This window comes from Vespa mandarinia, chromosome 1 (assembly GCF_050613455.1).
Source record: "Vespa mandarinia isolate Hongniang chromosome 1, ASM5061345v1, whole genome shotgun sequence".
NCBI classification, from domain to species: domain Eukaryota; kingdom Metazoa; phylum Arthropoda; class Insecta; order Hymenoptera; family Vespidae; genus Vespa; species Vespa mandarinia.
In genome coordinates, this window is record NC_140810.1 from 223010 (window position 1) to 367188 (window position 144179).

General features: G+C 41.6%; 4 protein-coding genes and 1 long non-coding RNA gene across 13 annotated transcripts; 2 read left to right on the forward strand and 3 right to left on the reverse strand.

The window, feature by feature from the left end:
• Positions 1 to 7403: 7403 nt before the first annotated feature.
• LOC118446073 (uncharacterized) lies at positions 7404 to 56033 on the reverse strand. The gene is made up of 16 exons (XM_035876281.2): positions 55824 to 56033; positions 35320 to 35349; positions 33295 to 33397; positions 31427 to 31646; positions 21752 to 21875; positions 18475 to 18564; positions 13399 to 13518; positions 11858 to 12027; positions 11494 to 11690; positions 11281 to 11313; positions 10679 to 10797; positions 10431 to 10614; positions 10152 to 10349; positions 7970 to 10063; positions 7793 to 7899; positions 7404 to 7705 (listed from the first exon to the last, which is right to left on the reverse strand). Exons 1-16 carry the CDS (start codon positions 55996 to 55998, stop codon positions 7404 to 7406), a joined length of 4266 nt encoding a protein of 1421 aa, XP_035732174.2. The 5' UTR covers positions 55999 to 56033.
• A 1045-nt stretch (positions 56034 to 57078) lies between these two features.
• LOC118446071 (unconventional myosin-IXb) lies at positions 57079 to 72537 on the forward strand. Of its 9 annotated transcripts, none has more exons than XM_085655398.1 (16): positions 57079 to 57705; positions 58953 to 59941; positions 60042 to 60344; positions 60446 to 61063; positions 61134 to 61432; positions 61500 to 61759; positions 61842 to 62149; positions 62268 to 62605; positions 62697 to 62757; positions 63068 to 63115; positions 64087 to 64413; positions 65531 to 66457; positions 66526 to 66615; positions 66722 to 68961; positions 69100 to 70110; positions 70302 to 72537. In XM_085655398.1, exons 3-16 carry the CDS (start codon positions 60052 to 60054, stop codon positions 70397 to 70399), a joined length of 6918 nt encoding a protein of 2305 aa, XP_085511524.1. In that variant the 5' UTR covers positions 57079 to 57705; positions 58953 to 59941; positions 60042 to 60051; the 3' UTR covers positions 70400 to 72537. The 9 variants fall into 9 exon arrangements, with proteins under 9 accessions (XP_085511524.1, XP_035732167.2, XP_035732163.2 ...); XM_035876274.2 differs by lacking the exon at positions 63068 to 63115 and having other exon boundaries at positions 58953 to 59241; positions 59683 to 59941; XM_035876270.2 differs by lacking the exon at positions 63068 to 63115 and having other exon boundaries at positions 57079 to 57299; positions 57491 to 57705.
• A 40582-nt stretch (positions 72538 to 113119) lies between these two features.
• On the forward strand, positions 113120 to 129754 carry LOC118445995 (zwei Ig domain protein zig-8). Its single transcript, XM_035876120.2, has 5 exons — positions 113120 to 114029; positions 119973 to 120124; positions 121949 to 122159; positions 122559 to 122855; positions 122932 to 129754. The coding sequence occupies exons 1-5, from the start codon at positions 113960 to 113962 to the stop codon at positions 123114 to 123116; spliced, it is 915 nt and encodes a 304-aa protein (XP_035732013.1). The 5' UTR covers positions 113120 to 113959; the 3' UTR covers positions 123117 to 129754.
• A 55-nt stretch (positions 129755 to 129809) lies between these two features.
• Positions 129810 to 131545, reverse strand: Kdsr (3-ketodihydrosphingosine reductase). Its single transcript, XM_035876119.2, has 4 exons — positions 131088 to 131545; positions 130582 to 131011; positions 130257 to 130498; positions 129810 to 130191 (listed from the first exon to the last, which is right to left on the reverse strand). The coding sequence occupies exons 1-4, from the start codon at positions 131223 to 131225 to the stop codon at positions 129979 to 129981; spliced, it is 1023 nt and encodes a 340-aa protein (XP_035732012.1). The 5' UTR covers positions 131226 to 131545; the 3' UTR covers positions 129810 to 129978.
• Positions 131546 to 138740: 7195 nt separating this feature from the next.
• Positions 138741 to 140927, reverse strand: LOC146873256 (uncharacterized). Its single transcript, XR_014983117.1, has 2 exons — positions 140835 to 140927; positions 138741 to 139224 (listed from the first exon to the last, which is right to left on the reverse strand). It is a non-coding gene; the product is annotated as an uncharacterized LOC146873256 (long non-coding RNA).
• Between the last annotated feature and the right edge of the window lie 3252 nt (positions 140928 to 144179).

Consider the following 144179-nt stretch of genomic DNA (forward strand, 5'->3'; position numbering starts at 1 on the left):
CTATCCTTTTCTCGAAATTCCAAAGAATTATTACGAGAAAATTTTCTTTTAATTCGAGAGAAAGAAAATAAATGAGAGCGCGCGTTTTCATGGGAACGGTAGTTTTTATTTTTCACCTCGAGAGCCAACCTACCTCGACGATAGATATAAACTGAGCGAGAATCAAAGAAGGGAATCGCCCTGTGTCTGATTAAAATTGATAAAGTTTAATCAAATTCTCGCGTGAAGTTGCACAAGTCGTATTTTCGAAGAAAATACGAGAAGCCCATTAATGAATGGCTTTAATGAATGGCGAGAATATTAACGAGGACTCGAGGGATTGCAATGAAAAAGAAAAAGAGCAAAAAAAGAGCTTTTGGTTAACCGCAAAGTACATTCGATTCTCCATCGATACGTCGTCGAGACCATTTTTGAATACAATCGTAAAGGTCATAAAGTTGAAAAGCTATTAAAATATTTGGTATCGTCGCCCGACGCTCGTTTCTACGCGTTTATCGCCAATGGACAAAACTTTTCAGGATAGAACATTTTCTCTTCGGCTATGCAGGAAATCCTTCTCCGGAGATAAATCAACGTTGTTCCTTTTCTTTTCGAAACATGGAAATGGTTAAAGTGCGAAAGCTTGACGGGACATAGGTACGAAGGTCTCGAAAAAGTACCTACTATAAAAAAGACCAGAAATGGGTGCGGCTAGAAAAAAGAGATGGGTTTGTTGGTCGAATCTTTCTTGTTATATTTCACGCTGCCCGTATCTTCCTTTACTCGCCACCCGTATTTGCGTTTACTTGCAACCAGCTTCGCCGTGATAAATCACAGCTCGAAGGAGAGCAAAATGTTTGTAGGAAAGTACGGTGCGAGCCAAAAATAAAGTACGATTCCTTTCGTCCCATGAAAACCGATATGTTCTTCGGGGAAAACCTATGTATCCTATTCCATGGATATTTTACAGAGTACCTATCTCTTATAGTAGATATAACACTTTATACGATAACATAAACTCAACCGGCTCGTTGGAATAAAATAATATCTTCTCTGGATCTAACGCATCAAAGTTTTTTTCCTCTTTTTTTTTTTTCTTTTTTTTTTTTGAAATTTATGAATTATGTCACTATGAAGTATCGGAATACATATAATAGACTCGTTGAGCAAGAAGTAAAAAAGAACAAATATTTTCTATAGTTTTCATCTTCTAAAATGGGTATGAAAAATGATGAGAAGCAGGGTGAAACGATCCTACAAAAAAATATGCAAATTTTTAACAGCATCCTGTAGCAGGTACAGCTATAATAACGTAGCGAATTTTTCGCCAAAGAACTTGCATTCGGAAGAATATAATTCTAGTGGCATTTTCTTGGCACACTGACTTTTTCTCTCTTTTTTCTTTTCCAGCTTTCATTTTACGATCGAGGAGGAATTTAAATACGAACAATCACGGCGCTTCGAGCGGAACTCTAAACGGAAAGTGGAAATGAAAGAAAAGAACGAGTTGGTCCTACCAAAAAAATATATATAGAGCTTCGAGGAGAAAGCTACGAGAAAATCGTCATACCGTTATAAATCTTTCGACGAGAGTAAGAACTTTATACGACGATCAACTTAATAATATCTCTTCAAGATTTACGAGAAATCGTGCGTAAACCAAATTTTGTATTATTAATATAGTATGAGAAGAAGAAGAATGTGCTTACGTGCCACTTTTCGCTGAAGGTTAAATCGACGGTGAATTCTAGAGAGAAAGAGAGAGAGAGAGAGAGAGAGAAAGAGAATCGACCTTTCGCAAGCCGAGAAGCATCCGACGAATCATTTATGAATCACGTACTTACAAGACTCGATAGGAGGCTTCGTACGATTCGAACAACTCTATCTTTCTCTCCAACTTTCTTACACTTTTTCTTTTACAACACACGCGAACGATATACTCGATCACTTTTCATCTTCCAAAGAAGAAGAAGAAGAAAAAGAAGAAGAAGAAGAAGAAGAAGAAGAAGAAGAAGAAGAAGAAGAAGAAGAAGAAGAAGAAGAAGAAGGAACCACTTCGAGAGATACGTTCGAAAATCTTTCAGGAATCAAAAAATATCAAGAGTGGGCAAAATAAAAAAGTTTAACTTTACTTTCTTTCCTTTTTCCAACTTTCAGCAACATATATACATACGTAGAGAGGAGCGCGATAAGCTCGTTCGAATTTCTCGTATGGACAAAGTTAGCATTTTCTCCGTAAAAAGCTTCCTCCTAAGGAAAGCATTCGAGAGAGCTTCCAAGGAACATTGTTTCGGAAAACGGAGTTATAAGAGAGACAACGATAATACCGTTGAAAGACAATGGAAGACGTTGATGGACTAGGACACTGCTAACCTCTTATACGATAGTCAGCAAGCTAGCTGAATGTACCATGAATATTTCAAGTTCGGTAAGTGTCTACTGCCACAACTATACAGTGTATTTCTAGTTTAACGAGATGTTGCAAACAGCAAACGTCTATAATACCTTATAGTCCGGCTTGTCTTTCGGCATTTCGTCGGCTCTAGTTAGACGACAGTCGATGATACTATTCTTGTCTCGTTAAGCACACTGCTGTAAGATATATCCGACTAGTTTCCCGACGAATTTCAACTTTGCAATAACTCGTGAGAAAATTAGAAAATCGATACAATACAGTAGTATCATGTCCACGTACTTAAACGTGCAAATATCGGTTCGATCGGGAAGAAAATAATTGAAAAATTGGAGCGTAAGAACGAGGGAAAGTCGATTATAAAACGAATGTTGCCAACCAAGAGGAATGCTCGTCCAAGTAATGTAGTTGACATTTGAAATGATTAAATTTCCATGAATTTTCACGCTTATCTTTAACACGAATGTCTAGTCCGAATAGATACGTAATGTGTCCTTCCTGTAACACCGAGATTAGATTATTTCGAAATATCGCTCGAGGCTGGTTATCGTAATTGGAAAATATGTTAAGGCTTGTCTTATTTTTTTTTTTTTCCCCTGTTTATCTTGGATTATTATATTTTTCTCAAAACGCTTGATTTTTACGACAACCAGTGGACGTTACCAGTACGTAGATCCGCAATTTATTCGGAATGGTTAGAGAAAGAGAGCGAAATATAGGCAGCGAGGATAAAATCGACGTGTGGGCTTTTTAATCTTACAAGATTAATCGGTTAAACCGAGAGATTTTCCTGCCTCGATAAAAGAGCCGAACGTATAAACTTTGGTAGAAATGTCAAGCGACTTCCTAGAAAAGGCCCATTACGTAAATGCGTATTCTTATATATCATTAGCTCGGCGCAATATTTCATTAGATCTTAAATCGATCTTTACGAGAGGCGTTATATTATCCTAGCTGCAGTAACGCAGAAGGAAGAAAGCCATTGTGGAACGATTTAACGGACAAATTGGTAAGTCCAAATATAATCGACGGGCAGCGAATGGTACGCGTTAGAAATCTAATCCTTCGAAACTTACGATCACCCTCTTGATGGCGTTAGGACTAAAGACCATCATTCGACGTTGCTTCTTGATGAGCCTGCTAAGCCGTTGAGTCCTTTGGGCGCATGTAAGCGTTTTTCCGTTCAATTGAAAATCGTCTACAAGTTCATCCTCGAGGTCGTTTGCATCCTTCTCGATCCGAGGACTATGCCTGAGCGTAACCGTGCTAAGCGGTACCGCTTTGGCGACGAGACTCTCGCTTCTAACGCTCCAATTGGAACCACCGTACTTCTTCAGATTCATCAGATCACCTATGCTACCTCTGACCTGACTGGTACACAGCTGAAGATTCGTTCTCGAGAGAGCCGGGGAGTGAGGAAGAGACTCGGAACACTTTTCGATCGATCTAACGACGTCCGGTAAGATCGACTTGTTCTGAAGTTTGTCCAAATCTGAGAGGGACGATCCACGACGAATCCTGGCTCTGGGCAAAGTCGCTTTTTCTTTTGCAATTTTTTCTTTCTCACGATTCACGCTCTTGGAGGATAAGGAAGACTTCATGGCGAATAGACCCGCCTTCAATGGAAAGAGCAATGCCCACTCGGTCGACTTTTCGCGAGTCTCCATTTTCACCGACCTTTTTTACCTTTCTTCTTCTCAATAAGAAGAGTTCCGTGTCTTCGTATAACTTCGAGAAATATTATAATTCTGCTCGAGACTCGAAAACAGGAAAGAGAACTCTCGTTTAAGCGTTAAATTGGAACGATAACGCGCCATCCGGTTTGCGGACCTTCCGCTCGGTCGTTATCGTGCTCCCAATGAAGAAACCGGAAGAACTTACTTCGGTTGTATAATAAAAAACAAACGACTAGAAATTCAACCAAAGAGATTCTTTTTGATAACAGCAGCTCAAAGTCTTTGCCTCTTTCGATTCGACGAAGCTCTCTTTTCAAGAAAACGTTCTCTTTACCTTCCTTCCATTTACACGTCCCTTTCCTAAGAACGTTTCTTCGAGCGACATCTTTAAGGCCGATACTTTAGTTTCTTTAGAAAGAGAGAAGCGTTTCTAAAACTCAACGTTTCCGGCTTTCCTGGTTAACGTTCTCAGCCACGCCAACTTGTTGCCTCGTAGACGTTGCGCACGGATTTCTCAGTATAAAGGAATAAACCTCGATGCGAGCCCATAAGGAGATCCTTCTTGGTCGGCAACTTCGATGAGACTCGATGAGGCTGATAGATCGGCGTGCGGGCTTAGGAGATCGCCTCGTAATGGTAAAGAAGGGTGTTATACGGAGCCTGTGACGGACCTCTCGGTGGTATTTTCACTTAAGTTAACACGACCCCCTGCGAGGATATACTCTTTGCAGACCGTCGACGACACTTCCGTCTAATAAAAGCCTAATAACGATCGATAGAAACGCCTAGCCTCCTTTCGTGCTTGACCAAGTCGAAGGATCAAGTACGAGGAAAAGCGAAGCGGTAAGTATAATTAAAACGAATCGACGGTTGTTTTGCTTTGCGAACTCGACAGACGAAGAAACGATTCGATACTGAGAGGAAAATCGGATTTGCTTTGCTCTAAACGGCAAACGAGCTAGCCGTGATAACCGAATGGCGGTAAGCGAAGACCTTGCAGCGAAGGTGGTATCGCTTGTTGTCGCTACGTACTCGTCGTCGTCGTCGTCGTCGTCGTCGTCGTCGTCGTCGTCGTCGTCGTCGTCGTCGTCGTCATCGCTGCTCGCAATCGCAATCGTCATACGGGTTTCCGATTACGCATGATACGGACAGGAAGTTTGCCCTACATAGATTATACTCCCACGAGGTTTTTTTATCGCGAAACCAAAGAAAAATGTAGAATTTGGATGCAAAAGAGACCAAGAGGATGCGTTTCAATGAAAGAATTTTTGAAGAAAAAATTGCAGTTAAATAAAAAAATCAAAAAGTACGTTGGCATAATCAACTTGGGAAAATACGTTAGTTCAGTCGACCATTTTTCTCTACAGCTTATATTTTTCGTATTGTCTCAAGCACGAAGGAAAAAAAAGAAAAAAATGATGGGTCATCGTGAACGAACGTAGATCATTTTCCCGATGGAATTTGAAAAGAGAGAAGAGGTCGACGAACGAGCCTTCCGAGAATTCGAATAAAATGCAAAACGAGACACGGTCGAGCATACGAACGGCCGTTTTTGCGCGAATAATAAAAATACGATGGAAAGAATGAGAAGCGCCTGGATTACTCAGGAACGCACAAAGATCTATGCTGATGCAAAAGCGAGAAAAGTCAAGAATTAATTAATGAATAGCACCAGAGAAGCTTATCGTATATTTGTCAATGAATCATTCAATGAAATCCCATATCATAGTTATGAAAGGGAAATATCGTAGGTAAGCGTGTGATGGGATTTATAAATTTCGTCGTTTAACGACATATAACGATAACACCGTACGCTCTTTCTCAACAATTTGTATTAATAACGTTAAGTCGGTAATGAGAATTTTTTTTTTGATCGTAATAGGTCTCGCTACGACGATCGTAACGAATGGGTTATCGCTTATCTCAAGGGGGAGGATGGCGGGAGGGGGGAGCTTGATTAAACGATCGACCACTGAAAACCGATATAAAAACTATAATTATGATAGCGAAGAAGGAGAAGGATGGGGGAGGAGAAGGAGAATTAGAGGATATATTTATTTCGAAATCGCATATTTCAGGGCGATCCGGCGGAATTCAGTTGCGAAAAATTTCCGGTTATTGTAATTATTCCAGAATATTGCCTTCCCGGTACTATTTCGACCATTTTGCAACGAACGAACGTACAAACCGAATTCGTGGTTGTCCTCTTTGGTGCGCGACGCGGCTTAAGCTTAATCTATTTCGTCCCTTCCGGCCCCTATCCCCGAATTCGCTCATTTACATTTTCTCTCGCACACAATAACGTTTCTCAAACGTACAATCGTCTATCGTGGCAACCAAGAGTGCAGCAGGTGCGTACTCGGGAAACCACGATTGGGCGACACGATTTGGTTGATACGATTGAAAGAGGCGAATTGGGCGACACGTTTGCGTTAATGGAAGTTTCGTGTAAGCCAACGTTAATTCACAGCTGCGACTTCGACGAGCGCTAGATTTTCAAGGTGACGACGCGACTCGAACCTTCCTCTTCTCCGTATATCTCCCTTTTTTGCGATAAACGCGAACACGACTTCGACCTTTTCACGCTTCGTTCGCTTTTTATTCATTCGCCGTGCGAGTAACGAAAATCAGTCCTATACGATAAAAGCTTCAAGGTCGCTTTTAAACGGGCAATGGGATAAAAGAGAATTGGTATTGGCGTTTGCGAAAGAAATCGTTAGAGATTAATTAAGACGGATTATGACGTATTATAAGTTCGAACGGTGCAAAAGCTCGTTCGTTCGTGCGACCGATAGATCGATAGTTGCACCGCGAACCAAGCAATTCGTCGTGACTCGCTCCGGTAAGAGGTCGTAATAGTCGTGATGCGAGCTTCCATCCTTGAACGAAAAGGTACACGAACGATAAATCGTAGATAGTGAGAGGGAGAAGAGGATGTGCCATTCTACCAGCGAGCTACCGTGACAAATCGATGGGTGTTGCCCAAAGGTAACACAATCGGCAAGGCCACTTTTGTGTTCTCGAAGGACTATCAGAGATGCGGGCACGGTGGCGGTATCGAGCGACGCATCTCTTTTGTAAGGTCGAACAGGGAGGTCGATGTACCCGTGACGTTTCAGCGAGAGCGAAAGTATTTTCCCAAGATACGTCTTTCGAATACAATTAATATCAGGCAGGAGTAAACGTTCGAGATGCGTTCGTTTTTGGCTTCTTACCAGGAAGACCGGAAGAAGAACTTTTGTTCGATTCTTTTTAAAATAACTCGATAATTGTTCGCGTATTATCGGCATAACGTTAGCTTTGACGAGTAATTCGAGCGTTAACGGTGGTGCCTTTTAAACAGGAATCTTCACGGGCAAATTATTTATAGGGAAAAGTTTGTCGAAGGTCAGAGGTGTGCGATCGCGTAGGGCGGAATAAATACTCACGTTCAATTGCATGATGATCTTGTTATAGGCCCAGTGCCAACGTTGCCGTGGTGTCATCTTTATCTCCGGCCGTTCCTTAAGTTGCGTTGGAACCGGCACGGCACCGACCATCTCCAAAAGTTCCTCGTCGGGCGGTGGTTCCGGTGGACTTCGCGGTGGCGTATCCATTTGAACGCTCTCCTCCAATGACGCTTGCTTCGTTATACTCCCTAGAATAATATCGGCTTTCTATAGGCATCTTTCTCGTACCTGGATTGACCGGTTACGAATAGGAATAATAAAAGTGAACTACTAACCGCGTGGACTGTCGATATGCGACAACGGTGGTGAAGACGTCTTGTACGCATCGGCCAACGAGTCCTCTCGTGAGCTACGAATCATTGCTTCCTCTCCGCGTTCGTACCTATGAGACAATTCGCAAGGATGAAAATCGAAGTAAAGGATGAAATCACAATTGAAACCACGATATTTACCTGTCGAGAGTTTCGTCCCTCATTTTGTACTCTCCGTTGACCTGATTGCTCAGCGTAATCTCGCTCTCGTCAATCGTCTCCTGATCCTTGAAGTAACCTCTCTGATAACTCTCGGCTCTTGTTATTGGCTGAGGAGCGCTGAAATTTTGCGCGTAACCGGTCCCTCTATTCTGATACGAATCGGTTCTCGTTAGAGGCGGCTTGAAAGGCGGCTCCTGCGTGACGGAAGATACGGATTCCTTTCTGGTAGGCTGAGCGTAAGATCCTCTTCTACTGTACGACTCATCGGGGAAATGATCGGAGGCGTAAGAATCGCCTCTCGTCAGTTTGGGCTTTTGACTCGAATGTTGACTCGAATGTTGACTGAGCTGACTCTGATGGGACAATTGGGAATCCTTTCTCTGTGGCTCCGTCGGAATGATTTCGGGATACTCCTCGTCCTCGATCGCTTCTTCCAGATACGATTCCGTTCGAGCTAATCGTTTGCCATTTGTCGCAGCGGACGTAGAATGAACCGTCGCCGTAACCGTGATGATGCTGCTACTACTAACGTGATTATCCATACTCGCTACGTGATTTACCATACTGGTAAGTGGCTGCGTCGTACTCTGAGGCGAGTCGACCAATGTGGCCGCGGCAGGACTAGAGTCACCCGCGGTCGAGTACTCGCTATAAGCTTTCCTAGGTTGACTACTCTCGACGGAGCTCACGGCCGTTTCGAAGGAATCCTTTAATTCGTCGTCCCTCGATTCCAGCGAGTCCGTGTTTTGTTGCAAAAGTGGACTGGGCTCGCGCTTACCGAGCTTCTTTCTCCTAGACGCACCTATCTGCGATACTTGCTCGTTTTCCTGATTGTACAAGTATTCCGACTCGCTAGACTGATAACCGTTCGTTTTTGTTTGGCCCTTCGGCGTGGTAACGGAAAGTTCCGGCACTTCGCTTTGTCTCCTTTCCGTAATAGCGACTGGTCCATCCTTGTAACGTTCCTCGTAAGAATCCTGATAAGATTCCTGATAGGATTCTTGATAAGAATCCGGATATACGGATTCGTCGTATTGCTCCTCCTGATAATTTTCATATCGATTTTGATAATCATTTTGATACGTCGTCGGTACGGTCTCCTCTTTCGTATAAGGGACCTCGTAATTCGTATAATCGCCTTGCTGTTGCTTAATATAAGCATCCTGATAATTATCTTGAGTCGTAACAGGCACTTCATTGTACGTATTATCTTGATAAGTATTTTGATAATCGTTAGACGTACTGATATTGTACTCGGAATCGTATTGCTGATATTGATTGTATGCATTCGACACGTTATTCTGATCGTAGACGGTCGAAGGTACGTAACCATCGTACTGTTTTTGATAACTATCCTCCTGATTATAGGTTTCTTGATATTCTACGTTGTTCCGATCATAATTCTCAACTTGATAATTGTTCTCAATTATCATGTCCTGGCCCTTGTCGTACCGATCGTTCGAAATATTCGTATACTGATCGTTAGGTAGAACGGTGTATTGGTCGTTCGCTTGGCTCGCATTAGGATACGTCGTGTCCTCGTACGTTTTCTGATAAATATCTACATTCTTGTCTTGCACGTACGATTGCCGATACTCGTCCTTGTACGAGTTTTGCACATAGGATTGATCGTAGGCGTCTTGCGTCTGCGAATCTTGCCGATACGCGTACGTATCGTCGAGCTGGCCCACGTAAGTGCTAGCATATTGATTGTCCTGGCTAACGTCGGTATAACGATTCTTGCCAGAAATGTGCGGCGGCGCCTGATCGAGAGAATCCTGGTGCGTGGCGTACAGGTTCGCGGGGTAAGAGTTGTCTTGCGGCAAATTATCCTGACTGCGATAAGCGTAATTATAGTCCTCGTTGTAGTCAGACTTGTAATAGCTCTCCTCGGAGGGCGTTCTAGTCTTTGGCAGTTGCCTGCTCGGCGTAGCAGGTAGAGAGGCGAGTTTACGGTTAACGACGACGTTGCTCGGTTTGGTCGGTGTCGGAGGTAACTTCTTGCCGGTTCCTTCCTGGCGAGAGATTGGACGTTGCTGCGGCTGAATTGCTTTTCTACGACGACCGTGACCGCTATCGGAAAGGGAACGAAAAAATGTATCAGTATTAAGACGCGGCGGACGAGGATATACTTTATCCTGGCCATATTAGTAGTCCATACCTGTAGTCCAATTCCTCCGACTCGTAACTACGTTGCCTGATGACCGTCGGCCTGTAATCGGGTCGATGAATACCGATACTCGATGCGGGCCTTTGCGGAAGCGTTTTCCTATTTCGTTTGTTCTCGTAATAAGTGCTCGTACCCGAATACCATTTCCCTCCGCTGTCCCATTGTCTGTCCTCGTCGTCCTGACCATACCTAAAACGACCGAGGAACGATAAGAAGAGAGAAAAAGACGAGAGAGAACTTATTTATCATTGGATAATGACAATGGCTCACCTTTCGTCTTGATAATCTAATCCGGTTATAGCGTCGTAATACTCGTTATACCTTATGTCCGTTTGACATTCCGGATAAGTGGCGTTCATCTTGCTCGTTCTACCGTCGCTGCTATAGCCATCGGTGAAGTACGAATGCTCGTCGTAGAGGGTCATCTGTCTTTCCAAGGACGGCCGTCTGTGAGCTGCATAGAATTTGATTTTAACGCAAGAGTCATTGTGATTCCTTTCGATTGTTGGATCGTTTACCTCTTCTTCGCGACGTAGTCGTCGTTGAACTTGGGTAGTACTCGGTGTCGCTGTAAATTCTCGTATCGTCGAGCCGCGTACCGTGATAATCGTAGCCCTCGCTGTACCAACCATCTTGACTGAAATAACGTATCAACTTTTTAAATTCCGACGTTTTCCAAATACAAAGGATAGACTCGCTCGAATACGAGCGATAGGTAAGTAGATCGTGATGGACGGATGTCGAAAAGGATGTGGTGTGATCTATGCGCGCGCGCGCGCAATACGTGCATGCAAATTCTTTCGCCGTAGCTCGATCTTACTTTACGTTGAAGGAAACGTTAAGTGGGGCCGAGCCATCGGTCGCGTGGTAAAAGCAAAATAAACGATCGCAGGTGCGAACTAATCGAGTCTACGAGGCACGAACTTAGTATGAACCGTGATAATGAATCGTGATGAAACGAGGTGTATAATATTCGACGCGAGCTTGTTCGATTACGACTTGTGTATGACGACGACGACGACGACGACGACGAAGACGAAGACGAAGACGATGATGTGTGATAGACTCTGTGGGATCTCTAATATTCTCACGACTTTTTCAGACTTTATACGTTTCGTACCTGTCCTCGTAATCCCATGTGTGCTTCCGTCGTCTGAATCAGGAAAAGAAATAATAGACGACATTTTTTTAGGCACGCACATATATTCTTAATTTCAAATCTGTAGTGTGGCATAAAAAAAGTGTAGAGTTCGATCGATATTCCGATCCATAACGTATTCTGCGAATTCTCGTTTGTTATTTTCCACGTTAAATTTTGCATCTGCTTAAATACCTGTATTCTTTGTAATGTCTCGGTCTACTATTATAGAAGAGTGGCTCGGAACATTCTGAAGAATGCTGTAGGGAATATCGCTGAGGTGGACCTTCCTCGGGATATGGCTCGTCGTATCTCGGACTATGACTTTGACTGGCATAACCACCGCCGTAACAAACGCTGCCGACTATTCGTCCACCGACCGTCGTTGGAATCTGCCAAAAAATATTATATTCTATTATTTATACGTACACAACTATATAATACGTGTCGCATAGACACGTTAGCGCAACGTTTAAAGAACCATGAAAAATGATTTAAAGGATCGAGGCTGGTTTTACCGACTTCTAACTCGTATCGGATCGATCGGATCAATGGCTACCTGATGATCGTCCCTCTCGTAACTGTTTTCCCTGGAGGTTTCGAGAGACCTCTGAGGAGTAGCCAATTGATTCGCCGCGCTACGGAACTGCGAGGCCGAGCTGTTCGCCCCTTGTCCACCAACTGGATAATTCAGGTCCGACGTGTAGTCGGAATCCTCCGAATAACCGGCTGAAAGTGAAACAAACGTGATTCAACGGATTCGAGCGGATCGAATTGCGATGTTTTCATGTGTACCTTCGAACGCTCAATGAGACACGATAAAGGTGTCACTCTATCGCTAGGACCGTTATCTCTTTTTGTGCGTCGCGTATCGCCATTTTAAAAGATCTTGCGTATTTCGTTGGAGTTATTAAAGAGATCCGCGCGTAAAATCCCGCGAATCCCTTTCCTCGGACACTTGGGTCGAATCGGCGAGACAAGAACGGCGAGAATAAATGGCACGTTGTACGCGAAGAGCGACGCTAATTGTTCGTTCGAAGAAACGCGTTGGATTGCCCGTCGGGTTGATGCCCATTAGCGTCGCAAAAATATGAGGCTATTGGATTTTCGTTAAATCAATAATTAGAACAAACTCCATCGTAATTTCGTGCTTCCCTTGCTTCCTAAGCGAATCACGAGTGTAATTAGAACTTTGTCGGTGATGCAGTTGGCCGCAATAATTTTACAACTTTCCGCAAGTGAAATTGGTCGATATTGAACGAGTTCGAGGAGCGAAGCCGTGCACCGGGGGATGGAAGTAGGTATGTTTGCCGAAGATTCGCAAAAGAACAGAACAGACGTTTTTTTTCGTCTCTTAGTAACGCTCGTCTTCGATCGGAAATAAGCGAGAACGATAGGACGGGAATACGTACGTATTTACTTTACGTTCAAATGAGCGCCAACGAAAGCGTTAGCTGACGGACGGATAAATGGAAGAAACGTTAATCGGAACGGTGTAATGATCAAGATGAACGCTTTGCTCCTCTACCATGCGTTTTCTTCTTTTTTAACGAAAAGGATGAGAAGGACGCATTGACTGGTAAGTTACCGACGACTCTAAACACGAGTTCCATGGTCGATAACTTGCTTTCATACGACGGCTGTCGTGTCGAGACTCGACAAACGAGAGTCAAAACTGACTGAGCTGATAATGCACATTATTGCAAACTAACAAATCGTTTGACAACGGCAAATTGATTTTTCGCGTTGGAAGTGCATCGACGTCAAACTTTTACGAGCCGTTCCCAGGCGGCGCGGGTTTTTCGGTTCTAAAAGTAAACTCGTAACACGACCCAACGACGACGATCGAGTAAGGGTTAAACGTGACCCGGGCGAAAAAAATCAAAGGATCCTTCAGACGCGAAAACATTAAGTACGCGAGCCAATCGGTCGAAAAGAAAAAGGAAGAATAGGAAGAAGAAGAAGAAGAAGAAGAAGAAGAAGAAGAAGAGAGAAGCGATTGATCGGGGCCAAGTCTCTGATCGTAGAGAGCGATCGAATGGAATAGCAGTCGCTTAAAATGTAATATCTTTGGATGGGAAATGGCGGGGAAATACTTACAGTGGCCTATATTGTACAATATCTGTCGGCGTGCCTGTTCGGCCCGTGCTTCCTGGTCCATCATGTTGTTCAGCATCTCCAGTTTCCTCTGTAGATCGGCCGCTTCCGTGTTCTCCGGGTCTTTCGAAAAGATAGAGATCGATTGGGGATACGTTTAATCGCGCGAGCCTCGACATCTAATTTCTTTAATCCGCACCGTCTTAAACGTCGTGTACATACGTCCTCTATATAAGTACACATATGTATGTACGTACAACGAAAGGAAAGAAGAAAAAAGTAAAGTAATCGATATTCACTACGCCTCTACCATAATCCATATCTACTCTTCTAGATAATGAGCTAGCGATAGAAGGACCGTTCATCGATCCCTCTCTCGTTGTTCATCCTCCTTTTTTTTTTCTTCGAATGATTTTTTTTTTCTTTCGTTATTAATTCATAACAACTCGCGAATACATCGTTCGCACGATTGAAACTGGTCGTACAGATTGATCGAGATTACGATAATTAATTATTTTACGATAATCGAAATTACGAATTCGAGTGTGTGATTATTTTAAAATTCTAGATCAAAGAAAAGGGCTCTTTTAAATATCGTCTCTCAAGTTCGGACCTATTTAACGCGGCTAGTCGATTGGTGGAAATAACACACGTGATATATACGTGTATGCAATGACGGAAGGAAAAATATCTATAGGATACGAATAGAGCTCTAACGGCGTAGCTACACGCTTCGGTCACGCGAAAGTTGCATTTGCCATTTCGACGTCGGTACTTTGATATAATTTGCGAGAGAAGCCACGGAATGATGGACTTTTCAACCTGGGACATATCGCATACGTAATCGCGTATTGCATTCGGTCATTTTCTCTTCTCGTTTACGAAACGATAAGAATATGTACTTTTAAAAAGAAGAGATAAACAAAACATCGATATGTCCGCGTCGGAGAAACTAAAAAGTAATATCTCATTCCACGGACCGATCTAAAAAGCTAGATCGGAAAGAAGGAAAAGAACTCGGAGCATTTTCGTCGTTCGACCCTGACCCACATATTTTGCATACCGGCCTGAAGCGGCGACTCCTTGCCGCGAATAACACGTACCATCGTCTCCCTCTGCGATTTCCCGTTTCTATTTTCTCTTTTCTTCGTCTCTCTTACTCTCACATACACACTCATATGCAATAAGGCAGAGGGGGGGAGAGAGAGAGAGAGAGAGAGAGAGAGAGAGAGAGAGAGAGAGAGAGAGAGAGAGAAGGAGAGAGAGAGAGAAAGAGAAAGAGAGAGAAAGTGCTTGTTCGCTGTCGGTGGTCGCTTCTAACTTTGGTTCGGATGCAATTAAAATAAGGAACTCCCTGCGGTCGTGCCTAAAAAGGGTCAAGCCCTCGGAGGAGAGAGCAAGTCGACGTCTCCGTCTTTTTCTTCATCGTCTTCTCGACATCGTCGTCGTCGTCGACGTCGTCGTCGTCGTCGTCGTCGTCTCGGAAGCAGAAAGACCGAGTAGTTCTTTTCTTTGAGCTTTCCCCCACTTTCCAGCGAGACGACGAGAGTTTCAACCCTCCCACGACTCCGATGACCTCTCCAAAGCTTTCTCTCTCTCTCTCTCTCTCTCTTTCTCGCGTTTCTCCTCCGTTCGAGAATAGTGACGTCTCTTTAAGGAGATAGGGAAACCTGCCTGCTGCACTCGAAGCATCACGCACGCGCACGTCCGCTCGCTCTCACCCCTTCAACTCTTCTATTGTACACGACTCGGAGGAAAGAATATCGGTTGATGTTTTTTCGCGCGAGCCGCTTTTTTTATTTTTTTTCAGATTATTTTCTAAGCACTAACCTCGTTGGTCTTTCGACGTTGCTATTCGACGATCGTTCGACCGATATAAATGTGATATATAAACGTTGCTCGCGTCGATAATATAACATCTGCTCGTCGATATATTGAAAAACGGCGTTGCGAGTAACTGCGAGCTTGAGTGGAAGCTCGCTAGTAGTGACTCTTTTTACGAACGTAGACCGAGCGATCGAGCGTGTGTGCGATAAAGAGAGTTTCTTTCTTTCAAAAGACGAAAGAATTCCCCCGTTCAAGTTTTCCTTCTTTTTCTTTGTCTCTTTGTCGTTATCCACCTAGCCCAAGGCGAATTTTATCCGAGGTTCAATTTTTGCGATCCGCGAATGACACAACGAGACGTGTCTTTCTGAGAGAGTGTCGTCATTTATTTCTTCGGTTTTTCGGACAGACTCTTTTTATTTCCTTGCTGCTGGCCGAATCGAAAAGGATGCTAAAAATAAGAAAATTCTAGCATCTCTTCTTTTTCCCTTTCGCAAAAAAAGCGATCAATTTTATCGGAAACGACCAACGACGAAAAGGAAACGTTTGTCTCGAAAAATGCCGACGCGAAGACTTTTAATTTTCTCGCGAATCGATCCTGTTACAAGAATGTTTCTCCCTTCGATTCCATAGCCGGCTTTTTGATGCAGCCTCGTCAGACGAGGAACCAAAAGATTCGGTCATGGAACGAAATAACTTTCTGACAACGAAGAACGCAAGACCATCTTCTTTTATATATCCGTTTATTTGGCTAAAAGAAATGATTGAATCAAAGCAATATGCTATATAATATATATGTATATCGCGTTAGACGATTAATTGGTTTCGTCTATTTGAATCGTTGCTCCTCCCTCCCTCCCTCCCTCCCTCCCTCCCTCCCTTCCTCCCTCCCTCCCTCTCTCTCTCTCTCTCTCTCTTTACTTTTCGAAGAACGAAGATCTTGGTATTTTGAAAAAGTTTGAAGAGCCTTTATCGTTCTCCTTTATCGAAACCTGACACCAATTTCGAACAAACGTTTTTCCTTCGATGAGTTTAATCGACCGTCGAAAAGATTCGATCAACGTGTACGACCATTCGCTAGATTTCGTTTTAATCGGTTCGTTATTAACTTTACTGATTTTTCAACGTCTTCCTGGTGCGTAAGATAAATACACAAGTGTACGAAAATAATAAAGAAAATAGAAATAGAAATACACACTCCACGATGCATTTCGCATGCTTGAAAAGTGAAACGAATGAAGCTAACTAACGTAATTACTATCCCCATTCATTCGCCGACGAAGGAAAAAAATCATCGACGTTCGTCAACGTCGGTGCGATCGATTCGAACAAACGAATTCGCAAAAGACATTTTTGTTACGTCGACGATTTAACGGATCATACATCATCGGCGCCTACTACTATTGGTCGTCGATGATGGATCCGATTGAAAAGCAAAGTCGTATACGAAAGAAAAGAAGACGAAAAGGAGAAGAGGCAGATAGAAGGGTGGTGGTGGTGGTGTTGGTGGGTTGGGTGGGGGTGAAGGGAAACGACTATGGACAATTGTTCATTTAAATTACAGTGTCGCAGCCATAGCTCGGTTGTATGTATATCCGCAGGTACCCTCTCGCATCATTGCAACGCGATATCATTGTCATTAGCCTTCAAAGAACAAAGAAAAAGAAAAAGTCGCTCGCTTAACGCGGCAAAGCCCATCCCCCCTCTTGTGCTATCGCCGCGCCACTGCGTGCACGTGCGATGGTGTGCTGCGAAAGTGAATGAATATGTGCGCTTTAATAAGGAAATATATGCTTGAAGAGAGATAGAAAAATAGAAGAGAGAGAGGAGATAGCGGGCGAGGACGGAACGGAATTCAAGAATATATCGTATCGAACAATTATCGGCCAATCGAACGAATAGGAAAATAACGATAAAGGTTGTCGTCAACGGAGGAAACGGACATCAACGATGTGTTTGGATATTCAATAAGAAAAGTGGAAGATAGCGATTTACAGAAATTTGTCGCGTAAATTACAAGTAAAAGCAATGATATCTTTGCGCGTGATAAAAGAGATGTCGGATAACGTATTTTTCCGTTCGACAAGAAAAACTCTCGATACGCAACGCTTTGTCACCACATCCAACGTTTCTTTCATTTTACCTCGATACTCTTAGCAAACCTGATTGTTGGCGCATCCGATGCTTCCTCTCTATCTCTTTTATGGACAAAATACGACAAAAGTCTCTGAATAAAGCTTACTGCTCAAGTACCTCGAAAGGTCAAACGTCTCACCTTTTAACATTGATTTACGAACGATCGACGCGTTCTTTTTTTCTTTTCTTCTCTAAAGATATCAAACTAAAGATAACGAAAAGCGGAATTCCTAGAAGAGGTGCCGTGCTCTCGTAACAATGCAATGCCTTTTTCTTTTTTTCATCTTTCTGTGTGTGTGTGTGTGTGTGTGTGTGTGGGTGTGTGTGTTTTCACGAATTACGCCGGCGATCGATCGATTCGACGAAAGGAAAAAACATATGAGAAAATTATTTTAACGGTGATAAATTCATCGTAAAGAACCGAAAAGAGTTTTCTTAGCGTGACTTTACACTTTACGTCGTCATACTGTCGTAAAACGCGCACGAGTTGATCCAAAAGAGATTGAACAATTAGCTTAACGGAGAATAGAAGGAAAGGAAAAAAAAGAGACGCAAGACGATACGAAAAGATTGGAACAAAGCATTCGAATCAATTAAGTTCAAAGCCATTTTCTTAATTACCGTGAAACGACAAATCTCGGGCCTACTATCTTTCGTTGAACCGATCGATCGTCGTCGCCCACGATCTTTCCGATTGCATCGTCTTAGAATATGGCGCAAAGATAAAGAGAGGATAAAAGAAAGAGAAACGAAAACCGACATGTAAAGGCTATAGTGCAGTGGCTGACGAGCAAAAAGAGGGTTATTATCGCTAATTACGTTCAAACAACGCGGATACTCTCGTGGATCGTGAAAGCGCGTCTCGTTTCGATCATTTTGTTAAATTTCCTTCGCGTTCATATCTTTTGGATTAGAGCGAGATAAGGTAATTAAGCTCGACTATGTGCGCTCGACGCAAGTCCACGAAAAACGAAGCATCCGCTGAACGATAAAAGAAATAATACGTGAGGTGCGAATTAGCGCACGGCGTTCCCGCGATCAATGGGAATCCCCTAAATCCACCAAAAATCGGGAGGAGATCCTATTGATCAAGGTCAATGCGGATTTTGACGAGGGTACCTGAGCCACACATGGGCCGAGCTGCTCGCAACTGCATTGCCGTTTCGCTCGTTAGCAGGGCTTTCCATCCGGTTCGCCGATCGCTCTTTCCTGATTGGTCAGACACTGATCAGACGGTACGATCGGACGTTTCTCATCCGTTTAACGATCGTGTTTTTTTCCTTTTCTTTTCTTTTCTTTTCTTTTCTTTTTTCTACGTCTACGTGTGCGTCGGTAAACGTATGGGCATATGTATGTGTGTTGTTCGCGTCGACGCGGCTGCCAAAAGTGTTTTACGGTGATTGATTTGAAGATAATCACTGATTTCGTAGAGAACAAACTCTTTTAACTCGGATTAAAGGTCGAATAAACGGGGCGCCTCTTCGGCAATGCATTTTCTCTCTCGCAAATCTAGAAATCTATTAGCGATCTAGTCGGATTAACGAGACGAACGACAGTATCTCCAAAGTTTTCTTCTCTATTCCTCTCTTTGCTATCCCCTTTCACACATCTGTCTCTTCCCTACCGTATGTACATATATTGGAGCGAAAGGTGGCCTCGGGACGACGGGACTCGTCGACTACCAGTCAGTAGTTCCGTGATAAAAGACCTTATCCGAGACGAATAGAGATGAACAAGAGAGAAAGAGTTCCTTACGAATTTTCTGATTTAGCAAACGGTGATTTATGTATAAAATGCCGTCGGAGTAAGATCTTTTTTCTTGTCGCGGTGCTCAGGGATAGCCATGAAAATAAACCGTTCCCCGTGTCGACGTAATGCTATGCAGTCCGATAAATCTGACTTATATTTATGAATCCATCGAGGTGTCTTCAAAAATACCGGCTCACCATTCTACGAGCGTCATAAATCTTTTCCACGTGTACCTACGAGGATATTGATTCTTTCGGAGCACATTGCCTTTGGATAGTAGATTTCAACCAAAAATGTTATTTTTATATATCGGCAAAGTGATTGAAAGAGCGTAAAAAAATACATTATGCGTTCGACTGAGTGTCAAGGTCTTAAAATATAATTTAAGAGGTATCTATGTTCTATTTACACGTCGCCCTAAAAAAAGCTCAATGAAAGGTAAACTGGGATAAGATGGAGAGCGCTCGATGAAAATCCATTAAAAGCAGGCATGTCGGCGCGGATGTAGAGAAAACCGGAAATATACGTGGAATAAAAGTACACGCGGTCGTGAGAGAGAAGTAGGAAAGACAAAGGTGGAAAAGGAAAAAGAGAAGGAGAAAAAGAACGTGTAGACGAGGGTGACGTTGGAAAGAAAGGGAAAGGAAGGGAATGCGAGGAGGGTTAGAGGGATGGGTAGAGCGATGCAGCCTGCACCTAGGTTTATTATAAACGGCCTCCTTTTTTCCCTCATTTCGCAACACGGTCAAGTGGAGCATCGCGTGATACAAAATAATTTGCACCGTTGCTTTAAAAGGAACTCGCGTAAGACTTTGCGCACGATTTAAATATATAAGGGAATCGAGAAAAATCGTCCACGATAAAGGGCAATTTTCGCGTCAACGCGTTCGGCTAATCGGTCCGTACTTTAAATGGCTACGTCTCATCCTGCCCCGTCCCGTTCTACACGACCCGTCCTACGTCGACGTTCTAGCCCTCCTCCTTATCGATCCTCCGATATTTATTCCCGTTATTGTCCCTAGTTCTTATCCGGCCTCCCGCCGGATTTTTTCTTCAACGTCGATCCATGGCGTTTTATCCCAAGAAAGAAAATTTTGTCCATTTTTATCACGAAATTATCGGAAACATGCTCCGATTGTAACCGAGAAGCGAGAGGGTCGATAACATATCGATCGTCGTGTCGACGACCGGCCAGTAGGTAAAAGTTAACCGCGCTTCTTGGAAAGTATTACTTTTTCGAACCGAACGTTTTTTCTAAAAGATTATATTTAGGAAAAAGAACACTCGTTCTCGCTTCTAATGAGATAAATTTGGCAAGATTAGGAAATACCATTTACGCATATGTCTGAAAATATCGAGAAAGCCATTAACGAAGGGTCCTCATTTGATTATTACTAATTGATTAGCGATTGATAGGTAAACGTTTTTCAAAATCCTTCGGTTTAAATTGGTCTGCCTTTGGGGCGGTTACACAAAACGTTATTAACGATCGATATCGGAAGAGAAAACGATGAGTTTGCAGTTATACGCGATCGCTCATGAATAATGCATGTAAAACGCAGCTATACGATATGACGCTAGAATGCATCTCCTAGTTTCGTATAAACGTACGAAAAGCATGTCGGTCGTATCATCGGATGTCTGCTTGAGAAAGAATTGCATCGTCGTTGAAAGGAAGAGGAAACCAAATTGAGAAACGAAGCGCTCTCTCTTCTCTTTTGTGCGTGCTCGCACAAACGCAAAAACGCGCTATCCTCATTTCGTCTGAACCCGAGAGGGAAACTTCGAGCGAGGTAGCTTCGTTGGTATTTCCTTTTTACTCCTCTCTTTTCTCCCACTCACCTGCAACGTTCGGTCGGTTTCGACCAATTTCCAAAGTACCAGATGTCGAAATAATTCTCGAAGCACGTAGCTACGCGGCATGCGAATTGTACGAATCGGCTTGGAATCTACGAACCACCGGCAGGCGTCGAGCCAAAAGCTCGACAAGTTTCTAGACGTACTCAATTAAAAGTTCGTCCTCGAGAAGTCGTGTTTTCTCCTCCTCCGCCTCTCGTACGATCGACTACTACACGAACCGGTAACGCACGTTTCTCTCCACTTCCCTAGAAATCCCTTTTTGCTTTTTTTACGAATAATACTTATCATCTTTCGTCGACGGCTACTGCTTCGATTAAAAAAATCTTAGAAGGCTTACCGGGAACCAATTCCGTTCAATCCCTTCGTAATCCACGACCATTTACCTTTCAAACTTGGATGGATCGATTCTCTCTTAGATTTTTTTTCAACATTTACGCCCTTTCGATTCCACTGTCTAGATCCGAGTCTGACGATCGTGAAATTAAACGGATATATGCGTGTCAGCCGAGATTTCTTTTCCTAGCGATAAGTCTCGCGTTGAACACTTTTGGCAACCGCATTTGGAAAGGTCGTTTGACCATCGACCAACGAATGAACTACATCGTTCGACTTTTTATATTTCACGATGATCATGTTGCTGTTGCGTTTAAAAGTGTACGCGCGCGCGGGTGTATCTCGTGATAAAGAACTATAAAATTAAACTAGTATAAAAGCACGGTCGTATTGTCCTTAGGTATAATTATCTTTTTCTTTCTTTTATAGAGCAATAATAAATACTCGGACTCACCGTAAGGTAACTCCAATCGACAGTCTATTAGTAGAGAGTGACCGGTCGGCTTTTTCGTGCCAATAATTTCGGCACCCCTCATTTCGAGCTCGGAATCCAAGCAGACCCACTGTCCAGAGCCCTCCTGCAAAGTGAACGTATAAAACGATATAAATCCAAGGTTCTACGGGCGACAACAACTTAGGGAAGAGAAAAATTGTCGCTCTAAAAGAAAAAAAAGAAAAAAAAGAAAAAAAAAGAAAAAAAAAAAGAAAGAAAAAAAAAAAACGACTAAAAAGCATCGCTACGTTCGTTCAGAAAAAGCGAGCGAGAAGATCTTGCGATAAGATTGTACCTACTGGATTAAAGTAATTCCAAGGGCGACTTGAGGAAAAAATAAAAACGATCCAGCTTGTGAGACATTTTTTTAACGGTATATTTTAATCGTGAAATATCGTAAAAAGCTTTAATATTAAAGAGACTCCGGTAAATACGTAATGCAGAGTGGCGAATAGCCATACTGTTTGCCTTACGTCGACTATAATTCATCGAGTCGATCAAATATACTCGAGAACGTCTTGTTGATTCACGATACTGTTTATCTTTCATACGTACATACGTACATACGATATCTGTAGATAGCTAATTTTGTTCGTACTCATTTTTCGACCATCTTTTAAACGACGTTTGCGCAGTATACGATGAAAGAGTAAATAATTTAATGCACGTAGTAGATGGGATAGTTTCGAATGCACTATAATTCATTCGCCGACGATTGCATTAGCATCGAGAATCAACGCGTTACGTCCCGACTGCTCGCGAACTCCAATTATTAAATAGAAGCGTGAATGTATAATAATTTATATAACTTCGTCGAAAGCGTTCTTTCCATTTGGCGTATAACGATCCGAATGCGTACCGTTAGTTAGGCGTCGGGCGATAATGGCTGTAGCCATGAAATATTCTTCCTCTCCATTTCAATCGCGAAAAGAATCGGAGAGGTATAAAAACTTGTTAGAAATGGGCCACAATTAAGGCGATACCTTTTTCTATTTGCGCTAGTAACAAACTTGTACCTTGAACCTTAAAGCTCTCGGTCTCGGTTATTTTTCTCCCTCTCGAGCAGTCGTGTACGTAAGGAATTTCAAAAGGGGAATTGCGTCAGGATATGCAAAATTATAATTCCATGAGTGGTTACGAAAAATGATTAAAGATCGATGTCCTTGAAAGAGCTCGAAGCGAGAAAATCGAGATCAGGTCGATCGAGGTTTTCGCTCCTTTTAAGGACCTGTTGTACCCTATGTATTTCACCGTCAACGTCTGGAGAAAATATTTTCTTCCCTTTCTCGACTTTCGACGGACGTAACACGCGATCGTAAGTCGACGAGGGCACTCGACGTCCTAACGAATTCCTTTCAATTATTTCTGCCCCACTAATCCGATTCCATCACGAAACTAGACTACGGCGTTCTCGTTAGAGAAACGGCGAATCGTAAAAACTGAAAACAGCCTCGTCGACGCTAAAAGCTCGAATAAGGGTTAAGGTGCGGAGTAACGATAATTAGGATGAATCAAAGTATTTTCTTTCGTAAGCAAATTTCCTTAGGATATTTAGTTGCAGTTTCGCTTCGTAACGTACTTGATAATTTTCAACGATCGATACAACGAGAAGGAGAGAATAACGAGTAGTCTCGAAATATACGGAGATTGAAATTTTAAATATCTACAACCTCGTTATCCGAGATCATCCGATTTCGCGCTGCTTCGAGAAAAACAGATAAAAGGAAAGGAGAATTATCTTTGGACCAACGGGCCTTCCCATTCTTGGGCGTTGCTCCAAAGATAAATTCTCCGTTTCGCATTTTGCGCACGACAAAGACAAAAGAGAAACATCGAGCAACGTTCTTCCATCGAGGATGCTAACGGTCTAACTGCAAATTAAAGGACATTATTCGGACAATCGCAGATCGCAAATCGAGCGTACGCTGTGCTCTTAACCCTAATTGCTTCTTATCAGGATAACCTTACTGTTCCCTCTCCTGTTCTAATATAATCGATGAATTAGCCACAATGGTTTTGGTTAGCCGCGACTCAGAAATACCGCGTCTCTCGTCGATCGATTGCTTTTGCAAAGTATTTCGATCAATTTCAACTTCTTTCTATTTTACGCGCAACGATAATTAAAGACGACTCGCTGTACTCGATCGAGGATGCTCGTCGATCCGCCCGAGTTGGAATTAATTCCAGCCTATTACAGCGCTACTAGGGGTAGGTGAATTGAGTTAGTGATATAGGTGTGACGTGTGGTCGCCCCCGTCTGATTTCAATCCGTCTCCATGCAACCGAGCCCAATTATCGTTTCGATCATACAAGAGAGAAATAAGTGTCTGAACGAATCGATGGAAGGAGGAGAACAGGGCAGCAAGGCAGAGAGAGAGAGAGAGAGAGAGAGAGAGAGAGAGAGAGAGAAGAGCGTTAACCATACTCTCGTTCGATATTCATCGTAATAAAATAAACTAAACGAAAGTAATTTGCATTCCTATCTCGCGCCATCGAAATATACAATTCTTCTATGAATCTTATGGCAAAACTAATTTTCTTGCGATCGCGTCCATAATAATTCTTTTCGCCAATCAACAAATTAATTTCACATTTCTTATTTACTTTCTGGAGAAATATGTGTGTGATCGATTCGAGTGCATTTCGTTTTAACATAAAAATTCTGCCGATCGATACGAGACACATTTTAACGGAACAAACGTGAAACGTCGATACTACCCGACCGAGTCACGAGGCGACACGATTATTAACGTCTCTATAAATCCCACCCCTTTCTTTTTTCCGCACGCGCGTTTTGACCCCTTTTCAAGATTTTTTCCAACAACCTCCTCTTCGTCGTCGGCGTGTGCTGGCTCGGCGTTCTCGTGCCATCTCATGAAATTGAGCGAGGACAAAAAGAGAATTACGGTGTACGCTAAAACGTGTAGAGCGAGCAAACGAGAGAGAGAGAGAGAGAGAGAGAAAGAGAGAGAAAGCCTGGGTATTTGCGAATGAGACAAGACGCCCCCGCAATTAAGGGTCCGACAACACAATGATTCTCCGCCATAATCTCCGCAAATAATTACAAACGTCGCGTAGGGATTTGTCACGCGATAAGGACGAACGCTCTATGACTATTTCCTATTATGAAGAGAGAGAGAGAGAGAGAGAGAGAGAGAGAGAGAGAGAGAGAGAATATAACGATAGAAAGAAGAAGCCATCGTTCTCGTAAAAGCGGCTACAATTTCCTAACTCTCGATCGAACGAGATCTCGTGGTCGTTCATCAATTTCTTGGGACAACTAAGCGACTCGATTCGATCCTCTCTTTTAAAGATCATGCGCCAGTCCCTCTTTAAGGGAGATAGCGATTATCTCTCGAAAGACTCTCTCGAACCTTTCGAGTTATCGAAGGAACGACACATAGAACGACATACTTGCGAAATCATCGAAGCGATATTCGGTTTCTCGTTCCTTCCTTCATATTTCCACAGCGTTAGGAAGGCAAACGAACGATTTACTTCGGAGGAGACGCTAGAAGGGGAAGATAAAGAGTAGAACGGAAATGATAGGATCGATCGAAGAGTGCCATCCTGTTGAGCCGTTTCTTCATAGTCTTCGTGAGCCAAGACTGAAATCGTCGATCAGCGGAACGGAGTCTTGGAAATGATTCTCGATCGTAGCTGCCATCGAAGGCGAGGAACGAAATAAATCGATATCCGTTGCATCCTCCATCTCCGTTACTCTTACTTACATTACGCAACGGTCTTTTTTTATTTTTCTTTTCCTTTCTTCGAAGTTCAAAAATGCCGAGTTCTTTCTCGCTAAATCTCGATTCTTGTCTGATTAACGACGAGAGAGTGGATGGTGGCCCTCTTTGGCCGTGCAGAAGAAAGGCCGGCAGCCATTGAAAGACCACTCTTGAGCGAGCTTTAAGTCGGTAATGAAAATGCAAATTTAGGTAGGTAAGTCTCCTCGACGGTGTTAAAATGGCGAAAAGAAGATCGATCTCTCCTGTGCGCGTTGTTCAGAGCCTCTCTCTCTCTCTCTCTCTCTCTCTCTCTCTCTCTCTCTCTTTCTCTCGGTGCGTCTTTTATTCTTATAAGGTAATAAAGTCTTTCGCGGGAAGGAGAGAAGGAAGAGCGGACAAGAAATAATAATCGAAAACTTTTCTCCAAATATTATATGTACTTTCGATAGTTAATTACCGGAGAAGGAATATTAGGTCGGTAGAAAGATTTTTGCGCGTGGCTTTGTTAAAAGAAATGAAAATTACTTTTATATACCTATGTATATAAAAATGTGTGTTGAAGAAAATTGATAAAAGATTGTCTGCTAACCATAGCCATTTTTTTTGACAAACGTCGTCTACTCTTTCGATAAAATGAAAAGCAACAAAAGATCGAAAAGTATTGAAGCGTGGAGAGGCAGGATTTTCATCTCCCGGGAGGAAGACGTTCTTCCGAAATCAAGGATATTCATCGTTGTGACGGCAAATTCAATTCAGAATCGCATGAGTGCGGCAAGCGTCATACCGTGGAACGTAGTGAAAATGTTGACGGTAGGGATAAAGGAGATATCGCTAAAAGCTATGCCAAGGCGGCACCGTTAGGGACGGTTGCTTCTTTCCACGTGTGCGTAGTGGCACACGTAAACTTCGAAAGAGAGGGCCATATACCGAGGCATGTTACCGATGCCGTTCGTTTGCAGTGCTATCCCGGCGTTATACCCCTCTCGAGTTTCTTGACATATCACAGTCAGCGCATTTCTAATGTGAATCGAACCGCTCGTACGAAGATCTCTCGCTCTTCGGTCGGCTCTATGAATATTTTAAGCCAGACCTGACCCAGATTGTCCTCGCAACAGAAAAAGCTACTCTTTTTTACACATCGCTTAATCAATCTCTCTACCGCACCCTCTTCTCGTCACGTTTACTATACTTTATCCGTTATATTTTCAACTTTCGTTCGTTCTTCCACAGCAAACTTCCCACTCTGGTCACTCTGCTTCTCTTAGCCCACCTATTTCCTTCCCCTTTTTATCTCTATCTCTTGTTCTCATTCCCCTTATGTCCCGACGTCGGCTCGCCAGACTCGTCGCGTCGATCGATCGTCTAGAAACTTGAAAGAATGGCTCGTCTCGTGATTCATCGTTTTTTTCTTTTCCTCCTTCCCTCCCTCTCCCTCTCCCTCTCCCTCTCCCTTCTACCAATCATTCGTGGTCACGACCACGAGGTTTAAAGTGCAAACGTGAATAAAAGGAAAGGCAAAAGAAAGGAAGCATCTTACGATCGTCGAAAAGTAATTTGTCGTAAGAACTCTGGAAAGAGGTGTTGCGTCGTAAGAAATTTTACGATGTAAAGTAGTGTAGGGTAAGCTGGCTCGATTTTTAGCTCTTTTTTCGAACGATACATAGAAAAAGTGCGATATCGTTCGATATCCTCTATCAAGGTCGTTGCCACAAGATCGGAGCTGGCCGTTCGCGTGTGCGCACGCAAAATAATGCCGTCGTAAAAGCACGTCGACTACGTCGCCTTGGCTTCCCCGTTCGTTTCATTGAGCGCTTCGAGTTGGCTGCGCGCCAGGTGACGTCACGAGCAGAAAAGACTCGAAGATTGTTGCTAGCGATGGCGATGGTGGGACCAAGGTGGATATCATGGATGAAGGCAGTCATGGCTATGCTTCTTTTATCCTTCTCGAATCAAAAATTCAGGATGACGAGTTTGAAAACGTTGGTCTTTCTTTTGTCTCGTCATCAAATGTCGATCCTTGATAGTCGCTCGAACTCGAGACGTAAAGGAACGTCCCACCAGGATAATCTTCCTTTAATAAAGCAAACATCTACGATATCTATGACTATGGTATATTCGAGCGGATGTATAGAAAGATTAGGATAAATCCAGGTTATAGGCTACTCTTGGACGCGGTAAGCGAGGACGGAACGGTTAAAGGGTGAGGCGAGTATTTGAGTGTGTGTAAAAGGAAGGGTCGTCTCTCGGACGTGACTGAATTACACCCCTATCCGAGGTAAGGCCACCCTCTAATTTAATTTGTACGACCCTCCGTCGAAAGATAAGATGTACTTGGTGCAATTCGTGCGGAAAAAAGCACACTGCCCCTTCTCTCTCACTCTCGTTTTTTCTAGCTTTTGCACCGGTGAGAAGATCCTTCGTCGATCCTTCCACTCCGATCGAACCAAACAGTGCCTACGTAATATGCTTATGACGATCTTACGCGACATTCTTTCGCGAATATCTCCGGCAAAGGCGCTACGCTATTCTCATCATTTTCAAAATCCTTTGCGAATCAATTGGATTAGCACAGCTAGTCTCTTTCGTCGGTCGATCTTGCCGGTGCAGTCAAACGCATCTTCTTTCATCCGAAAGAATGAATATATAAGGATACTTGAGTCGAAATTCTTTTCAGGGATCCTTCGCAGTTTGCGATGGTTCAAGGACCTTCAGAGTAGTGTCTGACAGGGATAGAGAGAGAGAGAGAGAGAGAGAGAGAGAGAGAAAAGGAGGAATATAGACTTCGGCCCTGTCATCCCATCTCTTTGAAAAAGTCCCTTATAAGTCTCGGATAAATATCCAAACGTTTCTATTTTCGATATTAAAAATTGTTATCTCGAGAACGATATTTCTTAAAGTTATTTTAAGACTATAATTGTAACAGAATCTATAAGAGAAATTCGGTTAATATAAGCGGAAAAGCTTTTCTATCTTTAGACTTGGTTCGTTTTTTAATAAAGAAAAGTAGATGGAAACGTATGATATCATGGATAAAGTATAAGAAAGAAACGGTGAGGCCGTGGTAGCAAGTTTCATGTTACTTACGAATTTATGTATTCCTCCACCTTTTGTATCGGTCGTCTCTCTTCGTTCGAGCTTCGGAATCGTCAAACTTCTACGGAACGATATCGACTGTTCGAGGGACTTTTATTTGCGCTACCCACTCTACGGCAATGATATTTTATAAGCGAGCCGAGCGGGGAAAAGTTAAGGGAGAAAAGTGGACGGACTTTTCTCTTTCCCTTTATTTTCTTTTTTCGTTGCGAACCGAGCTATCGATGATATCGATCCGCAACTTCTTTCTTTCAACGATCTACGATTATTTTTATCCTCCATCTTTTCACGCGAGAAAAATATTGAAAATTAAAACGTCAAATGATGTAATTGCTATCGTAATAGCAAATCCTTACTACGAATTGTGAATTTACAGAAGAAAATAATAATAAGAAAATGTAGCGGCTGCGATCTAATCTACTGCAAACTTGTTTGCATAAATTACAAATCGCTTCTTGATCGTTTCGAAGAATCACTCGATTGCTGATCAAAAGATTTGAAAGTTAATAATCGAGAAAGGGCGAAAGGGAGAAGGAAGATATAAAAGTTTGATATTAACAAGAGCCGAAGCTAACTCGAGGATAGATTATGGACAGCCTTTAAGCTTGGGATTACCGGGATTCTTATGTTCCCGTCACGCGTCTGCAAATGCTCGCCTCGATGGTAAACGGATCAAAGCCGGGATGTGTTTCACGTTCGACTTATAGAACGCATTGTAAGATGAAAAGAAAGAAAGAGAGAGAGAGAGAGAGAGAGAGAGAGAGAGAGAGAACGCGCGTGCGCGCGGGTAAAGAGGTTGAACCGATGTCATTATGAAATTGTACTCCGTGAAATATGATCGTCGCATTATCGAGAAGCATAAAATTCACAATGGACGAAAGACGGGTAAGCTTCTTCGAGATCGTGAAAGGAGAAGGTCGAAGACGTCGTTAGGTCACCGATAACGACGTGCGTCCAAAACGATTTGGAAAACTCTTGAAACGTTTAAACGATATGCTGCATCTGAAAAAGAAAGAAAGAGGAAAAAAGAAATAAAGAAAATGAGCGAGAATCGCAACGATTGAAACGATGAAAATGGGAAATAATTTTTAAAAATTTGAAAAGAGAAGAATCTGCGATAATCGCATTATTGGGGAGTCTTATCAAAACTCATAGCTCGTAACGTATCGCATTAAATCGTATATGTAGCAGAGAATGTAATATGTAAATAAATACTTGTCGGATCATGAATCTCTTGAGCTTCGGAGTGTCGAAAGTTTTGTCGATAATTGAGAATGTTTGGACAAAAGATTGACTTTGAAAAGATATAATCTAAAGGACTATCGCGCGAGAGGTTCGAGGTAAAGAACCGATAAAAAGACGACGGTCTTTCGTTCGTCTTTCACGATCTCGCAAGTACTTGCGACGAACGTATTTTACATTGTGCTTCCATCTTTCCTTCTAATACTTTTTGGTATCGTTTCGAGGAAATTTCAATTCCTGGTGACGAAAGCAACACTTAGCCAAATTACTTTTGCAATCTCTCTACCTCTCCCTCTCTCGTTTCATTATTCGTTATCCCCCGACCGATTACATATATCGAAATCGTTTCACTCGAACGGTGACTCGAACGAGGAAATAGAGTGAAATATGCGCTTGATAGATCGTCGACGCTCGCCGAAAATACAATAAATCGGAAAAATAGTTTCACGGCTCGAATCGGTTGAGGCGCCTCTATCGAAGAGTCTCAAAAAACAGTAGTACTTTCGATCAACGACCAGGGTGGTAATTGGGTTCAGTTCGTTCGACGTGAGAACACTCAACGAATTTCGTTACGTCTACGAACTTCGATCAGATGATTGAGAAAAAAAGGTAAAGATCTACTACATCGGGGATGGATGGAGAAAGAAGGAAGAATGTGTTTCCAAAAGAGCCCTCTTTGAAACATCTCGTAAATAATTAGCGTTTCCTCTGTTTTCTCTCTCTCTCTCTCTCTCTCTCTCTCTCTCTCTCTCTCTCTCTCTCTTTCTTTCTCTCGAAGTCCCTCGAAGCTTCGATATTACACGTTAAGTGGTAGAGAAAAAAAGCGCGTAATAGAAAAACTTTATTTCGTGAAATTGGCGTAAAAAAAATCTTTGCATACGATACGAGAAAGAGGATAACAAAGAAATTGAAGTATTGGCTGTAGTACGACCTAGATGAAAGAAATATCGGTTAAAATTTGCTGCGATACAATTTCCTTATTAATGGATATATCCGAGAGATATTAAAAGATCGATGAAACTGAAAGAAGAATTTATCGAAAAGTTTTTCAACTCTTAAGCTTACAATAGAATCGTGTCTTAAGCGTGGAATGAAACTGCATGCTGGAAAAGACTATTCGCCTTTATTTCGGATAGTGCACGTGCATGAATTAAAATTCTACAAAACTTTTTATAGCTACGTTACTAGCATCGATTGAACATACTAAAAAAAAAGAAAATATCTGCTCCGATATTTCGTGTTTTTAGATAAAGTGATTTTGATCAATTTCAAAGTTTCCCTCGAATAATCGTGACGAATGAAAATTTGGAATCTACGATCGTAAATTTTCGCAAACATTTCGTAGAAAGTCTTTTGAAAAAATTGTTGCGAAAATTTGCTGCGACTGGCCGAATTTGATTTTCAGTCCTTTCAGCAAATATCAAAAGTTTTTCGATCGAAAAGAAATGTCCAGAGCTATATGCCTCGGAACGAACGAATAAGTAGCGTTTCTGTAAAAGCAGCTATGCGCATGCACGTTCGATTGAAAAATGATGCTCTACTAAAAAATGTGTATGTATCGTGTTGAGTGTACCGTCCGAGTGTCGCCAAATGGTTGTGTATTGCTGTTGTTATCTGACGATACGCGTTGCTCTTGCTTTAACGCCGATGTCTCGAAAGTCTTATTTGACGTTACCTCGTTCATGTAGGACACTTCCGAAAGTGGGATGAAGTAGTAACCGAGAAAACGATCCCAGAGAAATCCCTTGCACCAAACTTCTACTAGCAGGCCAGCGTTCATATCGTTTGTTTCGCTGAAAAAAAAAAAACGGATTTTGCAGAGATTAACTTTTAATGGCAAATCACACGTTTCTAACAAAGTAACGCGATCGAATTTCGTAAGAAAACAACTAACTGTCTAATTATTCGAAGGTCCAACGAGCAATCGCGTAATTATTGATGGCCGTCATTGTTAGAAACGTCACTTTAGCCCTTTGTCGACGACCGAGACAAATACGCGTTAAATATATACACGATCAACGAATACAAAAGCTTGCACCAAATGAGAAAAGTAGGTTAAAGATTTGTTAGCTCGTACATAAGGATTTGTATTTGAGACGAGAGTTTCCTAGCGTCACGATTCGCGCGGCCTTACTTACGTTCAAAACGTTCCAGCGAAAACTTGAAATTGTTCGATATGGACAGGATTGATTACTTAAGCGAACTATTTATTAGATATGGTTAAAAAATCGTTATGAATATCCTGAAGGAAGAATCAAATTTGCTGCTGAAACGCAATATGCGTGGTAATAGCGATAAAAGACCGGCGATCGATCGCTCATTGGTTAGGAGTTTTAAACGGGGCAGCCCGTAAGCCACCTTACTGGCGGAAACATTGAACCGGCTGCTTTGAACTATAGCTAGGTAGAAATATCGATGACGTCATTCGCCACTTGTTCGAGGCGGCCCTTCGATCCAGAACAGATACGGAGTAGATGTAGAATGTAGTTGTAGAATAGATCCGAAACAGATCCAGAACAGATCCGAAACAGGAGAGATCCAGGAAAATGCTTTTTTTCTTTTTCCAGCTCTCGGGCTAGCGAGCGATTACGCGTTCGTTCGATAATTACGTGCAACCGGAGAAATCAATCCTCCCCTTCGTCGGCGTTTCAACGATTTAAACGTTAAGTAGATCTATGCTCGAGACGCGCTAACGATGCATAGAAACGGGCGGATCGGACCCGTTGAGACCACATTCGCCTCTTTCTACGAGGAACAAAAAAGAAAAGAAAAGAATAGGAGAGGAGAGGAGAGGAGAGGAGAGGAGAAAAAGAAATTGAAATTTTAAACGCACCTCACGATCTCGCTAATCGACCTATTCTAAGCCCGCTATCTCGTCGCCGCGAAGCTAAGCATCTATTTATGTATCGATGACCGACTGGATCGGCTTATTCCTTAAGGAGGCTCGATAGTCGATCGCGAAATTTCGGATTTCACGGCGTTTCTCAAGCCCGCAGACGGAAACTCAATAACGCGTACAAACCGATAATATTTATAACCGCGCAACATTCTTCTTTTTCGATACGTACCTACCAGTTTCGTTCAGCTCAAAGACATTCGAAAAGGAAAATATAGCGGAAGAAATAATAGAAAACGTTGTTCGTGCTCGAATAAAAAAAGAAAAAAATAGCTACTTTTCGAAGAAGGTGGAAAAGGCACGACGATGATCGTGAGCAACCGTTTTAAATTTAAATTGATTTTCTTACGAGGCTCCGCGCTTCGCCTCCGACCTCGTTGAAAGTTTAAAAATAATCGAACCCTCTTAAACTCACCGTCTAACCTCGATTCGCAGCTTTTCTCCACCCTCTTTCGTTCGCATTCATCTACTTCGTCTTACGTACGAAACGATATCTATTAGAATATAATGATGGAAGAACGGTACGTAGGGAAAATTGTACTCACAATAAGAAATCTTGCTCCCAGCTTGGATTGGCCCCCTTTACGGTGACTGTCGTCGACTTTACATTCTGCAGTTTCAGCGTTACGTACGAATTGAAGTCCTCCGCTGTAATTGTTAACGATAATCGTTCGTTCAATGACGCACCGTCGACTAACGAACGACGTACGAGCGAGTAAACACAGTTGCTACACTTTCACGAGAGAGACTTTGTTTTGCTAAAGGTTACGTGCTCGATAAACGTTCGTCCCGAATTACCTTCGCCCTCGAGGCACCCATCGCTAAACCTCTCTCCTTTTGTTCCGTGCATTCGTAACTACGATAAATACGTTCAAGTACGTTCAAGAATCGAGCTACCTTTTTACTTCCTTATATCTTTTTATTCGGTAGCGAACGCTCGGAAAAGTTTGACTCTTATAACTTTATAACTTTACTTACAACTTCGCCTACTCTCTCTCTCTCTTTCTCTCTCTCTCCCTCTGTCTGAATACAAGAATGTCCATTCTTGTTTTCGTCTGGGAAAGATATACATTCTTCTTTACTGATTTAAGTTCACCTTTAGATCTCCATGTCTTTCACCTTACGTCGTAAAGGGTCTATGGATGATCGGTAAGAAATTAATATACGCGCCCACGCGTATCGTGAATCGAAAAGAGTACAAATAAAGTGACCTTTTGACCGTAGAAAAGCCAAAAGTTGACAAAGATTTGATTTCGTTTAGCAGCATTTCTCTTTTTTTTTCCCTTTCCTTTTTTTGCCCCCCCCCCCCCCCCCCCCATTGAAGTTTCTGCCGTCGCAAGCAAGGCGCGTTTCATTGAAAAGCCCGCGCACTTTTTCTCTCTTGACGCTTTCACTTTAGCTCTTTGCATCCTCGAACGCAATTTTTTTCATCTCTCGAATGCGCGTTATGGCAATATCTCATTTGATCCGATTTGAAAAGAACAAAATCAAGTTTACCTTCTTCGCGAATTTATCAGAGAATATCCACTTTCCTCCTTTCTTCGTTTTTTCCCTTTCTCTATCGCATACGTACGCCGTATGTACGCCGATGAAATTAATCTACAAGGGTGATCGAGAAAAATCATTTCTATCCCGTTGAAATTCGTTTTAATTAATTCTTATCTCTAGTCGACTAACGATATATATGGTACTAAGCGATACATAATATAATATTCGACGTACGAGATTGGTCTATGAAGAACGATACGCCAGGCAGGCGTAGAGAATGAAAGTGTGTATTTTTGCGTACTTCGTTTCTTCGAACAGGAAGGAAGAAAGTGCGATAAGTAAAACAAATCCTACACGCAGGAGTGGTTTTATGCGCGATGAAATAATGCTCTCTTTCTCTCTCTCTCTCTCTCTCTCTCTCTCAGCTCTCCAGACGCGTACGAGTAGACGCGTTGTTAAAGCTCGAGTTAACGGATGGTAAACACAATATGAGAAAGAAGAATAAAAGGGTATAAAAAGGACTCAAGGTTTGTACGCGTCGATATGGAAAATTGAAAAGCTTCGAAGGAGCCTCGAAGGCGCCTCGAGGGAAATGAAAATCGAACGGCATCGTCGTAAAAGGATATTTTAACAGGCGCAAATAACGCATTTCAAGGCGGATTTTCGAAAATTATAGGAACGGCTCGACTCGGTGCATGCCACCCCGACCGAACAATGATAATTTCTTTTTGTACGAACGTTACGTAGCGATATTCCGGTCGAAAAGTCACATAACCTTTAACTTGGAAACGTTCCAATCCGAACGCAACAAATTTTGCGCGGATCTCAGAATTGGAGCGTAACTAAGAGACTTCTCTTTACGTAGGTATCGATTTCGATTCCAATTCTGTGGGACAATCGTCCACCGTTACGCTCGATCGGATTCACGTTTGCGTTTCGCTCGTGAAAGTTTAAATGGCAGGAGGAAACGATCCGCCGACAAGTCGGCGGAATCGCTTCTCTGACGTTCCACTCTTCTTCTTTTTTCTTCTTCGCGTCTTTGCTCCCCTCTCCTCCTCTTCTATATACCAGTTGATACGAACCTTCCTCGCAGACGAACCGCGCCTTCTTCACTGCAAACATAAAATGGGACGTTAAATGGTGCCGTACGAAGGGAAATATTAAAAGGCAATGTCTTAATCAGGATTAGATGCCCTCGTAGAGATCGGACTATCGGTGACGGCCATTAAAATCATATAACGCGATTCTATTTCTTACTTCGAAGTTGGAAAAAATGAAACGTCTCTTCCTTCATAAAAGATCTCTTATCTTATATTAATTGTATTATTATCGCGTTCTTTGAGAAGGCAAAAAGGTGTGTCGGTCAAAGAGCTGTTCCGTTCTGATAATAGATTGGACCGACGATGTCGATAAGCCGTTAGCACCGTCTGTTTGCACGAGACGAGATTGATTTGATGGAATTAACGGATTTTATCGAGAAACGGTACCGTTCCGTTCGCTCGATCGCGAATGTAAAACGTGCTAAAAGTCAATGAGATTCGTTCATACGTGAGCCACGTTCACTATTAATCAATTATTATATAGGTATAGGTAGAACCTACAGATTATTAGAATCGAAATGACAGCGTCTCGTTTTTTCGTGCACGTGCATTTACATTTTTCTATATCGATATTTATACTAGACTATCTATACGTCAAAATTATTAAGATAATGCGTAACCTGCATAAACGCAGTCAAAAGATTAAGATCGATAATATTCAAATGAAGTTGTACGGCAGACGACAATGAAAATTATACGACCATTACGTGCTTCGAAGACGATTAATTAGATAATGTCCGATAACGTAACGCAGTCGAACAAAGTGCCACGTTACTGTGTCACCGTACACTTTAATATAATTACAATTATTACGTTGGCCAGTTCCCGTCTTCGGCGTCTCCTAATCGATCTAACGGATGAAAAGAAAAAGAAAAAAAGTAGTTCGAGTCAAAAAGTAGCGACGTCTCGGAGCAAGGATTTGCAAGTTTAGTTTATCGATCGGCATAACATGCGGTACGATATTACGCTTACACCCGACGCAAAACAACCTTCCGTATCTTAGGGCCGAACGCGTTTTACCTTCGTTCACGGAACCAATGGACTTTGTCGAGAACGTTAAGCCGTAGTTCCTCGTATATCCACGCTTTACACGATTTATGTTTGTCGAGCAAGTATCTCCTTTGTTCGTATGTTTATCCGCCGGCACCAAAGGACTTTCTAAATTGATCTTTCGTAACCGCAGACTATGACGATCGATAATAAGTCAGCCAATACAGACTTTAGAAAAAGACGCGAATAAACGGAAGAAACGAGGCGCTAGTTATTTTGTTTTTCCTTCTTTTTCTTTATTTTCTTACTTTTTAATATCCTCTTATTAATGAAAAGGTCACGTTAGCGTGTCACACGTTACGGGAGCAAGCGTACACGTTAAGCCGTTACGCCGTAATCCGATACGATGAAGTTTAATCGTGCGAGCGCGCGTGCCTATCTCTTTAAACGACGACCGACTGCGATCTGAAGCAATGACCTGTGCTAATAAATGCCAGTCGATATATGAGAAAGTCCCCCAACGTGAAAAGGAATAGCTCGGTTCTAAGGTTAAGTGCAAGAGACACGAGAATGGCTTCGCCGCGAGCTTGACTTTATTGCGTGCGTGCGTGCGTGCGTGCGTGCGTGCGTGCGTACGCGTCTATTATCTTACAAGTACGAGCCGAGGAAGATCCGCGTAACGTGATCGCAAAACCGACAAAAGAGTTTGCCTTCGGACCTTACGTTAAAATACATAATTCATCGAATGTAAAATACATTGGCTCTGTGCGTATCGAATAAAAATCGAGTTTGAGCGAATGAAAAATTTGAGATTGCAGCAATTTTTCTCAGCTAGATTCGTTCTCGTTGGAACGGAAAATAAAGGTGATCGTTTCAGTTTTTCTTTCAACGGACGTAAAGACGAAAGCTATCTTCTTGTAAATGGTTGCGACTCGGTCACAGGCGCTGTGTAAATATTTAAAAGGACGACGTACAAACTTGAAGTGGGCGGCCTAAAAACGATGACGTCACTGACCCAGACTCGAGTTAAAGTAACAATCATCCCGAAAGAAGCGTAACTCGGTCCTGCTGGCAACGCAAATATGTATTTTGCACTTCTATTCGAACGGACCAAAGGACCGAAGGAGAAAGAGCGACCGAGAGAGAGGGAAAGAGAGAGCCAACAGGTGAACGCGACTTCATTATCCGTGCTCTTTACAAATTAATTACGCTCAGTCGCTTAAAAATAATTGGAATTTGCGCGGGAGCAGCTATGTGTTTACGAGGAGCCGTTCAATATCTATGGCCTTGGCAATGGGCCAGTCGCGTTGTAAACTCAATATGCAAGGAGAGAATCACGAGCTAAGAAAAAATTTCGTCACTGTTTTAACGTCTCGATCGTTTTGCAGCCGACGGTCAAGAAATCGAAAGAGAGACGCGTCGTTCCACGATCGATCCAGCGATGCTAGGTGAACGTGTCGTTTTTTTGTCCAATAGAAATCAACGAACTCGATAAATGACTTTGGAAAGTGTTTCTTGAAAATATCAAGTACACAAAGATAACGACGAGAGAGATGTCGTCGAATATCGAGACAAAAGGGACCGCCATGCGAATAGGAATTGAAAACCAAAAGGTAGTGGTGACGTCGACGGTACTTGCGTCTCCGAATAGAGAAGAAAAAACGTGGATGGACTCGAAAAGAAATAATACGATGGAAGAACGAGAATACTTTGCGAGAGTATACATTTTGAAATTCGCGAGAACGCGTTGCATAAATAAATGGGCGTCATCTAGACTAGAGAGGAGGTGGTGGTGGTGAAAAACAAAAAAAAAAAAAAAGGAACATAACAACGATGTCAGCCTTAACGCTTCAGTTACGTTCCCTTACTTTCGAACAAGTCGAGACAATGGACGTCTACGTGTGAATACGAGCTGAGAAGTTCTTGTCCTTGCATGTGCCATACCACCGTACACGCTTCTGCATTGTACCATGTTTCTCCACGTTTTTACGCGAATGTATGCTTATGTGCATGTAACCGAGAACAATCTCTCTCTCTCTCTCTCTCTCTCTCTCTCTCTCTCTCTCTCTCTCTCTCTCTCTCTCTCTCTCTTTCGTGCTTCTGTGAGAGAAGGGAAGGGATTCACTTTCCACTCTCGAGTTTTCCTCCGGTAGCGTTTTAGCCAAGGGTGAGAAAACGAGAGAAAGAGAGAAGGAGAGAAAATTGACGTTATGGAAGAGTCGAGAATATGAGAGAGCGAAGGAGAATCGAGAAACCGGCACTACTGCCATATACGTTCGACGTTATTTATAGCGAAGCTATATTAAAGGTAATATTTACGCGACAAGCTGTAAGCACGATATCTTATCCAGGCATCGTAGCTCCTCGCAGGATTCTCCTCGCAGGATCTGCGAAGAAACCGCCTTTTATGATCTAAGCGCGCGCACGTACATGAAAATAAGAAAGAAAGAAAGAAAGTATACCGTCGGTTTATCTTTGAAGAAAAAATCCAAATAGGATTACAAGTAATATTATTAATTATGACGGAATCATTTCGACGTCTTTTTTACATTTTGCTGCAATTTCCCTCGGTGTTATTCGCAAAGTATCCTGTCCATTAGAAGCAAGCTAGATCATCGCAAGCTGGTTTCTTGCAACGTTACAAGCAATTTGGGCTAATTAGTCCGGTGTAAATTCGGTCTCCGTTATGGATAATCGATGGGAGAAACTCCGGAACGCTTCTACACCTTCGACGACGAAACTGTTCATCGTTAGCAGTGATAAATTAAAACGTATGATTATTATGATTGTGATACAGGGTTTAGGGATTAAACCTTACGAAATTCTATCGTGCTTTCGCGGAGACTTATTATGTCAGCGAAGACTCTTCGTGTCACGAAGAAAGAATAACGCGTTCGCGTGTATGTACGTAACCATGTGGACCGGAGAAAGATAAGATAAGACCATCGAACGTGCTATTTTTTACGACTACGTCACGACGAACATATGGTATTATCAATAAGGGTCGCTAAGAAAAAGAAATGGAGGAAGTCGCGATGGATCAACAATGTCAAACGAGCTAATAACATAGAATATTAATGAACGAAGAGATCGAATATTCGCTTTCCACGGAAATGAAGGAACGCGGCCTAGTCTGTTCGTCGGTGCGAGAGTTGGCTCGAAATCACGTATTTCCCCAAAGGTGAATCCTTTAGATCTAAGGGATAAGATGTCTCAGCCTAAGGCCGAACGAAGTTCCCATGGGAACCTTGCTCGGTGAATAAACAAAGGGTCAACGATCTCGAACGTAATCGAGGAGTATTGCGATTTAAAAAGAAAAAATGAAAAAGTAGATGTTCCTTTCGTAAACGATTGCAAATTACCGTTCGGTAATTGCGAGATGTAATTGCGAGATCTCGCGTTAACCCACCGAGTCCGGATTTCGAACTGGGCTAAAGTTGAAAGTACTTTGCCGTTTCTTTTTCGCTGATACGCTCTTGATACGCTACGCCAAAATTCTCGTTTACGAGAATTTAATGAGACATAAAAATTGGTAAAATACTTTTACAGGATAGGGCCTTGGTAAAAAGCATCGTGTTTCACGGTATATAACTAGGAAATGAATAGGAGGCAGTCCTCTACGGCGTAAACGAGGAGGAGCGTTTTCGAATAAATAAATCACGACATGGTGTCGTGTACGTGAGTAGATAGAAGAATGAAACGATAAATTTAAAGGTAAAAAGGTACGTTAACTGCGACACGAAAAATTGACACGATACGCGAGGACGGCTGTCGCGAATCGTCAACGCCATTTCATCCGGTCAATTAGTTGAGCCGATTGTGATCGGGGAACGATCTAATTATTGCGTAACGTTCTAATTATATATCCATGTAGGACGGTCGATAAAAATATATCTCGGCGAATAGGATTGGAGGTTTAATTGCAGACCTTATATATCGAGATATTCCCGATTAAAGACGTGTTCGACATAGAGGGAAAGCCGTTTCCTGCGGAACGAAGGAGAGTCGCTTCCTCCCGAGCAGGTCTCCGTCGTACCTTATATCAGTCTTTTATCCAGTTTTAGTTCTTCTATTGATAGAAACCACTTAAAGTGTCTCCATTGTAGGGTATAACCGTCGTAAATCCGTACTCTCCGTCGGAGTCCTCGAGGTTCGAGCAATTTCGTAATTCCCTGCGGATAATCTTATTTCGTAGGAACTTTCGAACGACTATAAATAGAATCGAATCTGAATCCAAATGTCTTCGTAAATCTCTTTTTCTTTACTCATACGTTTACTCCTACGGGAATATTCGATTTAATTAATCGAAGTTCGCGGCATTCTCCTATATAAATCCTTCCAGATAATATCGTTTTCGCGCGTAATTAAGTCAACGGGCAGCGCGCGAGCCGAAGATCTCGATTCCCTTATATCGTGAAATTTCTCCATTTTCCTTGATAAAGCCGATAACCGATAACGGAATTAACGCGATACAACCAAACAGCGATCGCGAGATGAGAGAAGAAAAAGAAAAGTGCGATGTTAGAATAGGATCGAAGAAACAATAGAAAACCGTGGCGAAACTTCGGGCCGAGCGAATAGCTTCGTAATCGAAAGTTGGAGCTTTCTAGACGAGCTACTAGACTACATCTCCAAGCTGCGAAAAGCTCTTTCAGTCTCTGCGATCGGCGCTTTAATTTAATGAAAATACGAACTAAATGGGGTCAAACTCGTTTGATGGTAGAAAAATACGCTTCTAAGAAAATAGGTGGATAGTCCGTGGAAGCTTGTCGGAATTCTCGATGTCGAGAGTTCTCGACATGGAATAATGATAAATATCTCTCACCGGTATGGTCCCAGTGACACGGTCTATCGAGAATTCCCTTTGCTCTTTCGAAGAATAGAGCGCGAAAATAAAGAGAAAAGGTGGATAAAAGATGGACGTTGAAGAAGACGGAACGGAAGGACGGAAAGTCGATGAACGGAAAGTTGTCCCCCTCCACATTGTCGACCTCGCAACCGTCGAGCTCGAGTTCAAAGAACTCCGTTCGTCGTAACGACAACGCCCGTGTCCTTAACTAGGCGAGGTTCTTCCTGCGGCTTCGGACTCCGCTAGAATATCCATATTGGATTTCGCAATGTCCACGCCCCGCTACCTGAAAAGCTCCGAAGAGAAAATGCACGGCTTGGCCCGGCTCAACTCGAGAAGGAAAACGGAACTGTATAGCATCGTTTGCGAGTAAACGACCGGTAACTACGTCCTCGGTAAATTATCGGGAAAAGAAATTTCATTCGGAACGCGATACGGAGAGGTACCTATCCGTTTATTCTTGTAATTTATCGAAGGACGACAATTTGACAAATTCAATTATGCGTACTCGGATACTTTGTAAAACGTAACCAAAAGATTACGAGATGGGAAAGAAATCTTTGTCGCTGTAAAAGTAAATCCTTTCTAGGCTTATTCGATGAGAGGAGAAAGCGGAGGGTCAAATATCGGTACTGACCACCTGTCGTACTTAGGTACCATAGGTACTTTGCTCGAATCGATCCATACATGGCTCGTTTCAAACTATCCTGATATATCGCACGGAGAACACGGCTGGAGGAACACAGAGTGCCAACAAGCCGGCAGTCGAAGCCGGCTGATCAAAGCGTTTCTAAAGTTCATTCCGGACGAGTCTACAACGGGTTTACGACGCTACCTCATCATCGATCTCTCTCTCTCTCTCTCTCTCTATATATATATATATATATATATATATATACACACACCTATCTACCTATCTATTCTCCGCCTCTACCTCATTCGCCCTTTCACGATTGATCGAAAATCGATCGAAAGGTCAGAGACATAGATTTGAAAATGGTGTGCGTACGCTATTATTTTTACCTGAACGCCGATCGTTCAAAGTTACACCTAAAAGTGTACAACGCAGTGAACAACGACCCGAACGAAGGAAACTTGAGAAAAGTATGATGCTTGACGGAAATGGCCTTGGAAAATATTGTCTCAAGCGAAAGAGTAAGGCATGTCGTTATTAGGTAGAAGGCACGTTCGCGAAACAGCCGTTAACCCTTTAACTTTTTTGGAATGTTTCTTTTACGCTTAAAAAGGCAATTCTATAGAGTTAGAAAAATGATCGAAACGTGGAGTACGTGCGGCTCGTTGGAGGAAGAGCCAACGGTTTACGTATAAGTATCGAGTTCGGACTGGCTGTTTCGTACTTCTCGTACTCTTTATATTGGATTATAGCAAAAGAAGGACGAGTTCGTTAAAAAATTGATGCAAGAGTAACTCGCGAACAGTATTTTTTGAAAAGGTCAGAAGTTGCAAGTTTAACGAACGTGATCTTCATTACGCGGAGATAACTCGTTCGTACTCGACAACCACGATCAATTCTGGGTTGCGTCTACTAAGGCGTATGCGTATCTATCTATAGATAAGCATTATTTGCGACGAGCAAAGTTTCCGATGGTACCGCGCGTTCGTCCTTGGAACGAATGAACGAGCGAACGAGCGAACCTTTCGACGAGAGCACCCACCGAATAGAAAATAAAAGAATCATATAATTATATCGACGAATTACATGGGCGGAAAATACGATTGAATATGAACGAATAAAGTCCAAGTATCGGGTACAAATCTCTTTTCGCGAAACAAATAAAGCGTTATCACATATGAGCTTTCTATCGAGACGGTTTTATTAGATCGAATAGAGAAAGAATATAGGACGATAATTCACGAGCTTAGGAGATATCAGTCAGGGAAAGTCTAAAGAAGAAAAATCGTCAAAGGTTGGCCATGTTAAGATGCTCGCCTATAGCTTTCGATCATGTTCTATCTTACGCACGCATCGAAAATCGAGAGAAAATGATAAGTCGATGAACAAGAATGGGATATTTAAGCCGACGGTATATAGCCTATAACTAGATGTTTCATTTTTACGGTACGGACGAGTATAGAATGCAAATTGATCAGCGATTTTGCTTATGTCAATGATCGCGCGAGAGACATGAATATTGAGATGGAACCCGAGACGATTTTACGAAAATGCGACTTGCATCGAAAGTAGACTAAGAGAACGTTCGTTAACGAGAACGAAACGGATCGTCGTCGTTATTGTAGACGATGCATCTCCATTAACAAGGAGACGTTTCAAACTTGTAGTGAAAAATGCGTCATGTAAATGCGCTGGACCTTTCCGAGTGGTAGCGACAAAAAAAGTAGGTCCTTCGTTGCCTACGCCTATAGAAACGATGACGGCGGTCCGCGTTTCGTTGAAAATAGTATCTGTACCGAATGAAAGGAAATACTAAAAAAGAGTACGGAGAAATGAGAGTGCTCTTAACATTTGAAAAGTGAAAAAAGGTAACAAGACGTTTTAAATCCGAGATCGTACCGTGTTATAACGGACACAATATGAGAATCGTTGGACGATCTTTCAGGGAAAGAATGTCAATAGAATACATCGATAAGATACAGAAAAGTATGTGTATATATAGAGGAAATTGTTAACGACGAGGCATGACTCGTTCTAAGCGCATTCTCGATATATACAGGTTCGGTCGGTCTGCCGCGCACCGAATCCGCTCATGTCACCCAAAGTATATAGATTACGTAGGCGAATTTACGTAGTCGTACCAGCTTACATATATCGGTCTATATAATCGGTATTGGTGTAAACGAGGGAGCATTAGAAATAGGATAAGAGCGCTCCAGAGATGAAGCGGAGGAGAAGAGAATGGAGGAGGATTGGGCACGAAGCGAGCGCGGAACGGAGTCTAGCGGAGCTACGGAAAGGGGGCGGCAGTGTTGGGTGCCGGGGGCTTGCGCTGGTCGAGAAAGGGAATGACCCCGGGTACGCGGGGTCAACCGTTGTTGGACTCTGCGTTGCCCGCTACACCCATCCACCTATCTTCCTCTCGTAGCTATAAGCGGGCACTCTATTGCGCTTTGATATCCGAATGCGGTATTCGAAGACTATTAAAGATAGAGATAAAGATAGATTAAACTTTACTGATAGCGCGTTCGCTTAGTCTCTATTTATTTATCGCTAGAACGTAACAATCGCCAAGGTATCATCTACCCTCGAGAATTATCCGGCGAATATTAGATATAGCTAGGTCGATATAAAAGATCGATGCCAAGTTCTCTCTGATATACGATTCTTTACGAATTTTATGCAAACGATCTTTTAGATCTTATCGAGATATAAATATTTCCTGTTCTAGGAACATAACCGCGGGAATTCGATAATTCATCGTTAACTCTCAACGATGGTAGAATAAATATTTGGAAGAGGCAAAGCGTTCGATCCAACTGAGATAATCGTAGCTACGAGAAATTGCTCTTGTAAACGTTTACGAGTTAACGCATGGAATAGAAAAGAGAGATCAAAGAGAGATCGAAGTATTTTAAATACGCGTACGACACTGTGCTACTTCGCGACGTTCATTCAATTCGCGGTATAGCAGAAAATGCGCTCGCATAGAAATATCTTGGATTCTCGAGCACGACTAGGATTATCCTAGAGAAAATACGTGTACGTTCGTATGCGTGAGTTAAAATTCGTGGTACGTCCCGAAGGATATCGCTATGTGGTTCACCGACGCCACCAAAGTTCGTGCGACCCAGAAATATCTATCAAATGTTTCGAGATTCTCTCAGCCGTTAAACTTTAAATCACACGATACCTGATGCTCGAGTAATTAATTCATTGTATTTCGATTTGAATTCGTTCATCGATTGTCGCATCTCGAATGAAAAAAAAAAAAAAAAAAAGAAAAAGAAAAAAAGAAAGGTTCGATTTAATTAATTGTATTATATGATAAAATCGTTAGATCGTAACGAGAACGAGTGCGATGTAAAAATCGAAGCACGCAATCAATTTTAATTATATTTCATAGGGCGTTCATCGAAGACGGACTATATGGCGAATATAAGGACAAAGGTCGTGCCTCATAGGGAGAGAGTATATTATGCGGGAGAGAAAAAGGTAGTTTGAGGGACGGCACGAAGATGTGGCCTGAAAGAAGGCTCGCTAATCGAACGGTTCGATGCCGATGAAATTATCGCACCGAGTTTTAATATCGTACCGCTTCCTTCCATGGATGGTTTTCCAATGGAAAGAACTCCTTCACCGTAAAAGCTGACGTAATCGTCCGAGACGTACCGACTTCAACTTATCCGAATCTATATATGATCGTTTTATTAATATTCCTTACGATTAATGCGATTCTAATTGATTGTAAATTAATACTTCATTAAATGCAGTGACCAGGTAACAAATTCGTTTCCATAAAATCATCGAAAACGTCAAACGTTCGTCGAAAGACTCTTTCTTTGGGATGAACGAAAAAAATTCATGTTCGCACTCGTAACCACTCGAATGCAGCTTAATGGAGCATCGCCGGCGATCAAGGGTAGGAGAAAATTCAATAATGCTTTGTTACCATCGCTAATCGAGCACCCCTCTGTCTCCGACAGACACGACGTGCCTCGGACATTTCGCTTCGTCAACGTGCTCGGAATGATTTCCTATTTAGAATGGTGCATCGCTTTGAAATATCCCCTATCAAATTCCCCCGTATCGCGAGAACCGAAGAAACCGGTAAGCTGATGAAAACTAAGCTAATTTGTGGGGTACCTAGAGGGAGAGAATGGGGGAAGCAAGTTTCAAAGTGACACGAATAAATAAGAAAATGACGTGCTTTATAACGAAGACCGATAACGATGTCGGAGCGAACGGCGCTCTCTCCTTTCGGTCCGATTCGATCACCGCTTTTACTACTCACGCTCTCGACGAGGGTAGATAGATATTTAAAAAAAAAAAAAAAAAAAAAAAAGGAAAAAAAAAGGAAAAAAAACAGGACGGAAATCTCGAACGAGAAAGTCAAATAAAATCTTAATCTCGTTTAAAAAGTAAATAATCGAGAATGGTACGATCATTTGATCGCGATTATCGTTAAATAAAGAGTCGTATTATTGGCTACGTCATAGCGATCGTTCGAAACGCAAATAAAAGAAAAAAGGAAAAAAAAAGGAAAAAAAAGAAAAAAAAAGGAAAAAAAAAGAAAAAGCGATGGTTAGACTCGGCATACATACAGCAGTCGGTTCGCACCAACCGTTAGCACGCGATCATCCTCCTACCCCTGGCACGTTTCTCCTACTCCTAGTTTTCGACGTCGGCCATTCGTATTAACGTAATTAGAGACTTCATTAACGCTAATTAATCCGTATGTATCGTGACTCGTTTAACTCTGCTCCGCGACTCCGACGCTTTACTTTAGGTAACGGCATTCTTTCAAACGTCTGAAATACTAAACAGACGATGTAGGACGAAGTATACGCCGTGACGATTTTTAAGACCACCTCACGAACCTATCCTATGCAGAGTGAAAAGTACAAATAAATGTGAAAAAACGAAGAGAAAAAAGGAGCGTTTGTTCTTTAGGAGAAACTCTAATCTCGAATTCGTCGATCGATTTTGAAAAGTCTCTTTTACGAAATTCATACATTTTTATGGGATCGTGCCAAGATTAGTTTTATAACCATCGTAAAATATTCTCGATATATCGTAAGCTCCACGAGACTTTTTATTGGACGTTAGCGAGTAGAGCGCGAATCAGCTTTCGTTCAGATCCCATCGAGCGGAAGGGACGAAAATTTTGGATGAGCCCTTTCACCTTTTCTCAAAACGGTCAAAAGGCTATATACGACGACGGAATCGTAAATCTGTTGAGAGCACAACGGCCAGCATCCGAGACAATTTAACCTCGCTTTATCGCCCACTTTCTTTTCTACGTCACTGCGCTAGAAAGGATTTCCTACAAAGTTAACAGCAATGGAATGCGCTCGATGAAAAGGAAACGTTTCGTCTTTTCGATAAAAATATTTGGGAAGAGGCACGTTAAAACTTTTCTTTTAAATTTCCTATATAAGGCTAATAGAAAGATATTAGATGGATTATAAATAAGACGTCGAATGGATAGGAATGAACGAGAAGACTCACCTCTGACGTTGAGAAGAGACATGATCGAAGGTCCTCGAACTGTACGGCTTGGCTTTTACTATCGAGAGAGTCGCATTGAAAAATTCGTCCAGCGACGTACTCGATGCGACGTACGAAGATAACGTAGGAAAAAAGGCAGATTAGCGTGCAGCGATGACGCCAGCGGAGCACGAAACGTCGATTTTCCCCGCCCCCGCCCCCTCCTCTCTCTTTCTCTTTCCCCCTTTCTTTTCTTTTTTGGACGAAGAAAACGAAGAAGCAGTATACTTTTCCTCCTTCTTTCTTTCGTTAACGGACTGCTTTCGCACTTTGTACGCCTTTTAATCTCACGTCAAACGCGCGCACATCCTTATATTTTATAACGAGTTCGTGTGATATATGTATGTATATATGTATATACAATATATTGGTATACGTGCACTTATATACATAGGCATACATATACAGGCATAGATAAAGAAGGGAAATACGATAAACATATATACGCTATGGCTCGAAATTCGGTGACATGTGGCGATGAAGAGGGATTAAGAGGAAGTCCGGCGAAAGGGGTGAGGAGGTTCGAGGAGAGTATAACGCGAATAGAAAGAGAAAGAAAGATACTCCCAAAGGCGCTCCTCTCGTTTCTCTCTACTATACACACACTCTCTCTCTCTCTCTCTCTCACTCTTACACAATAAGAAGACGATGCGTCCGTGTTTTAAGAAATTGCAATAGAATTTCTATCGTTTTCAGTCTCTCTTTCTCTCTCTGTCTCTGTCTATCCCTGTCTGTCTCTCTTTCTCCCTCTTTATTTCTCTCTCTTTCTGTGTCTTCGCAGCACTCGCGACGCTTTTCAAGAGTTTGGTGCACCGATCTGTACCATTGAGAAAAGCCGGCACTTGCAGGAGCAGCAGCAGCAGCAGCAGCAGCACTCACAAAGATATCGCGTTCGTGGCTTGTGCCGTGAAAAGAGAGAGAGAGAGAGAGAGAGAGAGAGAGAGAGAAAGAGAGAGAGAGAAGAAAGGAAGGGTGGCGAAAATCGAGGAAGAAAAATCGCTAATTTTCTTCGGTATTCGATGAGGTCGCGCGCACACAAGTAGTAACGAGAACGGAGGAGAAAAGACACGGCAGTCGTTGGAATGATCGCGCTTCGACTGATAGGCGCGTAGCGTGCTGGTAAAAGTAATAACGAGGGCCGGCTCTTGGTCACGCGCAAGCCGGCGCACCGACTCGAAAATAATTGCTTTTATCCTCGTGCTTCTTCCTGGTTCCCGACGAATCCTCTTTGGCCGTTAGCGAGTGCGTAGCCGATTCCTGCGTGCGTTTCGCTCGATCACGGCTATAGCAGCGACAATAATTGTTGTAGTAATAAGAACGATAATTGCGAATAGTCGTGCTCGATGGAAGGTCGATGGCCAGAATGCCGGGTCCGGCGCTCGGATAGTCGGCGGCGTCGCTCGCCGGCAGCCGCTCGTCTTCGTAATTTCTCTCGTCGTCTTGCACGTATTTCCGAGGGCAGAAACGCAACATCGCCTTAGCAGCGGCAGTATCGATGGTGCTCGCTCGCCGTCGGTGCACGTTTTCCTCTCGTCGATTATCGCGTCCTCTTGGTCGTCGTCCAACGTCCTCCTCCGAGCTGAAGGAGGAGGCGGAGGAGCAGCAGCAGCAGCAGCAAGAGGAGGAGGAGGAGGAGGAGGAGGAGGAGGAGGAAGAAGAGACTCGGCCGAGCGCCGCTCGCTTCGGGAGGAGCGCCCACCGTAAGAAGCTTCTCGTTACTATCATAGTAGCAAAAGACGGCCTTAGTACACGCCGGCTCTCGTGGCACCGTGGTGATCTCGTGCGCTCGTCAAGCTAGCTCGAACCACCGCCGGCTATCCCACCGTCCTCTCTCGCGTCGTCGTTCCGAGGCGCCTCGTACGCTTACGCGCATTTCCGCCCCGCGCACTTTCCTGAAAAAATGCTTAGGGAAAACGGACACGGAGAGAGAGCGAGGGTGCCAAAGGATAGATGAGACCAGATATGTCACGGGGACGTACGGGATTTCCGCGAAACACCTACGTGCGAGAAAGCGCGCATCCGCTCGTCCGTCCGATCGTAGGCGCTCGGTATGTCCGTGGATAGGTGTGTGTGCGCGTGCGAGAGAAAGAAAAGGATAGCGACGGAGGGGGATGGGGGTGAGGGGCTGGGTTAGGGGAAGTGAATTGGACGGAGAGGTAGGGAGGTAGGGACGAGGAGAGGTAGGGGAAGAACGAAAGCAGAAACGCGCTCTGTAGAAAGAGGAGAAACGTTGGTGGTGGGCGAGCGTAGGAGTCACACCGTTTCTCTCTCTCTCTCTCTCTCACACTCACACACACACACACACACACACACACTCACACACGCTCTCTCTCTCTCTCTCTCTCTCTCTCTCTCTCTCTGTTCTTGCTTTTCGTTGGTCGTAGCGCGTTAAAGCAGCGAGTCTTGGTCCTCGTAATTATCACGGCTTCTCTGGGTTGCCGTGGTGTTGCGAGGAATCGGCGGAGCCTTCGGAAACTCTTCGTCGGCGTCGTCGTCGCCGCCGCCGTCGTCGTCGTCGAAGATGGTGACGCTGCTGGCAGCTACTCCCCGGCGTCGAGAGACACGAAAGGCACCGTGCGACGCGGGAACGATGGGTACCCGCGAACAACAACATCGAGATTACGCCGACGATGCGCCGACGATGCGCCGACGACGCGCCGCTGATGCGCCGATGATACGCCGATGGAACGTTGTTACGGACGTACGCGGACTGGCCGACGGCGAGCACTGTACGGACGGAGACGCCTCCGACACGCCGCCGCCATCTTGCTACGTCAGGGCTCGGGGAGAACGCCGGCGTCGACGCTGGCGCCGACGCCGACGTAGGCGCCGGCCAGCCGAGCGTCACCGAACAAGACCGACCGTCGAACGAGTCGACCCTTTGCCAAGCTTACCCCCCGCCGCGGTGTTCCTTCCTTCCTCGCGGATTCCGTCGATGCGACTGCCGCCCTATGCGCTCGCTCTTTCTCTCCCCGCCCGGCCCCCTCACCCTCCCTATCCGTCTCGCTCGCTCGCAACCCCTTCCTTCTCGCACACCGCTATGCCGGACGATCGAAAAGGAACTATCGATTTCTTTCGGGAAAACGTGACCGAGATTTCTCTCTTCTTGCGACTCCTTGGCGACCCCCTTGGCAAAAGATCTTTCTTCGAGATTTCGATTCGAAAAGATCACGATTAAGAGAATCTAATGAATCTTCGTAAAATGATTAATAGCTCAACTACCGGAGTTACCCTGTATTATTTTGGAAACGTTCGGCCCGTGTCAGGCCGTGTCTCGTTCGATCGAAACACCGCTTGCGAGAATCATAAAGTGTCGAAATAACGAGCCACGAGGTCAAGAGGTCGCTAACCTCTCCTCGTAATGCTACCTCCGCTATTTCCTGTAAATTTAATCTCGTTGGAATTCTATTTCCGTGTTCCGGATCCTTTAAAATGATTTGTTTCGAACTCGAACGCACAGCATTAATTCGCGTATATTCGATCCTCTATATAAAGGTTGTAACTTAACGTTGAGTACTCGCCATGAATATATACTGGTCTCTTCGATCTCTTTTTTCTTTCGTTTCATGAAGTTCTCCGTAACGCCCTGTCTTCCATCAAACGATTAATTCCCATGCAGAGGAAATCATTTAAGTTTTAACCTTTGGGATCGTGCACTGGTACCTCCAGAGAACGAATTTTACCATTCACTGCCATCCACCGTTTACGAATCCTTCCTGCTTTAGCATTGCCGACGAAGAAATACGAGGAATGGGTGGAGTCGCGTTACTACTTTCCAACTTTAGCACTCAAAAAATACGCTCCAACGCAACCGCTAATTTTCATTCCCATTCCTAACGAAGTTTCTCGCTTCTCTGAAATTTACAGGAGGTTTTAGAAGAAGTAAGAGATGGGGGAGTGAGCCGTGTAACAATACGATTTTCATTATCGGATGCGATCTAAAATATACTTGATAACGACGTAAGAGACAAGCGTGAAAATACAAGAGAGAAAATTGACCGGTTAAGACGGTCGTCCTAGCGTTTGCGTGAGGAAAAGTCGTAATGCAGGGTTGAACGAGCCCGAGTACACGCAACGTCTGGAATTCAAAGTTCTTCCGTTCCACTACGTGGAACGCTAAGAAGCTAGAATAGAGCAATAGTAGCGATCTAGCGTCGTTTCCTTATCTAACGACGATCGCATATTCGGATAATCGCGAGGAGTCGCCCAAAATTTTCGACTCGGTCGCCGTAATTATTTCCATCGCTCGTTATCCTATCGTATCGTATGAGCCAACTTTTAAGCTGGCCCACGTAATTATAAATGTCTGCGAAGAAGCGCTCGATACGTTGAATCAAAGCGGTGAAACTTTATTGATAAGCGTTCTCTATCGTACTTTCGACTAGCGTTTTGCTCGACTAGCAAGCGATTCCTATCGATGAGAAACCGGCTGCGTATATTGGGTGCTTACACTACTTGGCCGCGTCCTCTATAGAGGCGCTCTACTAGCTTCGATGCACCGATCATATTCGACTCGTACCATCGCCTCCTACTACTCCGAGATTCTAATGCGAGCGCTACAACCCGTACATATATATATATATATATATATGTGTGTGTGTGTGTGTGTGTGTGTGTGTGTGTGTGTGTGTGTGTGTGTGTGTGTGTGTGTGTGTGTGTGTGTATGTATATGTGTATATATCTCGTTGCCAATGAAACGCGAATGGGTTTTGCTCGAAGTATCTTTGACTATGGTACGAGTAAATGGGACGTTGTCGTGTCATTATCGTCCGAGAAAATACTCAATATAAACGATTCGGCTTTCGACGTGTAGCAATTTCATTGGCGATAGGCTTCGTAAATAGACTTTCGTGTTTTCGAGTCATCAATAAAAGATGCTTGCACTGTGCAATAGGGATATTCCGTCGATATGTACCGGAGACATCTAAAAAAGTTATGAGCTTTTTCTGTCCTTTCCATTGTTGAAATAAGCACAAATACCAACCTCGTTGATCGAACGATGACAAGTAATGCGAGTACAACGCTTCTAATACGCCAGCCTAAAAACCAGATAGAAAACTGTCGTAGATCGTTGTTAAAGAATAGCTTGATGCACATATGCTTTTAATAAGACATAGGCTGAGAGGTGGGCGGAATCTTTTAGCCAGCTCGATTCGAATGCATCTCGTTTGACTCTTTCTACCTAGCACTCTCTTACGCGATATTTTAGCGACGACGCGGCATTTCGCCCACGATGTTGTCTCCTTGGTACAAAATGACGTAATACCAAGGATCGTTGACGTCGATGGCCGACGAATAAGCTCACCTTGTATTCGCTCGCCTGATCCTCGTTCTTACTGATTGAATTGAACGATTTATCGCACCGGTAAATTCATATTTGACGATCGACGATCAAAATATGTGTCGATGTCTACATTATGTCGTGCGTCTAAAGTTACGCGTATGCTCCTATATAGAGTGCATATATTCGAGTGCTTCGAAAGAAAATATATTAATATTCGATGCGCGCATTCGCCGTCTTCCACGAGAATGCAACTCGCGATAGAAATCTGTGCTCGTTGCTGCTTTCCTCTTCATTCGGAACTTGGCGAAACTCCATCGCCAGCAAGTTTCTTCCACTGATTTCCCTGGGATCCATTGTGGGTCTCCGGCCGTGCTCCCTTTTCCCTTCAATGGACAAAACGATGTTGGTGCGATACTCGCTAATTCGCCTTACAATTCGGAGACGAAGGCTGACGATGAGATATTCGAAAGTAATATCTGTCAGTCAGAAAAATAATATTTATCGTATTCTAGAAATGGAAATGGTTGGCTCGGAATGCATTGGACATACTACGAATGTCGTCGTGTACGTTCGACATCAGAGTTTAGAGATTCCCGGCGGTGTTACGCGGATCGAATTAATCTCTTTGAATATCTACTCCCACGAGCGAATCATCGTCTTACTCACGCCCACTTGTCCTAATAACGACTCGAAACACCGCTTTTACTTTCAATTATCATCGTTGTACATCTAACGAATAGGAGATCTACCACCGTAAAGGAAATGCTTCTCGATTCGCAAATTGCCAAGTCGGCAAAGCACCGTCCAGTATTGACGGGAAAAACTCGAGAGAAACGAGGAGAATGAGTGAAATGTATAAAAGTAAACGTATGTACGTGTGATATTTCTGATGTGTATGCGCACAACTTGGCGCGTTTAAACGAAGCATTTATCAGGTCACGTTCATACGTGGCATATACGTCTAATAAAGTAGTAGATCGTGTGCCTTCATCAATATCATAGACTTTTCGAAGGAACGATCTCGTTTGTCTCATATATCCGCGAATCCTAATGGATTATCTTTAGAAGGAATTTGTTTCGATGACTCGGATGAACCGGCAACCTCCCTGGATTCTTATTTTTATCTGGCGAAAGCATCGTCGTTTTTTCGTTATTATAAATTTCCTCACGCGGATTTCCCGATAAATAGCCATCTATCGTGAGAAACTTTCGTCGGTAAAATATTAGTAGCAAGCCACTCGAGTGGCCATCGAAGGAATTTTAAGTTCGGTTTATCGAGAATCACGACTCTCGTCGGCATAACCAACTTTTTATGAATTATTCTATTTAAACAGACTGCCGCAAGAGACGCAAAATATACTAGTATACTTGCTGGCGTATTGATCAGCGAAATTCCAAGTTCCACTGACGTAGACGCAGGAGGAGTACTCGCTTCGCTGAATTCCCTGTCACACATTGTCCATTAAGCTAGACCGATGGCATTCCGATAGTATTATATACCATGTATACGCACAAGTATATAATATATATACGTACATTCTTGCATGCAAAATCTATGACAAATTGTAAGAAATATATATTCTTAGATATTACAGTTCCTTATTCACGATGTTGGAATATTTACTCGTCATTCTTGTTATTCGCGCGACGTATTTTCTTGATAAAGGAAAAAAAGAAAGCAGGAAGGAAGGAAAATGCACGAGGTTCGTGGAAAATGAAGATTGGGGCAGCATTGCTCTTACGATCGCGTCCATCGCAAAACACGAGTTTACGAATTTTCTCCAGCTTTCTCTCCCCGAGAAAAAACATTATCCGTGTTTCGAGTTTACGAATAGGCAAATCTTCTACGCTTTGCCAATTGGCTCTATATATAGATATAATAGGTGTGTATACGTCGATATAACGGCACGTTGTACACGCGTACACGTACTTGCTATACGTGTGTCAGCAAGTTTAGAAAGAGATATCGCGTGTTCTAATTATGCGGTCTTTCTACGATATCGCTGGCACATAGAAATTCACTTGTAGCTCACGTGCGATCGTATAAGCGCTACATCGTGTACGCATCGGTAACACGAAGGACCAAAGTTGGAAAACTAGTTCGTGACATTAGCGATACGCGATAATACATTACAACGGATACACGTGTGCGGAGACGAAAAAAAAAAAAAGAAAAAAAGAAAAGAAATAAATAAACACTATAGAAAATAGCAAAGGTCCACGGATATAAAAATAATGGTTAAACAGCAAGAAGGTCGTATGCTTCGTTAACGTGAACTTGTTTACTACGTAGTAGCAAGTAGAACGTAATTTTGTTTCCTTTTTCTCCTCTATATAAACAATTACGCAAAAGAGTAAACAAACGTTCCGATAGATACGTATGCGCGGCTTCTGAACAATCATCGTGTTTTCTATCTTTTGTCTAATAACAGGAAAAGTTAGAAACGCGTATGTACGATGAACACGGGACGAAGGTCCCTCTTTTACGAGTCGAAAATTTTCACGTTATCCCATCGATCGTTAGTAGGTGTACGTCGCGTACGATTTGCTTTCAATCCGTCAAAAACTGTGACGAACGTTCTGAATACGTGATCTCTCTCTCTCTATTCTCTATCCTCTATTCCAGACGGTAGAGAGATCGGCGAGGTCGACGTCGCGCCAACTGCGCGATGCATCGTTACGTCACGAGGGAGGATCAACGATCGTAAGTCTAACGATCCGAACGTAATCTCTCGTAAATAGTAATACGCGAGATACTTCGAGCTTGTAGAAATATCGAACGTTCTAATCCCTTATATACCTTATCTCTCTCTCTCTCTCTCTCTCTCTCTCTCTCTCTCTCTCTCTCTCTCACTCTCGGTTTAATCGATAAAACGCGACTAGAAATTCCTCTTTAAAAAATGCATCGAACAAGTCGATGCACCGCCAAAGCGAAATCGCGTCAAGCATAGAATCGCTCTATGACGTATATCTCAACTGACGTATATTTTCGTCTATCAAGATCAATTTTCTTTCGATCGATCGATTCAAATCGAAATATTTTATGTCAAACTGCAAATCCATTCGTACATATACTTCTTTTTTTTTCCATATTATTAAATTGAACTTTTCCAAATGAGTAACGATACGTGTATGGTTTAAAAGATATTCCTAGATTTTGTAGGATTAAATCTGCTTACCTGATGACCTGATTCTTGATTGGAAATGTAGCGTCTTTGTATTTACGTTTGAAAGCCAAACCAATCCCCTGTTATAATCAATCAAAACTTTCAAATGAGATTTCTGCTTGATACTTTGACATTTGTCGCGTATAACTTTAACTAAATCATTCGATATTGAGACTAAAGGGTACATTTAAAAATATCTTCTTGCAACTTCGCAAAGTTCGTTTTCTTACGAAGCGACAGTAGTACAATAAGGTACTAATCAATGTCTATCTCTCGAATGATAATCATTCTTGAATGGTAAACGTTATCGATAAAATAGATCTCCCGGCATCGAGCAAATTCTTTTACCGACGCGTCAAATGGATGCAACGACTGTGGTACATCAAAATACAGCGTAGAACATCAGTGAACATCAATAAAAGTACCTAAAGGAGATGTTCTATATCTGGACTCGAATTTTTCTTTTTCAAAATGTTCCTATTACCTTTTAAATTCTTATTTACAACGATCAACGCGAACGTAAATATCCACGACAGAGATATACTTAAACGAGAAGAAACTTTAGTAGAAATTTTACGACTTTGCTTTTATATCAAATTTATCCTATTAAGAAAATATAATTAATAGATAGATATTAACTCTTAACTTAGATTTTACTTGAAACATTTATCGAAAACAATTGAAGTATCCTTCATGAGAACTTCTCGAACGCTCGATGTCATCGATCGATTCGCTCACGATTCGAGAGTCATCTGGCGAAGAAATGCTCGAACTAACTTTGAGAGATAAAAGATTATGTTCGTTACTTCATAGATATATCTATAAATATATGTTGTATACGAAAAACTTTGTGGTGATCGATGATAAGTTTTAATTAATATCTCAAATATTTTACTTTTAAAAGTGCAAAATTTGTATTATATATTTAAATCGCATCGAGGGCGCTACTGAATACACATACCTTCTCAATGGCTCGTAGTTTATATTCGAAATTAGAAAAGTACCATTTTCTCTTTGTTCATCGGTTGTCTTCTTCGTCATAAGAAGAAAAAAAAAACAAAAGAAATATAAAATATTATTTCGATTAATCAAGGATTTTCGTAATAAGGAAATTCCTAATATGATAACAAGATCTGTAGAAACTATTCACTATTCTCCCTTCTCTTTATCGTTTCCCAATGGTTCACGATGTACCACGTGACCGATAGAACAAGCCAATCGTATTACCAGAAAAGTCACGTGATTAGGAAAATCGAAATGGTGGACGTATCGGGACGAAGGATCCCGAGAGAAGACGAAGGGCGATAAACTGGGTAAGGGCTTGTCGTATCGCGTGTTGGTATTATCGAGAAGTAAGAAAATTCCGGAGGATCGGAATGAATTCGATCGTCGTCGATCATTAAGATCCCTGATGAAGTTCGACCGTTAGGAAATCAGAAGTTTAACAAGAAAAGGTCCTATTTGTTTGAACGTCAGTTCGCCCGTATTGTAAGTGCCTCTGAAGCAAGAGATCCAGTGTGTGCGCGCGCGCGTGTGTGTGTGTGTGTGTGTTGTGAGAAAGAGGTTGGATGTAGAGAGAGAGAGAGAGAGAGAGAGAGAAAGCATAGCCGTGTGCACACAGCGATCGTGGGTGTTTGTCTCGTTTCTCTCTCCTCGTTAAAGGTGTTGGTTCTTCGAAGGGTGTTCGCCAAAAAAGAAGAATATTTTCGCGGCGTACGAACGAAGAAGGAGAAGGAGTCTCTTTTGGACGTATCGAGATACGGTGACGGTTTAGTGGCAGTGCTGAAGAGGAAGGGAGGCTGCGATTAGTATGTACTTACCAGTGTATAACAGGCTCTCCTTTCATGCATCAAAAGGATGTGTCATTGCAAACGCCTTGGAATCGACAAAGGAGGTAAAATGAAAAAGAAATTCATGTGTGTTTCTTGAGCGTTTCTAGTGCATGCCCTTTAAGACGCGCGTTTTCTTTCTCTTTCTCTCCGTCTCTCTCTCTCTCTCTCTCTCTCTCTCTCTCTCTCTCTCTCTCTCTCTCTCTCTCCCTCTCTCTCTCTCTATCTCTTTCTCTCCTCTCAGTCTTTCTCTCTCCCCCCCGCCCTCTCTGATCGCTCACGAGCATTAATTGTGGTAGTAGATGGTGTTGCTATTTCTATTACTATTGCCGACGGTGGTGGTGGTGGTGATGGTGTCCGGTGATCGGTCTACCTTCGAGCGAGAAATTCCTTTTGCCGCTTTAAGCCCGGTTTACTCTGTTGACGTTCGCGATCGCGTATCGGCGCTCGATTGGTAGCACGATCCGTGACCCGCCGCCAATCGTCGGGACGGGAAGTTTTTCCTTGCGAATGTCAAGCCGTAGACACGGATGCAGGAACGATCTTGGCAGCAATAAACGTTGCCTCAAGAGTTCGCGCGTTGTCCTTTCTCGCGAGATATATCTTTAATTCTTTTATTCTTCATTAAAGCGAATGCATGGTAAAACGCAGAAATGGCGAAAAAAAGAGAAAGGTGTCGTATATAGGATTCGATCTAGCTTAATGCTCGCTTGAATATTGTTTCGAAGTGTTGTTCTCCTTATTGCGATGTGCACCACTTTTTCCAACGATCTACCACTGTACGCGTGGATGTGCGTATTAGGATCGAAAAAGGTCGTCGATAGGTGCGGGTTATCTTTTTCCTCGCAAGATCGGCTCTGTCGTTATCGTCGTCCTCGTAATTGTACACAAGTCGTTTAACGCTACGAAAGCATATGTAATTTATATCGTCTCGTTGCTTTAAGGTTATACCAGCGATTTTTCTTTTGCATCGAAGCGTCAAGCCGCCGCCACCGCCCCCTCCCTTCCTCCCTCCCCCCCTATCTCTAGCTGTCATTTCATTTTGCGATGATAATTCGTTTCCTTCGAAACAGATTCCTACGTATGATAGAAATTGCATGAATAATTATGCCACTTCATGTAAATCTTAAATTAATAACATATCCAAACGTATTCCTATTACTACCAATAAATCCTTCATTTACTAAGTCGTTATTTGAAAACACCTTGAGATACCTTGCGTATGATTGTGCATGCAATTGTTTAATATGTCATTAGCAACGAAGAAATTGACATTTTGCTAATTGGCTTCTTTTCTTTTTTTTTTTTTCAGATAAAGTATTTTTCTGATTAAGAAAAACTTTCTGCAAGAAATATTATATCCATGAGAGAAAGATCCCTGTCGCGATGAACACGTTAAAACAGTTGAAAAGCATACGGATATGCCGATACATTGAGACCTATATACTTTTGTCATAGCGAGAAGACTATTCTACTGCCTGCCAACAATAGAATACCCACGCAATTTGCAAGCGTACAAGAAATTTCATGATAATAATTTGATGGCTGTCAGGAAAATTCTATAGGCATTCAATGTTAAAAGCTTAACATTAAGGTTAAAAGTAATAGTATCAATGAAAAATACTCTTATTCTTTGAGAACAAGATTAATAATATGGATCTGCTATTTGACTGAATTTATAAACTAAAAGAGAAAATTATAATTTTAGTAAATCTATTTTATTATATTGAAATAATATAGAGGAAAATTATAATACTCTATTCTCTCCTTATCGATCAAATTATTGAATAATAGAATGAAAATAAAACTCGATGATAAGCAGAAGATTATTAAAGCGCTGATATTCCTAAGCAGTTTTATATTGCTATTTAGAGAAAGAAAGAAGGCTTATGATATTTTATTTAGTCGAACGATTGTTTCTGCATAATTTCGACGACGACGACAACGACGACGACGACGACGACGACGACGACGACGACGACGACGATTATTATTATTATTAAATTAAGTATTTTACTTAAATATAGTCTGGTTAATTCCAGCTAGTGCATAAGTCGTGCAGTGAAATAAAGTTACATGACCGTTCAAGATATGATATAGTTGATGCGTGTACATAGACCATTGATGATAAACTGTGAGAGCATAGTAGGTAACATTTTTTAAACAGAATGTGTAAAAGTTATTTTAAACCATTGTATGAGTGGGTGTATATAACAACGAAGAAGAATGAAGGGATAATGAAACGCTTGAAGTATCCTATGGATGGCAGAGGACGTATTTGCTAACCCTAATTGAAGGAAGGTAATTTAAAAGTCATTTACTTCGATACGTCCTCTATTATTAGGACGTGGATATCAATGTCATTTGGAATATATTTTTATCGATGAGACTGATTTTTCAGGGTTATAAATATGGATAACTGCGGCTCTGGAGTGGTACAAGTATTCGTGGGCGAATGGAGCCCCGAATATGAAGCGTTATCCATTAAAGCTACGAAACAGACTTCTTCGGCAGAAATAGTCGAATGTATTATCGAAAGATTGGGTTTGGTGGATGCCACTGTCTCCAATGGTTACGAGTTAGCAGAAGTGGTAGGAAATTCTGTTGGGCAGGAGTGTAAAGAAAGAAGACTTGGTCCTTCCGAATGCCCCGTAGCGCTTATGTTACTCTGGCCAAAAAGTGCTGCTCAGCAAGAGTATTACAGGTAACATAATATCTTTCTAATATCATCATTAATCAAATAAGAAAATTTATATACAAAAGTATAATTATATACGTTCTCGTTTTTGGTGATATCTCCGTTAGGTTTTACTTGAGGAAAAAGCAAACGGATTATTTATGGTGCGACAGTAGATTTCCTATGGATCCGCAACTATTAAAGGATTATTTCAATAGATTCCTGTATCAACCGCGAGACAAAGAATATCCAGATTTATGTCAGCTTCCTGACCTTAACGAGCAGACCCTTTTAGACAATCTTCGTGCTAGATTTTTAGCTGGAAATATATACACCTATGTTGGCAGCATATTGATTGCTTTAAATCCATTTAAATTTTATCCCATTTATAATCCAAAGTACGTGAAACTTTATCAAAACAGACGATTGGGCCCGGACATACCTCCGCACATATTTGCGATAGCCGACGCGGCGTATCATTGCATGTTAAAAGAAAAAAGGAATCAGTGTATTGTGATCAGTGGTGAAAGTGGTTCGGGTAAAACGGAATCAACGAACTTTTTATTACATCATCTAACTGCCTTAAGTCAAAAGGGTTCACATGGTAGTGGCGTTGAACAGACGATACTTAGCGCCGGTCCTGTACTTGAGGCGTTTGGCAATGCAAAGACTGCACATAATAATAATAGTAGCCGTTTTGGAAAATTCATACAAGTGAATTATAAAGAAAATGGAATGGTACATGGGTAAGTTTCTCTCTTTCCAATATTAAACTTTAAATTGTCTAACAACTGATAATTATTATTTGAACAACAGGGCAGTAGTCCAGAAGTATCTCTTGGAAAAGTCAAGGATAGTTTCTCAAGGAAGAAACGAAAGGAATTACCACGTTTTTTATTATTTATTAGCTGGCGCAAATGAACAGGAAAGGCAACTTTTACATTTAGAAAGTTGCGAACGTTATAATTATTTAAACAAAAGTGGCTGTTACGGTCTTGAAAATATCGATGAAAGACATGAATTTTCGCGATTGAAGCAGTCTATGGAGATGGTGGGATTCACGCCTGAAAAGCAAAAACGACTTTTTGCAGTTTTATCGGCCGTTCTTCTACTCGGTGATTACTGAAAATATTATTAATTGATTTTAATAAAAATGACTAACGATATCGTCCCATATTCCAGGTAACGTGGAATTTCAACCAAGAAAATCCTATCATCATCACGACGAGGCAGTAGGGGTTAAGAATCCTGAAGTGGTCGCATTAATATCCGAATTGCTTAGGGTGAAACAGGAAACTCTTTTGGCGGCATTAACTGCTAAACGCGCGCGAGCTTCTGGCGAAACATTGGTCATTAATTATAGACTTCCAGAAGCAATAGCGGCAAGAGATGCAATGGCCAAGTGTTTATACGGGGCTTTGTTTGATTGGATCGTACTTCAGGTATAAGATTCAAGCAAATTTATCTTAAATATTTTAGCGTACCGTTCATAACTTAATCGTCATAACTTAAACTCGATCTTAGGTCAATCATGCTTTACTCTCTAAGAAGGATACTTTGAGGGATCATCAAGGAAATAGTATAGGGGTATTGGATATCTTTGGTTTTGAAGACTTCAAGACGTGCAATAGCTTCGAACAGTTGTGCATTAATTATGCAAACGAACAATTGCAACATTACTTCAATCAACATGTTTTTCAATATGAACAAAGAGAATACAGGAAGCAGGGAATCAGATGGACAGATATAGGATACAGCGACAATTCTGGCTGTTTAAATCTCATTGAGGGAAAACCAAATGGACTCCTTTGCCTTTTAGATGATCAATGCAAGTTAGCACTTCTTTTTTCTTTCTCTCCCTCCCTTCCCCTCCCTCGACCCCGATCCCCTTCCCACGGCAATAATTAATTATAAGCAAAAATAACACTTTGTCAATGCATATCTTTCTAGCTTTCCAGGTGCAACGAATGAGACACTGTTGCAAAAATTTAATACGGTGCACAAAGAAAATCCTTTCTATGAAGCGCCGCAGAGACGGGAAGCGGCCTTTGTCGTACGCCATTACGCAGGTTCTGTCAAATACCAAGCTGCTAATATGAGAGAGAAGAACTTGGACTTGATGAGACCAGATGGAGTAGTCGGTGTACTCAAAAACTCATCCCTGGCTTTTGTACGAGAACTTGTCGGTGCCGATCCAGTCGCTGTATTTAGATGGGCTATTCTCAGAGCTTTTTTTCGAGCTCACTTCGCTTTTCAGGAAGCAGGACGTGCGCATAGACATGGTAGAGGTAATTATATTTTATATTGAAATTGCGAATACTTTTATATCCAATGTTTTTCGAATTTACCTTCTAATACGTACGTCGTATCTTATTTTAGCCGATGGTAGTAAAACGTCTGCACAAAACAGGTATAGGACGCCAAACGAGAATTTAATAAGGTATGCATTCATTTCTACGCATTAATTATAATGCTATATCCGTTCTCACGAAGGGTGATTCTTTAAAAAAAAAAATATGTCAAATGCTTTTACATCTTCAATAGAGCAGCGCATTTATTGATTTTATATTAATAATCATAAAGAGCAAGTACCAATGTTTTTACGCTTGACTATGAATATGTTTGATCTGCATATTGTGTCACCCTACGGAGTATAAATTTGCATCTAGCTAAAAAGGTTTTTGTGTGTTCATATCTAATTGGAACGTTGAGTATATTTATATTGGCCACATTGTCTTTTGTCCCTGTAGCCATCTTGTGACGTTATCGGCCGTCAATCTAACTATTAACCGAATTGCGTAAGTGGTATTTGATCCACTGTATGTGTCATTTTACGAAATGTTACGTTTTCTTAGGCTAAGTTATCTTATGGATTTACAACATTGTACGAAATATTGACAATAGTGCCGAAATATATCCGAGTAAATTATTTTCTCTTGTTGAAAAATCAAAAATCAAAATTATCTTTCTATGCGCGACAAATAATACTAGGACGTTTAATGAAAAAGACAATTCAATTGATTTCGAAAACGTCCTTTCCATTTTACGTATCAATGAGGGGCTATCCTATCCCCTATCAAGTATCATAGAATTTCAATTGTAAATCCATACAGCTATTACACACCACTTTGATTCTGTATGTTTACAGACTTTATTTAGAGTTCTATGTTCGCACTTCTGTATTAGATGTGATTAGAGTGCAACCTGATGACCTTCGCCACATGAAAATATCTTATCACTCTCGAGTGCATTATTCTTTCTGACCATTTTCTCTTTTGAGCATGATCGCGAGCGAGAACGCGATAATGTTTTACTTCATATAATTCATTATTATTATTATTATTATTATTATTATTATTATTATTGTTGTTGTTGCTGTTGTTGCTGTTGTTATTATTATTATTATTATTATTATTATTATTGTTATTATTATTATTATTATTATTATTATTATTATTATTATTATTATTATTATTATTATTATTATTATTATTATTATTATTATTATTATTATTATTATTATTATTATTATTATTATTATTATTGCCATTCGCGATCGGTCATTTCGATTTCTAATTGTCGTCTCTTACTAAACTTTAAGCCGATTTACAATCAGCAAAAAATTATTAACGATAAATATTGTGATTCAATAAACTCGTCATTTATGAATCTTAACGTACTTAATTACATAAGCAAAAGAAATAATCATAAGGCATTTAAATCACACGATCGGGTCGAGAAATCGACTAAGCATGAAAGGATTTTTCAGTTCTCACAAACATACTCGTCCGTCCAGCTATCAGAAGCAACGAAATGTCTGTTTACCATCGACCACTCCCACCGCCACATTATCCTGCGTACAAATTGAAAACGACAGTGTAAACAACAATCGATTATCGTGGCCGCAGTTTAGAAACATTAATCAGACTCAACACCCGTCGAATATAACAACAACGAAGAATTACATAATAAGGGGGAGGGAAGACCAGCCTCATAGTAATAATAATAAATTCAGACGGGATACTCATACACCACTAGAGAGGGTGCTTCCGAAAGACGAAGCTAACGTTATGGAACGCGCTAATCAAATCGTCATGTATGTAAACGTATTTACCTGGATCTTGGATAAGAATTTAATTTAAGCTATAAAAAATCACTGGCTCACTTGTAAAGGTAGTTGCGTGCTCTCTTAGGTTTTATGGGTGAAGTTGGTTTCTTTCGTATCACGTCTTAGTACGATATTAATGGTCTTCCCATGCAGTACATACATGGCTTTACACGTTGTCATTTTATCTAGTCATCAATATATCCCCAGCCCCTACGCACAATCCTCTCTTCGAACTGTAAACACATAATCCTATTATATCATCCGTCATCACAGAAATTTCTTTCGATCTAACGTGTAGTTCAATATTCGCAATTTTTCAATACGTTATGGTGATTGGTGCATGTTACTCGTTTATCAATAACAATAGATGGACACGTTTCTCACAAAAAACAACCCACTACTCGACGACCTATCTCCACTTTTTCCATCTATAGATTTTTTCGTATGGATATGCATTTAGCGTATATCGAAATCTATCGTCGAATCTTTTTTTACAAACTATAGTCGCTGCTCTAAAACAACAATATCAATATATGATTGTTCCACTTTTCCACATGCCAACGAATGAAGTTGTCACCGACAACAATTTTGACAACAATTAACCATCTATATCGTTACAATTATTTTTCTATGCTTTTTTTACCTTTATATTATATTCTATATACTCTGCCAATTGTATTGTCTGCTGTCGTATATCTTGCATTTCGTATTAAGTATGTGGGAAGAAAAAATTTACAAGAAAAATTTACAAATAAAAAAAAAAAAAAAAAAAAAACAAAAAAGAAAGAGAAAAAAAGTAATAAAAACAAAATCGCAATGCACCGTTCGCCAAAGTAGACATTGTAATGCTTTTTCCTTGTCCTGTTTCTTTTTTTTCTTCTTTTATCTTCTAATTTATATTATAATAAATAATATTTAATGTTTCTATGATGTACTTTTACGCGAGGAAATAAAAGAAAGCACGAGGAATAGACGATAGAATAAACAAAAGAACAGGAAAAGGAATAGACGAGCGCTTTATACCGAATATATATATATATATATATATATATATATATATATATATATATGTTTATCAATGATTCTCAATTGAAAATGTTTACAGGAAAAACAAATCCTTTCGTCCAAGGGAACGAGGTAAAAAGGGTCTAAAGAATCTTCAGACTGTGAAAACTCTCGCCGGAAGAACGCAAAGCTATGGGACTGGTCCGGGAAAAGCAAGGAAGCAGCCCATGACCGTATCGGCACAATTTCAACAAAGTTTACACAGCCTTATGGATACCTTAAATCAAGCAAATCCTTTTTTCATTAGATGCATAAAAAGCAACGCCAATAAAGTTCCAAACGAATTCGACGAAGAAACCGTACAGCGGCAGCTAAGATATACCGGGATGTTAGAGACAGTTCGAATTAGACAAGCAGGCTTTAATGTCAGATTAACATACGACGAATTTATTCAACTGTATCGAATGTTATTGCCCAAAGGGCTCTTGAGTTCGCAATCGGATGTGCGTGATTTTTTGTTAACGTTGAATCTGAATAGAGACAATTATCAGCTTGGAACGACAAAGGTATTTCTTCGAGAGTCCGAGAAGATAAAGCTCGATATAGAATTGCATCAACAAATCATTACGAGCATCACGACGATACAGAACTGGTTTCGTGCTTGCTTGGAAAGGAGAAGGTTCTTAAGGTTAAAGAATGCGGCAGTGCAAATACAATCATTTTGGAGAATGGTATGTGCCCAACGATTTGCACAGGCGTTACGCGCGAGAACAGAAGCTGCTATTCATATTCAAGCCATATGGAGAGGGTACAAACAACGTACTTGGTTTAAAAAATTAAGATCCTGCGTAACAATATTTCAGGCTTACGTTAGAGGTAGGAACTCTAGGAAAGCTTTCATGGAACTTAAAAGGCGGAAAAATGATATGAAGAAGATCGAAGAACCCCAGGAAAATCGGGATTCCGAGGAGCATACGGTTCAACAAAAAATCACCTACTCGCCTGCGACTCACGCAGACGCGGAAGAGTAAGTATTTTGGTAATATTTTTTTCCATTTCTTCCATAGCTAATAATTTTCGTATTTTCCTTTACAGATCATCGTCAATCTGCGAAGAACGTTCCTTACCGGAGTACACTGTATCCCCTCGAAAGTTGGAAGCGCAAAAGCGCTTAACGCCGGTCAAGTAAGTCGATCGTATAACTACTATATCGTCCTCATGTAATTATCTGCTTCTTTTTTTTTCCTTTTATATCGATGTCTCGTGAAATTTTCGTGATCTCGTCTTGCAGGCAAGAGAACTTACGTAGAGAAGCGGCGACCGGCGACACGAGCGTACCCTATTCCAAACGGAAAATTACACCGAATAAAAGGGTATTGCACGAGTCGACGAGCGTCGCCCCAAAAAATTCTGAAACGTTTTATTCCGAAGAAATTGGCGAGCGTAAGAGCAGCATCGAAAGTCTTACTAGCTTAAAAAGTTACGAATCTCAAGGTAGCGTTAATAGTTCTGAATCGCAAGAAAATTCGAGCTGCAAGCCCATTCCAAGTACAAGAACGAAACGTGGCGATCACTCGGCCATAGTTATTACGAATACGAATTTAGTGAGCTCCAACAGATTGTCTTCGATAAGTAAAAGAACCGATAGCTCGTCGACGGGTTGTAGCGATGGTGAAACGGATGGCGATATACCGAACGCCGTGCAAAGCGCTCCGCCCATTTTCAATGTCGCCCCGTCCTTTACGAATCCTAGAGAAATGAAATATCATTCCAATGCGAATTTGAACCGCAGTCCAAATGCGGATATTTGGCGAAGAAGGGCTGAGTATTCGTCCATAAATTATAACGACTACATAATGTCAGTGCCTCAGAAAGCGACCGTGACTCGATCGCCGAACGTTTCTCAATATAAGAACATAGCCGATAATGTTTTAGAACACTCTCGATTGGAACAACCGAACGAGGCTGCAAATTACAACGTAAAATTGGATGCGAGCGAACGTTTCATTCGTATGGAAAATTCTCGCGAGTCGCGACTGTCGGGAGATCGCTTGGAAAATCTACCAATTTCGCCGTCACGACGGGAACAACAAAATTATGGATTGTGTAAGGACGTCAAAGAGATGAATTATTCGAGAAGGATAAATTCCGAAGGTGACAGCACTTCGGCCAAGGCGGAGCCCACGAACGACGAGAACGCCGCGAAGAACGTACTCGCGAGAAGAACGGATCTTAAAGATAAAAATTCTAGGCCAAAGGACAAATTCGAGCCGGATGTGCCGGTAAGAAGTGCCAGAAGAAATCGACCATCGAGGGAGGTTCAATGCAGATCCATGGGCGAGAGCGCCTCGGATACCAGTGTCAGTGAGACGAGGAATCTCTTCCTTGGTACCATTAAGGAGGCCGACATGAAACGCATGGAAAATATTAACGTATGGACGAGAAAGGATAATCCGAGCGAAGTCACCTCTAGATCCGTCACCGATTGGCCAGTTAATAAGAACGAAACGGTTTACAAGGGCCAACAACCGGGAAAACGAATGAGATCGAACGCCATAACGACCTCGGAACTTCGAAGAAGAAATTCCGATCCGGCTACTAAGACGTCAGCATTGAACGACGACAAGTCCGGCGCGGACACCAGTCCTAACGAATTGAAACTCGCTCCTGGTATGAATCTGTTGGAATGGAAGGGCAACAATCTCTTTACCTTGGCCGGACATCGTTTTAGAAAAGTAGCGCGCTTCGCAAAGGACGACGTATGCGTTTGTTGTCACGAGAAAATGGACGCCTTTGTTACCCAAGGATACAAATGCGTCGATTGCAAACAATTGTATCACGTAAAGTGCATTCAGAATGGAGGAGTACTCAAAATGCCATGTCTTTTAGCGAATACACCAAACAGACGGAAAAACAGAAAGCCACCGCGTACACCTTATGATGCTACCAAACAAACGGTGGCTTCAAAATTCAGTCTTACCGGTACCTCCGCTTTTTCCGACAGCACGGATAAGATCATATCCGATGCCAAAGAATTGGCGCTTATGCAGGACTTCATTACTAAAAAGATATACATAATGGAGGCTCAGGAAGAAGGTAGAAAACCGAGTGAGGTGGATCGCGTTTTTAAACAGGCGTTGCGTAAATTCAAAGACGAGCTGGTTATTACTTACAGCGTTGCTATTCAACAGGGCGTAGAAGGAAACATAAAGTACACCGATCTGATAGCGAATTTTCTTCACGTTATGGAGACCGTCTGTAAGCAAGAAAATACTAGCGAAGATTTTCCCGTGACAATGGGCGTTAATGCCTTCAGAGGATTTATGAACGAATTCATGACATTAGTTAAGACAGAAGCGCCGGAAAAGCAAAGTAAGAGTAAACGGAAAAAGGAAAAGAAACGGAAACAAGAAGAGCCCATACGACATGGTAATCACATGTTCCAATTAACCATCATTAATATTCCCACCGCTTGCGAAGTTTGTACTTCGTTCTTTATGTGGCCGATCGAACGAGGACTCGTTTGCCAAAGTAAGTACGTCTTTCTTTGTTCGTTCGTTCGTTCGTTCGTTCGTTCGTTCGTTCGTTCGTTCGTTCGTTCGTCGGAGAATACATTTTGTCAATCGTATTTACCTACCACTTTTTCTTTTTTTTTTCCTCATCAAACAGATTGCAAGCTGACGTGTCATAAGAAATGTTACACAAAAGCAACGCCCGAGTGCGGAAAGGAAGCGTCAATGCTCGAAGCTAATTCGCGTAGAGTTTTCGGCGTTCCTTTGTACAAATTGGACTGCGGCGACGGCAAAGTACCGCTGGTAGTCGATCGATTGATCACTACTATAGAGATGCACGGATTATACACTGAGGGTATATACAGAAAGAGCGGAGTAAGTTCGAAAGTACGAGAGCTCAAAGTTAAAATGGACGAGGGCGATTTGGAGAAGGTGGACTTTGAGAATTATCAGGTGCACGTTCTAGCAGCCGTTTTGAAGAGCTTCTTCCGAGATATGCCGGAGCCTCTGTTGACTTTCGAATATTACGACGATTTCCTTCACGCCGCAAATTTGACGGACCCACACGATAGAATCAGCACGCTCTTTGCAATTCTAAAGAAATTGCCGAAGCCGAATTTCGATCTGATGGAACGATTGATCGTACATCTGGCGAGAGTGGCCTTGCACGAAGTGGACAATCGAATGTCACCGTCCGCCTTGGCGATTGTATTCGCTCCGTGTATATTGAGAACGAGTCGAACCCTACCGGCACAAGATTCGCTTCAAGACGTGGGCAGACAGACCCGTTGCGTCGAAACGATCGTTCAAGAGAAATTGCGAGTCGTAAGAGCGACTTTAGCCGACATAAATACTTTGGAATCCGCATGCCACACGGCGACCCATCGACTCTCGAGCTTAAGGTCCTCCAAGATATTTAGTCCGGAGGAACTGAACGTAGCGACGCCGAATATCACGGCACGAAGTGGGGGTGTCGATAGGGAGAGAGATCGAGGAGACGAGGAGGAAGCGTTGCTCGTAGATCACATACAGGAGATCCAAAAGGAGAAGGCTTTATTGACGTCCACGTTGCCGAGCTTAACCCGTGCTTCTTCGGACGACGATCTCCTTCTCTCAGCAACGGATTTGGACGACGGATCTCTCGACGATTTGCTTCCACCTTCCGCCGGTACGTTTGTCTTTACTTTAAAGTATCACTACTTAGGATTTTAGCCGTGTTTCTATCCTGCGTAATCGCGAATATAAACGACCTACGATACGATATGACGACAGTCATACCGTAAAACGTATAAATTCCTTTGAAATTTCCTACAAATCCTTGACATTACTTCTAAGAACGTTATTTTCTATTTCTCGTAGACGGTCTGGTACGAAAGAAACCCATACAGAGGCAAAGCTCAGCGGACAACGCTTTTCCCACTATTATAAGCGTCGACGAGGACATGGTGATGGTATGACCACAGTCGTCCACAGGCAACATGTTGTCCGTGAAACTCGGACGATAAAAAAGTGTAGCAGCATGGCAAGCTTCGCATGGTTCCGTCGCTAGCTACGGTCGCTCGACAGCCGCTCGACGGCCGCCAATTCTGGTCTCATATGAAAGACGCCGAGTTATTTTATTCGCTAGTTAAAACGACTTTTAAATAGGTCTAGTAATTTGTCAACCCTTTAGGATCTCAAGCCGGTAATTTGGGTCGTCGCTTACTTCCATCGTTTCGTGATAAAACGTTTCGTCAAATTTTATTTAGTAGCTCGCTTCGGCGTGGCGATTTTATATATCGCGACGTCGACCTAATATCGCGCTGTAAAAACTATACTCCTTTCCTGGGATACATTCCTTTCACCGAAGACTGTCAGCCTCTGGTAAATCGCCTCTCTTTCGAGAGCTCATCTTCAAGCACACCACAAATACTTCTTTTTTTTTTTTTTTCTTCATTTTTATTTCATTATATCGATGTAACGAACGCATCGTTAGTTGCGTACTCATTCGTACTCTTTATCTCTCACAGGCATTCGAATACTTTTCGATTTTATACCTTGGTAAGGAGTTCCGCTCGATAAGAATTAAATGAGACTCTCCCTGTCCTGATTATCGTCATGAACCATAATCAGGAATTTTGTTATACATTCTTTGACAATCAGAGAAATTCGACAAAGAGAATCGACTAAAAGTCGATCGATCGAACAGAGCGACGACATTAGCCTAGGCTCCATGATCGAATGACAAAGAGGAGGAGAGAAGACTGCTGGTTTCTTTCCTCGAAAAAGAGCTCTCGTTGTTTCGGCGATATCTTCTGTTCGGCTGAGAACAACGAGTTATCAAATTGCTAGATCTAAGCGGAAAGACTTTATAGCAGAGAAGATACGAAAGAACATGGAAAACCAAAATATAACTTGTATATATTATATCATATGACTATCTCATATTAGTCTGTTATTATTGTTAAAGTTACGAGAGACGTTACCAAGGTTATATTTCTACTGTCGATATTCATCGTAGCTGGTAAAACGTCGATATATAAATAATATATCGGGCTTGCCGATTTTTTAATTCGTTGCGATTAGTTTTTTTTTTCTTTTTTCTTTATTCTTTTTTTTTAGTTATGTTCTTTTCCGTGCGACGATTTCATACACAGACGCATCCGACATAGACGTATATATCTGTACCGCGCATCTCGAATTATCTTACGTATGAGTACTTATGTATATACATACATACACACGCGCACACACGCACGCACACACACACACACATACACACACACACACACACACACACATATATATATACATATATATATATATATATATATGTATATGTATATGTATATAAAATAGAAAAATTTCGTGCGGGCAGAACTAAGTAGGCTTTTTTTTACTCGAGATTTATAGCATGTCATTTTAGTTTCGTTTTTATCGCCTAGTTTCTTCGTTGGCCCAAGCGCGCTTTTTATTCATTTTCTCGCCTCATTTTGCTCGTATTCCTTTTTAATCGCATTCGGAGTCAAAGTCTTATTCCTTTTACGCTCTCGTACGTTCCTCGTGCCAGTTTGTCCAAGTTTCTTGCTAATTAGAAAGATCGAGGAAACGAATGAAAAGACGTACTATAACGTTAATATAAAGATTTCCTATTTTTTTTCTCATCGAATATGTAGATAAAGCCAGCGATGATCTCAATTCTATTTTAGCACATGCCAGGCCTCGTTATCGAAAATAAATTAAATCTATTTTCGAATGAATACTATTTTCTTCTGCGTTTAACAGAAATACATATTCCTACTTTAGATCTATTATTTGTCGAATAGAAATTGAAACGTTTGCACGTTCCTCGATCTTTTCTCATGTCTTCCAACGTCTGCGGTCGTACAACCATAAGGACGTACTTTTTATGTTTCGATCAGTGACGAAGATCAAATCAAACAGAAAATTACATTTATTTCGCGTAATTCGGTCGGCTCGATTAGTGACTAAAACGTACGCGGCTTTTATCCCAGTAATATAGAATTAAGTGGAAGATTTAGAAAATATGCCGTTTTCGTTCTTTCAAAGTCTACTTTTCTTCCGACTCGTCAAAATATCATTTGTATTACGTTCGTTCTCTTCATTTTTTTTTCTTTTTTTTTATTTTTTTTTTTTTTATTTTTATTTTTATTTTATTATTATTATTATTATTTTTCTTTCTTTTTTCTTTTTTTAACATCTGGTTATCGAACCGAGAGTTTTATACGACCGATCGTTTTATCTTTTCTTCCTTTTCCTATTTTTTTTATTTTCCTTTTCTTATCTTTCTTTTTCCTTACCTTCCTTTCTTTTCTTTTTTAATACGCGCTTCTTCTAATCCCTTACTTTTCACGCACGGTGAGTTTTAGAAATATAAAAGAGAGGAGAAGATATAGTCGAGTTATCGCGATGTAATGTTAAAGATTATGGAATGTTGAGTTGTGTTTTAACGTTTTACGTTGTGTTTTATTCTACAAGCCATGACATCGTGCTATAGCACTTGGCAAAATGCAATTCGTTATGTTTCGAGCGAAACCGAAGCCATAATTCGTTGCAATCGTATAGTGGATCTCGATTCGGTCGAAGGAATATAATATAAACCGTCTTTTGTGCGAGTAGTTGCAATGTTATTGTTGATTTTTCAATGTACATAGTATTGTATCTCTTGGAAAGAATTTACATAAAACGTATACACCACACACACACACACACACACGCACGCGAAGACAAAGACAGACAGAAATCTTTATCGTTCACATCGTACATTTCTGACAAAAGGTGAACACTTACAGGTTGTTTTGTTTCGTTTGGGCTAGTCTTCCTATTGCATATCGAAAGATCAGGTTGTTATACATAAAGTTTCGCAAACGCCTATAGCGATCGTAACAATATCCTTCCTCCCTCGAGATCGATAGAAATTTATTCGTCGTAATTTCATAAAATCTTTATCGCCTAGATTTGTGACCGAACTGTTGTTTAGTCGTATTCTATTATCGAACGATAAAAAATAAGTATAAATTAATTGGTAAGAGATATCGATATGTGTATGCATACGCTTCTACCGTGTAAAATGCTATACACGATCGTCAAGAACCTGTCTGTTTTGATAGCCTGTCAATGAGGAAAACATGAACGAGAATCGAATGGACGACGATATTGAAGTTTGACGGCAAGATTTCTTAATACCCCGACGATCAGAGCGAAGGAATATCGAGCCTACACACGTTTATTACGTTTCAACTTTCTTGTGTTTTTTTTTTCTTTGCAGCGATATTTTTCAATATTAAATAGAGGAAGCCTATTAAAAAAAAAAATGAGCAATGCATTTTATCGCATTTTTATATAGTAGCAGTAGTAAGAAACAAATCGCTAATACACACGGCTCTACGTTTCGTGCTCCAACAAAAGTCGGGGTTTCAATTATTGTTGTACCTACGTACATATGTGTAAAGAATATGAAACACTTTCATGACAATATCACCCGATATATCACGATCACGGTATATATATATATACATATATATATATACATATATATATATATATATATATATATATATATACGTGTGTATATATATATATATCTATATATATATATCCTTTCTTCCGAGCGTATCCGTTCACGACGCGTACCATCGGGCCACGGTTTGCGTTCGTTATCGGAAACGTAAAATTATGAGACGATGCGGCGGTCTGCGTTGTCCTTATCGTCTACTTATGACGAGAATCAAAATTGCAGCAAGCATCGTTATCGAACGAATAAAAAACTATGTAATGCTCTACGTGGCCGAATTTTCGAAATACGCTTATTACAAATATAGGAAACGATATGATGTTTGCTGCTGCCGCTCCCAAACGTCTCTCTCTATCGCTCTCTTTCACTCTCTCTCTCTCTCTTTCTCTCTCTCTCTCTCTCTCTCTCTCTCTCTCTCTCTCTCTCTCTCTCTCTCTCTTTCTCTTTTTTCTTTCTTTCGAATGAAGAATAAAAGAAAAAAAGAATCAATATGCTTCGATGATCTTGATTGTTCGCGAAAAATTTTCTTTTCTGTACTCGCGATCGTCAAAAATGAGAAATCGTATCGTTAAGGAATAGAACAAAGTGATTAAGGCCAATGAAGGTTCCTGAAGAAAATAAAAAAAGAAAAGAGAGATCGATCGTGATGGGATGAACGAGTAAGTTAGCAGAATTTATTAATAACATTAAAACATCGCGATATTAATGCTCTTCCCGTTCGTGTCTTGGCATAAATATAAGCACTGATTATGGACAGACTGTTCCCGATCTTCGCGATCGAACTCGATGCTTTTTAATCGTCGGTATAAAGATCGTAGAATAAAAGAATTGATTAGAACAAAACTGCATACGTACAAATAAGGAATTTCGTCCAAGAATCTTGTCGTTTGTCCTCGATTGAAGGAATTTCTGACTGTCGTTCGCTAGTTCGTCGCGATCCTCGGGAACATCGTGTACAAAATTATATTTATATATGCATATATGAATATATAAATATAGTATATAGTATATATACATATATATATATATATATATATTTATACGATATGTATATATATACATATATATATATATATTTATATGGTATATATATATATATATATATATATATATATGTATATTTATCTGTTATTTTTTTGGAGAGAAAGAAATGCTTGTGTCTTGCTGTACGAGAGTGGAGAGAAAGGATAATGAATGGCAATTGTGTAAGTTTTTCGCGAGAATTGTGTATTGCAAGAGTAAATAAATAGGTGATAAAAGAATTTATATATTTATATATATACATACTTCCGACAAGTCCAAGCATGTATATATATATATATATATATACATATATATATATATATATACACACATATATATATAATATATCGTCCATACAAATGGTACACATGTAAACACACACGCACTCAAGCACCCAGAGAGAAGAATAGGGCGCGTGCGCGTATCGGCTGTTTATCCGAGCGTGTGCTCCGAGGGATTTTTCGTTAGACTCGAGTGCGCTCTTGTGTGGAGAGGCTCGAGACGTGGGAGGAGTTAGACGAAAGAGATTATAGACTTTTAATCGGGAAGCGAGGCTGAGATGCGAGAAAAAGGACCTAGAGGAAGAAGCCTCTTTACGATCGCCTTAGAATTAGCCTTAACCTTTATGTATATGTATGCTATGTATATACCGACTTTCTTTTTTTTCCCTCGACGAATCCGATCCTTTCTCGTCCGTTTTTGTACTCTCTCTCTCTCTCTCTCTCTCTCTCTCTCTCTCTCTCTCTCTCTCTCTCTCATTTTTTAATAAACTAGTACTATCTAGAAAGAATAATATTATATTTTTATTTTTTCATAAAACTGCAATTTTTCATTCAACAATTTCAATTATTTCTTCTCCAGTCGTGAAACAATCGTAAAATCGTCGTGAAATAATCATATTTGAGGATCTCGGATCTCTTTTTGTTCTTTCTCCATTCCACGTCACTTTTCGTACATCTTTTCAACGACGAGGCTGCATGTTTTTTTTTTTTTTCTTTTTTACATTTGACCGCACGTTCGCACCCTAATCACCGTGAATCTCGCGAGCAAAGAACCGTGAAATGGGCCGACAGGGTTTACCGGAGTTTGCCGAGGGACATAGCGGGAAGGACGTCATGGACGATCGAAGCGTGACGACGTAGAACATTCGTTTTTTTCCTGTCTTTTCCTTTTTTCTCTTCTTTTCTTTTTTTTTTTTTTCTTTTTTACCACCTCATCTTGCTGCTCCCCGTTAACGTCGGCGTCGGTAGTGGTTACACGTTAGCTCGATATTCAACTAACAATAAGTATCATAGCTTTAGAAAATAAGAGAAGAGAAAGCTTATCGCACTCTTTTTTCTATTTTTTCGAGTTACGACTCGTATTTTTAGATTTGACCATTTCTAAAGGGAGAAAGAGAAAGCGAGAGAGAAAATAAATAAGCGATAAGGAAAGAAGTCCAAGTAGATGTCGCTTGAAGAGAGATTCTTCCTACTTTGTTTTCATTTTCTTATTCCTTCCTTTTTTCCTTCCTTCCTTCCTTCCTTCCTTCCTTGTCACTTGCTTCCTGACTCGCGATCGAAGGCACTAGGCGTCGAGAAAGATCAATCTACTTAGAATCTTGGGTTTGAGAGAGGAAGACCATTAAAGAACGAGGGAGATTAGAAGGGTAACCAAGAGGAACGGCCGTGTTCGAGCACGCTCGTTAACAATACACAAACATACACGTATTTTCACACACAAACGAAAAGACGAACAGAAAGATACCCATAGGCATCGTCGTATATGTATGTATGTTACTTTAATCAGAAGGTTTACCGACTTAATCCGTGAACCAGGTACAACGTTCTTTCACTTGTACAATATGCGTGTGGCCGCTTAAAAGTATATTTTGCGTGTTCCCTCGCGCGCGCCCGTGTGGATTATACGTGTGCGTCCTCCGAGACGGTGTGTGTACGAGGGGCTATCCTCCGTGATCGACTGTAATTTTATATAATATTTGTAAGGCAAATGAAATATTATGTACAGCATACCTGACAGTAAATAATAAGTATCTATCTTATATCTGTAGAGAAGGATCAAATTACACAGGCATGCCATTATGCTGCGTGTTCCACTTACCTCGTTCGATCGTTAGCGCTATCCAAGAATGAAGCGGGATCTAATAACTCGTTCCCCTACGATTTTTCCATCCTCTTCCTACGTTAGTTTCTTTCGTTACTTGCACGAGTCTCAAAGAAGTAACGATAACGATAATCACAATGACCCATTTATGTTTTCCTTTATTTTTATATCGTTAGATATATCGTTATTCTCTCCGGCGAGTTTACCTTTCCTTACTGACGTATATACGAAGTTTGTCGTCCTTACGGCACAAGTCGATCAAACGCTGAATTGGGAAGTCACGACGGACGATTCGAGAATTCGATACTTACAGGACTCGCTTCGCTTTGGGAACTTTGTCGTTTGAAATCCGTGTGTCGTTCGCGTCTATGTTCTATCATCATTTCCAATTCTCGTTTGCCTAGTATCGAACGTACGATGACAAGCGATGCGGATTGATTTCCGTAATTTGACGATGATAGTCGAGAACTAATTTCCTGTCAATCGCACGTCCTACAACATACGCTCATTCCTTTGAATCGACTTCGTTAGGAATCGTATTACCAAGATTTTCTGATACAGAGCGTACGACTGTTGTAAGCAAGCAAAGACTTTTTCTCGATAAAGAGAGATAGAGAAAACTACTATTTCAAAAGAAACTCTCCAAGAATTTTTTACTAAAGACCAAACGTATTGACTACTAACTAATTAACGTTTCGTTTCGTATCAAAAAAATTTACGAGTAAGAATAAGATCGTCCTATATACTTGTGTTTGTAATTTAAAAAAGAAAAACGATGATTACCAACGTTATGGACAAGCGTCGTAAAAAGAAGTTCATTAATTTGGAGCCGATTGAAAGTGAAAGAAAAGAAAAAAAGACAAAAATATGACTTTACCTTTTTATTTCGACACACGAGCAGCAGAATCGTATACTTTAATAGAACTCGAGAGCCGAGAGTGTCAACGGTACAGGAGAATATAAGTCCTCGTAAGAGAAAGGCAAGAGATTTTCTCGCAGTGTTTTAAGAGATCGCGTGGAAAGAATTTTTTAGCTTTCGGTGGAAGCACCAGCAGCTTTTCGGGGAAAGGCAATTAAGGGTGTCCGCCAGGTTTGCGCCATCGCCCCTCTGGAACGAAGAGAAGGCAGTTTGCCGAGAAGAAAAACGGCCGATATCAGTGGCGATGACCAGAGACGAAGGGACCGAGAAACGTTTCTCGCTCACAGAACCGTAGAAACGAACGGTAATGTCCTCGAGCCGGACAGAAATGAAATTCGTGTGATTTAGTCGTTCGAATTCACGGACAATCGGGGGAAGATAAATCCCATCCAAAAAATTTCTCTTTTTATCGAGTACACGCGCCATCTTTTGTACTTTTTCTCTTATATTTTTCACGATCGTTTCTACGTAGAATATAAGTAGAAATATTCTCTCTCGAATCGGTTTATTTTCCTCTTTCTTTTTCTTTTATACACTCCATTCGATGGACAACAAAAACTAGAAAATGTTTCATAGACGATTACCTACTCGCGTCCGTGTAATAGTTACTCTCGTTAGTCGACAAGGAGTGACCTTTTCGACCGCTTTACACGCCGATAAGTATAGTATCTGTGAGCGTACGCTAACCGTAAACGGTGAACGAGGGTATTCTCGTAAACAGAAGGGACGAGACTGTTTCTCAGCGGCTAAGGTACGTCTGTGGAAAACATAATAAATAGTCTAGTATAGGGTGCACTTTCTCGTACGTGTTCGCTATTACCAAATCAAACAACGTAGAAAGCAAACGATCCTTTCTCCTGGAATGAACAAAAAGCGGAATTCGATTCTAGCGTTCGTATCAGGGTAGACGGGTATTTTTTTCAAATCAGCCCTGACCTCGGTTCAGCTTCTCTACGCTTCAAAGAGCGAACCGCACACGCACGAATAATCGATGGCTCTCGCTCGTTCTACCGATTCGCTGTTCGGGTCGGAAGGCAGGGAGAGGATGAACAGGACTACCAAGATTTCAGATTTAACCCAATTTGCAATACGAGTCGCTACGCCGGATTGGCTCTTCGTTCTCCCTCTCACCCCCCCGCCCCCTTCTCTCTCTCTCTCTCTCTCTCACACTCTCTATCTATCTATCTAACTATGTATCTATCCATCCATCCATCCATCCATTCATCCATCCATTTAGCTCTTTCTCTTTCGTTCGTACGCTAATACGAATGGTTCGATGAAGTGTCGACGTCGCTCGCAGATCAAAGCGAACGTGGGCTTTGTAAATTAGAGTCGATCCGATATGTAAACGCTCAACGCTTATTGCCAACCGTGCATAATGCGGTAGCATCGACGGTTTGCGGTTCGTCCTTTTCGATTTAACGACGTATGCATTCTCTCGGCGCCGATTCATACCTCTTTTCTCTCTGACCGATCGAACTTTTCGATCGAGAAATTTGATCCGCGACCACTTTGAAAGTTTGGTATCGAGTATCGTTTAAACGGTCAGACAGGAGAGAAAGGAGGTTTCGAATTTAAGGCTTCTTCGCAAAGTTGATAGGTAGTAAATTAAACGGTAGAAGGAAAGATGAAAAGTACGGTATTACGTATCGGTTTATCGACCTTAATGACGTCGTAAAGAGAGTTACGTCCATCCGACCTGGATAATCCTAGATAGATCCGACACGGTAATAATAGCCGACACTAACGGAATCCTTTCAATATTCCTATTCTTTCGAACATTGGCAGATAATTACGCGATTCGTGGAATACATTAGAGGAATTCTTTGCTTCTAGCCAAGTAATCCGATGGTCGGTCGTTCCTCTCTAATGGAATCCAAATATAAATACGACGAGCTTTACGTGTTTTCGTATCCAAAATAGTACGATTGAATTTGACGGGAGAACCCGGTCCGTGTTCGGGAATTCAAAGAGGAGGAAGAAAGTTTTGATAAGAAAAAGAGCAAACGACCGATGGCCTTTGGTCGTTTGTGGTCTTTCAAAGAAACTTACAAATATATTTACAGTAGCAATTTTAAAAGCATTTAAGTGCCATGTAAAAATCCACTTTTAATTCCACTCCTTTCGTAGAACTTTACTCGTTCTTTTTCTTTTCGTCTTTTTTCTTGCTTCCTTCTTTTTCTCTTTTCTTTTTCACATAGATCCTCGAAACGAGAAAGAGGAGGAGGAGGAGGAGGAGGAGGAGGAGGAGGAGGAGGAGGAGGAGCATAAGAAGGACGACGACAGAATCGCCCGCTTTGTCATCGGATCGTAGTCTCGCTTATTCGTTTTTATTTACCTTCTTCTTTAGACGCTTACGGACGATAATTCACCGACACGGCAGACCATTTATTTACCGTCGGCATCGGTTTCTTCGCGCGACGACGCCCGTATAAAAGGACGACGGATCACGAAAATTCCTCGCCTTCCTTTTTCACGAGCCGACACCACCCTCGGCGCTACTCAAACCTCTTTCGTTTCCATCCATCTCGATGCGTTTCCATTGGATACACGAGACAAAATGGACACGAGAAAAGTCTTTAGCAAATCGTTCGTTTATCTCAAATTGGCTGTCCAAGTTATAATCCCGTTTCATGTACGTTCATCCATATACGTTTGTGCATACGTACGCGCTTTATTCGAGAAAAGAAAAAAAAAGAAAAAAGATTTTTAACGATTTGCTAAAAATTTGGAGAAAAGAATCACTCGTTTGAGAATTCCTGGCACGGCTACGAGTGTTCTCTTTGCTTCCACTAATCGAATCGAATTGAATTTTCATTCGGCCCTCGTTCGGCAGAGCATTCGATCCTTTGGGATCGACCACCTACGCCAGGAAGCCAATAAAAATTAACGTTTTATTTGAAAAAATCGGCCTGCTCTATTTCCCTTCTTTTTTTCATCGACGAAAACGACAAAGATTTGTTCGTTGTGAAGGAACGTTGAATAATAAAGGATATAGGATTTGTTTTAATAATCGTTTCACATTTCTACAATCTTAGTTTTGATCGAAGAAAAACTACCTCTAGATTTCATCTTTGTAAAGAAACGATAAGAGGAGAAAGAGATCTCTTTGTCAAGACGGCTGGCTTCGTTAACCTAAAGAATTCTCGGTCTATGACCGAGAAATCGATCGGATGCTAATCAGAATCTTCTTTCGCATAAGCCATATAAAAGTAGCAATTTTTCGGTTTCAAGATAAGAAACGAGTAATACTTCCGTAGAGATAAGATGTACATCCACGACGGATAAGACATCCTACGACTTCAAATATCTGCCATTTTTATCGGTTTTGACGATCGAGATCGAACATCGATCGCACGTAAATCCAAATACGACGATAGCTTTTTATGAAGTAGATTTATATCGTAGGAACTGAGAAAGGGGGATGGAGGAAGGGAATGTAACGATCGCGATTTCGTATCTCGAAAAGAATATTATCGTTGATCGGGTAATTCGGATGAGGTGCGAGAGTGAGAGAAGAACGGTGAAAGGGAGGATGCGTGTAGAGGAATTTTTGGGCAGCAGTCGGCCTCGTTATGCTGTAAAATCTGAAATCGATTGGAGAACCCGGACCGTGTTGGGGCGTCTGCGCGACGCACACGTCGACGCAGACGCCGAGGTTGCTCGTCAGGTCGATAGCGAGCCCTGCTTAAACTCTACGAACGAACTTTGCCGATGGTCCGTGAGGGAAAGAGAGAAAAAGAAGGTGGATGAGAAGGAGTTGGACCAAAAGAGGGAGAGAGACGGAGTTGGAAGGGATGAGATAGAAAGAGGGTGCGAGGGATGAGAAAGGGGACGGATCGGTTCTCTCTCGGCTTTACCTACGAAAGACGGACATCATTGCGTCGACGAATTAATTACGGCCAATCCTTAGGTCCCCTTTATAACGCCTTCCGTCCTCGAAACCAGGTCGGTAGGCACCTCTCTCTCTCTCTCTCTCTCTCTCTCTCTCTCTCTCTCACACACACACAAGTATCTACCATCCGCTTATAGAGAGAGTCGATTTGCCGGGTAAAAGAGCAAAGGGCAAATTCCCAATCCCTTTTCTCTCGGACAAGCCAATACTCTATCGATAGGTCGTAGGATAAATCTCAAGCGATCGTCTTACGTTCAAAGAATACGTACGATTTTTTTCCCAAAATAATACCCAAAGTTATTTATTTACAATCGATTATATATGAAAAAGAAATATCGAAAAACACGTAAATCTTCGATCGTAGATCTTTGGGGCTATGCCATCAAGGGCAAAGAGAGAATAAAGGAATTTGTCGCTAAAAGAGGCGAGAAATAAATTTCATGGATTAACTTGGACGTTCGACTCGGTTGTCCGTAAGATTGCGCTCGATGAGCGAACACTATTCTACACGTGGTACGGAAAGATAAAGCGCTCGCGCGCCCGATAAAGGGCATCCTTTTAAAAGCGATTTACGTAAAGCGAGTCCTTATCCTTATCCGCCTATCGATAAATATTGATTCTTCACGGTAGAATGGAAGGAAATAGGACAAACGCGAGCATGGAGAAATTTATTCATATACACACCGACGCGTAACACGAATCCTTTCATTCGTATGTAAATGATTTCCTGGTTCCGCTATCTACTCGGAGAAAAATTGATCTTCGTCCGTCCGTTCATGAGATTAACTCGAAACGACGAAGAGGGGGAGAAACAGAGAGAGAGAGAGAGAGAGAGAGAGAGAGAGAGAGAGAAAGTACTCGAGCGACGCGGCTCAAAGGACAAAGTAGTTCAATTGATAAAAATATCGAGCGTAAAAACGCACACGATCGTGCTCTCGAGATCGCGCTTTTACAGTTTTTTCCTGTTATCGAGTGGAAAAGGTCACTTTTTGGTCGATCGTTGATCGAATGCGATCTCGTTAAAGAAAAAGGGTCAATATACATATATATGTATATGTATATCTATATATATATATATATATATATATATATATATATATATATAAAGAGAGAGAGAGAGAGAGAGAGAGAGAGAGAGAGAGAGAGATAGAGTGAAAGGCTCCAAACGAAGAGAGAGAAGGAGAAACGAATGAACGTGGGCGTCGTTCGAGTTGAAGCAATAAAACGCGATTCAGCATCGATATTCCGATGAAAGTGGCACTCGTTAAATTAAAAGGCGTGTCCTGCTGGAAGACAAATTGGTCGCGGAAAAGAGGACAAAGGCCGTTTTCCCTCTCTTTTTCTTTCTTTCTTTGCGGTTTGCCGAGCTCTCGAATCCACCTGTCAGCTGATTACAAGGACGAATCGCGTTTCGCTGAAAATCGTTCGCATTGCCGATAAAATGATCGCGAGATACTGCACCAAAGAGAGTCAACGAAAAGAAAAGACGCGCATCTTTACGGTGCTCCCTTTTCCGTTCGATTCCTATCTCGAAGACAGAAAATCACGGAAAGAAAGAGAGAGAGAGAGAGGGGGGGGAGGGAGAGAAAAGAGAAGCGAAATTTCACTGGAAGGAGTGCATCATGCCGGAACGCACGTATCCTTGGAGAAAAGGTACAAAGATTCTTCGAGGACATACCATCGGACGCTCGATATTCCGATAAAATTGGCATTCGTTTAATAAAAAGGAGCCATGGGTCCGGACGTAGATGTCTTCTTTAAAAGAGATGGAATATTATCCATAGAAAAAGTTTCACTGGTTTCTTGTTTCCGGTCTATTCACCAAAGAAATTCACTTGAGTACGAAGAACATGTGATGCGTTAAAATTTTCACGCGCTTACATTCCCGCGCGCGCACGCGAGAGAGAGAGAGAGAGGTTGCGCCTCTTAAAATTAACTTGAAAATCATTAAGAATTTGCAATAATGATTTAGAGTAGAGTCTGTTTTAAAGGCGATGACTACATAGCTCCGGATTTTTACATTCTTCTCAAACCATCTTAGAATTTATTAGACATATTTCTCGAACGTTATCGAGATTCAAAGAGAGCCAATAGAGTCGACGAGCATCGTTAAGTGGAGTATAAGAAGAATCGGGATAAGGCTCCGTTCCCTCAAGGAGACCGCCTATGTTCCCTCTTTCTCTCTGTCTCCGTCTCTCGTTTATCTAGCGTGCGTTCGAAAGCCGCGAAACCTATGCTCGATAATGCTATAAATCCCAAAGAGCACCGACTCCACTTCGGTCGAGGCTTTGCCTTAAGCCCCACGATAGATCGATCGACGTGACGAACGTTGTTAAATAAATTCAACAGGGCCTTGGATGGGTCCTGGATAAAATTATTTTTCAATGCTCGCATCATCCTCGAATATTCGTTTCGTGACTTGTCTCTCTCCTTTATCTTAAGCTCGTATTATACGTGACATATCACATAGGTACCTATATTCGCATGATTGTTTTTTTTTTTTTTTTTTTTCTTTTTATGGTAAACGATCGCAAAGAAGAAAGGGAAAAATTAATAAGAAGCGTTGAAACGCGCGTTGGCGAAAGCCACCTTTGAAACGTTTTACAATGCATATTCATAGATACGCGAGCGGAACTCCTACATGTGCATTTACATACGAATTCCATATACGCGTTGCAGATCGAAGAATGTATGTTGCGTCGAATGAATATTACCGACCCTTTTTTATTCCCTTCCTTTTCACACAATTTAGTTTCAGTTTCGGTCGTTCGTTCCTTCGAGCACGAATCGTGGAATCAAAGGAAGTGCTCGTGAAAATTAGAAAACTTTTCGAGGTTTATTTTCTACGGCATGAGAATACCCGCCGTATGTCTTGAAAAAGAGAAACGGAAAATTAAAAGTCGTACAAACAACACTGTTACGGACACGTAAGCGTGTTTCTCGGAGTTGTTTTCAAGTATTTCATCGACGAAGCGCGACCTTCACGATACTCTAGAGAAAAAGAGAAAGAGAAATCTTTTAACGATTACTAAAGCTCGACAGACATCTTTGATTTTTTTCTTCTATTCTTTCCTATTTTTTATTATAAAGTTCCACGAACGCGAAAGATATATAGTTAATAAAAAATTCATTCAAAGAAGCGGTGAATTTCCTTGTCCAAATTCTCGCGTCGTCGCAAACAATAAGCTCGAATAATCGATATCGAATAAAAATTATTTATTTCAATAAATCCTACTTCTTGAAAACTTACGTCTGACTATATTTAAACTCTTCTACTTGAAGTTCGTTTAATCTAATCAAGAAGTCGCGTCAGCGTTTCATTCATCGAATCTTTATTGTCCAAAGGGACAGAGTGCGAATGAAATGTAAGCGAGAGAAACGAAGGGAATAAGAGATAGAGCGACAAAGATTCTGTTACGTAAGATACTTTTATTTTCGCAAAGGAGAGAAATGTCTCTCCGACTGATAGCCAGATCGACTTTAGATGCGTTCGCCTTTTATACTTTGACAGTTGCCTTCTTCTTGGAGAATCCGAGAAATTTTTAAGAAATTTGACTCGCAGCTTCTTTGTCGCTTTCTCTCCATGCTTTCTCTCGAATACGTTTTAGGAAATTTAAAGTTTCGCAAAAGTCTCTATTGCCCTTTTCTCTTTAGAAAATATTTTTTCGTGGAATTCTCTAGCGAATTTAAATCGTGAAAGTACGCCCGTAAAAGAGGCTCAGAGTCGGACGAAAGAATGTCCAAGGATAATCGACGAAGAATGAACGCATCGAAAATGAGGCGCATTTCTACGTCGACAAGTTTTTCACAAATAAAAGAAACATTATAAATGTCTCTCTCGTTCAAATCCGCCTAGGTACAGGATAAAATAATAAAAAGTATTCGATAGATAATAGAGTCGCTTTATATGTTAGATTGTTACACGGTTTGATCTATCAACGTAAATTCATTATTAGCACAGAGAAAATCATTGCGCTTCGCCAAGGAGAAAAAAGAGGTACGAGCAATTTTCTGATAATACAATTTCATCCGGCCGGCAAACGTAGTCCTCGTCGCCTGTAATTCGAAAGAATGTTTTTTCTTTTTCGTTGCCAAACGTCTTTGCTCGCTCTCTCTCTCTCTCTCTCTCTCTCCCTCTCTGTCTTTCTCCTGGATAATATTCGCAAATTGCTAGTACTGCAATTTCCCCCACCTGGCTACAGGCACTTCCACCGCTTTACGGCTAGCACTTCGGAAAATACATCGCGATTCTCGTTAAAACTTGCCCGACGACCGAACGCGCGATGTTAGCACGATACAATAAGTCATCCTGCCCGATGTAATAACAAGAATTCCGCTTTAAAAATGGCACGTTTTTAATCCTCGATTGCTGCAGTTGTCGTGGCAGCTGGGCTTTTTCAGAGAGACGCACTTTAGGTGCATTTTCGTTTTCTTCTTTTCTTTTATTGGCACGCTGGAAATTTTTACGATAGAATATAAAAAAGCTGTCACGGTGAGTAAATAAAAATATCGTCAAAGTATCATTGTTATATTCGGTGACGCTGACGTTTTTAAAGCGCATTCTTTTGACGAGAGAAAAATCTACAAAGAAAATTCATGAAACGACTTCCACAAAGGGAAATTGCAACGAGGGGAGAGAGAGAGAGAGAGAGAGAGAGAGAGAGAGAGAGAGAGAGAGAGAGAGAGAGAGAGAGAAAGAGAAAACGAAAACGTTTTATATAATTATTACTTCAAGTACTTCACTTCGGTAAGAGGCGTCATTCGCAGAAATCCGATGTGATAAGTAACTAACGCGTAAAGACTCGCCGATTTTCTTTCGAAATGGTAAAGAGATCGAACGGTAAAGAACGGTACAACGCGATATATCGATATACAGCAAAATTATTAAAAGCGACGGGATACCCCAGGGAAATTTAAGTTGTTTTCATTCGGGAGAAGCACGTTTGTTCGTTCCATCCGATTGCTCGTCGAGATACGACGAACAAACAAAGCGTGAAAACACGCCATCCTCCTTGCTTACTTTACAGACAGCATGAATAATAGCGGCGTAGAAAATACGGAACAGTACTAGTCGATTTTCCAGGTATGCCGATGGAAATGGAAGCCATCATACTTAAAATCAAGTTTGACGACGGTCGATGTATCGAAGGAAAAATATGAATTTTCCATCTTTGTCTACAAAAGCAGCGTTATAAGAGATAAGAAAAAGAGAGTGCCTTTTATAAGGAAAAAAGGTTGCTTTTCTTTGTGATCGTTAACGTTCCTCATTTTTCGTTTCTCTCTTCCTCCTTTTCTAATGTATACTTGGAAAATTTGTTCGGCTTGTTTACGACGACGCAACGAAGGGCGATAAACTCGATCTAACTTGAGCCGTACAACTACGACTGGCACGTTTTCCCTGAAAGGAAGACACAAGTACAAAGAGAAATACAAGAAGAGAAAGTAAGAAAGATAGTGAGAGAGAGGGAGAGAGAGGAGGAGGAGAACGGGGCGAGGGATGGTGGAGGGGGGGGGGAGAGAGAAAGCACTAGGAAAGCAAGCGTAGAGTACTGCCACGGGGGCTGCATTACGTTCGTTCATCGAGCTAACTTTCTCGTTTGCAAGCTCCACGGTTGATTCACCACTTCGATCCCCCTGACAACATCGAGAATTTTACAGGAAAGGTCAATAAATAGTTTGCTCCTAGAAAGACAGATCGACGATCAAAGGATATAGGACGATTGATCGTTTAAGGTTTGACAATTTTTCAGAAAGCACTTTATTATTTACTTATTTCGATATAAATTTTCAATGAATCGATGGGACAGAATGTTGTAATTTATTTCGATAGATTTTCAAATATCGATTAAATGCGTGAGTAAATGCAACTGGTAGGTAACTACCGCACTCTCAAAGAGATCTTTCGAAGAAGAAGATAAAAAAGCCACCCTCGAGTCGAGGGAAGAAACAAATTATATTTGCAGGACACTTTACACGTGTTTCTTACTTTCGACGTGTTCTTCGATCTTACCTCTCTCATATCCCTGATACGACGTACGTGATAGAAATGATCATTCGAAAGGAATATTCGATACGTGTCTGACATAATAAACGCAAACAGCATTTTACGCGTTTCTATTTGGTAAATGGAATTGGATTTCGACAAACATAAATTCTTCCTTGTTTCTATAAAAGTTGGGAAATGAGGAAAGACGATGGCCATCATTAGGCTTAACATCCATCGAGTCGATAAAATTCAAAATGGGCCCTGGTAGACAATAATGTTAATAACGTTTAATCGATTAGGTTTCTCAATGCGGTACGAGAACGCTTGATCTATGACAACGTCCGAGATGATGAATTTTATAGCGTCCCTTACTCTTCGAGTAAAATTTTTTCTCCTTCTTTCGTATTTCTCCTATCTCGGAGAAAAGATTTGAAGTTTTCTTTCTTGAAAAAGCACCTAACCTATTCCACTGCTTTCTTTGTATTTGGAAATAAATCCACGGGGAAGAATCTTGATAAGGAAAACGGAAGAGACACGTTTAATACGTACGTACGTAGGTACATAGATACAGTGGGAATACGAGAAGCTATATAGCAAAATGAAATGAGATTCGGGAAGATTTCGCGTTTCATATGTTCGCATTCTCGAGGGAACGCATTCTATAAAGAGTGTAGTAACAGTTCGACGAAAGTGAATCATTTCAATGAACTGCATTCGATTCACCCTAAGAGAATTTATATTTTGCTCGATTTCAAAGCGAACGTACGAAAATCTCGCCGGTAGATTTTCCTTTGCGCAAATATATCGAATTTCTTTTACGAAACGAAACATAACGTGGAAGCTTTTCCCTATTATACGTGTGTATATATATATATATATATATATATACACACACGTAGTATTTGATGAGAGGTGAGAACATCCGAAACGAATTTGCTCAAACGAAAATCGAACTTTCAAAATTTGTGATCCGCTTTGTAAGCGGAGAACGGATTTTTGCAAAATTAATTTCAACTAGAATTAATCTCTATCGCATTAGATCGCATTCACAATTTATCCAGAGTCCTTTAATACTAAAACTCGCTAATAATTTCAGCTTAGCCGTTTCTCCTGCATTTAAATGAATTTTGATTACAACTTCTCTGTACGAACGCGATCCGGGTGATGGAAGCATTAATATTAATAACGCATGAGATGTAATCTGCTTTTCTAAATTTACTTATGAAACTTGTATTCTTCGAATCAGTTAGCATCGATCTAACTTGAAATCATATTTCAAAAAAGATTATAAGTTTACGGATAGAGCTACCTGTTGAATAGAAACGGTCATAATTGAGAAGAAAAATCTTTTCAACGTTTCGAGATACGAAGGGAATATTTGCAAAGGTGATCTTTCTTACGACGAGCCATATAAAAAACGTACGACTCGTAGATGTGTACGATGAGATGAAAAAAGTGAACGTGGATACACTGTTTTTCATTGCTTCTTTTATTAGCTTTTTATTGAACGACGAAATTGATTAATCAAAATCCAATCTGTAGTCGTGCTGCAAAGGCGGAGAATTCGTTCGTCGCGGTCAAATTCGAAGAATTTCTGCGAGGTTACGAATCGAGAGGAGAGAGACAGGAGGATGGAAAGAGCACTCAAGAGAGAGGGAGAGAGAGAGAGAGAGAGAGAGAGAGAACTACGTGCCGGAACGTGGTTCTTCTTTACTGGTGCAGCGCGACACGAGGAACGATAAACGTGTCCGAGGTAGGAGAAATATCGTTTTGGAAGCAGAGAGAGGGACGTTCAACGTCCAAGCACCGTTACTGCACATCTGGCGCTGTCTCCATGAATATAAGCTCGTACCACTGGCACCGGTAGTTCCGCTGCACCGGTAGCACTAGAACTAGCTCCATCTCCAGCATCTCGTTCTTCCTCCGTACTCTCTTCATCTTCGTATACCTCTTACACACATACACATACACATCTTTCTTTCCATCTCCTTCTCTTCCTCCTCTGAGTAGCCACTCTCGAGAAAGTTTCGTCACTATGCTCAGTGTCAGTGGGAGGTACGAAGAGAAGGAGAGATAGAAAGTAAGAGAAAAGGAGAGAATACAGAGCTTGACGAGCCCCAGCTACCGTAGTCCCTTTCGAAGAAGGCAACCGCGTCGTATGGTCTATTCAGTCAGAACGTTCCATGTCGTTTCTGTTGCCTCTGGAAGAGAGAGAGAGAGAGAGAGAGAGAGAGAGAGAGAGAGAGAGAGAGAGAGAGAGAGACAGAGAGAAAGAGAGAGAGAGTTCAAGGAGGCGGAGGGTAATCGTTTGCGAACTCCCTTCCTGCCAACTTCTTTCGTGGCAGAGCGAATGGAAGAAAACTAAAGGAAGAGCTCTCGGATAACAGACGCTGCATTTCGGAATCAATTTATTCGCTCTCTCATGGGACACTGGCCGATATTCGACGATACTTCTCTTCGATCTACGTTCCTTTAACGTTCCATTACCTTATTCTTCTTTGTCTTATATCTTTCTTATTCGTGACGAGCTAGTGCTCGAGATAAAAGAGAAAAGAGTTATCGGCAAAAAAGAAAAAGAAAAAAAAGAAAAAAAGAAGACGTAAATATATTTTTACTCTAGAAGGAACGTACCTCGATAATTACCGTCATATGTCGACTATGTGGATACGACCTGAACTCGAGATTCGTTCGATCCCCGTATATAAATGCGGTTCGATCAGATTTTCATAAGGTCTGGAGCTCCGTCGGGGCGATAAACTTCTAAAAGATGTCAATAACCGTGGCAAATTCATTTTTGCCATGGATATTTATAGCCGGAAAGTGGATATATAATTTAGTTGACATTCTTATGTCATTCTTATCAGTCGTCATTTATTAATTTCTTCTCTATTTTTTTATTCTTTTAATCAAATTAATCTTCATTTGATATTCCTTAATATTATCTCTTAACCGACTCGTCTCAGCTGGTAGTCGTCATTCGACATCGACGAGTCTTGTTTTCTACGTCATTGGCAGCATCGTCGACTCCGAGTCCTATTCTGGGATATACTAGACTAACGTGGGGTAGCTAGGCTGCCAGCCAGGCCGACAGCATCGTCTCTCCTTTTATCGTGAATGAGTAGAAGGTTGACAGAGACCGGTCTGAAGCCACAAACTAATTACGACCCGGGGCGCCGTCGAGAGTAGAGGCGCCGATGGCGCACGCTAGGGTTGCACACCACTGACGGTGGGTCAGAGGAAGAGTCGGGGAGAAGGGAAAGGGTCGACGGAGAATACCACTGTCGTTAGCACCGAACCGGGGGAATGGACTCTGCACTGTTCTACGTACATATATTCTACCGTCGATGCTTCTCCTTCTACGAGTTACTCTTACTGACTCTTCGTTTCTACATAGTCTGTTATACGATCGCTTCAAATGTTCACCTTCCGACGAATTTTATAAATTATCTTTCTTTTTTTCGATCAGCTTATAGCGAGATCAATTAGCCGCTTTAAACGGAACTTTCTCGTTGAAAAACGCACACGAACAATCCCTTCGAAATATTCTCGTTAAAGATATTAACGAGAATATCAATAATTAACGATTAATCGTTTCCTCTGTAATATTATTTTAATATATTCCATTCGTTTCCGTTGATTTAAACTATAACTCAGTTGCGTGACATTCAACGTCTACTAGCCGACATCATTATTTGATCGTTTCACTCGGAGCAATGCAGCCTCCACTGCCAGCGAGGCGTTCTCTACTGCAGCGTTCTAATATTCGACCGCTAAACTAAAATGTGTTTAGAGCGTGTCGAGAGTCAAGTGGCTAGTCCCTGAAAGCCAGCTAGTCGACGCAACGCAGAAAGCGTTCTCGTGCTTTGTGTCTTCTCGTATTAAACGCGGACAAACTATTTGCGTAGCTCGGAATAACGCGATAACGCATTGTTATCAAGTTTTCCCTATCTCTCTCTCTCTCTCTCTCTCTCTCTCTCTCTCTCGCACGTTCTCTACCTAACTACCTACCGATCTTCGAAATCATAAATTTTACAGAATAATTTATGGAAGAGAAAAATGATTTCATCATTTTCAGATATTTTCAAGGCTTATGCCCCGTGAATTATACTTCTCCGTTTTCATTGAAAAGCATCGTTGAGTCGCTCGAGTACGTCCAGCGTATGCTCGAGTGTACGCTCGAAAGACGAGAATAGCGCGAGACGTTGCGCCGTAATTCGCGGCAAAATGCCTTCATCGTACCGATGCTATCTGAGTTCGGGTTGGTGTGCGCCGACGCAATTAAATCCTCGAGCTCCTAATTCGAGCCTCCTCCTCGTTTTCCTCGTTATCGTCGTTGGCGTTGGCGGTGGCAGCAAGAGAATGTGGATGAGAAAGAGAAGGGAATAGGAGCGGATGAAGGGAGGGATAGGGTGGTCGACTTAATTGAACTGTATAGATCTAATGACGTAATTGCTAAGACGATTTAGAATATGTAAACGAGAGTATATGCTTTGATATGCTGCCAAACGACTAGTCAAAGAGACAGAGAGAGAGAGGGAGAGAGAGAGAGAGAGAAATTACGAAAAATATTGAAAGAAGAAAAAAAGGACAAACTTATATCACGATAAATAACAAGAAGGTTAATTGGTTTGTTCGACGATATATGAGATTCGGCATTTCTTGGCGCGAAGCTCACATAAGAAACGATCAATTATGTAGATTTAAAACGCCCAAAGCTTTCTCAGCCTCTCGGAAACTCTCTTGGTCGTTCTATTTGATAATCTGTTTTAAGAAGGTAACGTCTTTGACATAATTCTATAATCAGTGACATGTGCGACACAATTCATTCGCAGAAAATGTCCTGCTATTCTCATAGAGTGTCCGTAAAAGCGTTTAATCGATCCCGACGTATAGAGAATGCTTTCTCGAGTATTGAGAACACAAGAAAACGCGTTTAACGTGTGCGACGTTATCGAGAAGGCGATATCTCTTTGGAGAGAACGATGAAAGCATTTATTTCCGAAGAGAAATGTGTATCGTTCGATCAAAGCGGACTTTTTCTTATGTATTCGGCCAGCTTACTTATCGATCGCGTAAAAAACGCTTCGATTTCATTCGGAAAATATTCAAACGAGTTTTCTACAAAAGGAAATCTCATTTGAAAGATATGTTACAACGCTATCTTCTCGCGACTGTGCGAGAGAATTACATCTTTCTCTCCGTGTATCCCCTTTCTTCGAATCTAATATTTTCCTCAATTTAGTAATGAAAAAGAAAAAATTAAAAATATACGATCATCATTAGCGAAATCATTGGGAAATGAAAGAAACGTTGCGTAATGTTTGCAATTTTGGCCTTAAGCTCAGAAACGTAAAGACGTCGGTATATTCTTGTACATTTATACGAAGGGCGAGAGAACAGCGGAAAGAGAAAAATGGCTTTTCGAGGGATTAAGAGGTCGACGGTCGAGGATAAATGCAGACCGGGTCGAACATCGCCGAAGGATTATCGCAACACTTTTGCAATAAGTACGTTACCTTGTTCCTGTCCACGATTCGAGACCATGATTCCAGCCCGATGATGAACCCTTCGATCGACTCACTCTCTCTCTCTCTCTCTCTCTCTCTTCCTCATCCCCTTTCTTTCCTCTGTGTTCCAACTTTTTCGCACGATGTATCACTCCGGCACCGAAACGACTTTCGAGGGCTTACAACGTTCGACGATTCCTCGAACGTTCCTCGAAATCTCTCGATCACTTTGGAATTTATGTTTCGAGGGTAGAAAGATCACAAGGGTGAAGGAGTCTGGAAAGCCCTTAAGATGATTCCTATGCGAAGGAGGCTTTTTAACGACTATAGATTGTAAGAAAAAATATATAGCAAATAGGGAGGTGATAGAAGAACGTCAACGCAAACTCGCAATCATCTTTGTCATACCTTTGACGCACTGCGCCGCGAGCACAACCCTCGCGAGGGCTGCTCTCTCCTTTCTTTTACGAAAATAACTTCGACCTTTGACCTATTGTTATCCTACGGATTGATACGTTGTTTTTTTACAACGCGTCTTCCATCGTCTAACTTCGCATGGCCATCTTTGAAAAACGTGCGCGGAAAAAGCGGCAATAAATGTGATCAATTTTTAAAGGGGGTTGTCGTTGAAATGCGAATCCGCTGAAAAATTCTGTAAAAAAGATGTTCGCGAAGGTTTCCACGGAAACGAGTATATCGAACGTTCTTTTTGCGATTTTATCGAATGAAAATAATTCGAAAAACAGATAGGAGATGATTTCTTCACTAGAGTAAAGAAATCGGTCACGATGAAACGATTTGAAAGATACACACAGTTTGAAATCGAAGCGGTTAACGTTTCGTATGAAAAATACGATCATTATACGGGAGAATGTGATTTGGCAAAGAAGCAGAAATGGGAAGCAGCGAACAATTTGACCGTTTCTTCGGCGTTAAGTCGGCGCTCATTACTGATGTAAGTCGTGTCTCGTGAAAGCGCGCTTTCGCGAACGTAGGCGGCCTGTAACTTTTGACAATCCAGATAGAGGAAGCCGTTATTTCGCTACTTACGAGCCATTACCGCGTACTCCTTGATTCCAACCCATAGCCTACCTAACTACTTACCCACCTACCTACCTATCTACCTCCCCGATTATTATTTGCATAATTCGGAGTGTTGGCCCGATACGGACGGAGAATAATTTGCTCGTTCACGCGAGCAAAGTGAAACGTGTCCTTTTTATTAAGAACGAGAGTAGAACTGGCATCTTCGATCGCTCAGTGGTCAATACATCGCAACGATCGATACTTTCCAAATTCGATTTTTACGGTTATGAAGAAGAAATGGTAGGAGATGCGAAGAACCGTAGCACACGGAATATACGTGGAATCACGTGTGATATCACGTCGATACCCATTCTCCGCAAAGACATCGTTACCTTTGGCTTCCGTGTCGGGAATACGTCGACCTCGTTTCCGTGACGGGAATTCAGGTCCGTCTCTCAGGAGCTAGGACCATTCTCTTTCTCTCTCTCTCTCTCTCTCTCTCTCTCTCTCTCTCCCTACTTCTTTCTTTACTCTTTTTAGTCCTTTGTCGACAATGAAAATATCCAAAGCGGATTGGCAGGACAGCCGTCTAACAATTCCACGCACGTGACGTGTCGGAACACGGAATGACGGAGAAGACGGAGGAACGTTTATAATTCGGAAAGTTCATAATCGAAGGAGAGAAAACGACGGACGAAAGGTGACGGAAGCGGGTTAGGGTTCGAGAGACTTGAAAAGACGAAAAGTCTTTTCGAACGAATAATTAGTCCAAAGCGAGAAATAACGTAGAGCTATGGGATTACATCACCGGTTGTTGGCCTAATTTCTCTAAAGGATCGATGAGTGGGCAGCGAGAGAGAGAGAGATTTTCCGAGGGGCTACTCGGAAGGTCACCGTCGTCTTTGGTAGAATCTACGAAGCTTAATGACGAGAGAAGGAAGTTACGATTTCACAATCGTTCCTCGGAAACTTCTACCTCGCTAGGAAAGGTAAGAAGAAAGGATAAAGAGAAAGAGAGCTCGTAGAAATGTCGTTTGGAACGTAGGTTTATGAAATTGTACTTTTACCTCGATCCTTCGAGATTTCGCTCGATTTCGAGACTCTCCGTTATACTTTTCTAGTCTTTGTCGTAGTACCAAAGGACTTGAATTTCCTTTCGTTTCGGAAAGAATTCCACTTAAATGACTGAGAATATATTGTACAACGCGACGAAGAAGTTATTTTATTGTGGTTAAGGAAACGTTAAGGAAGTAACAAAAGGATTCGTTTCGATCGTTGTTACGTCGCGCTGCCTTTGATCGATTCATTCGATTATATCGAGGGATAAAAAAGGAATAATGAAATTTGTCCTAAATAAAAAAGTTTTAATACTAGTTTAGCGATGGCCAATTTGCGGATAATGATCGTAAAGTTTACAGCCGATCGATAAAAAGCGATTAATAAAATATCGACGATTACTCGCGGAGTGAAAATTTTTAATTTCAATATGTGTAAGATATTACTTTTTGCTTTTTTCTTTTTTTCTTTCTTTCTTTTTTTCTTTCACAGTACACTTGGTAGACACGCACCGTTCGACCGTCACGAAAGAAAATAGGATCGACGAGAGAGGGCAAAGGTGAAATAAAGCATGCCGTAACGGTTTAATAAACGTCACGTGATATCGCAGACCGAGCTTATGAGCCGTGCGCGCAAAGAAATGACGGCGATAATACCTCATCGTGGGGAGGATAAAAATCGACCCTGTATTCGAGGAAGCTACAAAATTCCTGGAATTTTGCCGTCGAAATTCGCGCGTCGATACATGCAACTTGGATAGCGGCAAGTCCGAGCGAAAATAATTCATGCGCCGGCCCGAGTACCATCGTTTCCGAGAGAAGTGTACGATTGTCTAACGGACGAGAGAAAGAAAATCTTTTATTCGATTTTTCAAATTCTTTATAACAATATCGTATTCATCTCATAATTCTCTCTTCGCTTCTAGATCTCTAAATATTCCAATGACCTTTATTACATTTTCCTTCTCTCTCGAGTATATACGTATTTTTCTCCCATTCTCTCGACTATCGTCTTTATTTATTTATCGACTAGCTTCTATCTTGCAACGCCTAGCAAATATTTCAGAGAGAGAGAGAGAGACGATCAGAAAGAGATGCGTTGTCTCTTTCCATTGTTAAGCACGAATTCATCGGAAATTTATTCCGTCTCGCGATTCACTCGCGCGCATGGATGCAAGCAAAATGAAACAAAGACGGAAAGAGAGAGAACGACTGGATGTGGTAAAGAGAATAGTATATAGCCACGGAAACTATAAGCTCGAAACAACGTACGGTTCGCATGATCTCGTGGACACTCGTTTACGTTTAAACGTAAGCGTAATTACTTTGCTAACCTGATAATTAATTTGATTGTAACACCCACATCGCCGTTGTCGTTATTGCATGGAAAATCCGCCCTCTGCGCCTCTTTATTTCATTAAATCAGCTATCGTTGGGTAAATATCGAGAATAACTCGATATGCTATATCTCAATTTGTTTGGCATTTTGATGTCCGTTTGTCTTTTCCTTTTTCTCTACGTGCAACCGATGCACCGATGCAAAAGAAAATATATTCGAGAAAAAAAGAAATTGATCGTTCACCCAACGATCCTCGAATTTAATTCATTAAAGATATACTCGTTTACGCGAGACTCGATTTTCATCATTTTGACTTGACTCAAGAGTTTTTACGCGATGCTTTTATTTCAAACGATCGCGCTCGATTATATCCATTTGAAAAAGAAAGAAAAAGAGAGAGAGATAGAGAGAGAGAGAGAGAGAGAGAGAGAGAGAGAGAGAGAGAAAAAGAAACGCTCGACGTTCGACGAACGATTCTCGACGAATTTAGAACGGATAGGCAAACGTTTGCCGCGGCCGGTATTGCGTTCGCATCGCGATCCCAGCATTGTTTCTACTCTTTCGTAATGACTGTCGATCGATTTTCTGGTTCATTGAACCGATTCTTGCGCGCTTCGAATGGAAAGATGTATATGCTGGAACGTATACGTGTACATAGCTAGCTAAGCACATACATGACGTTTCGTACCAGACGCGAACGCAAATTTAGCGGAAAATTTGTCTATTTTTTTATAGCGCGCGAAGAACGGAATCGCGAGAAGTGAGTTGGACGTTGGATGATATCGTGAATTGAAACGGTGTTCGTAGATAAGAGTATCCGTAGGCGTGGAAGAAGATTCTGGTACTGGTAATTATTGCGATAATAAATAGGGCTATTAACGTTAACGCGTATGAAATTATATTTTCTGCTTTGTTCTGACTGCGAAATGATTTCGAAAGGAAGTTTAACGAGGTGATACGAAACAAGAAGATTGAATCTTCTCGGCTTCCTTTCGGCGAAATAATAATAATTGACATTTCATAATAATAGACACAATTTTGCTGGTTTTCTCTATAATCGCGCTATCGCTGAATATACTGGCACTTGGCGGCGTGGCCTTTCGCGTTTTCGCTTCCGAAACGAGCGAAGTCGTAATCGGTCGAGAGGCTTATTCAGCTCCGGAATCGAAACGATTACGGTCGGAAATGTTGCGCGCGCTTCTCTTTCGAAAATTAGCTGCCTTTACACTGGCATAATGGTCGTTCGACGAGATGCAAAAGAGGATTAACTTAATCGCTCGTTTATATCGCGAGACTTTCCAAATACGATCTAGCGGCTCGCAATTGTACGTTTTATTCTCTTTTTTTTTTTCTTTTTTTTTTCTTTTTTTTTTTCTTCTTCTTTTTCCCCTTTTAACGGCAGCACGTTTAAATTATTCACAATAACTTACTCACTTGCAGAAGTATAACGATTCTATTTCTAGATCGTAAACGATCTTCTGCGAAAATATTAAAGGAGATAGAAATATTCGTACAGATACTTGAAATATATCATACGAAACTATTGTGATTAATCTGAAACGATTGTTGCGCGACGGGTTCTTGCCAGTTTGCCGGCAAATCGTTGTTCGAGCTTTTAACGCGAGTTTTTCACTCGGCCATCAACGTCTGTTGGTACGATGATTGTACTTTTCTATGTTTAGTTCGTGCGTCCTACTTTATGACTTTCCTGTGTACTTTTCCGGAACGTTCGCGCTTCTCCCTTTTCCTCTCGGTAGGTACCACCGAGTTGAGACCTTTGGTCGGCCGATTCTTTCGTACAATACAATTTTTGCATGCGCTTTCCCGGAATGCACACGTAGTAGTCATTTCAGGACCGTAGTATTTACCTTAGACGACTACACGACCTCGTTCACCTTCCGCGTTTCTTCCATACGTAACGATGGAGTAGTAGTATGCGCGTTCCAGTATTTTACCACGAAAACGTATTTTATATACTCGATGTATTTCCGTTCGACCGATATATGTTACATTTTTGATCCGCAGACACCTTTATAAATAGTATCCCTTTACATCATTTATTATTATAAATCTATCATAGATGGTTGTATTACGTCGCTCGAGATGCATACTGAAATATAATAATATATTTATCCGTTCTATAAAGTTTCCCGGATAAGCTATATGTACGTGTATCATCCAGGTGAAAAGAAAATCAAACAGAGGATCGTCCGTCTCTTTTATTTCTCTTTATTTACATCCGATGTAATTCCTCGTCTCACAAGAAGAAGATAAGAAGGAAATGGTCCACGAAGCGATGTCCAAATTGTAGAGATCGAGAATGGAGTAAAAAATGTCAACGTTTTAACGAGTTCTCGCGAGTCGTACGTCTCTCCGCATTATTTACTCGCGGTAAGGAAAGCTTAAGGATATCTCTTTATCGCTCGCTAACGATCACGACGAGTCCCACACAATCCTACCGTATTTAATGTTTATCGTCGCTTGAATTCTCGATAGTTCTTTCGATGGACGCTCCTTCGTCGATTTGTCAATTTAATGTTACATTTAGCTAGCTACGCTCGTTTCGAACCATACTCGCCAATGTTGTCTGGCTTTCTGTCGCACACGTTACCGATCGTAAATAAGATTGAGATCCAACTAACGTATACACATAAGCGACTCGTTCGACAAGTTTTAGATTGAAACGGAGTAAAAGAGTGCTACTAGATTTTTCTCGAGTTTTAGTAAAGCTCTTTGGTTTATTTATTTTATCTTATACGCAGTACAATATGGAATATTCTCTAATATTTTTGATCGATTAACGAAGAGAGCTCCTTGCGTTTGACAATATTTCAAAGGAAACTTCATTGAAACGACGACGTAAACAAGAATACAGTAGATAGAGAGTAGTATCGTCGCGTGGCTTGCACATACACGATTAGGCTGCTTCCTTTGAGTAACGCGGCAAATATTTAACGAGATATGTACATCTCATATCGGTGCATCGGACATATTATCGCCGGACGACGTACGGTTTTGATAGTCGAGCAGTAAACAAGCGAGATAAAATAGCTATGTCGGCTGGTCAAATGGAAAATGATAGTTAGCAAGGAGCGAGTGTAAGATTCGACGTGTCATCTCGTATTTCTCGCCGTTCTCGTACGATTTCTGTACGAAGTAGATGTCCTCCATTTACGATTGATTTTATTCCCTTTTCTTTTCGCTTTGGGATTTTGCAAATCCCAATCAAGCAAATGCATAGAAATATCAGTCATCGATCATTTACGCTAGCGGATAACTCTCAATAACGTTAATTATTTTAGAAATGGTTTATCTCTTTACAACCTGCCTCAAAGGAACGTGGCGAGTGATAAATGAAAGTGTCTCGCTCATACGTTCCTCGTCGTTTTAGAAAAAGCGAGCGAACGAACGAACGAATTGATAAATGTCGAAGGACTCGACACGCTCGAATTACACGATCGTACGATACGGATGAATTGAAATTCAACGAATACGAACACGTGTTGTTTTAACGAGGCGAAAAATCGTTCCTTCGTGCCTTATGACGTCGTTATTGCATTTGTCGCGTACACAGCGACAAGCGATCCAACGAGACAGACGAACAATCCGAGAGAGGAAAATAATTAAATGCTAAACACGTGAGCGCAAAGAGTAAGCGGGGAAAAAAGTAATGGGATAATTTTTATGTTATACGTCTGCGACGCTTAGATATACCGAAATTCGCGTAAACTCTCGGATCGAGAAGAGAGACTGGTTGGTTGGTGCATCTTTAAAGCGTAACAACAAAAAAAAAAAAAGAAAAAAAAAAAAAAAAAAGAAAACGCACGTTTATCGGAAGCTTTGCATCGTACACGTACGATTTTTTCTGACGAATATCGAATCGTATACCATTAAGGAAGAACGTTCGTCGTTGAACGGTGCTCGAATATAAACGAGATTTATATTTCCATAGGTTTCTCTTAAGCACGGAAGCGAGGGAGGATAAAGGTTTTACGGAACAAACCATCTTTTATTTTCATCGCGCTCGTCTTTGCATCTTAATCGCATCGTTTTATCTAAACGGAAAGCCGAAACGTTGGAGGATCGATGCGATCGCTTTTTAGAGATTTTCATAAAGAATCGAGCAGACGGTTCTACGAACGATTAATTGCCCGGACAAACTTCTCGCGACTCGTTTTCGATTACTTTGCTAAATAAGATCGATATTTCAGCATAATAATTTCATAAGAAAATATCGATGAAGTTAAAGGCGACGTGCAATAGATTAGAATCGTAGGAGATATTGTTGCTTTTGCACGAGTCGAGTTGTCGTCCTCTTTTCGAAAGAAAATATGAAAGAGCGTACGTAAAACGTAAAAACGAGACGAGCATAGCGGTGACCGTTTTTCTTTGTCCCAAAACGATTCATTCAAAGTATTAAGTTAGAAATCGCGTGCATCGTTTTGCAGTACATGTAAGCATATTAAATGTAAGCACATTAAAACGTGTATTTAATAGGAACGTACGATTTATTCATTTTTCTTGTTAAAGCGCTTTCGGTTGTTTTAGAATAAGTTCGAGTAAGAGAAATGGGATAAGGAAAAAAAAAAAAAAAGAAAAAAAACATTTATTATAAAAAAGCTTGAAATTTTTGCGCTTGAAAATTTCATACGTTCTCATCTATACCTGGAGTTATTTAATGGACGTCGACGTTGACTTTTCATTCGAATTTCGAGACGAATGATTAACGTTAACTAAAAATATTCGAGAGGAAACGGTGTAGTATCGATTGAACGGAAATAAACCCCATTCCTGTAAAGGACAATTTACAAGATTATCATGGAATAAGCATGCAATAATAGAGCTCCGTGGATCGTGGGACAGGGCGATGTAACCCGACGATGTGACTCGACTCGAAGAAAAAGCATAATCACCGAAGCGAAAGGGAAGGAAGCGATCTTTGTAAAAAGTTAATCCGCGGAGTACCTCGGAGAATTTAGCCGGAGCTCTGCTTCCTCATCGCTAACCGTTTATCCTGCCTCAAGGGAGAGATCTCGGTTTAAGGGGAAATGGATTACCGAAAGTCCCCCTTTGAGTTCAATCTCGGACTAAATTCGATAACGCGTCTATTAGCGAAACGATAAGGAACGATTTTAGCGAGATAATCGTTTCTACGGGCTTTACCGTTTGCCCAAGAATATATATACGGATCGTTCGTGCACGGAATCGCGACGATTCGAAATAAACGCTGACCCGCGTTGCACTTATCCCAACACCATGACGACACCATTTTGTTTCCTTCTCGAAATTAATCGAATCGAGAGCTCATCGATTATCCTCTCGATCGTTCAATCGTAATCATTTCGAGGAAGAAATTTGAGCGCTCTCGTAGAAAGATGGAAGTACGATCGATCGAGTAGAGCTCTTGAAAAGTTATAATACAAATGCGAACGGGCAAGGGATGGTTGTGGTTTCTCGTTCGACAAGAAAATTTTCTCTCTCAAAATTTCTTGACCGTTGTCCATGTAGACGATCCCTAAGACGTGAGGGTGAATTTGAGAATTGATTTCGGTCTTGTTTCGAGGAAAAAACGTATAAAGGGAAGTTTTAAAGCTATATTTCCGCTTCAATCGCGAATAAATTCTATCAAGCGATCATTCGCGAAACTATCGAAGACGCGATAAACGTTGTTGGAAAGTTCTTATCGAGTGCGTGGCTCTCGTTCGTGTGTACGTACGATAGAAAATGAGTGACCATTCCTCGCTCGAAGAAAGATCTGAATGATACACAAGTGCCTCTGGATCTCTCGAGCATGCTTGTCCGAGAGATGCAACGATGATTCCTTATAGATTGAAAAAAGATCGGAACGACAGTTTTGCTAGGTTTTCCTATTTTCTTTTCGTTTCTTTATTTTTTTGTTTTCTTTGTCTCGAGAACGAAAGAAAGTTAAGCGAAAGTTTGCGCCTTGATTAAAAGCATTGCATCGAAGTTCCAAAGCTTTTCCCATGAAACGATAATTAATGATACGGTTGGTTTTAAAGGACGACGAGAAGGTATTCGCATAAATTACGAGACGGTAAATTATAATGCGGTTTAAACGCGGTTATACGCTTCCTGTTAACGTAGCGTAGCATCATGCATCAGCGACATCACATGGGAATCTCGCGCGCATTACCGTACGATCAGCGTTATCGTCATCAAAATTTATTTTTCTCGCTTATTAATTCAACGCGAATTATAGATATCTCGTAGAGATCAAATTTGTTTGTTCTTTTCCTTTCTCCTTCCGGTAGACGATGGAAATTCTTAATGAAGCGTAATAATCGGTTCGTTAAGCATATATAAAGCGGAATTATATGGATATAGCGCTAACCAGAGATTGGAACGGATTCGATGATTTATCATTCCATTAAGATCGGTAAGTGGAGCAACGTAATTTGCTAAAGTCTCACAATCAGCGGTATTCTATAAACATACCGAAAGTACACTTTGAAAGCCCCTTTTAGATTCCTTTCAATGGCGAGCGATGGAAGGGAACAGTCGAGGGTCGAAGTACCTTCCGCTATTACCGCAAGAGCGATTAACGGTTGGGCCGTGCGAATCGAACAGCTGGCCCCAAAACGACTCGGCTTACGCTCGAAATAATCTAATCCTTCGTATTTCTTATCGAACTATCTAATATCACGTCCCATCGCAAATTCCTCTTATCGTTTGCGCTACGTCCGGCAAATATCGAATTCTAGCAATATCGAATCTTAACGCTTCGTTATCTAATTATTTAACAAAATTGCAACCAACGCTTAAGAGATGTCGCTATGATGGACGAATATCTAGCGATCGTTATTATTCGATACATATAGTCGATACTTTGTGACGAAAACGTAGAATCAAAATCTCCCGTAGCACTTCGATACCGATGCATCCTAAATGAAGCTCGGTTTACGTTCGTAAGTGTAAAGCATCGTGCAAGTAGAAACATAACCCATATCTATGTGTACTTACATATCTACGTAAGCTCTCTCGTGTACTCTGATCTGTTGACACGCGCGCATAAACAGATGTGCGTATACAGTAACGTATACATATGGCATATAACCAGTAAAGAGAGATACTATGCGGTATCAATTCTATTGATTTACGAAGCTCGATCGAGCGCTTCTATCGCGAACAAAACTTTTGTCCTTTTGTAAATTTGATAATCAATTCGATTCGTTCCGATTGATTCCGACGATATATCTTAATCCATTTTTAGATTTGATCCGGACAAAAAGAGAAAATAAAATTGACAAGTTTTTCTATGCCGTAAGGCGATTAAATCGTCAAAAGTATACGGAAGGATCGAATAACCGGTAACGTACTTATCACGATGATACGAAGATTTCGAAAGAAAGAGAATTCTAACGTTTTACCGTGATCGATTTCTTTTATACATGCGGTCGAGAGATCGTGAGGCATGCTTTCCACTCGCGTATCCTTCAGGATCATGATGTTCAACGAGTATCGGATTTCTCCCCTCAAGAGAAAAACTATAACGTAGCGTAACCAAATGCTTTCCAATTTTGTTGGCGCAGATTCCGCCAACAAAAAACATCTACGATTCTGAAAAGGCCAAAGTGTTTTTGTTGGTTTTTTTTTTTTTTGTTTTCTACGATAGCGTTACACGACGGCAGCATTTTTTCATCAATACCGAGTATGACAAAATTTTGAAAATCGTAACGATGGGTAAGCTTTAGGGATGAATTTAACGCATTGTCATGGGAATGTGCAAATATAGATCTCGAACGATTGAGAATCGGTCTGCTTTTCGCGATCGCTGACCACCGTAATTCGAGATGGACGAAACTATTTCGATGAGCGCTTTCGATCGATTCAAATATTCACCAAGCAATTTCATCGTAAAGCTAATTCCGTGCTAACGAATTCCAACGCATATTCGACTATAGGGAAGGTAGTTCGTCGTCGCAGAATCGTAAGTCGCGAATTCGCTTCGAGAAATTGCCATCAGGTATGTATATGTGTGTGAAAAAAGAGAGAGAGAGAGAGAGAGAGAGAGAGAGAGAGAGAGAGAGAGAGAGAATGAATATACGAGAGACTCGCGTGTCGTCGGGTAATCAAGTTGTATTTTGGATCAGTGTTTCTAGTGGAAGCGATATAACGGAAGTCGCAATGTCGTGAACTCAGTTTATTTACTTAGATATTTTCTTATATAGCTCAAAGAACGACGATGGGATTTATATAAACGGTAGCTGTCTTAGCGAGTTACATTAGGAGGAAGGGCGAATAGCTCGAAGAATAATAATCGTAATTCTAGCACACTCGGGACTAGTTTCATTGCAGCGTTAACAACGCGAGACCCGTTTTACATTATTCAAGAGATCCAAGAACGTTCCAACGTTGTTCCGTCGCTGCCCGTCTTTGCTTCTTCAGCCTCGAGGATAAGTGTGTTCTCGGAGTTACGAGTATCGCAGGTATTATCATAGAGCTCGATCAACGACGGTGCCAGCAGTCCTCGAGGTAAGGGGAAGCAGCGGCGAATCGATCTCATCGACGTAAATTATTATCGCGAGCGAAGAAGAAATAAAATTAGGCGTAAGAAAATACTTTAGAGTAGATTACAAAGTACGTCAACGCACACAAGGTACGTCCAAAGATGATCTCCTACATCGTACGAGTTTAAAATATGCTCTTATCGACGCTTACATCTGAATATCTTGCGATTAATCACAATGTAGACGGCGCTATCGAATTTATCAACCTTTCCTCGTCTTTTTCTCTTTCTTTTTTTTTTTTTTTTTTTTTTGCGAAAAAAGAAGCTTACGCACGCATCCGTGCGTACGCGCAAAAGGAAAAGAGAGAAATAATTTTGTAAAAAGGCCAAAGGTGACGGAAACGTCGAGGAGTACGGTAGTACGACGCGAGGGGCGACCGACGGCTAACGTGGTAAACTCACGAACTCGCGCGTTGATTACACGGCATACGTTACTCTAGCGACGTCTACCGTCGCTATCTTTACACTAGTGTGCGTGCTTGCGTGCGTGCGTGCGTGCGTTGCTACACGGCTGAATTATGGACGAGCGAATCATAATAATGATGACGAGGATTCTAGACAGGTAGTGTAAATGAAAGAAAAAGGGGTGGCAGAGAAAGAAAGAGAGAGAGAGAGAGAGAGAGAGAGAGAGGGGGGAGAGGAAGAGAAAGGATGGTGGTTCGTCGTGTATTGCATTAAATCGTCCTATAGGGACAAATGTATAAAGAGGTCTCTCACATTTTTTCCGTGAGATTATTATACCCATGTACCGATGCTGTCAGACGCAACCTCTCGACGAGCGGTACTATCAAGCTTGCTCCAACTTCTCCGCTCTATGGGATTTTCTATAGAATTTTTCTCGACTTTTCACTCGTAGTTAACTGTACTGCAATTGTTGCGTCTCGAGCAACGCTTAAAAAATACGATACAAATCAAGAGAAAAAGCTTTATACTATTCGTATTCATTCTTCGATCCACTCATGAAAGTTTTTAGTTTTTCTTCTCGCTTAATTATCGTGTATCCATAAAAAGATTACAAAACTAATAGAAGATAGAAATGAAAGTTAATAGCTGGAGACAGTAGTTTCGATTAAAAATGAAATTTTTTATATCGTGCCTTGGCAATCTCAATTATCGCTACGCTAATCCTTTTGCTTATCGGTGAGCGTCAACTCGTAGGAAAAAAGAAAAAAGGAAAGTAATCCGCATCGAATAGAACAATAAAGACGATAACGCGAACGATGAAGAGTACAATGGTTAAGGAGTAAGGACGGACGGCAGTGTCGGATAATGGGAAGATCATTATTTTCGCGAATAAAATCGTCGTCGTCGTCGTCTTCGTCGTCATCAACGTAGTCGTAACCATCGTAGTCGCCTCGTCGTCTTTGCCTAAGCGCGCCTTAATTAACATCTGCCCCAATTAGAATGGCTCTACGAAGGTCTTGTCGGCTGACTCTCCCGCCACTCTCTTCGTTCTCTCTCTCTCTCTCTCTCTCTCTCTCTCTATCCATCTCTTCTTTTTTGTCCCTCTCTTTACTCTCTACTTTCTCTCTGTCATTCTCCTCAGCCCTCCTCATCGTTCGTTTCGCCCTTTCTACTTCTCTTTCCTCGTCAACAATCGCACCGTAACAGTGACCCGATTGTTTGCAGAAAAGACATGCTAGCGACGTTTCCAGACTGAAAAAAATTACTACAATGCACACGCTCGCGTAAGCAGGCACCGCGATGGCGGCCACGGGAAGGAAGCAACGGCAGGTCCACGTAAAAGCCGCGGATCATTTAAAAAACGAGGCAGCCAAGCCGACGAGAGAGAAGGCACGTACGTTTCTTGCGCATCGTTGCTCGTAGATGTGCACCAAAATCCTTCGATATTATTTTTTAAAGCGAAACGCGAACGCACGACGCCGTCCCGAAATCGTTAAATTCGCTGGAATGGAGACGAGAATTTCTCGTGTCCACTGAGGAACCTCGTTTTCCGCGTTATTTTCTTCAGATCCATTAACGATAATGGAAAAAGGATCCTTTCTGATATTGTATACGATTTTTTCTCTTTTTCGCACTCTTTAATCTTTCTCTCCTTCCTTATTATTATCTTCCTCTTTTGGTAAGGGAAAAGCCTCTTGCCATATCACCTATTCGAGAGCTAATAACGTAAGAATAGCAAAAACTATTTTAGAGAGGGCAAAGTTTTGTTGGAGGGAAAAAGAGATTTTGAAAGAAAGGAAATAAGAACGACTTATCACCTCTTCTTTTATTTCTCACGTCGCGACCGCAATATACAGTATATTCCAAGTACAATAAACGTATCTCGCTTGTATATCTAATGTGTAAACGTATAACTTACATTTATAGGAATAACGATACATACACGCAGAAATATAGAGTAGAGACATACGAGCTCGCTCATGGAGAAACGCATGTTCCACGGAGAACGATACATTATATCGCGTAATAATTCCTGCAACGGTGCGCGTTTACGCGTATGCTTTCTCTTATCGTATCTTATTATCGGAAAATAAAAGGAGACCTCGTGTAAAAGCGATATCGTGCTACTATCTTTTTTTTCTTTTTTGTTTTTTCTTCTCCTTTTTTTTTCCAACCACAAAAAGAATTTCATAGCAGTCTCGAGTACCGCACTCGTAAATATTCTCTCTTTCGCTCTTTATCTTTATTCGTGTACTTTCATCTTTTTCTGCTTTTTTCCCCCTTTGAATCGTTCGATTAGCACGATTTGCAGTTTCTAATTATTAGAGATTCGATTAAAACGTAATGTTCGGTACATAGCGATTCCGATTATCGGCAACGAGCGGTAAATTTACCGATGAAAAAGGCTTCTAACGTCGGTCCTCGAGCTTACGCGATAGATACAGTTGGCTCGAAACGAGCCACGAGACGTTATTTTAAAGCGTAGAATTTCTACCCTCCAAGCAATTTGGAAAGGAAAACGAGCGACTGGTTTCTTCGTCTATATAGAATAGACGCTTCTTTTCTTTTACCCTCTTTGCTCCACCCCTACGTTTATGCCACCTTGTCTTCAAAGCTCGTCCCAGTAATTCTCCCCTTTTCTGACGCCTCGATTTGTCAAAGGTATTAATCGTAAAAGCGATAACGTCGTTGTTCCTGCTTTCGCGTATAACAAACTACATCGATATGGCGTGCCCACGAATGTCGCGCGTTAACCAGAGAAACTTACTTATTTTACGTGTTTCCAAAGATCCCTACAACTGCACTTTCTGGATAAGCGAAAGTAAAGGGAAAAGAGAGAGAGGGAAAGAAAGAGTGAGAGGAAATTAGGTGGATGAAGAGAGACGCAGAGGAAAAGAGAGAAAGAGAGAGGAACGACACAGGAAGCGCATCAAAACTTTCACTTTCCCACACGTTATCCAATTATCTCGGTTATTCAGATAGTACTCGTAACGTCCTTAATTATTCGTCTCAGAAGAGGAGTGCCCAGTCACCATCCCGTGCAAAAAGGCCGACGCGACGCGACGTCTTCCGCTGAATATATATATATATATATATATATATATATATATATATATATATATATATTTAACGTGCGCGATTTCGACAATTTTTATGAAACTTTTATAAAGAGCCTGCGTCGAAGTGAGAAAAATTTAGCATCTATGTAGGAGGAATACGGCAAGAAAAGTCGCGCGTGTACGATAGCATTACTTTCAGAGAATAACGAGCGTATGGCGTGAGCAAATTCATCGTGAAAAATGATTTAACTAACGCATCGTGATAAGTACAATAGCTCGTAATGCTAGCGAGAAATTGGTCAAGTCGTTTAACGATAATATAAAATAATAACGGGTCACCTTCATCGTTTCTCGTTACAAGGCGAATTTGTCGTTCGAAGATAAATGTTTGAGCGAGGGGTTCGCAAGCGGCATGCTTCACACGGCGAGTCTTCTTTCGTTTCTCTCTGTCCACCATCAAAATTCCGCTCGTACGAGCGTATATGGAACAGTAAAAATATAGGAAAACGTTTCCGACATTCACAGCTATGTTACCAATCGAGAGGAGACGTTTTTCTCGTACGGGCGAAAGAATTTTCAACGAGTTGAAAAAGAGAGAGAGAGAGAGAGAGAGAGGAAAGAAGAGAAGCAACTGCAAGAGATTCCACTCCGACGGCGGAGACGAGACAGGAAGCAGTCTGATGCACTTCTTGCAGCTGCGCGCGACGTTTACGCTCCTATTCCGGAAAGCGTTTTTTTTCCTCTACCTTTTTCTCTCTCTCTCTCTCTCTTTCTTCATCTTGTAACTTTGCCTACGTACACGCACTCGAGAAACTCTCGAAATAAATGTCGCGTTTCGAGCGTGTTTGAAGAAACGTTTACGCGGAGCCCCGGGGAAACGATAAAGCGCAACGTCGTGAGAATACTTTCTTTTCTCGCTGTAAAGATAGAGACGAGTAGGTCGCGTGCGTATACGCGCATCAAGGGGACCGACTCTAACTTCTTACTCTTTTTCTCTCCCCTTTCAGTAGGGTAACCTCGAAGAAAGCTTTTCATCTCTTTTTTCTTTTTTCACGTACTTAATAAGAACGTTCGCCGATTCGATACATCTCGGATATATCGGATATATACCTACTTAGAAAAAATTTGTAAGAAAAAACAGAGAATTCGGTAAGGTTGAAATTTTTCTGCATAACTTATTTTATATATATATATATATATATATATATCATTCAACTTTTTGGGCTATCCTGCAAGACCAAGATGAGAATTCTCTTCTCGCGAAGGGAAGCCAATTAACGAGCAAGCTCGACGAGAAGTTTCGCTCGTCGTTCTACGTGGATCGATATACGGAGCATGAAAACACTGGGACAAGCTGAAAGTCCAGAATCGAAGGAGCGTACTTTGTAAAGTGTAATGAGGAAAATCGCGAAACAAATAAGTTGGAGAAGTTCGGTAACCTTGACCCCCTATTAAGTCGGCCAACGGTAGATGCGAAAACCTCCCGTAGAATTTCACCTCTTATACCGCGTACCATACCGATAATGCATCGTCAAATATTCACGTTTCTTCTTTACAAAGCGTTAACTATCTAAGAAAAATCAACGAGTATCTACGAATCGAGCGAATCAATTTTGGAACTAATAGCTTGACGATCTCTTGACTGCATTCCTCTTTCTCCTTTCTCCTTTAATGGTAAAACGTTAGAGCGAGGGAGAAATAAGAGGTAAAAATTTACGAAACTTGTACGTAGGTAACTCCGAGAAAGGTTTCAAGGGAGAGAGAGAGAGAGAAAGGCAAAGGGCTGCACGATAAATCTCCGACGGTGGAAGGAAAATGGCGTAAGTTGTATAAAGGAGCAAACCGTTTGATCACCGACGAGAAAAGTTATGCAATTTACCAAACGTTGGCACGAGACCATCGTCCCTCCTTTTTTGCCTCTAGCACGGACTCAATAATCTACCTCTTTCTTCCACACTCTAGCTTCGCATCTTTGGAAGATTTTCTTCTCGCTCGAAAATTCCTGATCTCGACGAATCAATGATCGAAAATATCCCGGATACGTTGGGAAACGAGAGCATGGATTTCTTTCTTGAAAATTGAAAGTGTTTCTCCTCTCATTATTCAATTTCCTCGATATAAAGTTTAACTTTCTATTTTATCGCATCTTTCAGACGTCACAGCGCTATACTAACTCGCTCGTTCTACCTTTAGCCTTCGACGCGGCTAATTAATTTTGTATCGCGATTTAACGGAACTTTAGTAGAAGCGGAAACTGAAATTTTCCAATCTTCAACAAAGAGCCAAGCGCTCGACGTCGCGCGAAGAAGTTGGCTGATTTTATCGGGGGTTAAGTCTTCGCTGAGTTATTCGATGATATACCTATATTGAACTAACCCTTTTATCAAGTCAACAAGGAAGCGATCGAATAATCGATGAGTCGAGAAAAGAAAAAAAATTAGGTGGAAACATTTGATAAGATGCAACCCAATAGCGATCGAGTCGATTGAATTTTTATTATATTTTAACGAAGAGAACGAAGGGATTCGTTGAAGAGGAATCTGTGCGAGCATAAATATATACGAATGAGATGAGAAATATAGAACGTTCGAATAAGAATTAGCGTCTCGGCGGAACTTTTCTCAAACGAAGTCGATTCTTCGAAGACGACAAACGTTGGAAAGGATGCAAATATCTAAGGAATTTGAGAGAAAAATGAGAGAAAAGAAAGTCGTTCGTCCGTTCATAAGTTCGCCTGAAAAGCGTAAAGTGGGTACTCCGTGACGAGGAATCGTCAAGCAAGATAAAGTTAACACTATAAGAACCCGTCAAATTGGACCCAAGAGATACGTCTCCGCAGAAGAGGATGCGCGAGGAAATGAGAATCGTAAGAAACATGAAAGTTTGAAAAAGCATCGAGGAAGAAGCATCTCCGTTCTCTTTATCGTCATTTTCCCTTTGAAAGAAAGTATTATATTCGTCGCATGGAAAATATTCGACTTTCCGTCGTATGAGACTCGAGTAAACTTTTAATTTCGGTAAAACGCTCGTCGCAAAAGGACTCTCGAACGAAGTACATGTAACGTATAAAGAGACGAGTATACAAAGAAGTGACGTATCCACGTTGGTGACAATTATCCGAACAATAGCAGAAGCAGAGGATTTTTATTTTCGCGCTTTTTCTCGGAAAGAGTAATCGTTACCGTCAGCGATCACGATGCCCGCGGACACCATGGGGAAAAGAAAAAACGAAAAAAAAGGAAAAGGAAAAAAAAGAAAATCTACTTTTGTAAAGTGATCGAGTAAATGCTGGCTCGCGATGAAACGTGCATATTATTCTCGCATATGTACAAGTATGTACGTCAAATGCAATATGCGCCGACGCCCGATATAATAACGCTTATAAATACATTTTATCTAGCGACCTTATACCAACTTTGTTTTATCTCGAAGCGCGTGATCGCATAATGCATCCTTTCGCTTCCTCCCGTTATTCATCGCGGTCGCCGATGCGTCAAACAATTATTCTAAAGATATTTATCGATTGAAATTAAATTCCAAAAGTTTAGAAAGAGCACCGACGACTTGTTAAAAGGTAATCTCATAAAGAAAGAGAAGGAGTGATTAACACGGGGCTAAGTTCAAACGCGTTGACACGTTAATATTATTTACGAACCAAAATGGCTCAGGTAGACACAAATGTATCGCGACTAGGTACCCTCGTAATTAACCGCACACGGCATAATATTACGACCGGTGTCTCTGACGTCAGTGCGACCGGCTATTATACTTTTTTTTGCTTTTAGCAATCTGGAAACACTCGAGAATCGTGCTCGTTACGAGGCCAAGTATTAAAGAAGCGACGTCGTTTGTACCAGCCGGCTATCTCGTTCGGAACCTCGTAGCTAACGCGAAAGGCCAAACTCGAATAAAGAGTTTCGAATAAAAGAAAAAAGATAATCGAAGTATAAGGTCGATAACATCAAATTGGTAGGTCTGCTTTTGAATAAACAAAGATAGAAGATAGATGGAGTCTAGAAGGGTAAACGTTAAAGAGTGCAGGAGCATCGAAGAGAGTAGAGGAGAAAGAGAACAAGTCGGAGGAAAGAGGGATTGATTCGATGAGCCGAGGGTAGTAAGCGAAGGTGCGAGGAACGGCATGGAGAAGGACATAGGCCACATCGTGGAAGGAGTCGGAGAAGAAGAAGAGGACGAGGACGAGGACGAGGAGGAGGAGGAGGAGGAGGAGGAGGAGGAGGAGGAGGAAGAAGAAGAAGTAGACGAAGAAGATGGTGGGGATTGCTGGTGAGGCGGTAGACGCGCGGCGACCAAGAAGAGAAGCAGCAGAAGGAGGAAGAGAAGGAGGTGGAGGCTGAGTGATCGGCGGAGTAGAGAGAGAGAGGACGCCTGCGCGGAATCCCCGGGCGGGCGCGGGCAGTGCCACCGGAGGCCCGGCGGTTTCAGAGCTTCGCCCGGGACGACGAACCGCAGACGACCTGTACGCAAAACTCGGCCGTGCGTTATCCGGAGGCTACGCTGCCCTCCGTAAGTGTATAAACGAGGAAGAAAGAAAAAAAATATAAAGGGCTCGAGAGATCTTTCGCACGACGAATAAGAATTTAGAAACAACAGAGACTCGGCTCGTTTTTTTTCTCGTGTCGAATATTAGCAACGGCAACGTATCGTTTACGCGACATAACATAATATGTGATACAGTGTCGTCGCAAAGGTGCCAATTGGATAAGGTAGAAAACTTTTTCATTAGAGTTGAGGAAACGAAAGAGAGAAAGAATATTACGAGAAGGTGTCGCTGCCGGTGGAGATTTGTAAAGGCTGTGGAAAGAGAAAGAGGAAGAAGAAAGACATGAACGACGTCTGGTAGCGACACCGACTGCGGAGAACGAACGTGGTGAGATGACGAAGGATTAGGAGAAACTGAAAGAAAGAGAACGAGAGAGAGAGAGAGAGAAAGAGAGAGAGAAAAGCATTGAACGCGCGCGCGAGCAATACAGAGAGAGAGAGAGAGAGAGAGAGAAATAACAGGCTAGAGAGTGGCGTGGTGCACCAGGACGGTGTGGTGCGCGCTGTGAGATGTCAGTTGACCATCAGTCGAAGACATCCACGTTGTCGTCGTCGTCGTCGTCGCCGTCATCGTCGTCGTCGTCGTTGTCGTCGTCATCATGAGGAGATCCTCTTACGTCAACTATTACGTCCTGTGCCTCGTCTGTTGGATCCTTTTGGGTATTACCGGTAAGATTGAAAAAAAAAACGAAGGATCGAGAGGACGATCGATGGAAATGGGTGGAGATGAATCAAATTACGACCTTCCCTTATAAATCTCGTGAACGCAAAGAGGACAGAATTCGAAGATCTCTGGATTCGTATGGCTAAGATAGAAAAGAGGAAGAGAGAGAGAGAGAGAGAGAGAGAGAGAGAGAGAGAGGGAGAGAGAGGGAGAAGTTGGTGCTCGGGTGGTGGATCGATCGGATTTTCGGGTGTAGCTGTGTTGTTGTCTCCGTGCGCGTCGCGTGCATACGTTCTCGCGCGTTTTCTCACGCGTGTCCGTCTTTTATCATTCATCACCACTACCATCACCATCTATCTCCATCTCTTTTGTTCGTCTCACTTTCGTTTCGAGTACTTTTTCAGACAATGAGAGATTCGCATGAACACTCGAGATCTATGATCCTTTTAGGATCGAAAGAAAAAAAGGAGGAGTCGAGAATATCGAAAAGACTAGGAGAGAAAAGTAGGGACAAGAGAACGCGAGGGAGGTTGGTTCCGGACCCGGTCCAGGATTGTATCTAGCGCCACCCTTGTTTGTCGCGCCGCGGCATTGTAAGTCGCCCTCCTCCTCTTTGCGCCCTCCCTTACACCCTCCATCTCTCTCTCTCTCTCTCTCTCTCTCTCTCTCTCTCTCTATCTATCTATCTATCTATCTATCTATCTTCTTTCTCCGGTTTTCTTTTTCTTCCCATCCTTCTTATTATCCACATCTTTTTATCTTCGATCTCTTCTGCATTTTTCTCTCTTTCTCTCCTCCCCCGTGGGGTTACCGTGTCGACGAGATGATTCCATCGTCGGGGGCGGAGAGACTCTTTCTTTTCCTATCTCGTGACGTCGTTCACGAGCGCGTATATCGATTCCACGTTTTCGCTGCATCAACCCCGATGCAGTTGGATTTTCGAGCTATTTTTCGACCTCGCTACGACCTGTCTAGTTACATTAAAATCGATTCGGATGTATTTTTCATCTCGCCCGTTGTCTCTTTTGGAAGACCCGTTTACTCTTTTATCTCGATGGCGCGAACTTTCTAGACGTTCGTTCGACTCCCTTAATAATTTCCTTGACCCCGCTAATCGCTTGTTTACTAATAATGATAATAATAATTTAAAACAAAAATATTTATATATCTATTCATCCTTTCGTTCGTTACATCGATCGCGATGCAGTCGAACTAGGGGAACTTTATTCCCTTACGTGTATTTCGATATTGCCGTACGTCGTCGCTATGACATTCTTGTCGTCTAAAGGTTACGCAAAGTTGCTTGCAATTTTATTTGCACGCTCGTCCCAACATCGAGAATTTTTCTAACGAGGCAAACGCGTACAATGCTTTCGCACCAATGAGATGACAATGCTCTCGTCTTTTTTTCCCCTTTCTTCTTTCACCATTGTAAAGTATCGAACGACTTTTTACGTTGATCTTTCGATGTCTTTCAACGTAACTATGATTCAGAATACTCGGCGATTATGGATGGCGAACGAATGCGTCAATGAAACTTATTTCTCAATTCTGATCTAATGCATGAAGGATTGTCATTCTGTTAAATAGAAAGAAAACGACTCGAGTATAAAAGAATGATTTATCGAGTTAACTCGGAAATACTCAATAACGAGATTTTCTCTCTAGCTTAGAATTTCTTCTGGTATATATACCAGAATATCGTCAAATTTCCATTTGGTTTATTCGTCGATAAATCGATAATAGTTGGTAAGACGTTTATCGGATCCATCTTACGAGTCCATTGTAAATCTTGAACGAACTCCTTAAATTAAGTAATCGTTTCTGATCCTAGTCCGTGTTCATAATACCTGTGTAAAGAACACGAAACGACGTTTGGCCATACGAATTTGCCTCGCGAGAATGATAATGTTGGATATTAAGAAATCCAAATTTAGACCAATCGAATGATTCTCGATAAAGATCATTTTATAGAATCCTTAATATATTCGAATTACGTATTCAAAAGCAATTCTATCCACATTGAGAGGATTATTCTATCATCGAGTTAATGGAATAAAACGAGTTCGAGCAGCGGCACGATGCGCCGCAACAGCCGATTATGCTTCACGGTGATTAGCCGAGCGAGCTTTTCCTCCGAGCTTTGGTGCGCGCGCGCGTACTCTCGTTTCTCTCTCTCTCTCTCTCTCTCACATACTTCCTCTTTCTCCTCCTCTGCCATCCGTGTCCCTTTCTCCTTTCTGCTAGGCCTTCGATGCTGTCGTGGCAACGACGTGTGCCTGACTCTATGGAAAATCAGTTCGAAGAACGTGCCGACCAGAGACTACCGAGCAAACTCGCGTGCTCGCTAGCTTCTTATCGCCAATGCTAATTCCAAGAATACGAAATCCTTTTCGAGAATATGTTGGAACGGCGCAACGCACCACCGTCCTTTATTACGTTTTCGTCCGATGGAAAAATTCCATTTTTCATTTCAAACTCAGATCCCATCGCATTTCATTGCAATTGCTCGACTTAACGTAGAAAAGTTTAGTACGATGGTAACGTATCAACGTTTATTAGCTACAGCTAGTATGATCGCGTTAAATTGATAAATGACCCGTGACTTACCGCAACGCATTAGTTCGTGACCAGGCACATCAGCACCAACTCTTCGTCGTGCATCCCCCCATCGTTCGTTCGATCGAGTTTTCTCTTATTTCGCGACTTTTTATCGACTCGAGAATGTGCCAACGAGAAAGAGAAAGAATTACGTTAATGACAAATAAAAGTATAGACATTTTTCTCCTTTAAATTCCTTTGTTCGATATGAAAGGAAAAAAAAAAATAAATAAATAAGAAAAGAATTAGAAAAGATTGTTGCACGCAAAGACCGCGAAGACTTTTGTTCGCTTACGCGGCAATGATTTGCGAGGTAGAGAAAAAGAAACTCGTCACGAAGGACCTATAATAAAAATCGAGAGTCAGCGATTTAAGGAGAATATCTCCTAAATCTAGATTCATGCAGCGGTTTGGATCTACGTGACGACGTCGTAAAGTTGCACGAGCAACGTGCGTACGTGTCGTTCTAATAAAGTGAAAAGGAGGACGCAACCTCCCGGCGACCCTCATCGCTTTTTACGTCGGCTCGACTCACCATCTCCAGGGAAATATACCTTACAACGAATCTTCCTTTCATTTCCAAGAAATTTACTTCCTTTTCTTTCTCTTACATAATCTCCCAATTTTTTTTCGCGCTCGATTTCTCGCTCTTGGAACTTATCGAATAATACATTTTTTTACGAACCCTCCAAATTCTATGATACTCTTCATCTTCCTCTTCCTTCGACGTATTAACGTAACGATGACAAATCACGGGTGGTTATGATTTCCCGAATGAAACGCTTCGATGAAAATCAAAAGAGATTATACCCAAGGCTTACCGTTTTCTTCCCGCTGGAAAATTAGTTTCTGATCGTCCTTTCCTCCCCGCCCCTCTCTTTCTCTCTCTCCCTCTCTCTCTCTCTTATTTTCTAGTGTCTCCCTTCGTCTGGAAAGGACGAGAAGCGATTTCTTTACCCTCGCTAGAGTGGCACACGTCTTCCTCCATGTCCCTTGCTCGGAGCATTTACGACAGTCTTGACGAGAGAAAGGGAGAGAAAGAGAGAGAGAGAGAGAGAGAGAGAGAGAGAGAGAGTCATGCCTCCGAGGGCTGAAATGAAAAATGTGTCTCAGAGAGCAACGTTGTGTATGTAGAACCGCTGTTTGTGTGTGGCCCCTTTTTCTTGCGGATAGGCAAATTATTTCGATGGGGTGGCAGTGAAAGAGAGAGAGAGAGAGAGAGAGAGAAAGAAAAGAGGAAAATAAAGAAAGAAAGAGAGAATCGCGAACAGGCGCGTGCGCGCCTCTGCGTAGATTTTACATCCCTTGGGATTCTTTGTACCGAATCGAGTATTCTGCAAAACGGCTGCCTTCTCCGCGTTCGATGCGCATATCCCTGGTATATTTTGACGCGTTATCCTTCGTTCCCTCTCGTACACGCTCGAAACTCTTCCTGCTCGATGACAGATACGCATTAAGAAATGCATTTATCGCGTTTCGATATTACGTTTAACAATAAGCGTTTGAACATAATGATCACTCTGCGTTAGCTTATAATAAATATCTTATATCGGTTAATGCACATCCCTTCAACGCGGTCTAAATGTCGAAGGGAAAAAAAAATCTGATAATCGATCGGCGACCTTTAGTAGCAATCGATGCGTTTAATCGTTCACCTTGAAAGATTTTTTCCATTGTCGAACATAGTCGAACGGACCGACGATAGTCATCGGCCATCTTAACTTTTTTCGTCGTACCATAAACTTTTATCTCTTATCTCCCTTCTCTTATCTCCTTCCCATCGATCCGTTCTTGAAGCTTTCCACGAGAAATTACGCGTATTTGTGTCAAGCATGCACGTCGTCACATACGGACCATCTAGGATCGGCTCTTCCGAGCAAGCAGCCTCGTCCGCTCCGGAAGAATAATGACGCCCAATCATATCGGTAGACTTTCCTTCGCGTTGCCACCGATGCGCACACAAAGACCCAACTTTCGACTACTCGCTACGCTAACGAGACCCAGTTCCGAGTATCCCAGCAAACTGGATCGTTATCGTTCCCATTTTTTTCCTCTTCCCGTCCTCTTTTTATTCAGAAAACTTCGATAGGTCGATTGGATATTAAACGCTACGCGAAACTAAAAGTAGAATTCGTCGATATTTTTATTTTAATTTTAACCACATTCCGTTATTATCGTAAAATGCAAAATTGGACGAAGAATATAACGTTACAGTAGGCGCAATAGGAGTACTCTATGGCGTTGAAAAGTATCTCCATAAGAGAGACTATCAGAAAACATGTCGTAGGATGTAGGTAGGATGTCGATGAAATAATCGTAAATCGATCGTGTCTAGGAAGGAATGTAGAATTATAGTAGAATGCACTTGCTTTACTATTACCGCCACTAACGCAGGAAACGAGATATTCAAGGTCGTTGGAACGAAGCCCACGCGATTCCTCGAGGCGAAGGCTCCTGATACGCCTTTGAATTTCTCGGATCAAGATCCCCCGGATTAGTATCCATTTCCCTGAGGTAACTTGGCAGGGTCCTGATAGGATTTCTTTCGCGAAGTATTTTTGCACGAGGTAGACTATTGAAAACGCGAGACTAGTCCTTTCTCTCGTTCTCTTTCGTTTTGTCGTCACTTACGCGTACAAGAGCATCTAGAAGCGCAAAAGAAAGGTACCCGGTAAAAGGTGCCAGGACGATGCGCTCGTACGAAAGTAATTGGAATGCTAGGGGAAAATGTTTTAGGCGTTGTACTGCACTTTTTATCCGAAGAAACGTACCCTCGGGCAGAGGACAAACCCTTTATATACTTTTTCTCTCTCGGAAAGGATAACAAAGGAAAGCGTAATTCTAGCTTTGTTCCTTTTAATCCCTTCCTAATGCAGAGATCGTAGCGCCGTTCCAGTTAATGGCAATGGTGATGGTGTGGTGCCGACGTGGAGTACAGACACTTTCGTGTATATTTTAACCGCAGAATATAACCCCCGTCTACTTGCTCTACCCTCGTTGCGCTTCATGTAATTATACTCGAAGCTCGGGCGCTTTGTTCCAACGACGGAATCATCAAGAGCCCTTTGCGTTCGCGTTATTATACCGTGGCCACGTTACGTTTCCATATCTCCTTTGAGCTTTTTTCGGCTGGCTGCTGCGTTAACAGCTCGCAGTCTCTTGTCAAGGAGAAGTCGATTCCAAATGAATCCGTACAAGGTTCTCTAGACCTAGAGGGGAAGACGTAAACGAGATTCTCGGCGTGTCTTCCTATCTATATCTATGTACATACACATACGTATCTATGTCTCGGTTCTAAAATCGAATCGAACGTTTACTAACGAGAAAATCGATATCCGATGTTTCAGGTGTGAGCACCAGATCGCATTCCTTGGTGAAGAGGTTCGACGGGATTTACACGGGTCCGTATTTCGACTCGAACTCACCTACGAACATAACGGCGCAACTAGGCTCTCATGCGTATCTACCGTGCAAAGTACGACAGCTCGGTAACAAATCGGTAGGTCGACGTTGAGTATTCCATTTCTTTTTTTTTTTTCTTTTTTTTTTTTTTTTTTTTTTGTTTTCTTTTCTTCTCTTTAACCTTGACAACTTCCCTCTGACTCTGACGTTAATTTGCGTCGTCTCGAAATGGCTTCGTGTGCTCGTCGAAAGAACGTATATACCGGTTATCGATCCATTTTCGACGTTCCGACGATTACCGATCTTTTTTCTTTTACTCGAGCGTCGAGCACACGGAAAAGCTTTTCTCGAGGCTCATTAATCGGGAACTCCCTAAAAACTTGCACTTAAGTGCGCGCGTTTTCAGGACATATCTCCGTTTCTTTTTCTTCTTTTTAAAAGCCGATCGACACAGACGTTTTAATTCTAAACATTTTTTCTCCTCTTTCTTTTTCTTTTTTTCCTTTCCCTCCGAGGCATGATCTGCAATGTGGCATAGCCACAAAGCGGCACAATTATTTTTCTCTTATCGACGTCGATCCTTATCGCGCGTAAACGCACGACACGCAACACGAAAAGCTTCGACTTTGCTTTGATTTTTCACGATGCGCAGGATAAAAATACTCTCTTCGGTCCACGCGCGTTGGCCGACTTAAAGGCCGCAAATAGTTCACAGTGGTAGAGAGGTGGCGCCTAACCGAGTAATACGTTTATATATTATACGAATATAACGATTATATAACGTATCTCGGAAAGTATGTGTCAGGTATAGTAAATGGTTCGTATAGTACTTGGTAAAGATAAAGAAGTAATGAAAGGACTCGCGGAATAAATCTTCGATCGAATAAGGAAATGATAATACGTATTATAATATCTTCGTAGGAAATTGATTCTGTTTCTTCGCTCAAAAGACCAAATTCGAGACATTGATACGATTATTTTTGAAGATCTCGTCGTTCGGACGAGACGAAACGAGAACGAGAGGAAAGACGATAAAAGTTTCTCGTGCCGAGAATAGAACGTCCCTCCCGTATTTCTCGTTAAAGAACTTTTAGACTTGCGAGCTTTGGTGTGTATTAACAAAGAGAAAAACGAGAGAGTTCTGCCAACGACGACAAAGCGTACGACGACACGCGACTCTCGTATAATCGTCTTGGAAAACGCGCGTTACTTTAAGGAATTTAAGGACCTTGCTCCGTGATACTACCGGATGCTTATCGTTCGAGAAATTAAATGTTCCTTCCCTTTGTGCCTTCCACGTAGATACGTATTTAAGTATGTATGTATGTACGACAGGTCCGAGTTATCGCGGCACGTAGACTCGCTTAAATATCCGGTCGATGGACGATACATTAAGATATGAAAAGGGTCGGAGAGAGGGTTGAGAGAGAAAGATCGATCGCGGCTACCTAACGACGAGGTTTCCTTCTTACCCTCCCTTATATTTATATTCTACCTTCTTCCTCGTTCCTTTTTCTTTTTTCTTTTTTCTTTTTTTTTTTTTCTTTTTATTTTTTCGTACTGCCTCTTCAGAATAAATATATGAGCCAGGAGGTTACCGGGATGATTTGTGATCGTGACTGGCGAAGCGGAAACTTCCTTCGTTTCGACGAATTTTCTTTTTACTACTCGGACAGAGTATTTCCTGACAAGAGTAGAAAACGAAGGGAGTGATATAATATGACGATACGATGTATATACGAGCTTATTTTTAATCGAGTCAGGAATTTATCCATGACATTAAAATGCACGCTTCCTTTTTAACGTAGATCGATTGTTTCGTTTCTTCATTTGCTTTCTTTTTACACGTATATAGGTAGGTATTTATAAAAATAAGGAGTAATATTACCTTTCGAGTAATTAATTCGAATAAATTGATAAGGTCTCGTGGATCAGGAGAAGAGACTCGCACATACTATCCGTGGATAGGACCATGTTCATCCCCGACGAGAGGTTCCAGGCGATCTTCGCGGACGCGTCCGACACTTGGACGTTGCAAGTGAAATACGTCCAGGCACGGGACGAGGGCGAATACGAGTGCCAAATCTCGACGGATCCGAAGAAGAGCCACATTATCAAGCTCAACATCGTCGGTGAGCCTTGCCAAGTGGAACTCTCGAGCCTTTTACCTCTCTCGTGTTTTATTCCTTTCGAACGAATTTTTTCTTCTTCTCTTTTTCCTTTCTTTTTTTTTCTTTTTTTTTTTCTTTTTTTTTTTTACGAGCGGACTTACGAGCGATTAAGCGAACGAAAGTAAAGCGTTCGTTTAGCGCGACAGTATACTTTCGCTTTTCCTCGCCTTCCGTTCGATGAAAAAGTTTGCCGCGTTCGATCGTTAAGACGAACGCTAAACTTTTTTAACGCTCGAGGGATACCTCGACGATAATGATCGTAAAGGAAAATGAAAAAGGAAGAAAGGAAAGAATTGCTTAATAACTGATTTAACGGCAGGAGAGGGTGGAAATACGTTCGGTACCTTCTTGATATTTTAGTGCCAAAAATCGAGATCCTGGGAGACCGGGACATGTACGTGAAAACTGGAAGCACGGTCGCAATACGTTGCACGATAAAGCAATCTCTCGAGGGGCCGTTCTACGTCTTCTGGTATCACGAGGGCGATCGCGTTCTCAATTATCAGCAGGGTAAGATCGACATACAGACTAAAAGGATCGATCACGAAACGATTAGCAGTCTCGTGATTCGCAACGCCAGGCGAGAGGATTCCGGTAATTACACCTGCAGTCCGAGTAATTTGGACAGTGCCAGCGTGCAACTTCATGTTTTGAACGGTGAGTCGGCATTCGTTACTTTCTTTTTCTTTTTCTTATTTAGGAAGATTTACCAAATGAAAGCGTTTATTTTCAGGAGAACATCCGGCGGCGATCCAAAGGGGAATTAGCTCGGCTCCTTGCGGTTGTCATACGTTTTGGTGGTTCGTAGGAGTGGTCACGCTCTACTCGAGTCACGGAAGTCGAAACTACATCCTCGTCCTCCTGGCCGTCATGGTCCTTTACTCGAAAAATCCATCTTACTTCATGCCGGAACGATAATCAGGATCATCGGGAAGGACCAAGCACGAACGAGCGAGCGAGCTAGCGAGCGTGCGCGCGAGAATCGATTATCTTCGGCCATGAAACGCTTTGTCTCTTAACCTCACGTCGAAGGGATTTCTCGGGAAGGAAAGAGAGAGAGAGAGAGAGAGAGAGAGAGAGAGAGAGAGAGAGAGAGAGATAGGAATAAAGATTTCCATCGATCGTTCAATATCGAAAAGAAGCTTGAAAAGCGTTAAAGTTAGGATGTGACGAGAATTCGAGGAGAAGAGCAGGCTCGAGAGAATCGAAAACTTTTGTACGGACACGCGAAAGATGAAAAGAAACGAAGACGAGAATCGACGAGTTCGAAGAAGAACGATCATCGTTTCTATCGTTTCGTCGCTGAAGACTGACCGCTCACTTTTTCTTTTTTTTTTTGCAAGCGAGCCGAAAGGATAATCGGAGATTGAGAGATATTAATTGTTGATCGTTCGTTGAAGTGGCGATTCATTTGGAGAATAATGGTCTAAAAAAAAAGAGAAACAGGGAAAAACATAGAAAAAGAAAAGGGGTAGAAAAGAGCAAACAATCTTGGTACCGAGATATTGCATATTTATAGAGTAACCCTTTCAAGTTACAGTCTTGTCAATCTATCAGCAATATCAAGGTCCAAAATTCTTTCCGCGGGATGAAATTCTAAAATTATTAGAGATGCATTTCGTCTATCGAGACAGTATGATCCGGCCGTTAGTATCTTAGGTATTAGATAACTCGTGACGATTTTTCGTTGGATTCGCACGAGTTTCTTGAGCAGGCCGTGACTTCTCACGGGCCGGCTACCTTGTATACGAGGACGTATTACGCGAGGATCGTGGCCAATTTCATTATTTCAATAAACTACGGACGGACTATAAGCCTACGTTCTATTTTTAAAAAGAAAATGAACGAAGAAAAAAGCCAAATTCAGCAACGAAAAATTATATATCCGCGAAGCGTACCGATGGCACAACGATCATTATTATTTCCTTTGCTTTAGACACTATATTTATCACGATCTTCCCGTTTTCGTGCTCTTGTCTTTGTCGAGAAAGTTCAAAGAAATATAAAAAAAAAAAAAAAGAAAAAAGAAAAAAAAAGAAGCAGTATAAAGATCTCGATAACGAGATGCCCCCCTCCCCCAACACCGATAATCGATGATCGCGCGTCACTAGAACGATCGTGGAGGTCCTGTCGAGGTCATCGAAGGGTTTCGTAGTTTCTGTTAATTACCGACCAGATCAAGTCACGAGTCGGCGGTAGTTAACGATGGAAGGATAACGTGAAATAATGCGAAAGAATGCAAAAGAGAGAGAGAGAGAGAGAGAGAGAGAAACAAACAGAGAATGATGTAAGACAAAAGAAACTTCGTCCACGGCACTCGAAAGAATTGAAACTTGTTCGATGAAACTTGTAAAGACAATGTGATTAATTATATTTCCATAGCGATCGATTAGCAAAGCGTGTCTATACTCGACGTCCATACCGTTTTCATTCCAGGATAGTAGCGAGAGAACGTAGCGACTACAAACCTTTTTACTTGCTTTCCTTTTTTGTTTTCTTTAGCAATCGGGCCGAGAAAATTCTCCCTCCGTCTTCGATGATGGATTAGACGTAACGCCAAAAACGTCGAACGAGTCGAACCATCCTACGGCGAGATCTTTTTTATCCGAGAGCGAAATCGATTTATCGATACGAAAACGACGAGCACCTCTAATTAACCAAAAAAGAAAAACGTTCATATCAAATGTCGATGTCGACCCTTCATATCAGATCTTTTTCCGAGATCGTTTTCGTGATCTTCGCTCGAAGCTAATCAAAGTCGACGAGATCGAAAAGTTCGTGGCGTTTAATTAAAGTCATCATATAATTAATCTTTTTCATTGAAAAAAAAATTCCTTGAAAAGAAAAGCGTTTTAATTTCTTTCTCTGTTCTCGGACGAAGATTTATCGTAAAGACTTAGCGTGCAGGACGGAGGAAGATGGAAAAAAAAGAAAATAGAAAATGAAATGATTCTCTCTCGTATCGATCCATGAGAATGTGATGGTCGGTAAAAAAAGCGCATTGAGTATAAACACGAAACATCGAAATGTGTCATGTAACCGTGCGTGCGTGCGTGCGATTTTAGTAGTATAAAGGGTGTCAAATCTCTTGCTTTTTTCTTTTCTTTCTTTTCTCTTTTTTCTCTTTTTTTCTCGTTTGATTATTATCATTTAACAATCGATTCGTTGATGGAATGAGAAAAGAAAGAAACGGTTTTCATCTTGTATCTCGCGATCCGCACGGACGGCTACTACAATGACAAGGACGGATATACAGCTTTTTGAGAAGAGGGCTTTCTTTCTGTCGATTGAGCCCTTTCGTGAGTTTCCTTTACTTCTCGCGAGTATTAGAAAGAGTACTGTTATTTATAATATTATATATATATATATATATATATATATATATAAATGAATATATATATCTATATATATATATAGGTATCTATATATATACAAACGGAGCAGATAAATATATATATATATATATATGTATGTATATGTATATGTGTACGCGCGCAAATACGTTGCACAATGGTGTTGAGTATTGAACAAGTTTCAGCTCGTCGAGTAAAGGAGAGACGTAGATCCAACGGAAAGTTACGATCCCTTCGACGAAGAGAGGGCATCGTCGTGAAAGTGTCACGAGAAGATCGTAGGGTGTCGGCTGATGTATTTAAGTAGCGTGTAACGAAGGAAAAGGCGAGTGAAGAAAAATATTCAGTAAGAAAAAGAGAGAGAGAAACGAACGATACGTATAGAATATCTACGATTCATGTGATTGTAAATACATAGTACATAAATAACGTAACGTTAACTAACGATATGCCGTACGTGTTACACTAAAGAAACAAAAAAAAAAAGATAAATAACGTTACTGTGTAATTTTTTGGATCGTAAATGCATTGGAATGGGTCTGGCCGCCTGTGCTAACCGGTTTGATGTAATCGTGTAAAAGAAAGGGAAAGATAAAATTACAAGATATAAAGAAAGAAATAGAGAGAGAGAGAGAGAGAGAGAGAGAGAGAAACTTCCCGTCGGAACAATAGCAATTTCAATCTTTCATAAAATCGCGTAACAATAGTAAAAATCATAAGAATTTTGATTACGCGCGGTAGTCCATTCTTGTGAATTTTGTTTTCTTCCACGAGTCGTGTTCCGTGCGGTTGATCTCTCGACGATACGAATTTCTCGCGATAAAGAGATAGTGAAGGTGGCACACATTTGCGCGCATGTTTCTTCGTGTGCGCGATTGCGTCAGAGAAAGAGAGAGGGAGGAAGGGAGGGTGAAGAAAGGACGAGAACGGTAGGACGCGTTTATCCTCAATCGGATAAAAAGGGTCCGAGGATAGCACGGGCCGGCCACACGCGACTAGATGTAACACTAATTAACGCCTAGCGTAAGACTTAAACGGATATAAATGAAGATATATTGTCTGATATAATAAGATGAAAGCGTGCGCGAGTGCCTCTGCGAGCGAGTGCGTGTACTTGCGTGCTTGAATGGGTGAATGTCTTGCGTACAAGAGGAATAAAAAAAATGAGTAAACGTGTCGTGAATAAGCGTGCGTTCGTTGAATGTGCAAACGAACGGTTGAAAGATAGATAAGGAGAGAAAGATAGAGAGAGAGAGAGAGAGAGAGAGAGAGAGAGAGAGAGAGAGAGAGAGAGAGAGATAGCGAGAGGTTCGTTGGACTGACGCGACAAGGCGTTGGTCGAATGACGCACTTTCGAATAAAAAGGGGCGACTGGGGACAACTTCTTGTATCTTCTTTTCCTTCTTCCCGCGCCTCGCGAGGCCACTCTTCGTAGACTTTGGAGATAAAAGAAATAGAGAGGAGGAGGAGGTGGTAGCAGCAACAGCACCTCGAGGCCACAATTAAAACACGCGCAGCTCCGTTTCGCGTTTTTCGCGCGGCCTCCCCTCGCCGGGTGGAAGAAGGAAACTCATGATGTGCTCGTCCTCGTCGCTCCTTTGTTAACGACGAAGAAGAAATGAAAGCATGTGTGTAAGAGAGCAAGCGAGCGAACGAGAGAGAGAGAGAGAGAGAGAGAGAGAGAGAGAGAGAGAGAAACACGAGATAACGCGAAATGAGATGGTAACGGCGAAGAGGAGAAATAAATAAACACACATGTACGCATACACGATACACAGAGATACACGTAAACATACATACAAACAACACATGTCGTCTAGGGTACATAAACTATAACGTCGTAGGCAGCATTGAATTTTTGTACCAACGTCTATTGTAGCTCTTAAGTGTCGCGAATTCTTACGTTCTCGTACGACGACGGTGAAGCCACCGCCGTTCGTTGGTTTTTTCGTTTTCTCGATGAAGCCAAAGCGGGCAGCGGACTCGGAAGAGGCAGAAGATGCGCTTTTTTCATCGATCGAAATTAATCGACTAACTTTTATAAACATCTTCTTATCGGCGTTCCAAAAGTCAATTTATTTTCGAACGATCCATAGACCTGTTTCGAGAAGGATCGATCGATCGAAAAACGTTGAAAGCCCTCGATCCGCTCCCCTTGGTCCAATCGACCAAGATCCACGTCGATTCCCGAGAGTCGCGGTACGAATTTCGAGAGAAAGAAAGAGAGAGCGAGAGAGAGAGAGAGAGAGAGAGAGTTAGGAGTAAGAGAGCAATTTAATTCGAGCGACGCTTGACCGTCCTAAAAGTTCGTCTATGTGCTCTTACGCGTCTATAGTCGTGTTAAAACTTTTGTGATAGCGTTAACGAGTCGAATCAGCGCGTAAGATTCGATCGTGATGGTTGAACGAATGAGAAGAAAATTGATCGGTAGCCCGGAACGATCAAAAAAAGAAAAAAGAAAAAAAAAAAGAAAAGAAGGAAGAGGGAAGGAGGAGAGAATAGCGAAAACGGCACTCGGAGGAGAAAGAATTTCGAAATTGGGTTGCCGAGAAAAGATTTTAGCGTTGAACATAGAATAGGAGAACGAATCTCCGCTTCGGCGCGAGACAAATTTTTTGTCCACGTCAGAAGATTCGAAGTACACGAGCGATTTTGACAACTTTTTTCTCTTCCATCTCTACACGATTTATATTTCGTGAGAATGAGAAATATTTCGCCGTATAAACTTCGACGTTGATTCGACCGTAGGGAATACGTTTTATGATCCAATTTGGGATCGTTTGCCGGTAATAGTGCTCTTTCCTTTGCGCGTGTAACCCGATCGCTGAAAGTACGTTTGGCTGCCAAGGATCGGATGGAAGATGAGACTCGTAGTAGACTTTCGTTATCGATCGAAACCCTCGGGACGACAAAACGATTTTTCTTGCGTTTCCTCGAGATGAAACGCAAGAAGAATCAAAAAAGATCGAAGCTCCTGGGAACAATAGGGTCTCGAGGAATGGAAAAGAAAGAAACTCGAAAATGGGATACCCCGTCAGGAACTTCGATCTGAAATTGTTTATCGAACGAGCGATTGATTATTTCTCAAGAGTCCTCCGATATAACGATCGTCACGTTAACAATACGCGGCAAACACACGTAGCGAAGGGTCTAATTAATCGTTAATACGTCATATCTGCCAATTCGAACGTTCGACGAAATATACGATGCGGAGAAATCAAGAGGGAATATAAAAGAGATAAGGTCACTTTGTCGAGCGAGCGAATGAGCGGAAGTCGTCGAATAAAAATAAAGAAAAAAGAGAAAAAAAGAGAGAGAGAAAGAGAGAGAGAGTGGGGGGGGGAAACAAGAGAGATACGAAGAGGAAAACATTGAGAAAAAAAATTATTCCTCGAAGAAAGCCTCGTCTCGTGGATTCTAATTCGTACACCTTACGCGCTTTATGGTTTAACGAGAATAAACTTTAAAGGATCTACGAGATGATGCCGAGGATTGCGAAAAAGAGGACGAAAGAAGAATGAGCGTGAGAGAGCGGCGTGAAAGTCGGGAGTGCCTGGCGGAATGGCTGAGCAAGAAAAATAATAAAGGAAAAAAAAAGAAGAAAAAAAAAAAAAGAAATCAATGTTAAAACCGATCATTATCGATTCGCAAGTTTAAAAGAAAAAAAAAGAAAAAAAAAAAAGAAAAAAAAAGAAGAAAAAAAAAAGAAAACAGGTCTTCGTTATCCGCCATTTTCACACGTATATAAGTTCTGAATCTCGTTTTGTACAGGTGTGGGCGATACGCTCCTAGGGCATCGCACTCTTTAATCATCTTTCAGTTTCATTTTGTACTTCGAAACCCAGACGAATTTATTTCTCTTTTTACTTTGATCTGTATAACGATGAAATTATCTGGGTATCAAGAAAGAACAGTTCGAAACGGTGCCCTTGGAGCAAGCTCCACGTTGAGGTACGCTATACATACAAATTTGAACCTTTCCGTTTTCGATCTATCGTGGCAAAGGGAGAAGAAAGAACTGCCCCGTTCTATGTGTGTAAGAACCATAAAGCTTAATGAAGAACATTATACTATGAACTTACGGGATACTAAATAAAAGTAAGCCAAACCGTTGAGGGACTTTTTACTTATTTATGTTTTTTTCTCACGTTCTCTAGATTCACCTTTGAAACTTTTTTCCCCAAGAGTATTTAGAACTTACAGGGGGGGGGGGGGGGGAGGGGGATTTTGTTTTCGACTCAGCGTGTACGCGTAATCGTTATCGTATTCAAATGCACATTTATTACTCCCATTTCGACGTTACTATAAATATTACATGGAATGATAATACATTCATTTTTCTGAAATAAATTGAATTTTTTCTTGATGCAATCGGACCACGTATCCTTCTTATCACGAAAGCAGCAGCACCGATACAAGTACACTGTTCATTCGGACTTTTTATTCTTATCACGAGTTTTCATACATTTCAAAATAATTCTTTGGAATGAGATGAGATAGAATGCGCTTATCAGTCTGCTGAGACCCATTAATGTTATTTGCATTAATAGCTCCAAAATCGAGGTGAACGGAGACATCCCACAAGAAACTATACACAAAAGGAATCCTTCCATACCAACGGTTGAAAAAAATTTGCCATCCTGCAAAAACCAAATGATATGAGCGTTTCATCATTGACAGGTAACGAGTATTCATTTAAGCTTACCAAGGCATCTTTGAATAATTGATCCGCAATTACATTGGGTTTGACTAAACCTGATGATTGAGAAATCAATTTTGTTTCCAGCAGCTTTGACAGTTCTTCCTCAGCAAAACCAGGTGTATCGGTGTCAGGAGGTAAGCAGAGAGTCACAGAAATATTGTGCGAACCAAGTTCCATGGCCAAACTCTCTGCCAAACCACGCAGTGCAAATTTGACGCCGCAATAAGCTGAATAACCATAGATACCTAGAAAAATATAACATATATAACAAATCTGATCTAACATATTTATTGCCACGGTAGCATGTCTGAGCATTTAAGAATACTACCTATAAAACCAGCTTGAGATGACGTTAATACGATGATCCCATCTCTAGCAGTTTTCATATTTTGCACGATGGCTTTGATGCAATAATAAGTACCAAGAAAATTCAAGTCAATCATTTTGCGTACATCAGAAGTGGATGTATCTTCGATTTTAGCACAGACAGCAGAGCCAGCACAATTTACTAGCATATATATGGGACCCATGGTCTTCTCGAGTTCCATAAATGCCTTTTGTAATTCCTCGTAGCTTTCAGTTACATCAAGTGATAAATACTCCACCCGCTGAGTGTCCTTATTCTTACAAGCTTGCATTATCTCGTATTTAGCCTTTTCTAATCTTTCTACATTACGGGCTATGATAGTTACGTGTGCTCCATGCTTAGCAGCGACGACTGCTACAGATTTTCCAATTCCACTGGAACCACCAGTTATCTGAAAAATTGTAATATAATATAATACCATTTTCACAACACAGACGAATGAGGTTATATTTAAAAAGAGAACTCACCACGACATGTTTATTTTCCACGCTTCTTAGACGGCCACGATAAAATACTAATTTAATTATCAAGCCGATGATTAACAAAACAATAACGGCTATTATAAGATTAATTGATAATGTCATCTTTAAATGATTGATTGTCATTACATTTCTAACGATACACTGGCTGCGTCTTCGCAGAGCGAGCTTCGCAATGATGAAAGCAGCGTACGATTTCAATTGAATACACTTTCTTAAACTCTATATTTTGTGACCGTATTTTTCATCATGAAAAAACTTTGCATAACCTATATTTTTTGAATAGAGATATAAAATGATCTGTCGAGCAAATAATAAAAACCTTTCCAAAAACATTCGGTAGTGTATTAACCCTATTGTATTATTAGAAGAAACGAACTGTTTCACTATTCCCTGACTTTTATAATGATTTTTGTGCCATCAAGCGAGAACATGCGTAATTCATGAACAATTTTGATTTGAACAAAGTCTCATTTCAAAGACAAAGGTTTCATTCAATGAAATTGAAAAAACTTTATTATCTTTGAAAAAGATCCTATTAAAGAATGGTATCTTGCGAGAATAGTTTATGCACAAGTAAAAAGCTTTTTCTACAATTGTAAGTACAATTGTTTAAACAATTAAAAATACATACGTGTATGAATTACCTTTCATAGATTTTTTTTTTTCACACATCTTATTGAACTAAACTTCGTAATCTTGAATTGATGTCGATTGAAATGAAACTTTCCTTTACAATTAACATTAATGACACTAATTATTTAAATTATTAATTATCTCGATTGACATTATCTCATATAAACTATAATTCTATTTCCCACTATTTGATCCATCTTATTAGATTAGACTTTTGCCGCTCATTTTTCAAATAAGATCTTAAATGCGTCAAATCTAATAGGCGTATTTTTATTATGTTAAAAAAAAAATGGCGACTGGCGAGCAAATATGTCGAAAAGGAATAGGACGAATGACGACGTTCGATAGAAAATCTTCCAACGGTTGCAAAGCTCCTTGTTCCATTGAACGCAGCCATTGGCTATTTCCGTGCTCGTTAATACTGTTAAAAATGCTAATAATACTGACGGTCGTATATAGAAATATTCAACTAACCTTCATTACCGACCGAGCAACGAGATCGATCGACTAACAAGTTTGAAAAATCATCGCATTCGAATCATTTGTTTTTTATTTTTAGAAATATTCTCTATCAAAGATATTTAATCATGTTTCGCATCGTTATATATAGAATTTTACCATTCGATTATTTTTAGTTCATTTACGTTCGAGGATACTGACAAGTGGCGCTATACAGGGAAGCTCTTTCTTCGTTTACCGCGTCGATAAAAATGTTTCTCATCGATTAGAAAATACGTCGTTAATTAGACAAGTGAAAAATATTTTACGAATTAAGTAATCGTTTGGTCGTTAAAAAAACTAACGATTCTATTTAAAAGATTAAACAATTAATCTTTCAAATATTATCGTTAATGAAGATTTATCCAAAAAGTGACGGTAAAGCGCCATCGTGGTATAAAACTGACAAACGATAACGATAGACTTCAAACTGACAATTCAGAACCAGTTTCAACGAGAATCAAAACGTTTCAAAGATCGTTGGTATAACGGATAATTATAACGGGGAATGCTCGATCGAAGCTGAAATTTCTTTAAAGAAATGTATTTGCTCGAGGATCGTGATGGACGATCGATCGATTTTTCAAGTTTTCTTTCTTGAGAAGATTCGCATGGATCTCTTACGCGAGAGAACTTTATAGAATAGGTTATCAATTAGTCACTTTGAGTACGTTAATAGTTTGGCGCGCGCGTAAGCGGGTGAGAGAACGGAGCGGAAAGGGTGGAATGGAAAGAGGGAGGAGAAAGGGTGAGTACGCTCTACGTGCATTCACCCTCCGTTACCGTGGCGCAAACTCTACCCGCTCTCGCCCCCGCCATTATCCTTCGTGCAAAAGGTCACGTACCACCGCCCTCTCGATCGTTCACCTCGTCCTGGGACTCGCGCTACCGGCAGGTTAAAGTGGAAGGTACGAATAACGCGTTGAATCCTTTCTTCCCTCTTTAGGATCCTTTTTTTTTTTATATTTCTTCGAGAGTATGCATTAACGAATAATAATCATATCGTTGATATTACGTTTCATTTTCCAGCTACATTATCTCGAATCTCTCAAACGTTCATAGTTCAACGGACAATACTTCATCGAGAATTATTTGGAGTACGTCGAGAAGCAAGAATGCCTGTCTAGATATCTGTGTATACATTAGGTATATCCGTTAGCAGGTAAATCGATAAAAGTTGAGGACTAAACGAGAATAGACAATCCATGTCGGCAGAAGAGGCATTAAAATTTTACGTTAGAAACGTAATTGAGAGAGAGAGAGAGAGAGAGAGAGAGAAGGAGGTAGGAGGAGATGAAAAGCAAGTAAAAGCAACCCTCTTGGCAGAGCCGCTGAGTCCACATTCCCCTCTGCGATTTCACGCGGAATGTTTTCGCATACCGAAGACGTTAAATCGTACGGAAAATTCAACGCGACATCGGATGGTCGTTGCAACGCGCGAAAGCGAGCAAAATAGAGAGAAACATAGAGAAAGAGAAAGAAAGAGAGAGAGAGAGAGAACTAGAGAGAGGTAGCTTCTCCGGGTGGTAGCATCGAGCCTCGCAGTCTGCAGGATCCGCAGTCCGGAACTGTGATTTCGGACGGAGGGAGAGAGAAAGCAAGCTGCGAACGAGAGGTAAGCTCGGAGTACTAGAAAGAGGGAAAGAGAGAACGTACGTTGCACCCAAGCGAAGGGAGTGTCCCGTGCAGTCCATCCCCGCCGCCCTCTGCCAGCACCCTGTCGGTGATACCATAGCTACGACCCTGGATTCCATGTCTCCCGGGCTGCACCAGGGGGTGAACGCCCTCGCCTGACCCAGACTCAGAATCGATCTCCATTCGTTGCACGCTTGGCAAACCCTCCTGTCCACCCTCCCACTTCCACCCATCTTCGGCCACCCACCGTGCACTGCCTGCTCGGAAAGAGGCAACTTTTTTTTTCTTCCACCTTTCTCTCTCTCTCCCTCTCTCTCTCTCTCTCTCTCTCTCTTTCTCTCTTCATCTATCTCGACTCTTCCTCTCATGGATTTTCCTCCACGGATACGTCGCTCGTGATTTTAGAAAAAGTGTCAACGAGGCCGAGAGCAACCGAGTCTTGAAAGATCCTGCTAGCTCTAGGCTACTTTGTACTTTTCCAAATTACAAACACGAGACTTTGAACATACTCGGTTTTCAAGCAAAAATCACCCGGGACTGTATACATAGCTCTATATATATATATATATATATATATATATATATATATATATATATATGAAATAGGATATCGTCATAATAAAATGATTTAATTTCGTGTTAGTCAAGACGCTTCGACGTTACAGAAAGCATTTCGATAAATCATCTGGGATAAGTCAAGCGGTTTTATTGAGACTCAAAGAACCGCTCTAGAAATCGAAGGATGGAAGGATTATCGAATTTGCAGTTGCTTCGGTTTCTCTTTCTCTCTCTCTCTCTCTCTCTCTCTCTCTCTTCGTTTTTCATCTCGTCGTCCGACTAACGATTTCCAAGCTCGATGAAAGTCAGCTGAGAGAGCAGGGGTGCATGGAGCGCATAAGCGAGCGCTACACGACTCGAGTCGCATTCTTCTCCTACACTTTCTCGCAATCTTGAGGGCGTTACGCAAAGTCCAACGGACTTTTTTAACGACCCGTTCTCGAGAACGTTCAACGTTTCCAGGCGAGAGGGTGAGCGAGAGAGGGAGCACATTAACGTACCCCCTTCGAACATTATACCTAACACAGTACCGTCTGTAAGACATCGTTCTCTTCAACGCTCTCGAGAATATTACGAGGCAAAGCGCAACAAAAATATATTCGACGGATTCCGTCCCTTCTCGATATCTCCGATCGAAACACGCTACAACGTCGCCGATGACGTGCCGACGGGGCCAGAGGTGAAGGACCCCGTTCGATATTTTTATTCTCGAGTTTTATAACTCGAGTTGCGAGTAAATTTTTTGTTGAACTTTTTTAAAAGATAATATGCTAAATTCCTAGCTCGCGACAATGAGCATATATGTAGGCGTATAAAATTTCTAAAGAAAAGTATAGTACGTACGTTTGACTGCAATATTATTAAAATTACTGCAATATTATTAAGAGATACAAATGCAAGTGGAAAATGTATACAAGGCATTGTACGTTCCCTCTCGCGTTCGTTTCCCCAAAAGGGAGTCACAATTTTGATACAAAGTGAATTCAGTTTCTATGCTTTCTCGGTAAAGGAGCTCGAACCTCGGCAGAATTATTTCGAGGAAACGCGCCGTATCTCAACGGCAAAGAAGCGATACTTGTCTTCCAACTGTGAAAACGAGGTCATTTCGTAGCAACCCTCCTCCGTCCGTTCGTACGTCCCCCATCGATGCATCCCCCTCGCTCTCAAGCTCTACCCCCACTCTTTTCCGCTCGGAGATATGTCAACGCTTTTGCGGAACAATCGGTAGAATAGTTCAGTGCACCAACGGAGAGTTCGTAGAACTCCTCGCTCACGGTTGCGCATTCGCCGTGCGTCGCGCTCTCCTCGATTCCCTTCGAACGAACTACCCGATCACAAACTTTCAACTTTTCTCTCATTTATACGATCTACGAAAAGTGGACAATAAAAAATTTCGACGTGACAACTACGATAGAATTTAAACTGACATTTCTTTTCCTTTTCTTTTCTTTCTTTTTCTTTTTCTTTCTTTTTTTCTTTTTTTCTTTTTTTTTTATATACATATAAAACGAACTTGGAAATGTAGAGATCCTATTGCCCGACGTTCTTACAAATTAGAATAGATGCCATAAAAATTAGTTTATTTTGATTTCACACGGGACAACGCTCTCAACTATAAAATAACGTTGTAATCATAAAAGTTAATGGAATTGAAAAAGTTATGGGGAAGTAAACTTTTTCATTTCCCAACTCGCGACGCACTTTTCTACTACCTCATTTGAATCCCCTTTCTTCGGTTCTATCTTCAAGGCGAGACAAAATTATGCGCCTTCTAATAGATATGCGTTCGTGCTAAAGTAAACGATCTCTGTAATTATTTATTCGTCTAGTAATTGGAAGCCGACGATCTCGCAGTCGACGGTACTCGCAAACGGAACTTGCAAGCGACTCGACGCGGCCCCGCCTATAATTCGCATGCGCCTATGTACCAGACATCGGTGCTCTTGGAAATGCAGCTAGATCAATAATAAAGATATACGGATTCGATCGTAATTTAGATCGATATATATTCTATGATCGAATCTCCCTCTTAAAAAAGAGAAAAATAAAAGAAGAAGCAAACACTTTCGATGTCTATCCTTTTATTTTCTTTAGTAAATTTTTATACGACACTATTTACGAGAGTAATTTTAATAACTATGAGAAGTAGTTTACAGTTGTCATTATTTATCGATCGCTTTTTCGACCAAAATCGAACCGATAGGAAGATATCGTAGCATCGACGTTTAATCACGAGAGGAGACAAAGTAGAATTTCGATCGAGTCGGAAATCGTGGCCGGGAAGGGAAAAGGGCGTGGGCAATGTTTTGTTGGAGAATGGCGAGAAAGAGAGAGAGAGAGAGAGAGAGAGAGAGAGAGAGAGAGAGAGAGAGAGAGAGAGAGAGAAAGAGAGAAAGAAAGGGGGGAAGAGAGAAGAAGGGGCAGAACGGAAGAAAGGAAAGTACCGAGACGAGTAAGAGAGGAAGAGGGTCTGGTGCTTCAGGGTGGCGTTGACGGTGGTGGCTTCGATGGTAGCTTCGGTGGTGGTGTTGTCGACGGCGTGTGCCGGGAGGCCGCTCGGGCCGCGCATGCGTTCCAGCTACGGCCCTGACTGCACCGCAAGGGTGGTTCAATGTTACGGGAGGGCACTGACCCGAGCCAAGAATCCACCCCACGGTGCACCGAGGTAGCTACACCCCTGATACTCCGCGCCACCCCTTTCTCTCTCTCTCTCTCTCTCTCTCTCTCTCTTTTTGTTCCTCTCTATAGGTAACACTACTACCAACGGCATCAGCACCAGCACCGGCACTACGAACGAGGGTGCAGCAGTGGCACGGCCCGGGGTAACCATCATCTACCTCTCACAAATCACCTGGACCTCCGTTCATGGGCTGGCTGCTTTATCCACCTCTCTCGAGCTAAAGAGAGATAGATAGCCGGTCTATTTCAATGCTTATTTTGTGAATGAGCCTAAGGGATATGCAAATATTTATATATACACACACATATATATATATATATGTATATGCATATGTATATGTATATACATAATTAGTATAGAATTATGGCAAATGCATACATAAAGATAATTCCTTGGAGATAGATCTTTCTTCAAAGTCTCTTTTTATTTATTCCCAAACAAGAAAGATATTTAAATGATATACATATAGGTAGTCTCATCGATTTCGAGATATACCGATTTACGTTTTCTTCTTTTCTCGCGCAAAAACGTTCAACGACTCGATGATAGTCGTTGAATCGATTTATGGAATAGAGGGTAAAAATTGCGGGGACACAGTTAACGTTCGTGCTTCTTGCTTCACCTCGATATTGTTACAGGGAAAACGATGTAGGATAATTAATAATGCAGACGTCTACTTTACTATGTCCATCTATTTTTATCAACGTAGGTGAACTAGTCGAGACTAGATACTTTCGCGATTAAGAGATGTTCTAATCCAACGACTGTACGATTTTCGACGGAATTTTAACGGAGGACGACAAACAGAATTATGTCGTCGATCGTTGTACGAATTGGAATTTAAGCGAAGTTGAAAAGAACGAATTATCGTCCGAGTAATCCATTGATCGTGATTACGAGAGTGGTTAGTTCGACCAAAATGAAAATGATTTATTCTCTTTCATGTTCTTTATGGTCGTATAAAAGTATTAATTAATTAAAAATATCCAGAGATATACGTGATAGCGTTCGCACTATGATCGTTACCAAGAAAAAGGCTCTCACTTTATATTGGAACTTTTCGATTCAATTCGAGCGAGTCTCTCCGATTCAATTTTCATTCCAGGGCCATTTTGATTCTCGAAACTTCCGGCGGATTTATTCGCGTAATTGAGAGATTGGAATCTCGCGGTGATACCGTGGTTGATTCTACGAGGCCCGTTCGACCCTTCGGGTCACTATCCTCGTCCAAGATATTCCCCTCGTTTGCTTCGATCATCGAAAAAGGGGTAGTTTTTGGCCGTAGGCGAAAAACGAATCGCGGAACGAGAGCGAGATGCTCGAAGATATTAGAAGATGGAACGTCTCGTCGTATGTCGCGTCATCGGAACAGTATTTTTTCGATTTTCCGAAGCAAAATGCTTGAGAAAAAGTGAAGGACTCTTTTCGACTCCGAAGCCGAAAGGCATGACTTTTTTCTCTTCGAATTGTTTTACTTTTTATTTTATTTTTTGTCTCACTTTATCGCCACGTAATCACGAGGGCGAGAATAAATACTAGACGGTAATCGTGATAATTAGACGATTCGCTTAAGAAGGTTTCGTCGAATTAAACGGTTACATACGTATAAAAATTCTGTAAGCGTGAAAATTGAATGTACATATATACGAAGGTAAAAGGGAAGGAGTCCTTTAGCAGGATTACGAACGTTAAACGTCGGATGTTGGCTTCCATGGACGCCTATATAATTGGCACTCGAGACGAACCGGTAGGGGGGGTTTTAGTGGGGGTTGACTTGGCGGTTGGGTCGATTCCCTGTTATGCTAATTTGTCAACGGTCGGCCCCAGGGTAGTCGACTCGAGCTTAAAAATTATTTCACTCTGGCCGACCTTTTTTCTCTTCCTCTTCTCTCCACTCATTTTCCTCATCCATCTCCTTTTCCATTCTCTTAACGCGTTTCTTTTTCGCTCTTTATATCTTCGCATAAGTATCTGGCTCTTCGGAATCAAGGCCACGAGATTATACGAAACCAAGAACGTTCGTTGCACCGAATGATTTCTCTTCTTTCAGCGTTCAACGAAGGATTGCATCGCCTCTCGCATTCGTTTTCCTCTCCTCGAGTTTTCGTTGCACTACGCCTGTCGAAAGAATAGACGAGAAGAAATTACGAACTATCATAGTCGTCTAGATGAAGGAGAAGTATCGCTCCGTTCGTGCTTGAAGCCGGAGTAAAAATTAATCAAGGAAGGGAGAGAGAGGGAGAGAGAAGTTCTTTCTAAAAATTTCATCTACGATCGAAAGATCTCTGAAGGTTTACCGACGTGTTGGGAAAATCTGAGATATAAATTTTCCCAAACGTGTACTTCACTTTTATCGCCGTAAAATTGCAGTTTTTTTCTTCCTATCCTCCTCTATTTCTTTCATTTTTTTTTTTTTTTCAGTTTCAATGAGTGCCTTCGAACGTAACGCGGTATATAGCGCTTTGTCGCATTGAAAGGCAAGAAACAAAACGGTACTTTCGGCAGTGACAGCCCGACAGGGATATGGACCGCGAACAATGGAGGAATATCGATGACGACCCGTTATAACTTTGTGGAAAAGCCAGAAAATCTCTTACGCTCGCATGACTCTCGGATCCCGTACGTTTCACGTGCACGACACGTAAAGATCATACATATCGATATTACCAATGAAAAATTCAATTTCAATCCGATCATGTCCGCATTTGGATACAAATTTTATCGAGCATCTTGTAGGAGGAGTAATTTTTAAAAGGGCTCGAGAAACAACGTTTCGAAGCGTAAACTTTTGGCCAAGAAAATAAAACAAAGCCGGCACGGTGTGGCGCCGTAATTTTCGTCGGGAGAATCGAGGAACGATAGAAACGAGCGAAAGGCTCGAAGGGTGGTAGGCAAGATGTTAGGAAGGAAGGAAGGAAGGAACGGCAGACGTCTCGTTTGGTCGAGACGGTGGGACCGACCCGGTAGCTTCTCTTGGAAAATACGAGGCGCGCTCAAACCATTTCGCAGCTTCCTCGTTTCCGCAGCATTCAACGGTAGCCATAGTCTACGATCGATTCGACATCATTCCACACGTCCGATCGAACGTGTTCCTCGCTCTTTGGTTATAGTTATCTACTATACATCTTTTCTTAACGTTATCGGTTCGCTTCAAAGAAATTTCTTCGATCGTATAGAGAAAGAAAGAGATAGGAATAGTTAGAGTTATTGCAAATACGCTAGACCCTCCTCTTCTTCCTTTCTTTCTGGTGGAATCGAGCAGAAAGAGAGGATAGAGAGAGAGGGAGGGAGAGAATGGAAGAGAAAAACGATAGAAAGAGGAAAATATACACACGCGGAGAGAGAAAAGCAGGAGCGTACGTCGTTATTTCGCGGTGGATGCTGCGGGATCGATAGCGTGGAGAGCCGAAGAGGCAACAGCGAGCGGGAGGATAGAGGGAAAGAGAGAGGGAGAGAGAGAGAGAGAGAAAGCGAGGGAGGGTAGATAAGTGGGAGAGTCGATAGGGAGAGTCTGGCGGAAGGGAGGTGAACGAGGCGAAGGGTGAAACAGAGAAGGACTAGGATCCTGGATATGAAGTTCGTTAAGGAGAAAGAGATGGTAGACAAAGGGTGATTCCCCTGCTCCCATCTCGTCCCCATCACTCTCCCTCTCCCTCTCCATCTCTCCTTTCCTGTCACTCGGTGCACCTTTCTCTCTGTCACTGTCTCCCTCTAGCCACTACCCTTACCACCGAACAACCCCAGGAGTCGATGCATCCAGGGTCGTTGCTACCGGCAGCGAACGATCCAACCTTCCAGGCATTCTCTATCCTCCTCTTTCACTCCCTTCCCTCCTGCAGCCGTCGTGTATGCGTTTTCCTCCCGCCTTTCGTTCTCTTTTTCTCGCTCTCTCTCTCTCTCTCTCCCCTCTTCCCCCCCCCCTCTCTCTCTCTCTCTAGCAGCTCGGCTAGCCTCGTCGACACAGCTCTCGTACGCATCGATACGCGTCGACAGGCGAGCTGCAGGTGCGTCGAGAGAGAGAGAGAGAGAGAGAGGGAGAGAAAGAGATTGAGAGAGACAGAGAGGAGTCGGCTTCGCGATCGCACGTGCGTTGCGCGCGGACGCGCGCGCATTCTCGTATCCCAGCATCATCGCCGCGGCTCATTTCGTGCGACTGCATCAGGGAGCACGCCAAAGACGGGAGAGGGAGAGAAGAGAAGTTGAGAGAGATGAGGATGAGAGACAGAGGTTACGGGCCTCTGCTCACATTGCGTACACGCGCACTGCCCGCACGAGAACTTTTCAAGGACGTCTGCTTAGGGTGATACAAAGAAATAAGAACCTCTCGGAGCTGAGCGTGCATGCGATAACGGTTCGTGCTGGACTCGAGATCGATTCGAGCTGCGCTCGGAGACTTTCGAAGCTTCTATCGCGATTCTTGTTAATCGAATCGCTCTAAGAATTCTTTCGTATATGCAACGAAAAAAGATAACTACGCTGCTACGAAGGAACGGAGTAACGCAATAACTTTTTTCCCTCTTATCTTAATGAGCTCAACTTCCCTAAGTATACTCATAAACCGAAAGATATCGTGACGTCGTCGTTCCGTCGTAGACAGAAATAGATATACGTATGTATAATACGATCTCGATAATAGTATGCCTTCATTATCGCATTCAGTTTATTTACATATATGCAATGTATCGATGACACGCATAATTTCATATTCTTGTGAAATCTAGCCGCGTTCGATGAAGCATATAATTCATTAAAAGAGAAAAGGATCAAAGCAACGGGAGACTATTTGAAATGCTTCGTCGAATAAAGTAATCGAAGGATAGATTTAAAGCCTCTGCAAGGAGCGTGTAGAAGGTCGTACGGAAGCGACGCGTCTATTCGAGTATGGCGCCACCTTATGTTTTCTCGTAAACGACTTGGCTCGGCTTGTCGAAATAATTATCACGGTGTCGTTCGATCACGCGTTCAAGATTTACGCTTTCTCGCGGCTAAAGTTTCTGGAAGTCCGAGGATGCACCTCATCTCTCTCTTTCTTTCTCCTTCTATATGCATACCTACGAGTGGTAATAATTATTATATTATCATTAGCCGTTAGTCATCTTCTCTCTCTCTCTCTCTCTCTCTCTCTCTCTCTCTCTCTCTCTCTCTGGAAGAAGAAGAAAGAGAAGGAGAAGAAGAAGGAGAGGGAGAACGCGGCATCGTGAATTCGTGGAAGGGAACCCGAGGACATGACGGAAGGTGAATCCGCGGTGTATCTTTGGCTAGATATATGTCGGTATATATAAACACGCACGTATACGAGCCGAGTCGCATGAATATTTATTTTCTGGCAGCGCCACTAAATATTATTCATTACCTATTCGCATTTACATGTAGACTGCGGAGGGGAGCGCGACGTGAGAGTGTCTTTGCACCACGGAAGGAGAAATTAAATACGAGAGGTACCATGTCTCGACTTCTTCGTCCTCGTCCTTCCACTGGCTTCCTCTTATTTGATCTTTCAAAGAGAGATTCTCCGCTTTCGTTCCTCTCGATACTTTTTATTCTTCCTTTGCCTTCGCATTTTCGTTTTCCATTAAGAACGACAATTGTCTTTCTTTAAAATGAAATTTTTCGTCACTCTTAAAATCAATTTTTTTCCAATAGAGGTAGAGAAAATAGAGATGGAGAGAGAGAGAGAGAGAGAGAGAGAGAGAGAGAGAGTGAGAGGGAAAGAGAGAATCTCTCTAATGCGGATAATGTGCGTGGCTGTGCATAAAAATGATCCGAGAAAGAGAGAAAGAGAGAGAGTGAAAGGAAAAGGAATGCGTTAAAATAGGAGATCAACGCTCGCTTAATCTATAAAATAGGAAACCGCTATTCTTCAAGGAGATCGGCAATCGTGGCAAATTTTCATCGTTCATCGAGAAATATATGAGGTCGCAACAACTACGATGGCGATACGACGTGCGGTTTATGTACCGCGATATGCAAATTCATCGAACGATAACCCCAACATCGATCGTGCTTCGAAAAGGCGGGAAAAATGTTCCCGAAATATATACAATTCCGATAGACTTTCGTCTGTACGTTTCTTTTTATTCGTCGTATATTGGAAAGTTATTCGTACAGCTGACATTTGATAAGCTCTTTGGAAATCGTCGAAACGAAAGTAATTTGGCTTTACTTTAGAGCGGAGCGCATTGAATCACGGTTTATATACTGGTACGCTTTTCGTATTAACGTTCACTGTTCTTATCTTTCGATCATGCGCTAAAAAGGGATATAATTATCCTTTCAGATATATTTAGATATGCTTTAATATCTTCATTTTGCGCTCGAGCACAGTCGAGTAAGATCAAAGAGTAATTCGAATAACTTCGTTTATCATTTAATTTTAGAGAAAGACCCGATATTTAAATGACAAGGTTAACAAACATTATCTCATCTTAAGGTAAACCGATATCCTTCCTGTCGGCCTCGTAATTTTATGCTCGCCATCGAAGGAGGTGTCAAGAGCGAATATCAAACACGTGGCGAGGAAAGAAGAAGAAGAAGAAGAAGAAGAAGAAGAAGAAAAAAGGAAAAGCAGAAAAAAAGGAAAAGAAGCAAGGTGGTCGGACAAGCTCGTCTTTGTATTTCGATAAAGACGAAATTCGTGCGTGCGAGAGGGTTGAAGACGGTCCGGAGGCAGTTGACGTCAGCCAGGTGGCGTCAAAGCGTACATCGGTCGTGCTCGAATGCAAAGGATCCACGTATAAGCGTGCGTAAGTACGTAGGAACACGTAAGAAGCACGAGTCCAGTCACGCGTCGGGCCACGAGCCGAGACATCAGCGTCGAAACGAGAAATGCGAGGATGCTCTTCGTACGAAATAAGGAACAGCGAGTCCCAGCTGGGAGACAGCTGCCAGCCACTAACACCTGCCTCTTCCTTCCTCCTCTTTCTCGACGAGACTCGTTTTGAGAATCATCCTTTCTTTTTCTACCTTTTTTCTTCCCCCATTCGTTCCTCTTGCTCACACTTAAACGGACCTTCTTTTGCGAAAGGGAGGAAGAAAGGTACCAGCAGCAGGAGGAAGCTGCGTGCGGGTGCCAG

Bases quoted from the DNA above. Each gene is read 5' to 3' on its own strand.
- LOC118446073 (XM_035876281.2), bottom strand. From the start codon at position 55,998: ATGTACCCTTTAGTCTCAATATCGAATGATTTAGTTAAAGTTATACGC. The intron at 33,398-35,319 runs GTTCGTATCAAC...TAACAATTACAG, and splicing joins GCGGTTCGTCTGCGAGGAAG to CGGAGGACTTCAATTCGTAC. The intron at 10,798-11,280 runs GTACGAAACGTA...ACGTTATTTCAG, and splicing joins ACATGGGATTACGAGGACAG to TCAAGATGGTTGGTACAGCG.
- LOC118445995 (XM_035876120.2), top strand. From the start codon at position 113,960: ATGAGGAGATCCTCTTACGTCAACTATTACGTCCTGTGCCTCGTCTGT. The intron at 120,125-121,948 runs GTAGGTCGACGT...TAAATTGATAAG, and splicing joins GACAGCTCGGTAACAAATCG to GTCTCGTGGATCAGGAGAAG. The intron at 122,160-122,558 runs GTGAGCCTTGCC...TTGATATTTTAG, and splicing joins TATCAAGCTCAACATCGTCG to TGCCAAAAATCGAGATCCTG.
- LOC118446071 (XM_085655398.1), top strand. From the start codon at position 60,052: ATGGATAACTGCGGCTCTGGAGTGGTACAAGTATTCGTGGGCGAATGG. The intron at 61,760-61,841 runs GTATAAGATTCA...ACTCGATCTTAG, and splicing joins TTGATTGGATCGTACTTCAG to GTCAATCATGCTTTACTCTC. The intron at 68,962-69,099 runs GTAAGTACGTCT...CTCATCAAACAG, and splicing joins ACGAGGACTCGTTTGCCAAA to ATTGCAAGCTGACGTGTCAT.
- Kdsr (XM_035876119.2), bottom strand. From the start codon at position 131,225: ATGACAATCAATCATTTAAAGATGACATTATCAATTAATCTTATAATA. The intron at 130,499-130,581 runs GTAGTATTCTTA...ATATTTTTCTAG, and splicing joins ATCTCAAGCTGGTTTTATAG to GTATCTATGGTTATTCAGCT. The intron at 130,192-130,256 runs GTAAGCTTAAAT...TGGTTTTTGCAG, and splicing joins AATTATTCAAAGATGCCTTG to GATGGCAAATTTTTTTCAAC.